At 45.5% G+C, this 144,179-nt stretch overlaps 1 protein-coding gene across 4 annotated transcripts; it reads right to left on the reverse strand.

Moving 5' to 3' along the window:
* Positions 1 to 19,781: 19,781 nt before the first annotated feature.
* LOC140386766 (tubulin monoglutamylase TTLL4-like) lies at positions 19,782 to 117,532 on the reverse strand. Of its 4 annotated transcripts, XM_072469449.1 has the most exons (18): positions 115,999 to 117,532; positions 102,384 to 102,448; positions 98,423 to 98,525; positions 97,381 to 97,508; positions 86,559 to 86,669; positions 83,827 to 83,903; positions 81,056 to 81,250; positions 76,556 to 76,638; positions 65,204 to 65,332; positions 63,705 to 63,827; positions 63,103 to 63,201; positions 59,247 to 59,381; positions 53,726 to 53,842; positions 52,584 to 52,674; positions 46,153 to 46,363; positions 26,892 to 26,962; positions 24,970 to 25,049; positions 19,782 to 23,382 (listed from the first exon to the last, which is right to left on the reverse strand). In XM_072469449.1, exons 1-18 carry the CDS (start codon positions 117,450 to 117,452, stop codon positions 23,292 to 23,294), a joined length of 3,363 nt encoding a protein of 1,120 aa, XP_072325550.1. In that variant the 5' UTR covers positions 117,453 to 117,532; the 3' UTR covers positions 19,782 to 23,291. The 4 variants fall into 4 exon arrangements, with proteins under 4 accessions (XP_072325550.1, XP_072325559.1, XP_072325567.1 ...); XM_072469458.1 differs by lacking the exon at positions 86,559 to 86,669; XM_072469466.1 differs by lacking the exons at positions 19,782 to 23,382; positions 24,970 to 25,049 and adding an exon at positions 26,164 to 26,428.
* Positions 117,533 to 144,179: the final 26,647 nt, after the last annotated feature.

Consider the following 144,179-nt stretch of genomic DNA (forward strand, 5'->3'; position numbering starts at 1 on the left):
GATGTGGGAAAATTAAATGGAGAGATTGCAGAACACTGAATTACAGAGGGATCTGGGTGTCCTGCTGCATGAACCACAATACGTTAGAGTGCACGTACAGCAAGTGGTCAGGAAGGCAATGGAACACTGCTGTTTTTTGCAAGGAGAATGGGAAATTTCCTGCAGCTGCACAGGGCCTTGGACAGAACACATCTTGAGTAGCGTATAGTTATGGGTCTCCTTATTTCAAAAAATATGTAATTGCGTTAGAAGCAGCTCAGCGAAGGCTCACTCAACCCATTTTCAGGATGAAGGATTTATGAAAAAGCAGTGTAAACAGGTTGGGTCCATACCCATTGGGAGTTTAGAAGAAACTGGCTGGGGGACTGGAGGGTGAGGGCGGCGCGGACACGGGACTGGCCTAGAAAAGGAGATGGAAAAGGAGATGGGGGGGGGGGGGGGGGGGGGGGCTCCAATCTGGCTGATAACGTGGAACACGAGGGGCCTGAATGGGCCGGTGAAGAGGGCCCCGAGTGTTTGCGCACTTAAAGGGACTGAAGGCAGACGTGGTCATGCTCCAAGAGACACATCTGAAGGTGGCGGACCAGGTCAGGTTAAGAAAGGGATGGGTAGGACAGGTATTCCATTCAGGGCTGGACGCGAAGAACAGAGGGGTGGCAATATTGGTGGGGAAGCGGGTGTCATTTGAGGCCAAGACCTTCGTAGTGGATAACGGAGGGCGATATGTGATGGTGAGTGGTAGGTTGCAGGGGACGTGGGTGGTGTTGGTAAATGTATACGCCCCGAACTGGGATGATGCTGGATTCATGAAGCGCATGTTGGGGAGCATTCCTGACCTGGAGGTAGTGGGCCAGATAATGGGTGGGGACTTCAATACAGTGTTGGACCCAGCACTGGACCGCTCCAGATCAAGGACTGGAAAGAGGCCGGCGGCGGCCAGGATGCTTAGGGGGTTTATGGATCAGATGGGGGGAGTGGATCCATGGAGGTTTGCTAGGCCGCAAGCCAGGGAATTTTCTTTTTTCTCCCACGTGCACAAAGCCTACTCCCGGATAGATTTCTTTGTTCTGGGCAGGGCGCTCATCCCGAGGGTGGAGGGGACGGAGTATTCGGCTATAGCCGTTTCGGACCATGCTCCGCACTGGGTGGAACTGGAGCTGGGAGAGGAGGGGGACCAACGCCCATTGTGGCGGCTGGATGTGGGACTGCTGGCAGATTAGGTGGTGTGTGGGAAGGTGAGGGGGTGCATCGAAAGGTACTTGGAGGCCAACGACAACGGGGAGGTGCGGGTGGGGGTGGTATGGGAGGCGTTGAAGGCGGTGATCAGGGGAGAGCTAACCTTCATCAGGGCTCATAGGGAGAAGACAGAGGGTATGGAAAGGGAGAGGTTAGTGGGGGAGATTTTAAGAGTGGACAGGAGATACGCAGAGGCCCCGGAGGAGAGATTACTTGGGGAAAGGCGACGTCTCCAGACGGAGTTTGATCTGTTGACCACAGGGAAGGCAGAGGCACAGTGGAGGAAGGCGCATGGGGCGACCTACGAGTACGGGGAAAAGGCGAGTCGGATGCTGGCACACCAGCTCCGTAAGAGGGCGGCAGCGAGGGAAATAGGGGGAGTCAAAGATGGAAGGGGAGCCACGGTGCGGAGTGCGACGAAAATAAACGAGGTCTTCAAGGCCTTCTATGAAGAGCTGTACAGATCCCAGCCCCCAGCGGGGGAAGAGGGGATGAGACGATTCCTAGACCAGCTGAGATTCCCGAGGGTGGAGGAGCAAGAGGTGGCTGGTTTGGGGGCACCAATTGGGTTGGAGGAGCTGAGCAAGAGTTTGGGGAGCATGCAGGCGGGGAAGGCCCCAGGACCGGACGGGTTCCCGGTGGAGTTCTACAGGAAGTACGTAGACCTGTTGGCCTCGCTACTAGTGAGGACCTTTAATGAGGCAAGAGAGGAGGGGACCCTGCCCCCGACAATGTTGGAGGCGACGATTTCTTTGATCCTAAAGCGGGACAAGGACCCACTGCAATGTGGATCGTACAGGCCGATCTCGCTCCTCAATGTGGATGCTAAGTTGCTGGCAAAAGTGCTGGCCACGAGGATCGAGGACTGTGTCCCGGGGGTGATCCACGAGGACCAGACGGGATTTGTAAAGGGCAGGCAACTAAACACCAATGTGCGGCGGCTCTTAAACGTGATAATGATGCCATCGGAGGAGGGAGAGGCGGAGATAGTGGCAGCTATGGACGCGGAGAAGGCCTTTGACCGAGTAGAGTGGGAGTACCTCTGGTAGGTGCTGCGTGGGTTTGGGTTCGGGGGAGGGTTTATCAGTTGGGTTAAACTCCTTTACAGGGCCCTGGTGGCGAGTGTAGTGACGAATCGGCGGAGGTCGGAGTACTTTCGGCTGTACCGAGGGAAGAGGCAGGGGTGCCCCCTGTCCCCCCTGTTGTTTGCATTGGTGATCGAACCCTTGGCCATGTCATTGAGGGAGTCCAGAAAATGGAGGGGGGTGGTCCGAGGGGGAGAATAGCATCGGGTGTCGCTTTATGCGGATGACCTGTTGCTGTATGTGGCGGATCCAATGGAGGGGATGGTGGAGGTCATGCAGACTCTAAGGGAGTTTGGGGAGTTTTCGGGCTATAAGCTCAATGTAGGGAAGAGTGAGCTTTTTGTAGTACAGGTAGGGGACCAAAAAAGGGGGATAGGGGATCTACCGCTGAGGAGGGCGGAGGGGAGCTTTCGGTACCTGGGGATCCAGATAGCCAGGAGTTGGGGGGCCCTACATAAACTGAATCTGACGAGGTTGGTGGAGCAAATGGAGGAGGACTTCAAAAGATGGGAAATGTTACCCCTCTCGCTAGCGGGTAGAGTGCAGTCGTTCAAAATGGTGGTCCTTCCGAGGTTTCATTTGTGTTTCAGTGCCTTCCCATCGTGATCACCAAGGCCTTTTTTAAGAGAGTATATAGGAGTATTATGGGGTTTGTGTGGGCGAATAGGACCCCGAGGGTAAGGAGAGGGTTTCTGGAACGCAGTAGGGACCGAGGAGGGTTGGCGCTGCCAAACCTAGGGAGCTACTACTGGGCAGCAAATGTGGCGATGATCCGCAAGTGGGTGATGGAGGGAGAGGGGGCGGCATGGAAGAGGGTGGAGATGGCGTCCTGTAAAGGAACGAGCCTAGGGGCGTTGGTGATGGCACCGCTGCCGCTTTCGCCGTCAAAGCATACCACAAGCCCGGTGGTGGCGACAACGCTAAGGATCTGGGGCCAGTGGAGACGGCACAGGGGTGCAATGGGAGCCTCGGTGTGGTCCCCGATTAGGGGTAACCACCGGTTTGTCCCGGGGAGGATGGACGAGGGGTTTCAGAGCTGGCATCGGGCGGGGATTAGAAGAATGGGGGACCTGTTCATTGACGGTACTTTTGCGAGCCTAGGGGCACTGGAGGAGAAGTTTGAGATACCCCCGGGAAATGCTTCTAGATATATGCAGGTGAGGGCGTTTGTGAGGCGACAGGTGAGGCAATTCCCGTTGCTCCCGGCACAAGAAATTCAAGACAGGGTGATCTCGGGTGTATGGGTCGGGGACGGCAAGGTGTCAGCAATATACCAGGAGATGAAAGAAGAGGGGGAAGCGCTGGTAGAGGAGCTGAAGGGTAAATGGGAGGAGGAGCTGGGGGAGGAGATTGAGGAGGGGCTATGGGCTGATGCCCTAGGGAGGGTTAATTCCTCCTCCTCGTGTGCCAGGCTCAACCTGATACAATTTAAGGTGGTTCACAGAGCGCACTTGACGGGGGCGAGGTTGAGTAGGTTCTTTGGGGTAGAGGACAGATGTGGAAGGTGCTCAGGGAGCCCGGCGAACCATGTCCATATGTTTTGGTCATGCCCGGCACTGGAGGGGTTCTGGAGAGGAGTGGCTGGAGCAATATCTCAGGTGGTGAAAGTCCGGGTCAAGCCAAGCTGGGGGCTAGCAATATTTGGAGTAGTGGACGAGCCGGGAATGCAGGAGGCGAAAGAGGCCGGCATTCTGGCCTTTGCGTCCCTAGTAGCCCGGCGAAGGATCTTGCTAATGTGGAAGGAGGCGAAGCCCCCTAGCGTGGAGGCCTGGATAAACGACATGGCTGGGTTCATAAAGCTGGAGAGGATTAAGTTTGCCTTGAGAGGGTCTGCGCAGGGGTTCTACAGGCGGTGGCAACCGTTCCTAGACTATCTCGCGGAGCGTTAGATGAAGGTCGGTCAGCAGCAGCAGCAACCTAGGGGGGGGGGGGTGTCCTGTGAGGGGGGGGGGGTGTGGGGGGGAAGGGGGGTGGGGTGGAAATGGGGGCTTGCCTGGGAGGGAGGATGAGCAAGAGAAAACATGAAGGATTTGGGAAACTGGCACGTACGGGAGAGGGCCAGTGTCCAAAGCTCTGTAACATATTGTTTTTACCATGTATACATCTTGCTCTGTGCGATTTCTTGTTATTTTGCTACGAGGGTGGTGGGGGGGGGGGGGGTTATTGTTTGTAAGGGAGAAAAATTGTGTTAAAAAACTTTAATAAATATATTTTTAAAAAAAGAAGAATGAGAGGTGATTTTATTGAAATATGTGAGATATTGAGGGAACTTGAAAGGGTGGACACCCTTAGGATTTTTCCTCTTGTGGGGGCAGACTTGAGTTAGGGGACACATTTTAAGAATAAGAAGTCTCCATTTTGAGATGGAGATGAGGTGATTTCTTTCTCTCTCAGAGGAGCGTTGGTTTGTGGAATTCTGGTCCCCAATAAAGACTGGGTTCAATACGTTTTTGACTATCAAGGGTTATCAGGGCAGACAGGAATAATTGACACCACAACCACAGAGGAGCCGTGAACTTATTGAAAGGTAGAGCAGGCTCGAAGGGCCTAAACCTGCTCCCGACCTGTTCCTGTTATGGCACGATTTGAAGAGGAAGTATCTTAAAGGTTAGGTGGGGTTACGGGGATCGGATGGAGGCATGGGCTGAAGTAGGTTGCTCTTTCCAAGGGCTGGTGCAGACCTGATGGGCTGAATGGCCTCCTTCTGTGCTGTAAGGTTTTCATGAATTGGCCAATATTCTTCTCTCACCCAATAACCCCACAAATCAGGCTAATTAGTTTCATCTCGTTGTTTGAGGGATCTTGCTGTGAGCAAAATGCTGCCTGTTGGGATGTTTGTGGGACATATTATAAAATACTATATAAATGCAAGCCTTTCATAAATGCAGTTTAAAAAAAAACAGGACCTCACTCTAGCGGCTATTGATCAAATTGTTATATCCATCACCACTGAGCTTAGTTTGTGAAACACCCTTTCTTCCTGCTGTGGGGTGGAGGTGCAGGGGCAGTGAAAGGCATCACCAGTTCACAAATTAACACAAGAGATGGTCTGCTCCTTCCATCATTTGGGGAGCTAGAAGAGAAGGCCATTCTCTTAAAACTGGGATTATATTTGGAAGCCAAGTACAAGGAGGAAACCATATCTCTGGCCCCGATGGTAAATCACTATTCCTCGTGACTGAAATAACTTTAGGCGCCTTTGCAACGTCAAACGTTTGCAGAGATAAATTTATCGGAAGAACATCAGGCCTGGAACCGACTGTGAAATTTCTTCTTGATCAGCGAAATTAACGGATTCATGGCCAGGACATCAGCCTAACAGTTTCAGCTCAGGTTATCTGCATTCAACAGATGGCAATATTTCAACAGGACTGGAACCAGATCAGCTGTACATCCAATCCTACGCCAATGTCCACCGCCCATACATCTTGGAAGTTTACTCCATAGATAGCGCCACTGCTAGTGTCACATCCAGACTACTACTTTGCATATTAATTTTCTTCTGCATTTTACAAGTTTCGTCAGATCAGTTTCCCCCTTGGCTCAGTGGGCAGCACTCTGTCTATAGTCACTTCAGATTGAAGAATCAATGCCACACTGTTGGAGATGTTACCCTACTCTAATAAGCTTCCCAGATGGCCATGAAAGATCCTGTGGCACTGGTCTCTAGATGTTCAGGCTAGCATTGCTCCCTCAATCACCATCACACATTACCTGGTCATTTATCTCATCGGTGTCCAATTATTTACACTCTGACCACAATTGGTATACCATGATTCTTTACATTCCAACAGTGACCATACTTCACAGGTATTTCACTGGCTGTGAAGAACTTTGTGATGTCCTAAAAATATAAGTTCATAAGATATAGGAGCAAAATTAGACCATTTGGCCCATCGAGCCTGCTCTGCTATTCTATCATGGCTGATATGTCCCTCATCTGCTACCTACAGACCAAGAGCTGGATTGAGAAATCAGCCAGAACACATGAACTAGGAGGGGGAGTAGGCAAATTAGCCTCCCGAGCCTAACACCCTCAATGTGATCATGGTTGATCCCATCCTGGCCTCAATTCCACCGTCCTGCCCATTCTCCATAACCCTTCAACCCATGACCAATTAAAAATCTGTCTAACTCCTCCTTAAATTTACTCACTGTCCCAGCATCCACCGCACTCTGGGATAGCGAATCCAACAGATTTACAACCCTTTGGGAGAAGTAGTTTTTCCTCAAATCTGTTTTGAATTTGCTACCTCTTATTCTAAGATTATGACCTGTCGTTCTAGAATGCCCCACAAGAGGAAACATCAGCTCCACGTCTACTGTATCCATAGCTTTTAGCATCTTGTATACCTCAATTAGTTCTCCCCTCATTCTTCTAAACTCAAGAAAGTATAGGCCTAAACCATTCAATCTCTCCTCATACGACAAACCCCTCATCTCTGGAATCAATCCAGTGAACCTCCTATGAAGTGCTCTCGGATTGTAAGCTCATTCTCCTTCTTACTAAAAGCAAATCAAGACAAAGTTTATGTTGCATGGAAAGGCCAAATTGGTCCAGTTAGTGCACATAGACTTCTCTTACACTTCCATGAGATTTTTGCTTTAGTATATGCCTTTCTAAAAGCAGCCTGCTTGATTGGCAACTTCAATATTCACTCCCTCCACTACCAATGCACAGTGGCAGCAGCATGTACCATGTACAAGATGCACTGCAGCAACTCACCAAGGCTCCTTCGACAGCACCTTCCAAAATTGAGACGTCTACCACCTAAGAGGGTAGCAGATGCATGGGAATGCAAGTTCCCCACCAAGTCAAAGCAGCTTTGACCCAGTATATTAAGGAGCCCCAGAAAAACTGGAACCAAAGGGAGTCAGGGAAAAGCTCTCCACTGGTTGGAGTTACACTTGGCACAAAGAAAGATGGTTGTGGTGGATGGAGGTCAATCTTCTCAGCTCCAGTTCCTCAGGGTTGTGATCTAGTCTCAACCATCTTCAGATGCTTCATCAATGACCTTCATCCATTATGAGGTCAGAATTAGGCACGTTCACAGACATCTGCACAGTTTCCAGCACTATTCATGACTCCTCAGATACTGAAGCAGTTTATGTTTTCATGTTCCTCATGGTAGGCTCATTCAGAAAGTCAGAGAATTGGCTGGCCGAAAGAAGACAGCAAATGGTAGTGTATGGAAAAGATTCCACCTGGAGGTCGGTGACCAGTGGTGTCCCCCACAGATCTGTTCTGGGACCTTTGCTCTTTGTGGGATTTATAAATGACTTGGATCAGGAAGTGGAAGGGTGGGTTAGTAAGTTTGCCGATGACACGAAGGTTGGTGGAGTTGTAGATAGTGTCGAGGGCTGTTGCAGGGTGCAGAGCTGGGCTGAGAAGTGGCAGATGGAGTTCAACCTAGATAAATGTGAAGTGATTCATTTCGGACGGTCGAATTTGAATGCTGAATACAGGGTTAGAATCATAGAATTTACAGTGCAGAAGGAGGCCATTCGGCCCATCGACTCTGCACAGGCTCTTGGAAAGAGCACCCTACCCAAGCCCACACCCTCACCCTATCCCCATAACCCAGTAACCCCACCCAACACTCAGGGCAATTTTTGGACACTAAGGGCAATTTAGCATGGTCAATCCACCTAACCTGCACATCTTTGGACAGTGGGAGGAAACCGGAGCACCCGGAGGAAACCAACGGTTGCCTCATTTTAGGAAGGATGTAGATGCTTTAAGAGGGTGCAGAGGAGATTTACCAGGACGCTGCCTGGACTGGAGGCATGTCTTATGAAGAAAGGTTGAGGGAGCTAGGGCTTTTCACACTGGAGCGAAAAAGGGAGAGGTGATATGATAGAAGTGTGCAAGGTGATGAGAGGCATGGATAGAGTGGCTAGCTAGAGACCTTGCCCTAGGGTGATTGGAGGAAGGTATAGGGGAAAGATCAGAGGTAGGTTCTTTACACAGAGTGGTGGGTGTGTGGAATGCACTGCCAACGGAGGTGGTGGAGTCAGAGTCATTAGGGACATTTAAGCGACTCTTGGATAGGCACATGGACAGCAGCAAATTGAAGGGGTGTAGGATAGGTTGATCGAGGATAAATGGTCACCACAACACCATGTGCCGAAGGGCCTGTACTGTTCTATGTCCAAATACAGCAAGACCTGGACATTATCCAGGCTTGGGCTGAAGGCAAGAGCCCATGGGATCCAAGGAAAGTTGCCAAATTGGATCCAGAATTGGCCAAGTGGCTGGAAGCAGAGGGTGATGGGTGTTTTTCCGACTGGAAGCCTGTGTTCAGTGGGGCCCCCACAGGGATCAGTGTTGGGGCCCTTGCTGTTTGTGATTTTACATAAATAATATAGATTTGAACGCAGGAGGGTTGATCAGTAAGTTTGCGGATGATACAAAATTGAGGGGGGGGGGGTGGAAAAGAGTGAGGATTGCCTTACATTACAGGACGACACAGGCGGGCTGATCAACGGCAAAAAGAATTCAATCCGATAAGTGTGGTGTGATGCACTTGCGCGGGGCAAACAAGGGAATACTTGGGAAAAACTGAGGATCAGAGGGAACGTGGCGTGCATGTATGTACACCAGTCCCTTAAGGTAGCAGAGCAGGTGGATACAGTGGTTGAGGCATATAGCGCACTTGCCTTTATTAGTCGAAGCATAGAGTTTAAAGAGCAGGGAGGTTGTGCTGAAACTGTATAAAACATTGGCAGGGCCACAGCTACAGTATGGTGTGCAGTTCTGGAACCCACATTGTAGGAGGGATGTAATAGCACTTGAAAGGGTGATGAGGCCCTCATAACATTCAAGAACTAGTTAGATGTGCACTTGCGATGCACAAGGGCGAAATATTGGAAAATGAGATCGGAATAAATGGTTTAGGTGGTTGTTTTTGACCAGAGCAGATGTGATGGGTTAAAGGGCTTTTTCAGTGCTGTAGAGGGAGGTTGAGAGTAGTGAGGTCATGAGGAAGGTTTCAAAGTTGCAGGAGTGTACCGGCAGGCAGGAAGGTGGTTTAAAGTGTGTCATCTTCAATGCCAGGAGCATCCGGAATAAGGTGGGTGAACTTGCGGCATGGGTTGGTACCTGGGACTTCGATGTTGTGGCCATTTCGGAGACATGGATAGAGCAGGGACAGGAATGGTTGTTGCAGGTGCTAGGGTTTAGATATTTCAGTAAGCTCAGGGAAGGTGGTAAAAGAGGGGGAGGGGTGGCATTGTTAGTCAAGGACAGTATTACGGTGGCAGAAAGGACGTTTGATGAGGACTCATCTACTAAGGTAGTATGGGCTGAGGTTAGAAACAGGAAAGGAGAGGTCACCCTGTTAGGGGTTTTCTATAGGCCTCCAAAATGTTCGAGAGATGTAGAGGAAAGGATTGCAAAGATGCTTCTGGATAGGAGCGAAAGCAACAGGGTAGTTGTTATGGGGGACTTTTAACTTTCCTAATATTGACGAGAAACGCTATAGTTCGCGTACTTTAGATGGGTCCGTTTTTGTCCAATGTGTGCAGGAGGGTTTCCTGACAGTATGCAGATAGGCCAACGAGAGGCGAGGCCATTTTGGATTTGGTACTGGGTAATGAGCCAGGACAGGTGTTAGATTTGGAGGTAGGTGAGCACTTTGGTGATAGTGACCACAATTCGATTACGTTTACTTTAGTGATGGAAAGGGATAGGTATATACCGCAGGGCAAGAGTTATATCTGGGGGAAAGGCAATTATGATGCGATGAGGCAAGACTTAGGATGCATCGGATGGAGAGGAAAACTGCAGGGGATGGGCACAATGGAAATGTGGAGCTTGTTCAAGGAACAGCTACTGTGTATCCTTGATAAGTATGTACCTGTCAGGCAGGGAGGAAGTGGTCGAGCAAGGGAAGCAGTCGAAACACTTGTCAAGAGGAAGAAGGAGGCTTATGTAAAGATGAGACATGAAGATTCAGTTAGGGCGCTCGAGAGTTACAAGTTAGTTAGGAAGGACCTAAAGGGACTTCCGGGTGCGGCGATGACCAGCTGAGTCGCACGTTTCGGCAGCTCCCGGTGAAACGGACTTTTGGGCTCTTGATAGGAGCCCCAACGGCAATTTTGACGACTAAAAACACTGTGCGGTAAACCAGAAGGGAATCCCCCCTGGATACGGATGAAAAAAGGAGGAGAAAGTGGCCGGATTGCAGTGGATCCTTTAGAACAGCGGCAAGGAAGGCAAGCAAAAACCAAGATGGTGTCGGAAGGTGGCAGTTTAACCTGGGGCCCTGAACAACAAGAGTTCTTGAAATGCTGTGTGGAAGAGCTCAAAAAGGAAATGAAGAAAGAGCTGTTGGCCCCATACTACAGGCGATCGAAGGGCTAAAGGAGGAACAAAAGACCCAGGAGCGGGAGCTTCGGGTCGTGAAGGCAAAGGCAGCCGAGAATGAGGACGACATACAGGGCCTGGTGGTGAAGACGGAGATGCATGAGGCACATCAGAAACGATGTGTGGAAATGTTGGAGGCACTGGAGAACAACGCAAGGAGGAACAACCTGAGGATTCTTGGTCTTCCTGAAGGTGCGGAGGGAGCGGACGTCGGGGCATATGTGAGCACGATGCTGCACTCGTTAATGGGAGCGGAGGCCCCGGCGGGTCCATTGGAGGTGGAGGGAGCATACCGAGTGATGGCGCGAGGACCGAGAACAGGAGAAATTCCCAGAGCCATAGTGGTGAGATTCCTCCGTTTTAAGGATAGAGAAATGGTCCTTAGATGGGCAAAGAAAACTCGGAGCAGTAAATGGGAGAACGCGGTGATCCGCGTTTATCAAGACTGGAGTGCGGAGGTGGCGAGAAGGAGGGCGAGCTTTAATCGGGCCAAGGCGGTGCTTCATAAAAAGAAGATAAAATTTGGAATGCTGCAACCGGCAAGACTGTGGGTCACATATCGAGGGAGGCACCACTACTTTGAGACGGCGGATGAAGCGTGGACTTTTATTGTGGAAGAAAAACTGGAATGAGCGGGTTATTAAAAAGAACGTTTGAACAAAGTGGTGGGGCGAATGTGGGGGGCGAAGAGGGGGGTTAAAAAGGGGGGAAAGAGTTTTATGTACTAATCCTGCGATGTGGTAACTTTTCTCTCTTCCACAGGTGGTGATGGGGGGAGGAGGGGAGGTGGAGGAGATGGGGCGTTGGCCATTGGGGGCGGGGCCAAGGGAGAAGCGCGGGCTTGGTTCCCGCGCTATGAGAATCATGGCGGGAATAGAGAAGCAGGAAGGAGGGGGCGTCGCACGGTGCGAGCTGAGGTCACGGGGGGAAGCCGAGGTCGGCCAGAGTTTGCTGACTTCTGAGAGCAACATGGGGGGAGTAATTACGCTAGCGGGGGATCGTGGGGGGGGGGGGGGGGGAGGTGGGAGGGGGGAATTACTGGGTTGCTGCTGCTGGGGAGAGGGGGGAGCTGGTATGGGAGGGGATGGGCGGGAGGGGGGGGCACCGCCTGGGGGAGATACAGCTGCGTGGGAACCAGGTGAGGAGCTGGAAAAAGGGGATGGCTAATCGACAAGGGGGGGGGGGGGGGGGGGTAGGAAGCCCCCCAACCCGGCTGATCACGTGGAACGTGAGAGGGCTGAACGGGCCGATAAAGAGGGCACGGGTACTCGCACACCTTAAGAAACTTAAGGCAGATGTGGTTATGTTACAGGAAACGCACCTGAAACTGATAGACCAGGTTAGGCTACGCAAAGGATGGGTGGGGTAGGTGTTCCATTCGGGGCTAGATGCGAAAAACAGGGGGGTGGCTATATTAGTGGGGAAGCGGGTAATGTTCGAGGCAAAGACTATAGTGGCGGATAACGGGGGCAGATACGTGATGGTGAGTGGCAAACTACAGGGGGAGACGGTGGTTTTGGTAAACGTATATGCCCCGAACTGGGATGATGCCAATTTTATGAGGCGGATGCTAGGACGCATTCCTGACCTAGAGATGGGAAAGCTGATAATGGGGGGAGATTTTAATACGGTGTTGGAACCAGGGCTAGATAGGTCGAAGTCCAGGACTGGAAGGAGGCCGGCAGCAGCCAAGGTACTTAAAGATTTTATGGAGCAGGTGGGAGGTGTAGACCCGTGGAGATTTAGCAGACCTAGGAGTAAGGAGTTCTCGTTTTTCTCCTATGTCCATAAAGTCTACTCGCGAATAGACTTTTTTGTGCTGGGAAGGGCGTTGATCCCGAAGGTGAGGGGAACGGAGTATACGGCTATAGCCATTTCGGATCACGCTCCACACTGGGTGGACTTGGAGATAGGGGAGGAAACAGGAGGGCGCCCACCCTGGAGAATGGACATGGGACTAATGGCAGATGAGGGGGTGTGTCTAAGGGTGAGGGGGTGCATTGAAAAGTACTTTGAACTCAATGATAATGGGGAGGTCCAGGTGGGAGTGGTCTGGGAGGCGTTGAAGGCGGTGGTTAGAGGGGAGCTGATATCAATAAGGGCACATAAAGGGAAGCAGGAGAGTAAGGAACGGGAGCGGTTGCTGCAAGAACTTTTGAGGGTGGACAGACAATATGCGGAAGCACCGGAGGAGGGACTGTACAGGGAAAGGCAAAGGCTACATGTAGAATTTGACTTGCTGACTACGGGCACTGCAGAGGCACAATGGAGGAAGGCACAGGGTGTACAGTACACCAATTGAGGAAAAGGGGAGCAGCGAGGGAAATAGGGGGAGTGAGGGATGAGGAAGGAGAGATGGAGCGGGGAGCGGAAAGAGTGAATGGAGTGTTCAAGACATTTTATAAAAAATTATATGAAGCTCAACCCCCGGATGGGAGGGAGAGAATGATGGGCTTTTTGGATCGGCTGGAATTTCCCCAAGGTGGAAGAGCAGGAAAGGGTGGGACTGGGAGCACAGATCGAGGTAGAAGTGGTGAAAGGAATTAGGAGCATGCAGGCGGGAAAGGCCCCGGGACCGGATGGATTCCCAGTCGAATTCTATAGAAAATATGTGGACTTGCTCGCCCCGGTATTGACGAGGACCTTTAATGAGGCAAAGGAAAGGGGACAACTGCCCCCGACTATGTCTGAAGCAACGATATCGCTTCTCTTAAAGAAGGAAAAGGACCCGCTACAATGCGGGTCCTATAGACCTATTTCCCTCCTAAATGTAGATGCCAAGATCCTGGCCAAGGCAATGGCAATGAGAATAGAGGAATGTGTCCCGGGGGTGGTCCACGAGGACCAAACTGGGTTTGTGAAGGGGAGACAGCTGAACACGAATATACGGAGGCTGTTAGGGGTAATGATAATGCCGCCACCAAAGGGGGAAACGGAGATAGTAGTGGCGATGGATGCCGAGAAAGCATTTGATAGAGTGGAGTGTGATTATTTGTGGGAGGTGTTGAGGAGATTTGGTTTTGGAGAGGGGTATGTTAGATGGGTGCAGCTGTTGTATAGGGCGTGGTCACGAATGGACGGGGATCTGCATATTTTCGGCTCCATAAAGGGACAAGGCAGGGATGCCCTCTGTCCCCATTATTGTTTGCACTGGCGATTGAGCCCCTGGCGATAGCGTTGAGGGGTTCCAAGAAGTGGAGGGGAGTACTTAGAGGAGGAGAAGAACACCGGGTATCTTTGTATGCGGACGATTTGTTACTATATGTGGCAGACCCGGCGGAGGGGATGCCAGAAATAATGCGGATACTTGGGGAGTTTGGGGATTTTTCAGGGTATAAATTGAACATGGGGAAAAGTGAGTTGTTTGTGGTGCATCCAGGGGAGCAGAGTAGAGAAATAGAGGACCTACCGTTGAGGAAGGTAACAAGGGACTTTCGTTACCTGGGGATCCAGATAGCCAAGAATTGGGGCACATTGCATAGGTTAAATTTAACGCGGTTGGTGGAACAAATGGAGGAGGATTTCAAGAGCTGGGTTATGGTATCCCTGTCACTGGCAGGGAGGGTGCAGGCGGTTAAGATGGTGGTCCTCCCGAGATTCCTCTTTGTGTTTCAGTGCCTCCCGGTGGTGATCACGAAGGCTTTTTTTTTTTTTAAAGGATTGAAAAGAGCATCATGGGTTTTGTGTGGGCCGGGAAGACTCCGAGAGTGAGGAAGGGATTCTTACAGCGTAGCAGGGATAGGGGGGGGCTGGCACTACCGAGCCTAAGTGAGTATTATTGGGCCGCTAATATTTCAATGGTGAGTAAGTGGATGGGAGAGGAGGAGGGAGCGGCGTGGAAGAGATTAGAGAGGGCGTCCTGTAGGGGGACTAGCCTACAGGCTATGGTGACAGCCCCATTGACGTTCTCACCGAGGAACTACACCACAAGCCCGGTGATGATGGCTACACTGAAGATTTGGGGACAGTGGAGACGGCATAGGGGAAAGACTGGAGCCTTGGGGGGGGTCCCCGATAAGAAACAACCATAGGTTTGCCCCGGGGGGAATGGATGGGGGATATGGAATGTGGCAAAGAGCAGGAATAACGCAACTGAAAGATCTGTTTGTGGATGGGAAGTTCACGAGTCTGGGAGCGCTGACCGAGAAATATGGGTTGCCCCAAGGGAATGCATTCAGGTATATGCAACTGAGGGCTTTTGCGAGGCAACAGGTGAGGGAATTCCCGCAGCTCCCGACACAAGAGATGCAGGACAGAGTGATCTCAAAGACATGGGTGGGGGATGGTAAGGTGTCAGATATATATAGGGAAATGAGGGACGAGGGGGAGACTATGGTAGATGAACTAGAAGGGAAATGGGAAGGGCTGGGGGAGGAGATCGAGGAGGGGCTGTGGGCAGATGCCCTAAGCAGGGTAAACTCGTCGTCCTCGTGTGCCAGGCTAAGCCTGATTCAGTTTAAGGTATTACACAGGGCGCATATGACTGGAGCACGGCTCAGTAAATTTTTTGGGTGGAGGATAAGTGTGCGAGGTGCTCGAGGAGCCCAGCGAATCATACCCATATGTTTTGGTCATGCCCGGCACTATAGGGGGTTTGGATGGGGGTGACAAAGGTGCTTTCAAAAGTAGTGGGGGTCCGGGTCGAACCAAGCTGGGGGTTGGCTATATTTGGGGTTGCACAAGAGCCGGGAGTGCAGGAGGCGAGAGAGGCTGATGTTTTGGCCTTTGTGTCCCTAGTAGCCCGGCGCAGGATATTGCTAATGTGGAAAGAAGCTAGGCCCCCGGGGGTGGAGACCTGGATAAATGACATGGCAGGGTTTATAAAGCTAGAGCGGATTAAGTTCGTTCTAAGGGGGTCGGCTCAAGGGTTCACCAGGCGGTGGCAACCGTTCGTCGAATACCTCGCAGAAAGATAGATGGAATGGAAAAAAGAAGGCAGCAGCAGCAGCCCAGGATCGGGGGGGTGGGGGAGGAACCAGAAGGACTCTCAGGGTTGTTAATATATACTGTATAATATGTATAGGTCGTTGCTACAGATAATTATATATTGGACTGTTAAATTATATTTTTGGAGAGTGTTACTTGTGATAAGGCAGTTGCCAATTAGGGTTAGTTTTCATTTTTGTTATTTATTATTTATTCATTTTCTGTTCATAAAATAGGTCATTGTTATTTGTGTTGTTATAATATTGTGTAAAGGATGCACAATGTACTGTGTTGGTTGACCAAAAATTTTCAATAAAATATTTTTTTTAAAAAGGAAGGACCTAAAGAGAGAGCTAAGAAGAGCCAGGAGGGGATATGAGAAGTCTTTGGCAGGTAGGATCAAGGATAACCCTAAAGCTTTCTAGAGATATGTCAGGAGTAAAAGAATGACTAGGGTAAGAGTAGGGCCAGTCAAAGACAGTAGCGGGAAGTTGTGCGTGGAGTCCGAGGCGATAGGAGAGATGCTAAATGAATATCCTTCGTCAGTATTCACACAGGAAAAAGATAGTGTTGTCGAGGAGAATACTGAGATTCAGGCTATTGGACTAGAAGGGCTTGTGGTTCATCAGGAGGAGGTGTTAGCAATTCTGGAAAGTGTGAAAATAGATAAGTCCACTGGGCCAGATGGGATTTATCCTAGGAATCTCTGGGAAGCTAGGGAGGAGATTGCGGAGCCTTTGGTTTTGATCTCGAAGTCATCTTTGTCTACAGGAATAGTGCCAGAAGACTGGAGGATAGCAAATGTTGTCCCCTTGTTCAAGAAGGGTAGTAGAGACAACCCCGGTAACTATAGACCAGTGAGCTTTACTTCAGTTGTGGGCAAAATCTTGGAAAGGTTTATAAGAGATAGGATGTATAATCATCTGGAAAGGAATAATTTGATTAGAGATAGTCAACACGGTTTTGTGAAGGGTAGGTCGGGCCTCACAAGTCTTATTGAGCTCTTTGAGAAGGTGACCAAACAGGTGGATGAGGGTAAAGCAGTTGATGTGGTGCATATGGATTTCAGTAAAGCGTTTGATAAGGTTCCGCACGGTAGGCTATTGCAGAAAATACGGAGGCATGGGATTCAGGGTGATTTAGCAGTTTGGATCCGAAATTGGCTAGCTGGAAGACGACAAAGGGTGGTGGTTGATGGGAAATGTTCAGACTGAAGTCCAGTAACTAGTGGTGTACCACAAGGATCTGTTTTGGCGCCACTGCTGTTTGTCATTTTTATAAATGACCTGGAGGAGGGCGTAGAAGGATGGGTGAGTAAATTTGTAGATGACACTAAAGTCAGTGGAGTTGTGGACAGTGCGGAAGGATGTTACAAGTTACAGAGGGACATAGATAAGCCGCAGCGCTGGGCTGCGAGGTGTCAAATGGAGTTTAATGCAGAAAAGTGTGAGGTGATTCATTTTGGAAGGAATAACAGGAAGACAGAGTACTGGGCTAATGGTAAGATTCTTGGCAGTGTGGATGAGCAGAGAGATCTCGGTGTCCATGTACATAGATCCCTGAAAGTTGCCACCCAGGTTGAGGGTTGGTTAAGAAGGCGTATGGTGTGTTAGCTTTTATTGGTGGAGGGATTGAGTTTCAGAGCCATGAGGTCATGTTGCAGCTGTACAAAACTCTGGTGCGGCCGCATTTGGAGTATTGCATGCAATTCTGGTCGCCACATGATAGGAAGGACGTGGAAGCATTGGAAAGGGTGCAGAGATTTACCAGAATGTTGCCTGGTATGGAGGGAAGATCTTATGAGGAAAGGCTGAGGGACTTGAGGCTGTTTTCATTAGAGAGGAGGTTAAGAGTTGACTTAATTGAGGCATACAAGATGATCAGAGGATTGGATAGGGTGGACAGCGAGAGCCTTTTTCCTCGGATGGTGATGTCTAGCACGAGGGGACATAGCTTTAAATTGAGGGGCGATAGATATAGGACAGATGTCAGAGGTAGGTTCTTTACTCAGAGTAGTAAGGGCCTGGAATGCCCTGCCTGCAACAGTAGTGGACTCACCAACACTAAGGGCATTCAATTGGTCATTGGATAGACATATGGATGGGAATAGTGTAGATGGGCTTTAGAGTGGTTTCACAGGTCGGCGCAACATCGAGGGCCGAAGGGCCTGTACTGCACTGTAATGTTCTAGACCACTATGACTATTGACCAGTGGCAATTAACAGTCGCACCACACAAGTGCCAGGCAATGACCATCTCCAATGAGAGGATCCAACCATCATTCCTTGCCATTCAATGGTATTACCACTGCTGAAGCCCCCATTATCAACATTGTGGGGGTTACCATTGACCAGATAATGGAATGGACTAACCATACAAATACTGTGGCTCCAAAAGCAAGTCAATATAGGCTAGGAATCCTGCAGTAATTCACCTCCTGACTGTTCCCCCTGCTAAAGCCAGTCCACCATCTAGAAGGCATAAGTCCAGAGTGCAATGGAATACTCTCCACTTGCCTGGATGAGTGCAGCTGGATGAGTGCAGCTCCAACAACTCAAGAAGCTCGACACCATCCAGGACAAAGCAATCCGCTTGATTGCTTCCCCCTTCCACAAACAATCAATTCCTCCACCACCGACAGTGGCAGCCATTTGTACCATCCACAAGATGCACTACAGGAACTCACCAAAGTTCCTTAGGCAGCACCTTCCAAACCCACGATCACTATCATCTAGGACAAAAGCAGCAGATATCTGGAAACATCCCCAGCTGGAGGTTCCCCTCCAAGTCACTCACAATCTTGACTTGGAAATATATCGTCATTCCTTCACTGTTGCTGGGTCAGTTGTCCCATTATTTTAAATGGGGAGAGAAACCACATAACTATTGATCAGTCCAACATCAAGTTGTGGGGTGATACTGGAATCTATCAGCAGGCAAGAGTGACTGGGCACTTAAGGCAATTTTAATTGATCAGAGGTTCAGCATGGATTTGTGAAGGGTAGATTGTGTCTGACTAATCTAGTTGGTTTCTTTGGAGGTCACTAATGTGGCAGACAAAGGTATATAATGTAATTTATATGGGGATTTCCAGAAAGTATCCGACAAAGTTCATTGCAAGAGATTAATCGCAAAATGAGAGATACAAGATTTGATACAACCATTAAAAAAAAAAATTTAAAGTACCCAATTCATATTCTTTTCAATTAAGGGGCAATTTAGCGTGGCCAATCCACCTACCCTGCACATCTTTGGGTTGTGTGAGTGAGACCCACACAGGCACAGGGAGAATGTACAAACCCCACACGGACAGTGACCCGGGGCCAGGATCGAACTCGGGACCTCAGATTTGATGCAACCATGAGACATTGGTTAGAAATTGGCTGGGAGACAGAATAAGGATAAAGGGACATGCATTGGTAAGATATGACAATCGGCAGTTCCAAGGAAATGGTAGCCTAAGCTTTTTAGCATATGTCAAAACAACTAACAGAGGGGATTTTCAGAGTAACTTCATTGCAGTGTTAATGTAAGCCTACTTGTGACACTAAGAAAGATTATTATAGAAGATTGGCCTCTATTGCAAGGAGACTGAAATATAAAGGGAAGAAATTGATGCTTCAGGTGCACAAAGCCTTGGTTCGATACTATTTGAAGTACTGCACTTTGTTATGAACACCATACTAGAGGCAGAATGTATTGACCTTGGAAGCGGTACAGCGTTAATTAAAATGAGGAGTCTGGGGTGCATAAACCTGGCATGAGGATTTTCACAGTAACTTCGTTGCAGTGTACTGTATGCCTACATGTGACACTAATAAAGATTATTGTATTCACTTGAGTTTAGAAGGTATTCACTTGAGTTCAGAAGGTTGAGGGCTGATCTAAGAGATTTTATAACAAGATTGACTACCTCTTGATTCACTTCCTTTTTCCATGTTGTCAATTGATTGGTAATTAATGTGTTTTCCAGTCAGCTTGTGCCACACTTTCTCTATCATTTAATCTCTGAATTTATTCAAGACTTGTGGATTTTGTGCTCCATCCAGATCCAAGCTAACTCTCTTGGCTTATCTCTTACGTGGCTTTTCTGCATTTGCTTCAGGATAGTGGGGTGGGACTGTGAACAGTGAAGAAACAGGCAATAAACAAGACGTTGAACAACATTAATTGCAAGATATCTTTATTAGAATTCTTAAATTATTGCTTAGCTCTGAAATGCAGTCAGACTTTTTCTGCATCATTTATAGAAAATGATCTTGACCAGATCCGCAGAGGCGTTAGGGAAATAGGTAAACTTAGCGACAGTAGACAAGTGCCAGAATACACAACATAGTTCCGTTCGTGATTCTCATTTTTAAAAAAAAATCTGTTCATTACAAAACAGATTTTGAATGATTATAAAATTGCTTCTCAGTAAACATGTATCAGTTTGTGAAAGGCATCTATTCCCTTTGCTTTTCCCAGAACACTCGCCCCCCCCGGGGGCCAGAGCTCTGTCTGTGCTGGAGTCAGTGCAGTAGGGTAGAAACAGAACTCGCGCTGGGAAAACCAAAGACTGAATACTTGCAAGAATTCACGGCCCCTGCCAGTCTTGTAAACAATTCCTTACACAAATGGATTAAATCAGGTGATACACAGCCCCTTGTAGGATTTCTTACATAGTCCTTTTCAGTAGACAGAGGACACTAAACAAGCAGCAAATAGTGAGTAGATAGGCTGCATTCAATTTAAAGAAGCCATATATGTGTCTGCACATATAAGTGGGTGTGAATTCAAAGTTGCATTACTAGGATTGCTAGGTTTGCGCCAATGCAACATTTCACTATTGTTTTAGTAATCCAAGAGTTTATTTAACATGCACACAAGTGATCTTAAAAGCAATTTATTTATTTGAATTATTGCCAGCAATGCAATTTTATCCATTACCTTAAGGGGAAAGAGGGAGATTAGGTGGAGAGCATCACTAATTGTTCTTGCCACAATAGGTTTACCATTATTAAAACTAAGTGTATTGGAAATCCCACAAGGCAGCTAGCATCTTTCAGTTATCATTTCAAGGCGGTCAGAGTTACTTTCATTCCTAATTCACAGCAAACTTGTAAACATGTCAAAATTGGTGAATACACAAGATAATTTAAAAATGATCAAAAGCTTTTTTAACTTCTACCGCACAGCAAAAGATCAGGGTAGAAATTAGCCCAAGAGGCTCATGACTGTGATCTTTCGACAGATTTATTCTTAAAAAAATGAATATGCATTTTCATCAGAGAAATTAAGTAGAGACTGCAGCCATGTGGTAATCACTCCCCTTACTGGAAATGTTCACCAGTTACAGGGTTAGTGGAACAAGAAGCACCGCTGCATAGCTGTGCCAGATCAGCTCGAGCGCTAAGGATGGTCACTCTCCCAATGAGCTGTTAGCAGCATTAGGTGAGCTGGACACAATGTTACCCTTTCTCACTTAAGAATGCAAACGATTCCTGTAGCCAGGAAAGGGTTAAAGATGGATGCAAAACAACCAAAGCTCTCTGAAAGATCTCCCCCAATAAATTTGGAACTCTCAAAAGACCAAAAATACTCCCCTTCTATAACTTCTTTGGATTTTGTTTGAGGGAGTGGGATGACAAGCAGGAGAGGAGAAACTAAAATGGACATGATGCACTCAAGAGGTCATCTACAAAGTCACAAAAATCGGCACCAGAAAGCAACTCCACCTCATAAGGCTCATACTAGTATAATATTCACCCAGTTTGTCCACCAGCCACCTCTTCCACTTTCATTGAAGGCACTTGTATTTGCAGACATTCCAACAGTCCAGAAGTTGAACAACATGTTAAAGCCTCTTCCTTTGATGCCATCTTCTGAACATTTACTTGCACTTGGAAGCAGTGCAAGACTGGTTTATCAGGTGCCAATTTTCTCTGTTCTAATTCAAAACTTAATTCAACACACACGCGCACAGCTAAAATTATTGGAGAAATGGCAAATAAATTTGTGCACTTCTAGGCGGAGTTGTAAAATATCAGGTGGTCAGCTTCAAGCTTACACCTCACTTTGCTGCTTTGAATGGGACGGAAGGAATGGACAACTTTAAATTCAATAAGCCTGGTTGGCACAATCGCAGACAGGCCAGTATAACCTCAATGCTAGTTCCACCCATCTCATCTCCAAACAGAAACAACATGAAGTGGCTTGACAGTGTGGGCACGCCACAGGTTTCTAACAACAAGCAGTATCGTGGTGGCGAGCAGAGCGGAGGCTCTTCCTCCAGAGGCAGGGAGAGAAAGAGGGATTAGTCACTGGACTGCCTGGAACAGGTCTGAAAATCAACTGGGGACGGTGCATAGAAACCTGATGGGGAGCGAGATACATTAAAGTTCAGCATCCGCATCAGAATGGACAAAATCGGAGGAATGCTGCGCCAGCATCACAAATAAGTTTAATGCAGCCTGAAAGTTAATACCAGAGTCCATACAGGAGCTGCACTGTGGATCAGCCTCTCAGTAACAGCAGTACCCATGTCACAACAATGCACAGATCTGGACCAGGACTTCACAGTTAGTACTGACACTCTGGTCTAAAGGTCTGCTTGGCTTGACTTCACCATAGCCTCCAAATGGTCTGGATACTTACCAGCAAGTACCAGACAATTACGTATTAGTTCTCATCCTTGCAAGGGCTTGAATGACCTGTTGCTTTTACCGGTAGGCAGACATTGCAGCATTTTGTAAAACAACTAATTCCAACCAATACATCATGGTGGTCAAGATGAAATATTGCAGAAGTTTACTAAATTGATTACACATTTTCTTTTGAGAACTGAACTCTCGTAACAACATCCTGCAGTAAAATCTTTAACGGTGATTTCAAAGGCAATTTTGAATTATAAGACTCATTTTTGGGGGTCTGAGACTTCATTATAAAAGAATAAATTTTAATCTAACAAGGTACTCACTTGTGTCAGTGGTGAGTGGAGAGCAGTGAGCATTCTCACAGCCCAGAGCAGTAAGGAAGGAATGGAGTAAATAACTTAGTGAAAGAATGCACCAAGTCTCAATAATAAATTAAGTTAATACATCAAAATTAGGGAGTGAATATGCACTTTTCATAAGTTCCTGCAGGTCACTCCAGTTTAAAATATTTCTGTGGGGTACAAACACTTTCTGGGGGATTTTGTTTGGCGGATAAAACATTTCCCAAGTGAACTGCAAAGCCATTCACCATACTGTAAAACCTGTTCGCTGTGCAGATACAGCAATGATGTCCACCAGCATTTTGCAGTCTGAGGACCTTTCAATGAAAATTCTTGAACATCAATCACATGCTGCCAGGCAGAAAGCTGGTAACATTTCTGCATTCTAATTTTGCAGTTCAGTCAGGCTTAGAATCGTTTAGATGCATAATGTACATTTTACAATCTGGCGAGTGGCTGATGTGACGTCAGGAACTTAAATCAAGGAGGTTCTGTGCTTAATAAACACAAAGGCCTGGGTTTGGCAAGTGGTCATTTCCCTGCTCCCTCCCCCCCGATCTCTTCCTCAGCTGAGGTAGGACTTATGAATCTGTGAGATCAAGCTATCGGCAATCAGCTGCAAGCTTCACTTCCAGAAAGTTGGCTGGATGACGAGGAGTACTCCATGGGCCACCTATGGTAGCAGCTGCTCTGTTGGCCATCAGGACGACTGCTGGATTACCGCTGGTTGCAGTGGAGCAAGATTAGGTTCTCGATAAACAGTTATTTTCTTTTTTGGCATCGTTTCCCGACTGCAAATAAAACAAAGCAACGTTTAGTCCCAAGTCACATGAGGTGATATTAGTGCAGATGTCCAAAGATGTGGTTAGATGGATTGGCCATGCTAAATTTTCCTCTCGTTGTCCAAGGATGTGTAGGTTAGGTTGGGTTACAGGAATAGAGTGGGGAGAGGGCCATTCAGAGGGTTGGTGCAGACTCGATGAGCCGAATAGCCTCTTTCTGCGCTATAGGAATTCTATGGTTCTATGCCTTGAACAAAGAGATGCGGTTTAAAGGAGAGAGGTGAGGGGCAGACACATTTTCATAGATTATCATAGATTTACAGTGCAGAAGGAGGCCATTCGGCCCATCGAGTCTGCACCGGCTCTTGGAAACAGCACCCTACCCAAGGTCAACACCTCCCCCCTATCCCCATAACCCAGTAACCCCACCCAACACTAAGGGCAATTTAGCATGGCCAATCCACCTAACCTGCACATCTTTGGACTGTGGAAGGAAACCGGAGCACCCGGAGGAAACCCACGCACACACGGGGAGGAAACCCACACAGACACGGGGAGGATGTGCAGACTCAGCACAGACAGTGACCCAAGCCGGAATCAAACCTGGGACCCTGGAGCTGTGAAGCAATTGTGCTATCCACAATGCTACCGTGCTGCCCTCATTTAGGGAGGGAATTCCAGAGCCTAGTGCCTAAGTAGCCAAAGGCACAGGCGGAAATGGCAAAGCAATTAAAATTGCTCAACCAACATCACCAAAGCAGATGATCATTGCTGCCGATGGAGCTTGCTGTGTAGAAATTGGCTGTGGGGGAGGTGTTGGTGTTGTGGTATTGTCACTGGACTAGTTAAGCAGAGATCCCGGGTAATGCTCTGGGGACCCATTCAAATCCCACCACTGCAGATGGTAAAATCTGAATTCAATAAAAATCTGGAATCAAAAGTCTAACGATGACCATGAAACCATTGTTGATTGTCGGGAAAGCCCATCTGGCTCACTGATGTCCTTTAGGGATGAAATCTGCTGACCTTACCCGGTCTGGCCTACATGTGACTCCAGACCCACAACAATGAGGTTGACTCTTACCTGTCCCTTCAAGGGCAATTAGGGATGGGCAACAAAAGCTGGCACAGCCTTCGAAATGAAATGAAAATCGTTTATTGTCACAAGTAGGCTTCAAATGAAGTTACTGTGAAAAGCACCTAGTCGCCACATTCAGGCGTCTGTTTGGGGAGGCTGGTATGGGAATTGAACTGTGCTGCTGGCCTGCCTTGTCTGCTTTAAAAGCCAGCAATTTAGCCCTGTGCTAAACAAGCCCCTCGATGCCCACATCCCATTAAAGAATAAGGAAAAAAAAAATTCCTGTATTACAACAGTGACTATTCTCAGTTTGTAAAGCAGTTTGGAGATCTTGAACAGTGTTTCACAAATTAAATACCTTTCCTTTGAGAACTGCCCCAAAACAAGTGGATAAAAATATTAGAGGGGGTTAGGTATTAACTGAAGCTTTAAAGTATCTAGTCACAAATCTGCTTTGAATCCAAACAGTGGCAACTGTTGGTTTTCCCTACCACCAATCCACATCGTGATGTTCTTACCTCTGGGAAGGACTAATCACACTTTCTCCATTTATTCTAAGGTCCAAATTTGGAGTGAAATTAAGTCCAGGTGGGTGCCACTGGCAAGAGAAAAAATAACGTTTCACCTTTTATCCAAGATAACTGAAATATAAATCAATAACCAAAATTACAGCAAGGAGGATCAACTGTGGCAAGGGAGGCTTCATTAGGACTGTCCTTACCGCAGAGATTTTTGGTAAACATAAAAGTGCACAGAATTGGAAATAATCTTGTGGCTTGGTGGTATGACGTGAAATACTAAAAGATCCACAACAAGCATCAAGGAGCCACAGTGAAAGTGAACACGGTTGTTGGGTTTATGACCAGGATGGTCAAGTAGAAGCATAATGCATAACCTTTTATAAGACCTTGAATTGGCTGCATCTAGTTTCTGTTTCTTTACCTGTTGGGAGTAATTGAGGCCCTACAGAAGGCCCACGTGAGCTAACGATATCTAGTCTTGGGGCTCTTTGTTAACAAGATAAGCTCAATGAACTGGGGTGGTTTTCACCACAGAAGCTCTGGGATGGTAAAGTTTGAAGCTATAAAGGGCGGGTCTTTTAAATAATGAAAGGATAGATTTGGTCAGGTGGATAGGGTATTTTAAGATAGACAGGGAGGCAAGGACTAGGAAGTGCTAGTACAAATCACAAAGACATACAGGGCGGGTTAGGTGCCAGCAGGTATAATCATTTGCAACTCTCCCAATTACAATTTTAATGCAGCCATTTCTAAACTCTTATTTTTCCTCCTAGACATCCAATTATGAAAACTGTTTAATTGCAATTCCCCATCACATTCAGAAGTGACGTGCAGAATTTTCACTTTAATGAACGGGGCGGCACAGTAGCTAACACTGTTACTTCACAGCGCTAGGGACCTGCATTCGATTCCCGGCTTGGGTCACTGTCTGTGCGGAGTCTACACGTTCTCCCTGTATCTGCAAAAATGTGCAGGTTAGGTGGTAAAATTGCCCTTAGTATACAAAAAGGTTGGTGGGGGTTACTGGGATAGGGTGGAGGTGTGGGCTTAAGTGGGATGCTCTTTCCAAGGGCCGGTGCAGACCCTATGGGTCGAATGGCCTCCTGCTGCACTGTAAATTCTATGATCTATGAGACTTAAACTTCAATCTAATTGGTGATCACATTGCAAATAATTCTTCACTACATAATAGGAACTCAAAGTGGTATTTTTATTTTATTTTTAAAGATGCAATACTGTGGTATCCAGTATAAAATTCGGCAAATAAGAGGCAGCCTTGGTTTGTGTTGACCGTTGTTGCTTCTTGCTTTATAGAAATTCTCACTTTATCGCAATTTACGAAGCTTGGTTCCCCTTGCTTCTTTATGGCAGATTCATCAGCCTCTGGAGCAGAACTCCAGATCATGTGGAGTGTAGATTCACTGCAGCCCTTCAAAAAAATCAGCTAGACAAAGTCCTGACAGTGGAAGATATCTTTAGTTACACAAAATATGTGGAACAAGAACTATGAATAATCACATCTGTTACGGCTACCTCTGGGAACTTGCTCAATTAACTTTGGGGACTGTATAGATCAGAACATATGATTTATAAATCCAATTTTAAGATATGGCTCAAAGTTAGAGAACATAGAAGAGGACTCGGTGACATAGTATACAGATGCACATCTTATAGCTCAGCGAGACTGCGTAAAGAACCTCAACCTTTAAAATATTGTATTTTTTACCAGCTAGTTGAATGGTCGGAGTGTGACTATTTTCTCTTCCCTTTGGAGGGTAATTATTTGTCACTCCTCCTCAGATAATCTGGTGCCAAAATCACTGAACAATTAAATCAACATGTATCATCCAAATAAAAAGATTTATAAAAAAATTTGACAAGACAGAAGACTGGAAAGGGCAGTATTTGTGGTTACTCACAATATGTGCAGGGTGAAGAGATAGTCCCAGGTGAATCCTTCTGTAACTCAATTCTTTCAATATGTTAATTCCTGTAGGAAGATAAATTTAATAGAGAATAAAATATGAAAAATCAAACTTCCTTCTTTTCTCTAGTTGTCCTTCTCCAGTTTTTGATAGGACCCGGTCTCCAGCTCACCAGCCATCCATTGTCATCTCACCCAATTGGCATCTTTCATGTGGACATACAGGCAGAGGATGCTGGAGGAGCCACACCCAATCACTTGCACTTTTCAACATGGATAGTTAGCCAATGTCCAGACGACAGGAAAATGTGGTAACTTCAGTTTTCCTAGACCCGAGCTAACCAAACCCCAGCCGAAAGTGCCAGTACTGCTGCTGTTGTAGTTGTAGTCAGGCAGAAAAATCAAACCCGGGAATCCACTGCTAGGTGCCCAACAGGCATGGCGTTTGTTAGCAGAAATGTTGCAGGAGCTATTTAATTGCCCGCTTGAACAAGTATTAACAGTGCACAGATTACATAATATAAAGGAAATCAGATCGCCACCTCCTGTTCCCCAACACGCAGTACCATTGAGTACCCAGTAAACCTTACATTATTGCCCCCAAGGTGCAATCCTGTCAGATCAGAAATAATGCTTTATTTTAAGGTGAGTGCACACTGACTTGTCAGGTGGCTGGATTTACAGCAGTGTGCACGTCAGGGCATGCACTGCAACAATCTTTAACCAGAATCTGGCAGCATACCATCTACAAAACAAATACATACAAATAAATCAAAACGACTCATATTCGGTCGTTGTCATTTGAATATTTTTGCGAAAATGGGATGACGTTGGGGGAAACGGTTTGGAGAAATTAGTGGAGCAAAATTGGAGGAGTAACGGATTACAACGTCAGATTACAGGATAAATGAGGCACACCTCTTCAGACATTCACAGAGCCTAAGGCTCAGCATCTGTTGCCAGGAAGAGAGATCAAATCTTTACCGGTTTTCTGGGCTCTGATTCTGCAGGCAAAATCCCAGAAATCGCTTAGAGTTAGGTGAATGCTATGGCGGAAGCATTTTAGACTAGTTCAGGTGAATGAGCAGGAATGATTTTCAAGACATCCTCACTGAACACATGCTTTTGGTACAATTTTGCAAATTCCATTGCTGTAGCTTCTCACATTAAATGTTTAAACTAATGTGGCAGGGGGATGGGAACCGATGCAGGAAGTTGGAAGGTAGTAAAACAGGGACAGAAATAAAAGGCAGGAAGGGGGAAAGTGTAAGGCAGAGAAGCCATAGTCAAAAATCAAAAAGAGCAACAGTACAAGGTACAGTGACTGAGGGGAGCTCAGTGAATAGGACCAGGAATACTAAAAGAAATAAAACGGGAAGTGAAAACATTAATGGTAAGCGACGCAGCAGGTTGTTACAGGAAGATATGGGTTCGACGACAAGGAAAATTAGGAGAAAGGTTAAGAGGAAATATAACTTAGGAGAGGTTACTGATCGAGGTGTTAAGATTCAGAACAGAGGTAAAAAAGCCAACATAAGTGTACTTTACCTGAATGCTCGTAGTATTTGGAATAAGGTAAATGAGTTGATGGCGCAAATCATCGTGAATGACTATGATTTAGTGGCCATTACTGAAACACGGTTAAAGGATGGTCATGACTGGGAGTTAAATATCCGAGGGTATCAAACTATTCGGAAGGACAGAGTGGATGGTAAGGGAGGTGGTGTAGCTCTGTTATTTAAGGATGACATCCAGGCAACAGTAAGGGATGACATCGGTGCTATGGAGGATAAGGTTGAATCCATTTGGGTGGAAATCAGGAATAGTAAGGCGAAAAAGTCACTGATAGGAGTAATCTATAGGCCACCAAATAGTAACATTATGGTGGGGCAGGCAATAAACAAAGAAATACAGATGCATGTAGAAATGGTACAGCAGTTATCATGGGGGATTTTAATCTACATGTTGATTGGTTTAACCAGGTCGGTCAAGGCAGCCTTGAGGAGGAGTTTATAGAATGTATCCGCGATAGTTTCCTAGAACAGTATGTAATGGAACCTACGAGGGAACAAGCGGTCCTAGATATGGTCCTGTGTAATGAGACAGGATTGATTCAGGATCTCATAGTTAGGGATCCTCTCGGAAGGAGCGATCACAATATGGTGGAATTTAAAATACAGATGGAGGGTGAGAAGGTAAAATCAAGCACTAGTGTTTTGTGCTTAAACAAAGGAGATTACAATGGGATGAGAGATGAACTAGCTAAGGTAGACTGGGAGCAAAGACTTTATGGTGAAACAGTTGAGGAACAGTGGAGAACCTTCCAAGTGATTTTTCACAGTGCTCAGCAAAGGTTTATACCAACAAAAAGGAAGGACGGTAAAAAGAGGGAAAATCGACCGTGGATATCTAAGGAAATAAGGGAGAGAATCAAATTGAAGGAAAAAACATACAAAGTAGCAAAGATTAGTGGGAGACTTGAGGACTGGGAAATCTATAGGGGGCAACAGAAAGCTACTAAAAAAGCTATAAAGAGTAAAATAGATTATGAGAGTAAACTTGCTCAGAATATAAAAACAGATAGTAAAAGTTTCTACAAATACATAAAACAAAAAAGAGTGGCTAAATTAAATATTGGTCCTTTAGAGGATGAGAAGGGAGATTTAATAATGGGAGATGAGGAAATGGCTGAGGAACTGAACAGGTTTTTTGGGTCGGTCTTCACAGTGGAAGACACAAATAACATGCCAGTGACTGATGGAAATGACGCTATGACAGGTGAGGACCTTGAGAGGATTGTTATCACCAAGGAGGTAGTGATGGGCAAGCTAATGGGGCTAAAGGTAGACAAGTCTCCTGGACCTGATGGAATGCATCCCAGAGTGCTAAAAGAGATGGCTCGGGAAATTGCAAATGCACTAGTGATAATTTACCAAAATTCACTAGACTCTGGGGTGGTACCGGCGGATTGGAAATTTGCAAACGTGACACCACTGTTTAAAAAAGGAGGTAGGCAGAAAGCGGGTAATTATAGGCCAGTGAGCTTAACTTCGGTAGTAGGGAAGATGCTGGAATCTATCATCAAGGAAGAAATAGTGAGGCATCTGGATGGAAATTGTCCCATTGGACAGACGCAGCATGGGTTCATAAAGAGCAGGTCGTGCCTAACTAATCTAGTGGAATTTTTTGAGGACATTAACAGTGCGGTAGATAACGGGGAGCCAATGGATGTGGTATATCTGGATTTCCATAAAGCCTTTGACAAGGTGCCACACAAAAGGTTGTTGCATAAGATAAAGATGCATGGCATTAAGGGGAAAGTAGTAGCATGGATAGCGGATTGGTTAATTAATAGAAAGCAAAGAGTGAGGATTAATGGGTGTTTCTCTGGTTGGCAATCAGTAGCTAGTGGTGTCCCCTCAGGGATCAGTGTTGGGCCCACAATTGTTCACAATTTACATAGATAATTTGGAGTTGGGGACCAAGGGCAATGTGTCCAAGTTTGCAGACGACACTAAGATAAGTGGTAAAGCAAAAAGTGCAGAGGATACTGGAAGTCTGCAGAGGGATTTGGATAGGCTAAGTGAATGGGCTAGGGTCTGGCAGATGGAATACAATGTTGACAAATGTGAGGTTATCCATTTTGGTAGGAATAACAGCAAAAGGGATTATTATTTAAATGATAAAATATTAAAACACACTGCTGTGCAGAGACCTGGGTGTGCTAGTGCATGAGTCACAAAAAGTTGGTTTTCAGGTGCAACAGGTGATTAAGAAGGCAAATGGAATTTTGTCCTTCATTGCTAGAGGGGTGGAGTTTAAGACTAGGGAGGTTCTGCTGCAATTGTATAAGGTGTTAGTGAGGCCACACCTGGGGTATTGTGTTCAGTTTTGGTCTCCTTACTTGAGAAAGGACGCACTGGCACTGGAGGGTGTGCAGAGGAGATTCACTAGGTTAATCCCAGAGCTGAAGGGGTTGGATTACGAGGAGAGGTAGAGTAGACTGGGACTGTGCTCGTTGGAATTTAGAAGGATGATGGGGGATCTTATAGAAACATATAAGATTATGAAGGGAATAGATAGGATAGATGCGGGCAGGTTGTTTCCACTGGCGGGTGAAAGCAGAACTAGGGGGCATAGCCTCAAAATAAGGGGAAGTAGATTTAGGACTGAGTTTAGGAGGAACTTCTTCACCCAAAGGGTTGTGAATCTATGGAATTCCTTGCCCAGTGAAGCAGTAGAGGCTCCTTCATTAAATGTTTTTAAGATAAAGATAGATAGTTTTTTGAAGAGTAAAGGGATTAAGGGTTATGATGTTCGGACCGGAAAGTGGAGCTGAGTCTACAAAGGATCAGCCATGATCTCATTGAATGGTGGAGCAGGCTCGAGGGGCCAGATGGCCTACTCCTGCTCCTAGTTCTTATGTTTGCAGTAAATTTCACTTATTGAAGGATTATCATAGAATTTAGTACAGTAAGAAGTCTTACAACACCAGGTTAAAGTCCAACAGGTTTGTTTCAAACACTAGCTTTCGGAGCACTGCTCAGAAGTTTTTGGGGGTGGAGAATGTCACACGTAGTACTTTTCGGACAGAAACGAAAAGCAGACTGTTAGACTTGGCAAGAACATTGCCGTTAACATTGCCTAACAAAATGCGAAAAGATGAGGTAATTATGGCAGTGGTTAAGCATTTAAAGTTGCCTGAGATAGAGTTTGACTCATTGGAAATGGCAAAAATTCAGTTGCAAATTAAACAAATGGAACATAAGAATTAAAATGGCTTGAATACGAGTGGGAGAGAGGAAAAAGAAAGAGAAAGAGAGAGAGAGGAAAAAGAAAAGGAGAGAAGAAAGGAGAAAAGAAAGAATAGCCCTAGCAGAACAAAAAGAAAAAGAAAGGGAGATACAGATCAGGGAAAAAGATAAAGAGAGGGAGTTTGAACTTCAGTAAATGGCCATGAAACATGACAATCAGTTAAAATTGGCTGACGTAAAGGGAAACGTACAGTTGGATGATAGTGATGAGGATAGTGAGAAAGAGCATCGTAGTCGAAGGCTTGGTGGGAATCTATTTAAATATGTCCAAGCATTGCCAAGGTTTGACGAGAAGGAACTGGAAGCCGTTTTCATTTCATTTGAGAAGGTGGCTAAACAAATGAAATGGCCACAGGACATGTGGGTGTTACTGATTCAAACAAAACTGGTAGGTAGAGCTAGTGAAGTGTTTGCATCACTACCGGAGGAGGTATCTGGAACCTATTAGGAAGTGAAGAAATCCATCTCAAGTGCATTTGAGCTAGTGCCTGAAGCTTACAGACAAAGGTTTAGAAATTTAAGGAAAGAATTTGGCCAAACATACATGGAGTTTGAAAGGCTCAGAAATTTGATAGGTGGATAAGGGCTTTGAAAATAGACCAAACGTATGAAGCTCTCAGAGAAATTATACTTTTGGAGGAGTTTAAAATTCAATTCCTGATGCAGTGAGAACTCATGTGGAAGAACAGAGGGTTAAAACTGCGCGATTAGCAGCGGAAATGGCAGATCATTATGAATTAATTCATAAATCAAAGATTGGTTTCCGACATCAGTTTCAGCCGGTGAGGGATAAAAACTGGGGACATGAGAAATACTCAAGTGGTAAAGGTAAAGGTGATCTGATTGGAGACAATAGAGTGTACCTCAGATTAAAAAAGAAGTCCAGGAGGGTGGAAAAGAAATGAAAAGTTTCAAATGTTGTCACTGTAATAAACTAGGCCATGTAAAGTCACAGTGTTGGTGGTTGAAGAAAAGCACTGGGAAGGCTGATGTGGTAAAACAGGATAAGACAGTGGGGTTTGTTCGAGTGGCAAAGGAATGCCCAAGGGAAGTGAAGGTGGTGCAAACAATTGTACAGCCAGCTCAAGAAGTAATTGTTAAGAAGGTGCCAGATTTCTTTAAAGAATTTACTTGTGTGGGTAAAGTTTACTCATGTGTATCAGGAGGAGCAGGTAAAGAAGTCACAAATTTAAGAGATACAGGGGCTAGTCAATCTTTAATGGTAAGAGATGAGGAATTATGTAGTTTGGGAAGAATGCTGCCAGAAAAGGTGGTGATATGTGGAATTCAGGGTGAGAGGTGTAGTGTTCCATTATATAAGGTAAGGTTGGAAAGTCCAGTGAAGAGTGGTGAAGTGGTAGGAGTAATAGATAAACTATCTTGTCCAGGAATACAGTTTATCTTGGGTAATGGGTCGCAGGTGGGAGTGATGCCTACTGTGGTTGATAAGCCAGTGGAAAATCAGTCAACTGAAGTGTTGAAGGATGAATATTCTGGGATTTTTCCGGATTGTGCAGTAACAAGGTCGCAAAGTCACAGGTTAAGACAAGAGGAGAAATCAAAGAGTGAAGATGAAGTTCAATTATCAGAAACGGTTTTTGATCAGATGGTTGAAAAAGAACAAGAACAGGTGGAGGATGAGGTGGATATTTTTAGTTCAGGAAAAGTGGCAGAGTTACAACAGAAAGATGCAGAAATAAAACAGATATATCAGAAAGCATACACAGAAGAGGAATCTGAGAGTATACCAGAGTGTTATTACCGTAAAAATGATGTCTTGATGAGAAAATGGAGACCTGTACATATGCAGGCAGATGAAAAGTAGGCAGAGGTTCATCAAGTAGTATTGCCGTTAGGGTATAGAAAGGAGGTGTTGCGAGTTGCACATGAGGTCCCAGTGGGAGGTCATTAAGGAATCAAGCTAAAATCCAGAAACATTTTTTATTGGCCTGGACTACATAAAGATGTAGTTAAATTTTGTCAATCATGTCACACATGTCAAGTGATAGGGAAACCTCAAGCAGTGATAAAACCAGCGCCCTTAATACCCATTCCAGCATTTGAAGAACCTTTTACAAGGGTCCTAATCGATTGTGTAGGACAGCTTCCTAAAACAAAAAGTGGGAATCAATATCTTTTGACGATAATGGATGTGTCTACTAGGTTTCCAGAGGCCATTCCAGTACATAATATTACAGCTAAAAGGATTGTGGAGGAGTTACTTAAATTCTTTACTAGATATGGACTACCCACAGAAATTCAATCGGATCAAGGAACAAATTTTACTGCAAAGTTATTCAAAGAATAGGCAGAAAGAAGAAGGGGCAGCACGGTAGCCTTGTGGATAGCACAATTGCTTCACAGCGCCAGGGTCCCAGGTTCGATTCTGGCTTGGGTCACTGTCTGTGCGGAGTCTGCACATCCTCCCCGTGTGTGCGTGGGTTTCCTCCGGGTGCTCCGGTTTCCTCCCACAGTCCAAAGATGTGCAGGTTAGGTGGATTGGCCATGATAAATTGCCCTTAGTGTCCAAAATTGCCCTCAGTGGTGGGTGGGGTTACTGGGTTATGGGGATAGGGTGGCGGTGTTGACCTTGGGTAGGGTGCTCTTTCCAAGAGCCGGTGCAGACCCGATGGGCTGAATGGCCTCCTTCTGCACTGTAAATTCTATGTTCTATGTAAGTCATGGATAGCTTAGGAATAAAACAATTTAAATCAACTGCGTACCATCCAGAATCGCAGGGAGCGTTAGAAAGGTAGCATCAGACATTAAAGACAATGTTGAGGGCGTATTGTCAAGATTATCCAGAGGATTGGGATAAAGGAATTCCATTCGTATTGTTTGCAATTAGGGATGCACCTAATGAGTCTACCAAATTTAGTCCTTTTGAACTAATTTCTGGTCATGAGGTAAGAGGACCACGAAAATTGATTGAGGAAAAATTGGTAGGTGAGAAATCAGAAATTACACTATTGGATTACGTGACAAATTTTAGGGAACGATTAAATAGAGGTGAATTAGCTAGACAACATTTGAAAGTTGCACAAAATGTGATGAAACGGGTAGCGGACAAGAAATCCAAAGTTCGTAGTTTTGCCAGTGGGGATAAAGTTTTAGTGTTGTTACCAGTGGTAGAGGAGCCTTTAAAAGCTAGGTTTTGTGGACCGTATCAGATTGAAAGGAAATTAAGTGAGGTGAATTATGTGGTAAAAACACCAGATAGAAGGAAAACTGACCGAGTGTGTCATGTGAATATGCTTAAAAGGTACTTTGAAAGGGAAGGAGAGAAAAAGGAGGCGGTTTTAATGATTCTAACTCAAAGTGACGAACCAAATCCAGATGACTGTGAATTTGACATAACTCAAATTAAATTGGATGTTCAAAATGAGGATGTTCTTAAAAATTGGGATGAATTGTTAAGTTATCTGCCAGAGGAAAAACAAACTGACCTGAAAGAGTTATTGATATCACATGGGCAAGTTTGTAGAGATTAATTGGGAAGTACTAAAATGGCTATACATGATGTAGATGTGGGAAATGCGGTTCCTATCAAACAACATCCATATGGACTTAGCCCTTTAAAATTGGCACAGGTTAACAGAGAATCTGAGAGTATGCTGAAGAATGGCATAATTGAAGTGGGTTGCAGCCAATGGAGCTCACCCATAGTGATGGTACCTAAACCAGACGGTACCCAACGGTTGTGTGTGGACTATCGAAAGGTGAATGCAGTTCCAAGAACGGACTCTGATCCTATCCCACGTTTGAAGGATTGCATTGAGAAAGTGGGACAATCTGCTTTTATTCCCAACTTCCAGACGTGGAAAGAACATTTAAAACATCGTATGGAGTTCATCGATCGACTTCAGGAGGCGGGTTTGGTGATTAACCTAGCCGAAAGTCAATTTGGAGAAGCCCGAGTCACTTTCCTTGAGGAGTTTCCGATACCCTCAAGGCGAAGGAAAATAATGCAATTTCTTAGCATGAGTGAATTTGATCGAACCTTTGTGCAAAAGATTTGTAGTGTGGTTGCTCCACTGATGGACTTGCTAAAGAAACCTATAAAATGTCAATGGACAGCAGACTTTCAACAGGCAGCTGACTGCCTGAAAGCTGTGAACACAAATGCTCCTGTATTGGAGAATTGCAAGGGGCTCTGTGGTCAGATTGAACTAAAGTATCTGACTCTAAAGAGAAATGCCAAGGCGTAGAGGAATGGATGGATCGTGCAGTGACTTTCTTGTTCAAAGAGACTGTCAATCGAGAAGGATTTCGGTTGGAGGAAGTAGAACAAAGAAAAATGGACTATATTATTATACCCGTTTGCGTATTGCTTTTTTTTTTAAACAAAAAGGTATATTTACTGTGTACATTTCTTAGTGGATGGTGCAAAAGTGAAAAATGAAACCATCTTGAAGTTGATGGTTTATTTTTTTTTTCTTGGGGGAGGTGTCATATGAGAGTACCTTTAAGACATGGATGTTTAAGCAATGTACCTTTAAGAAAACAGTGATGTCAGAGAGTGGGTGGAGCTGAGGTCAGGTCAGCCATTTTGCAGTTTTTAAGTTTCAGTTTTGAAAAGTGCCTAGCTGGTTTTGCTGAGAGCAGCTTCAAAGTGTCTGGCTGTTTTGCTGTGAGCTGATTAAAAGGAGAAAGCCAGTTTGAGACAGCAGCTTGAGAAGTTCTGGTTTGCTGTGAGTTGCTTGAAGGGAGAAAGCCAGTTTGAAAAGAGCTTGGGAGTGTCTGTGTTTTGCAGTGAGCTGGATCTCTGCCATGACCCATCTCTGGATCATTTGGGTGATTTAAACGCATAATTGTAAAGCCTTTAACCTGATGGGATTCTGTTTAAAGGTGTTAAGTCTCTTGGAAGTTTGAAGGAACATTTTAAGGAATTATTTACTGTTGCAATATTTTCTGAGTTATCTTTGAAGTAAGGGGTGTTAAGAGATCCAATGTTTATTTAAGATGTTAGGTTGAGTTCATGGAATAAACAGTGTTTTGTGTTTAAAAGCCCACGTGTCCATAATTGTAATCCCACACCTAGGGAAAAAGCCGTGTGCTCGGAAAAGCAACAAATACATTAAAGGGAGAGGTTGGTTGAACTCCATGATACATTTTGGGGTTCTGAAAACACCTCGCCCATAACACTATGAAGGCCCACATACCATTTGCGTTCTTTACTGCCTGCTGTACCTGCGCGCTTACTTGCAGTGACTGATGCCCGAGGACACCAAGGTCTCAGCGTATTCACCTCTCTCAATTTACACCCAAATAATAATCCACCGTCCTATTTTTACTACCAAAGTGGATAACTTCACATTTATCCACATTATACTGCATCTGCCATGCATATGTCCACTCACTCAGCCTGTCCGAATCCCGCTGAAGCATCTCCCCCTCACAGCTCACCCTCCCACCCATCTTTGTATCATCTGCAAATCTGGAGATAATAAGTTTAGTTCCCTCGTCCAAATCATTAATATATAATGTGAACAGTTGGGGTCCGAGTACAGATCCCTGCGCTACCCCACTAGTCACTACCTGTCAATTGGAAAAAGACCCATTTATTCCAACCTTTTGCTTCCTGTCTGCTAACGCATTCGATCCATCTCAAGACACTATCTGCAATCTCATGCGCTTTAACTTCCAATAGTGGGCGGCACGGTAGCACTGTGGCATCACAGTGCCAGGGTCCTAGGTTCAATTCCCACTTGGGTCATTATCTGTGCAAAGTCTACACATTCTCCCTGTGTCATCGTGGGTTTCCTCTGGGTGTTCAGGTTTCCTCCCACATATCCTGATAGACGTGCTTATGAGGTGAATTGGACATTCTCAATTCTCCCTCAGCGTACCCGAACAGGCGCCGGAGTGTGCTGACTATGGGATTTTCACAGTAACTTCATTGCAGTGTTAATGGAAGCCTACTTGTGACACTAATAAAGATTATTACCTTTATTGAGGTTCAAGACCTTGGTCTCAGAATCACCAACCTCACTAAAGGGGCTGGTTTAGCACAATGGGCTAAACAGCTGGCTTGTAATGAAATTAAAATCGCTTGTCACAAGTAGGCTTCAAATGAAGTTACTGTGAAAAGTCCCTTGTCGCCACATTCCGGCGCCTGTTCGGGAAGGCCAGCAGCGCGGGTTCAATTCCTGCACCGGCCTCCCCGAACAGGCGCCGGAATGTGGCGACTAGGGACTTTTCACAGTAACTTCACTACAGCCTACTTGTGACAATAATCGATTATTATTATTATGGGCAGCACGGTGGCGCAGTGGGTTAGCCCTGCTGCCTGACGGCGCCCAGGTCCCAGGTTCGATCCCGGCTCTGGGTCACTGTCCGTGTGGAGTTTGCCCATTCTCCCTGTGTTTGCGTGGGTTTCGCCCCCACAACCCAAAGATGTGCAAGATAGATGGATTGGCCATGCTAAATTGCCCCTGAATTGGAAAAAAAATTAATTGGGTACTCTAAATTTTTTATTTTTTAAAAAAATTATTATCCACCGTGGTAAAGAATTCTATATTATGGTCACTCATCCCCAAGGGTTCTCTCACAACTAGACTGCCTACTAATCCTTTCTCATTGCACAACACCCAGTCCAAGATGGCCTGTTCCCTTGTTCGTTCCTCAACATATTGGTCCAGAAAACCATCCCATATACACTCCAGAAATTTCTTCTCATTGCACTGTGACTAATTTGGCTCACCCAATCTGTACGCAGATTAAAGTCACTCAATCACAGATGTTCCTTGATCACATGCATCTCTGATTTCCTGTCTAATGCTATTCCCAACATTACCACTGAAGTTAGGTCTGTACCAGCCTTACGAAAAAAATTTGTCCCTTAGACCAATACAGAATTCCACATCTTTCCTCAATATTGTATCACTATCTTCTTTAATCAACAATGCAACTCCACCACCTTTTCCTTTCTGTCTGTCGTTTCTAAAAATGAATAGCCCTCAATGTTTAGTTCCCATCCTTGGTCTACTTGGAATCATGTCTCTGTAATCTGAACTATATCATACCACTTTCCATCTATCTATATTATATGTGCAACTAATTCATCCAGTTTATTTTGAATGCTCCGTGCATTCAGGTACAAAACCTTAAGGCTAATATGTACCATGTCCCATCCCTACTATTTTTTTAATACAGTGTCATTATCCGATACAGGCCCTTGATTTCTCTGCCCATCACTTTTCTTATTCTCCCAAGGATATCAGTCCCGGGTCCTGACCAGGTGTAACCCGTCCAGTTTGTATAGCCTCCCGCAGAACCAGTCCCAATGCCCGAGGAATGTGAAACCTCCCCTCACACCATCTCTTCAGTCACGTATTCAACCGAGATAACCTTTATTTAGACTCTGACTGGAACGTGTCACTGATAGTAATCTTGAGATCACTACCTTTGAGGTGCGACTTCTCAACTTTCTTCCTAACTCCCTACATTCTGCTTTTAGGACCTCATCCCCCCCCCCTTTTTTTAAACACCATGTCGTTGCTACCAATGTGTACCATGACCACTGGCTGTTTTATTTTAAAAAAAAACTCACCCTCACCTTCCAGAATGTCCTGTAACATCTCCGAGACATCCTTGACCCTAGCACCAGGGAAACAACATACCGTCCTGGAGTCTTGTTTGCGGCCACAGAACTATCTATTCCCTGACAACTGAATCCCCTATATACTATTGCACTCCCACACTTTTTACTCCTTCTTCTGCAGCAGAACCAACCGTGGTGCAACAAATTTGGCACTTGCTGCTTTCCCCCCCCCACCCTGAGAGGTCATTCCCCTCAACAGAATAAAAGCAGTATATCTGTTTTGAAGGGTCATTGCCACAGGAGGTTCTTCCACTGCCTGCCGAGCTCTCTTGCTCTGCCTGGTGGTCACCATTCTCTTTCTGCCTGTGGAGTCAGAGTCTGCGGTGTGACCACTTCTCTATAGGTGATATCCACGATATTCTCCGCCTCACAGATGCTTCAGTGTTCAGGTAAATCTGTGACTGAACAGTGGCGACGCATTGAAGAAGGAACTAGAGAGAGTACAGGGCCAATAATAAAAGACTACTATTATTATTATATTTTAATCAAGGAAAAGGATGGGACCAACAAATCCAGTGCACCCTGGATATTGAGGAATACACATTGGATGAGAAGAAAAAGTGAGGCTTATGGCAGATAGAGAGGGCTTAAAACAGCAGAAGCTCTAGAATTACGATCCCAGACCAGACCCCAACAATGGCTAGGATACTGGACAGAAACCCCAATATTTTATTTTAATTTTGTAAGACTGTGAGGGAAAGATACTTCACCCCAGGAGTGATTACGTGAAGAAATAGGAACGTGGGATATTAAAACAAACTCTATTACCAACTGTTTTTCACATCACACTGGAAAATGGCGTACAATTACCCCTTAAACAATACTACTTAATACAATGAATACAATATCCTCAATTGCTATCTTTATTCCCACTTAAACAAACAAATAAATCATCTCAGCTCTCACTCCACCTCAAATACCAATGGCACAGAATAATACTTGCTTTACAGAGCTATTCTTTGAGAAAGAGATCTCTTGACACTGCTTTACAGAAAATATCTAACTCCGGTCAGACCTGTGCAGAAACTCTGGCTGTATGTCTTCAAAAGCTGTTTCAGCTCTCCCTTGTCCTGAGACAAGTCTGCATTGCTTTAAAGACTGTTAATCTCTTTTTAACTAAACTGCAGAAAGCAAAACCTGACTTGATGTTCCAGCTTCATCCAGAACAGAACTCAACTGAACTGAAAACTGCAGCAGTCAAACACACTCTAACCGAGGCTTTTAACCTTCACTTCACCAAATATAATACAACATAGCTGAAATTCCTACATTCAACACACGAGAGTCATATAGAATGCGCAAGAGGGAAATTAGGGGAGCAAAAAGGGGACATGAAAGGATGCTGGCAGGTAAAATCAAGGAAAATCCCAAGTTGTTTAACAAGTACATTAAGGGTAAAAGGATAACTGACTTCTGGTTGTGGCTATGCGGAGCTAAGTCGCACGTTCGGCAGCTCCCGCTAAAAACTGACTTTTGGGCTCTTTTAGGGCCCATAACAGCGCTTGTTTGCCGTTTCCCGGTGTGGGAAGGGGACAGCAACATTCCCCCAATAGTGTATGGATTGGACCAGGAGTGGGGTGATTAAAAAAGTGTCATTGAAGCAAAGAAAGGTGCGCGGGAGGACGACCAAGATGGCGGCGGGCGGAGACCAGGCAGCGTGGAGACAGTGGGCGCAAGAGCAGCAGGAGATTCTCCAGCGCTGTTTTAACGAACTGAAAGCAGAGCTGCTGGAGCCAATGAAGGCTTCAATCGATAAGCTGCTGGAGATCCAGGCGGCCCAAGGGGCGGCGATCCGGGAGGTCCGGCAGAAGGTCTCGGAGAACGAGGACGAGATCCTGGGCCTGGCGGTGAAGGTCGAGGCGCTCCACAAGAAATGGCAGGCGAGGTTCGAGGAGATGGAGAACCGGTCGAGGCGGAAAAACCTGCCGATCCTGGGTCTCCCGGAGGGGCTGCAGGGATCGGACGTGGGGGCCTACGTGGTCACCATGCTGAATTCGCTGATGGGAGCGGGGGCCTTTCAGGGGCCCTTGGAGCTGGAGGGGACCCACCGAGTGCTGGCGAGGAGGCCCATGCCCAGCGAGCCGCCGCGGGCGGTGCTGGTGCAGTTCCACTGGTTTGCTGATCGAGAGTGTGTGTTAAGGTGGGCCAAGAAGGAGCGAAACAGCAGATGGGAGAACGCGGAGGTCCGGATCTACCAGGATTGGAGCGCGGAGGTGGCGAAGAAGAGGGCCGGTTACAACCGGGCGAAGGCAGTGCTGCACAGGAAGGGGGTGAAGTTCGGTATGGCCAAGGGGGAGCTGGAGTTGGTGGAGGCGGTTGGGGCGGGGGTCTGCCGCTGTGGGGAGCGGGCCGTGCGGGGGACATGGGCACATGGCTGGCCTAGGAAGGGCTATGGCTAGTCGGTGGGGGAGAGGGGCGAGTAGCCCCCTGATCCGGCTGATAACCTGGAATGTAAGGGGACTGAATGGGCCGGTCAAGCGGGGCCGGGTGTTCGCGCACCTGAAGGGGCTGAAGGCGGATGTGGGCATGCTTCAGGAGACGCACCCGAGGGTAGCGGATCAGGTAAGGTTGAGAAAGGGGTGGGTAGGGCAGGTGTTTAACTCGGGTTTGGATGCAAAAAATCGGGAGGTGGCGATCTTGGTGGGGAAGAGAGTTTTGTTCGAGGCGTCGAGCATTGTGGCAGTCGCGGTAGGTATGTGATGGTAAGTGGCAAGATGCAGGGGGAGCGGGTGGTGTTGTTCAATGTATATGCCCCGAATTGGGACAATGAGGAGTTCATGCAGCGTATGCTGGGCTGGATTCTGGACCTGGAGACAGGGGGCCTGATAATGGGGGGGGGCATTTCAACAGAGTGCTGGATCTGGCATTGGATCGCTCTAGGTCTAGGACGGGCAGGAGGCCGGCGGCTGAGGGGGTTCATGGACTAGATGGGAGGGGTGAATCCATGTAGGTTTGCGAGGCCGGGGGCCAGGGAATTTTCATTCTTCCCCCATGTCCACAAGGCCTACTCCCGGATTGACTTTTTTGTCATGAGCAGGGCGCTGATTCAGAGGGTGGAGGATATGGAGTACTCGGCGATAGCCATTTCTGATCACGCTTCGCACTGTTGGTAAGGACCTTCAACGAGGCAAAGAAAGGGGAGCTCTGCCCCTGACGGTGTCTAGAGCGCTGATTTACCTGATCCTGAAGCGGTACAAGGATCCCCTCTAGTGTGGGTCATATAGGCCGATCTCACTCCTAAATGTAGATGCAAAGTTGCTGGCAAAAATTTTGGCCATGAGGATAGAGGACTGTGTGCCGCAGGTCATACACGTGGATCAGACGGGGTTCGTGAAAGGGAGGCAGTTGAATACTAATGTATGGAGGCTCTTGAATGTTATAATGATGCCGGCGATGGAAGGGGAGACGGAGATAGTGGCGGCGATTGATGAGGAGAAGGCCTTTGATAGGGTGGAGTGGGGTACCTGTGGGAGGTGTTGAAAAGGTTCGGGTTCGGGGGGGCCTTCGTCAGGTGGGTGAGGCTGCTGTATGAGGTCCCGGTGGCGAGTGTGGCCACGAACAGGAGGTCAGAGTATTTCCGGCTATACCGGGGGACGAGGCAGGGGTGTTCCTTGCCCCCCCCCCTGCTCTTTGCACTGGCGATTGAACCCCAGGCCTTGGCGTTGAGGGAGTTGAGAAACTGGAGGGGGTTGGTGCGGTGTGGGGAGGAGCATTGGGTGTCGCTCTATGCGGATGATTTGCTGCTATATGTGGCGGACACGGTGGGGGGAATGCCGGAGGTGATGAGGATCCTTAGGGAGTTTGGAGATTTCTCCTGGTACAAGTTTAATATGGGGAAGAGCAGTTGTTCGTAGTGCACCCGCGGGACCAGGAGAGGGGGAGAGGGGGATTGGTGAGCTCCCGCTAAAAAGAGCGGAGAGGAGTTTCAGGTACCTGGGGGTCCAGGTGGCTAGGAGCTGGGGGGCCCTACATAAGCTTAACTTCACGAGGCTGGTGGAGCAGATGGAGGAGGAGGAGTTTAAGAGGCGCTGCCTAACCTCGGTGGGTATTATTAGGCTGCCAACGTGGCGATGGTGCGTAAGTGGGTGATGGAGGGGGATGAGGCGGTCTGGAAGAGGCTGGAGATGGCGTCCTGTGTGGGCACGAGCCTAGAGGCACTGGTGACGGCGCCGCTGCCGCTTCCTCCAACAAGGTATACTACGAGCCCGGTGGTGGCGGTTCCCCTCAAAATTTTGGGGCAATGCAGACGTCACAGGGGGGACGTGGGGGCCTCGGTGTGGTCCCCGATTCGGGGGAACCACCGGTTTGTCCCAGGGAGGATGGACGGAGGGTTTCTAAGCTGGCACAGGGTAGGTTTAGAAGGATGGGGGACCTGTTTGTGGACAGGAAGTTCGTGAGCCTGGGTGAGCTGGAGGAGAAATTTGGGCTCCCCCCGGGGAACACCTTCAGATATGTGCAGGTAAGGGCGTTTGTTCGACGGCAGGTGGTGGAGTTCCCACTGTTGCCGCCACGCGGGGTCCAGGACAGGGTGCTGTCGGGGGTGTGGGTTGGAGAGGGAAGGATCTCGGCAACGTATCAGGTGATGCAGGAGGAGGAGGAGGCCTCGGTGGAGCTAAAGGGTAAGTGGGAGGAGGAGTTGGGTGAGGAGATTGGCGAGGGGCGGATGCCCTGGGGAGGGTGAACTCTTCCTCCTCTTGCGTGAGGCTCAGCCTCATCAAATTTAAGGTGCTGCATATGGCTCACATGACCGGGGCACGGATAAGCCGGTTCTTTGGGTGCGAGGACAGGTGTGTTAGGTGCTCAGGGAGCCCAGCAAATCACACCCACATGTTTTGGGCTTGCCCAGCGCTTTAAGAGCACAGAGATAAAATGTTGGTTAGGTCACAGCCAGAGTATTGGGTGCAGTTCTGGAATCTACATTGTAGAAGTGATGTGACAGCACTGGAAAGGGTGCAGAGTAGATTTAACAGGATGTTGCCTGGACAGGAGAGCTTTAGCAACGAAGTGAGATTGGACAGAATGGGCTTCTTTTCCTTGGAGCAGAGGAGACGGAGGTGATTGAGATGTATAAAATTCTGACAGCAGTGATCGAATAGACAGGAAGAAACATTTCCCCTTGGAGGGCCGGTTAAGCTCAGCTTGTGTGGAAGGCAGAACAAGGCCCGCAGCGCGGGTTCAAATCCCATACCGGCTTAGCAGAGCAGGCGCCGGAATGTGCCGACTCGGGGCTTTTCACAGTAACTTCATATTTGTGACAATAAAAGATTATCATTATTAGGATGACCATGGTAAGGTATTTTAGGTAAGGGACAGGAGGTTTAGAGGGGATGGGATATGAGGAAAAACCTTTTCACCGAGAGGGTGGAGAGAGTCTGGAACTCGCTGCCTGAAAGTGTGGCGGAGGCAGATCTCTCAGTATTTAGTTGTGCACCTACGATACCAAGGCATACAAGGTTGTGGGCCAAGTGCTGGAAAATTGGATTGGAAGTTAGGTGGTTGTTTTTGACTGGCACAGACGCAATGGACTGAAGGGCCTTTTCTGTGCTGTAGATCTCTTTGACTCTGCTTCCACATGGGTGGAAGCTAGGTATGGACTGCGATGGATAAAATAATAAAATATTCTGTTAAATGTTATGGCGAGAGGAGTTTTACGTGGAACATAAAAGTATTGACCAGGTGGTGGAGATTTCTGTGCCGTTAACTCTATGCAGTACTAAAGAAATTACAAATCACCGAGGATTTCAAATCCGCACCATGGATTCAGCAGTTGAAACAAATGATATACCACAGCACAGGCTCCCTGAAATACAAACTAAACTCATATTTGGCATATTCTAGCTCATGCACTATACCGATTCCCAAACCCTGGGCTGCAGCCAGTTTCCCAAATAATTCTGTGTACAATGCCCAACTCACTCTACCCACATCCAACACACTTTGAATTAAGAACGTCCTGACACTCCTCTGAAATGTACCTTTCACTTGTATTCCTGTGTCAAGTCACAGTTTATTCTGAAGTCATGTTCCAGCTTCACCTTTTCTGTGCTACTCAGTACCTTGTATCTCCTAGGGCGTCACCTCTTCAAAGCTGAAGAACCCAACATTTCATTAGTCTGTCCTCATTAACTCAATCACCACAAAGGGCCTTTACTGCAGTCTCCAGTGATGAGAATTCAACACCATCCTCACCACCGTACTCGCTACAATCTTAAGCATAGACATTATCCAACTTGCACTATATGATACTGTACATTTCAGGAGTCTATTTCGATTCTCATTCCAGTGATGAACACATAAAACATAGTATACTGATGGGTCTAGTTCTGCCACAGATAACATACGCTCTTCTTTCCATGCAAAATACTCTACATATTTAACGACACTGTATTTCATCTCCCACTTTCTCACCTATCTGTTTATATTATGCTAAACAGGGCTGTTTAGCACAGGGCTAAATCGCTGGCTTTGAAAGCAGACCAAGGCAGGCCAGCAGCACGGTTCAATTCCCGTATCAGCCTCCCCAAACAGGCGCCGGAATGTGGCGACTAGGGGCTTTTCACAGTAACTTCATTTGAGGCCTACTTGTGACAATAAGCGATTTTCATTTCATTTCAACTTACTTTGTAAGTTGCTGGTCTCTACAGATTCCAATGCTATCTAGTTTCCACAACAGAAAAAAGACATCCGCCAATACCCAGCAAGCCTGGTAGTGGAAATCAGCACCTACTTCATTCACAGTGCAATGTAAATTTGGAACAAAGTTTTACCAGAAGGGAGCCTGTCCTTTACTTTCCTCTCAGGCAGCTTAAAGAAGACAAGGTTAAAACATTTCACAGTACCTGACTGTCGGTTCTGGCCATACTTCTGTTCCCACAGGTCAAGCAAGATGTTAAAATAACGGGGTTGCTCAAAGAGCCGGAGATAGCGGGAGGAGTGCCGGCAGGGGAACACCCGTTCAAACTGCCCCCGTCGATTGTACTCATCCTCGGATTCCATTAGCATCCGGATATCGTCAGGGGTAAGAATGTCCAGCAGAGAGGAATAGAAATTCTGAAAGATGATACATGTTAAAAATCAAATCATCATTCTTCTGATTTTAAATATAAAAGTTCAAAAATTCATCAGTATTGTTAAGTGAAGGAGTTAATATCTAGACTGTGGACCTTCAGTCAGTCTGATTTCCAGAATCAGATTCTTAATAATTGCACATTAGGTGAGGTGTTTTAGCTTCTTTACAGCAGTTACACAAACAAGTAGCACAGTGCAACATCACACTGTATGCTCTGTGTCATGTTCAAATAAAGACTCACTGCATTGTTTGAAATTGCAACCGGAGCCAAAGAACCATGCAGTTCCTCAGTACTCTCCTGCAATCTTCAAAAATCGCAGACTTGTGTCACCTGAACTTTACTTCCTAATTTAACAAAACAACTTTTCTGCTTCCCCACCCCATCCTTATCGAAAACTGCTTTAACCTATCACCTAGACCTGCAATTCTCAACTAATAGTAGTGCTGGAATGTTTTACACAAAAGCTTGGAGAAATCATAGGATCCCTACAGTGCAGAAGGAGGCCATTCAGCCCACCGAGTCCGCACCAACCCACTGAAAGAGCGCACTACCTAGGCCCACATCTCCGCCCTATCCCTGTAATCCCACCTAACCTTTGGACAATAAGGGGCAATTTAGCATGGCCAATCAACCTAAACTGCACCTTTGGATTGTGGGAGGAAACTGGAGCACCCGGAGGAAACCCACGCAGACACGGGAGAACGTACAAACTCCACACAGACAGTTGCCCAAGGCCAGATCGAACCCAGGTCCCCGATGCTGTGAAGTAGCAGTGCTAACCACTGTGCCACCCTGCCGCCCCTATGCATTTCAGAAGAAGCTAACTGAATTTGGCCAAGTTTGAATGAGCAACAGCTGTTTTTGTTAGTACAACCCCATCTGATTATCAAGAACCATGAAGATAGACCTATTGACAACAGAGAAATCAAACATCCCTCCCTTAAATTGGTTCATAGTCTAAACACCAACAAATCCTACAAGAATTACATCAAACATTATATTCTCCAGGATGCGCAGGAAAGGAACAGAGCGATTGAACTAATGTACCAGGGAAGTGTCTGCAGCAGGTCTACAGGGCATCCAGAGCACCTAACATGCCAAGAACTAGACGAGATGGAGCCAGTGACAAACAGCGCATTCCTTCTACCCGACATTGGCTTGGACAAAGTTAGAATATAATGGTGAGCAATGTTCTACTGAAATAACTTATGCAAAACCCAAGTCTTAAAGCTTTCGCCTTGGGTGAAAGAAAAAAATGCATCCAGTATTTGTTAACAGTGCACCCCACTGAGTATGGCTAAGGAGCAAGCTGCTGCATCTGCTCATTTAGAGTCATGGTCATAGACGTCTACAGACTTTGGCCCATCGCATCTGTGCAGTCAAAAGCAGCCACCTAACTTTTCTATTCCCATTTTCCAGCACTTGGCCCATTGCCTTGTATGCCTTGCAAGTGCACACCTAAATACTTCTTAAATGTTGAGGGTCTCTGCCTCCATCACCCTTTCAGGCAGCAAGTTCCAGACTCCCACCACCCTCTGGGTGAAAAGGCTTGACCTACCATCCCTTCTAAACCGCCTGTCCCTTGTATTAAATCTATGGCCTCTAGTCATCAATCCTTCCACCAAACAGAAAATTTTCTCCGTCATTATCTATGCCTCTCATAATTTTATACATTTCAATCATATCCCCCCTCAGTCTCCTGGATTGGATTTGTTTATTGTGACATGTACCGAGGTATAGTGAAAAGTATTGTTCTGCATACAATCCAGACAGATCATTCCATACATGAAAAGAAAAATACATAGAGCAAACATAAAATACACAGTGTAAATACATAGACTCGCGCATCGGGTGAAGCATACAGGAGTGTATTACTACAGTGGAGAAGGTCTGCACAGATCAAATCAGTCCCATAAGAGGGTCATTCAGGAGTCTGGTAACAGAGGGGAAGCTGTTTTTGATTCCGTTTCTGCGTGTTCTCAGATTTTTGTATCGCCTGCCCAATGGAAGAGTGAGTAAGCTGGGTGGGAGGGGTCTTTGATTATGTTGCCCGCTTTCCCAAGGCAGCGGGAAGTGTAGACAGAGTCAATGGATGGGAGGTAGGTTTGTGTGATGGACTGGGCTGTGTTCACGACTCTCTACTTTCTTACAGTCTTGGGTCGAGCAGTTGCCATACCAGGCTATGATGCAACCACATTGGATGCTTTCTATGGTGCATCTGTAAAAATTGGGAAGAGTCAATGTGGACATGCCCAATTTCCTTCGTTTCCTGAGGAAGTTTAGGCGCTGTTGTGCTTTCTTGGTCATAGCCGACGTGGGTGGATTGTTGGTGATGTGCACACCTAGGAATTTGAAGCTGTCAACCATCTCCACCTCAGCCCCGTTGAGGCAGACAGGGGTGTGTAGGATACTTTGATCCTGAAGTCAATGACCAATTCTTTAGTTTTGCTGATATTGAGGGAGAGATTGTTGTCGTTACGCCACTGCACTAGGTTCTCTATCTCCCTCCTGTATTCTAACTCATCGTTGTTCGAGATCCGACCCACTGCGGTCGTGTCGTCAGCAAGCTTGTAGATGGACTTGGAGCCAAATTGTGCCACGCAGTCAGGTGTGTATAGGGAGTATTGTAGGGGGCTAAGTACGCAGCCTTGCGGAGCCCGGGCATTGAGGACTATCATGGAGGTGTTGTTTATCCTTACTGACTGTGGTCTGTGGGTCAGAAAGTCAAGGATCCAATTGCAGAGGGAAGAGCCAAGTCCTAGGTTTTGGAGCTTTGATATGAGCTTGGCTGGGATTATGGTGTTGAAGGCAGAGCGGGAGTCAATAAATAAGAATCTGATGTAGGAATCTTGCTGTCGAGATATTCCAGGGATGAGTGTAGGGCCAGGGAGATGGCGTCTGCTGTGGACCGGTTGTGGCGGTATGCGAATTGCAGTGGCTCTAGGTATTCTGGGAGTATGGCGTTGATGTGCCTCATGACCAACCTCTCAAAGCACTTAATTACGACCAATGTCAAGACCACTGGATGATAGGCTTTTTTCTTTGGCATCGGTATGATGGTGGTCTTCTTGAAGCAGGTGGGGACATCGGAATGGAGTAGGGAGAAGTTTAAGATGTCCGTGAACACATCTGCCAGCTGGTCCGTGCAGGATCTGAGTGCACGACCAGAGACCCCGTGCGGACCCTTCGCTCTCTGAGTGTTCACGTTTAAGAAGGTTGGTCTGACTTCAGAAGCTGTGATTTTGCTCTAAGGAAAACCCCAGTCTATCCAATCTTTCTCCATCACCAAAACTCTCCAGCCCAGGCAACATCCTGGTAAACCTCCTCTGCACCCTTTCTAGTGCTATCACATCCCTCCGGTAATGCGGATTCCAGAACTACACACAATACTCTAAATGTGGCCCCAACAACGTTTCATACAGTTCCAGCATAACCTCCTTGCTCTTAAACTCTATACCTCAGCCAATAAAGGCAAGTATACCATATGCCCTCTTAACCACTTCACCCATTAACCTTGCTACCTTAAGGCCCTGTGTACATGCGCACCAAGGGTCCCAGGGTCCTGGCGTTGATCATGTATTCCCTTGCCTTGTTGGTCCTGCCCAAGTGAACCACCTCACACTTATCCGGATTGAATTCCAATTGCCACTGATCAGCCCATCTATATCCTCCTGTAATCTAAGTTTATTCTCCTCACAATTTTTGCATCATCCACAAACTTACCAATCAACCCTCCTACATTCCAGTCTAAATCATTTATATAAACCATAAATAGCAAGGGCCCCAACACTGATCCCCACAGGATCCCACTAGTCACAGGCTCCCAAATGGGACCTTATCAACTGCCTCGCTGAAGTCCAAGTGCATTTCCCTCATCTACACACCTGGTCTCCTCTTCGAAAAATACAATCAAGTTGATCAAACATGACCTCCCCTTAACAAAACCATGCTGACTGTTCTGGATTAATCCCGGCCTCTCTAAATGCAGATTGATTCTGTCTATCAGAATTGATTCCAATAGATTCTCCACCACTGAGGTTAGACTGACTGGCCTGTAGTTTCCTGGTTTATCCCTTCTTCAATAAAGGTACCACATTGGTTATCCTCCAGTACATCTCCTGTGGCCAGAGAGGAATTGAAAATTATTGCCAGCGCCTCTATTTCCTCCCTTGCCTCACTCGCAGCCTGGGATATATTTCATCTGGCCCTGGAAATTTGTCCACTTTTAAGCCGGACAGTCCTTCTCCCCGATTTCTATCCCCACACCAGCCCCTTCACTAGTGAATATCAACACAAAGTATTAATTTAGAACTCTACCCACATCATCTGGCTCCACACACAAAGTACCATAAAATCCCTACAGTGCGGAAGGAGGACATTTGGGTCATTGAGTCTGCACCGACACCGAAAGAGCACCCCACCTAGACCCACTCTCCCGCCTTATCATACCCCCATGTATTAATTTGTGCCTCAACTCATCTGCCTTGTTCGTTAGACTCCTTGTATTAAAATAAATACCATCCAATAATAATGATCGCTTATTGTCACAAGTAGGCTTCAATGAAGTTAGTGAAAAGCCCCTAGTCGCCACATTCCGGCACATGTTCGGGTAGGCTGGTACGGGAATTGAACCCGTGCTGCTGTCCTTGTTCTGCAATGCAAGCCAGCCGTTTAGCCCACTGTGCTATACCAGCCCCATCCTGCCATCTCCCTTGTAACTTAACTGGCCTATAACGTCGATGCCTCCCTGACTCACTTGCTGTCTCTTTTAATTTTTGCTGCGCATCTCCCCTTGCTGATCCTTCTCTCACTATCCCTCTCCCCTGCCAAGTTAGTTAAAACCCTCCCCAATAGCACAAGCAAAGTTCAGGTGCAACCCGTCTAACTTGTACAGGTCTCACCGTCCCCAAAACAGTCCCAATGATCCAGAAATCTAAAACCCTCGCGTTTCACCATCCCCCCAGTCATACTTCCATCTGGACTAACCTCCTATTTTTATACTCATTAGCACATGACCCTGGAAGTTATCGTGTAATTACTACCTTATGGATCTTGTTCTTTAATCTACTTCCGAGTTCCCTAAATTCTGTTTGCAGAGCTTCATCCCTTTTCCTACATATATTGTTGGTACAAAGGTGTATCATGATATCTGTCTGTTTGCCATCTCCCTTCCGAATGCCCTGCAGCCGTTCAGTGTCATTCCCTGATCCCTGGCACCAGGGAAGGAACATACCATCCTGGAGTCTCTTTTGCGGCTGCAAAAATGCCTGTCTGTTCCCCTGACAACTGAATTCCCTCCCATCATAGCCCTGCCGTTCTTCCTCCTCCCCTCTAATGCAGACTCCCCCACGGTGCATGATGTTTCCTGCCACTGCTTTCCCCTGCACAGTCACCTCTCCCAAAAGTATCCCAAACGGTACATCTGCTGAAAAGGGAGATGGCCACAAGGGATGCACGCACTACCTAGCTTTCTCTATTCTGCCTGGTGGTCACCCATGCCCTTTCCGCCTGTTCAATCTTCACCTGCGATGTGGCCATCTCACTGAACGTGCTATCCATGACATGCTCAGCATCACAGATGCTCCACAGTAAATTCACCTTCAGTTCCGGAATGCAGTTAGCCAATAGCAATAGTTGGACACACTTCCTGCACTTGTGGTCACCAGAGACAACTGATGCTTCCATGATTTACCAAAAAGCACAGGTGGAACATATCACGGCTGCAAACCCTCTTGCCTTGACCACCTGAAGACCCTTATTTACTCTCCTTTTTAACAAAAACATTATGCTCATATAAGAATATTAACTTACCTCCCTTAAGCTAAGTTTATTTCCCTTACCCTACTTTGCTTACTTTTATTAATTTATTATAATGACCCTGACTTTCACTTGTTTGTGTTGTTTCTCAGTTAATCCCTTTGTCCAAAAAAACTTAAAATCATGACTGCTTCTTTGCAATGCAGAGAAAAGCATCACTGCGATGCTGACTGCAAGGACACCGTTCCCAGATCGCTTCACTACGATGTTGACTGCAAGGACACTGTTCTCACGCAGTGAGGCTGCAAAATGACAAAAGGACCAAACTCTAACTAGCAGAATTCAGACAGTTCAAAATAAATGAACTCTTTGTCATATAATTAATGATCAGTAGTTATGCATATCTTGTCTCTTTACACTTCTGAAATGAAAAGACTAATTACCGCAGGTGGCGATTTCTGGCTCAGGTAGTAAACCCGCTTCAGTTTCTCGTCGGGGGAAAGCTCATTGCTTTTTGGCCTGGAAGTTGAAGAACTACAGAACAAAAAAAAAAAAGCTTTAATTCACTGTGCTCAAGGGAAGGACATTAATGCTGAGGAATTGAACCCTTGCCATTTGTTACTATCATGCACTCTCCGCTCGGGTACAGTATAACTAGATTCTGGATAAATCTCGGTCTTGTTCGAACAACAATAGCTATCCCTAACATCTACTGCAGCAGCTCCCTCTGCCCTCCCGCTATTTCCATACTGTGGCCTATTGTGAGAACATCAGTCAGCGTTGTGTAGGTTCATGACCACTAACAGCAGACTGCCACACCACCTATCTGCAATGGACTTGAACCCAGTCCTAAGTGCTAAAAAGCCAGTTCCTAACTGTGTCCACGACTTTATTAATATCTTTGGTTAAAAATGAAGTACTGGAGACACTCAAGTTGGGGAATTACGAGACTCCTAATTCCAAGATTACAGCCGTATCAACCCCACCAGCTAATAAAACATAATATCCAGCCATGATTTCAATTTCGCTGTTTACCGATAGTCCGATCACACTTTGCATTGAAACTCTCATTTTACGCTGAATTATGTATTTTGTGGAAACTTTGCAAGCTGTTGGAAACCATGGGAGGTTGAACTTCCCTTCCCACTCGTTGGGGTCACTTTGAAAATTCTCCCCAAAGATCTAATGGAAACAACGGGGAAGAGGTTTTCTGACTGACGCACGACTCACTCTGCTGCAGCATAACTAATATCCACTGGACTCTCCCAGCGTTGTCTGGTGTATTTGAGAAATCCAATCCCAATTGTCTGCTAACCCGTCATATCCTTTCGCACTTTACCCTGGTTTAAGTAATTTCTCTGCTTGAATTAAGAAAATTGAATAAAACAGCATTGGTACTTATAAAAAAAAATCTAATTTAGATTCACTTAGTTCATGATCTATAAGATGAGCAAACTGTACTTCCCTCTGAATCGCTGTGATTTACTGAGGAAAGTCACACACACACCTGAGCTGGAACCACTGAGCCACCCACTCAGGAAGCACTATGAAGCATAATTTGACATGATGATAAACATAGGCTTACCTTTTTAGGATTGGGGTTACATCATCCTTCTGAGGAATAATGAATCCAGCCAGATTAAGGAGATCGCTAATCATCTGCCCTTTAATGGTAACATCCAGTATGGAATTTGAATGCAAGCTAAGAGGAAGAGGTTAAGGGGATTAAAGGTTACATCAACTCAGCAAGAAAATTAATTCTATTTAAAATAGCAATATGTTTTCTTACTTAAGTCACTGTGCAATGAGCTGAATTAATTGTGGATAGCATTTCAAGACTGTGGAAAACACTATAAAGCTTGATAAAAATGACAATTGTTTAAAACCATTATGCTCCATGGGTTGTATTTTCCATAAACATTTTTTGAAACAATTCAGCAAGCTCAAGGTCACTGATCTCAGGTGTTTGTGCTGTCGGCCACAGCAATCTTCATCTGGGAAACTTGATCAGCTGCAGGTGGGAAGCAGAATCACATAGCACAGGGCCTGGGCAGGGCTCTTTCCAATGTTCGATCCGATTAGCCCCATACTCGTAGGATCCAAGCCTGGGCAGCACAGTAGCACAGTGGTTAGCACAATTGCTTCACAGCTTCAGGGTCCCAGGTTCGATTCCCGGCTTGGTTCACTGTCTGTGCGGAGTCTGCACGTTCTCCCCGTGTGCGTGGGTTTCCTCCGGGCGCTCCGGTTTCCTCCCACAGTCCAAAGATGTGCAGGTTAGGTGGATTGGTCATGTGGCCTTAGTGTCCAAAATTGCCCTGTGTTGGGTCGGGTTGCTGGGTTATGGGGATAGGGTGGAGGTGTCGGATTGGGTAAGGTGCTCTTTCAAAGAGCCGGTGCCGACTCGATGGGCCGAATGGCTGCCTTTTGCACTGCAAATTCTATGATTCTGAAACGAAAACAGAAAATACTGACAGCATATGTGGAGAGAGAAGGGAGCTAACGTTGAGTCTGGAAGACTCTTTGTTGATAAGGAGTCATCCAGACTCGAAACGTTAGTTCCCTTCGCATGTCAGACCTGCTGAGATTGTCCAATAATTTCTGTTTTTGTTCCTTTTTGAACATCATCACAGAACATGCTCCCTCCACATTTACAGGCATGGACATTCCATATCACATCGACAATGAGCACATGGAAGACAATGGCACTATCAAGGTGACAGAAAAAAGGATTTTAAAAAATATTTGTTCATGGGACCTGGACGTCGCAGGCTGTGCCAGCATTTATTGCCCATCCCTAATGCCTTGAGGGGGCAGTTAAGAATCATCCACATTGCTGTGGATCTGGAGTCGGGGCAGCATGGTAGCACAGTGGTTAGCACTGTGGCTTCACAGCACCAGAGTCCCAGGTTTTATTCCCTGCTGGGTCACTAACTGTGCGGAGTCTGCACGTTCTCCCCGTGCCTGCGTGGGTTTCCTCCGGGTGCTCCGGTTTCCTCCAAAGACGTGCAGGTTAAACAAAGAACAAAGAAATGTACAGCACAGGAACAGGCCCTTCGGCCCTCCAAGCCAATGCCGACCGTGCTGCCCGACTAAACTACAATCTTCTACACTTCCTGCGTCCGTAACCTTCTATTCCCATCCTATTCATGTATTTGTCAAGATGCCCCTTAAATGTCCCTATCGTCCCTGCTTCCACCACCTCCTCCGGTAGCGAGTTCCAGGCACCCACAACCCTCTGCGTAAAAAACTTGCCTCGTACATCTACCCTAAACCTTGCCCCTCTCACCTTAAACCTATGCCCCCTAGTAATTGACCCCTCTACCCTGGAGAAAAGCCTCTGACTATCCACTCTGTCTATGCCCCTCATAATTTTGTAGACCTCTATCAGGTCTCCCCTCAACCTCCTTCGTTCCAGTGAGAACAAACCGAGTTTATTCAACCGCTCCTCATAGCTAATGCCCTCCATACCAGGCAACATTCTGGTAAATCTCTTCTGCACCCTCTCGAAAGCCTCCACATCCTTCTGGTAGTGTGGCAACCAGAATTGAACACTATACTCCAAGTGTGGCCTAACTAAGGTTCTATACAGCTGCAACATGACTTGCCAATTCTTATACTCAATGCCCCGGCCAATGAAGGCAAGCATGCCGTATGCCTTCTTGACTACCTTCTCCACCTGTGTTGCCCCTTTCAATGACCTGTGGACCTGTACTCCTAGATCTCTTTGACTTTCAATACTCTTGAGGGTTCTACCATTCACTGTATATTCCCTACCTGCATTAGACCTTCCAAAATGCATTACCTCACATTTGTCCGGATTAAACTCCATCTGCCATCTCTCCGCCCAAGTCTCCAGACAATCTAAATCCTGCTGTATCCTCCGACAGTCCTCATCTCTATCCGCAATTCCACCAACCTTTGTGTCGTCTGCAAACTTACTAATCAGACCAGTTACATTTTCCTCCAAATCATTTATATATACTACAAAGAGCAAAGGTCCCAGCACTGATCCCTGCGGAACACCACTGGTCACAGCCCTCCAATGAGAATAGCATCCCTCCATTGCTACTCTCTGCCTTCTATGGCCGAGCCAGTTCTTTGTCCACCTTGCCAGCTCACCCCTGATCCCGTGTGGCTTCACCTTTTGTACTAGTCTACCATGAGGGACCTTGTCAAAGGCCTTACTGAAGTCCATATAGACAACATCCACTGCCCTACCTGCATCAATCATCTTAGTGACCTCCTCGAAAAACTCTATCAAGTTAGTGAGACACGACCTCCCCTTCACAAAACCGTGCTGCCTCTCACTAATACGTCCATTTGCTTCCAAATGGGAGCAGATCCTGTCTCGAAGAATTCTCTCCAGTAATTTCCCTACCACTGAAGTAAGGCTCACCGGCCTGTAGTTCCCGGGATTATCCTTGCTACCCTTCTTAAACAGAGGAACAACATTGGCTATTCTCCAGTCCTCCGGGACATCCCCTGAAGACAGCGAGGATCCAAAGATTTCTGTCAAGGCCTCAGCAATTTCCTCTCCAGCCTCCTTCAGTATTCTGGGGTAGATCCCATCAGGCCCTGGGGACTTATCTACCTTAATATTTTTTAAGACACCCAACACCTCGTCTTTTTGGATCACAATGTGACCCAGGCTATCTACACCCCCTTCTCCAGACTCAACATCTGCCAATTCCTTCTCTTTGGTGAATACTGATGCAAAGTATTCATTTAGTACCTCACCCATTTCCTCTGGCTCCACACATAGATTCCCTTGCCTATCCTTCAGTGGGCCAACCCTTTCCCTGGCTACCCTCTTGCTTTTTATGTACGTGTAAAAAGCCTTGGGATTTTCCTTAACCCTATTTGCCAATGACTTTTCGTGACCCCTTCTAGCCCTCCTGACTCCTTGCTTAAGTTCCTTCCTACTTTCCTTATATTCCACGCAGGCTTCGTCTGTTCCCAGCCTTTTAGCCCTGACAAATGCCTCCTTTTTCTTTTTGACGAGGCCTACAATATCACTCGTCATCCAAGGTTCCCGAAAATTGACGTATTTATCCTTCTTCCTCACAGGAACATGCCGGTCCTGTATTCCTTTCAACTGCCACTTGAAAGCCTCCCACATGTCAGATGTTGATTTGCCCTCAAACATCCGCCCCCAATCTATGTTCTTCAGTTCCCGCCTAATATTGTTATAATTAGCCTCCCCCCAATTTAGCACATTCATCCTCGGACCACTCTTATCCTTGTCCACCAGTACTTTAAAACTTACTGAATTGTGGTCACTGTTACCGAAATGCTCCCCTACTGAAACATCTACCACCTGGCCGGGCTCATTCCCCAATACCAGGTCCAGTACCGCCCCTTCCCTAGTTGGACTGTCTACATATTGTTTTAAGAAGCCCTCCTGGATGCTCCTTACAAACTCCGCCCCGTCTAAGCCCCTGGCACTAAGTGAGTCGCAGTCAATATTGGGGAAGTTGAAGTCTCCCATCACCACAACCCTGTTGTTTTTACTCTTTTCCAAAATCTGTCTACCTATCTGCTCCTCTATCTCCCGCTGGCTGTTGGGAGGCCTGTAGTATACCCCCAACATTGTGACTGCACCCTTCTTATTCCTAATCTTTACCCATATAGCCTCACTGCCTTCTGAGGTGTCCTCTCTCAATACAGCTGTGATATTCTCCCGAACAAGTAGCGCAACTCCGCCTCCCCTTTTACATCCCCCTCTATCCCGCCTGAAACATCTAAATCCTGGAACGTTTAGCTGCCAATCCTGCCCTTCCCTCAACCAGGTCTCTGTAATGGCAACAACATCATAGTTCCAAGTACTAATCCAAGCTCTAAGTTCATCTGCCTTACCCGTAATACTCCTTGCATTAAAACATATGCACTTCAGGCCACCAGACCCGCTGTGTTCAGCAACTTCTCCCTGTCTGCTCTGCCTCAGAGCCACACTGTCCCTATTCCCTAGTTCTCCCTCAATGCTCTCACCTTCGGACCTATTGCTCCCGTGCCCACCCCCCTGCCATATTAGTTTAAACCCTCCCGTGTGACACTAGCAAACCTCGCGGCCAGGATATTTATGCCTCTCCAGTTTAGATGCAACCCGTCCTTCTTAGACAGGTCACACCTGCCCCGGAAGAGCTCCCAGTGGTCCAGATAATGGAAACCCTCCCTCCTACACCAGCTGTTTAGCCACGTGTTTAGCTGCTCGATCTTCCTATTTCTAGCCTCACTGGCACGTGGCACAGGGAGTAATCCCGAGATTACAACCCTCGAGGTCCTGTCTTTTAACTTTCTGCCTAGCTCCCTGAACTCCTGCTGCAGGACCTCATGCCCCTTCCTGCCTATGTCGTTAGGTTAGGTGGATTGGCCATGCTAAATTGCCCTTAGTGACCAAAAAGGTTAGATGTGGTGATTGGGTTACGGGGATAGGGTGGAAGTGAGGGCTTACGTGGGTTGGTGCAGACTCAATTGGCCGAATAGCCTCCTTCTGCACTGTATGTTCTATGGAGTCACATGTAGGCCAGACCAAGTAAGGACAACAGATTTTCTTCCTTAAAGGACATTAGTGAGCCAGATGGGTTTTTACGACAATCAACAATGGTTTCATGGTCATTAGACTTTTAATTCCAGATTTTTATTGAATTCAAATTTCACCATCTACAGTGGCGGGATGTGAACCCGGGTCCCCAGAGCATTACTCTGGGTCTCTGGTTAACTAGTCCAGTGATATGACTACTATGCCACCGCCTCCCCACTCTATATTTCATTTACAACAAACATTTTCCTGAGGTGTCAAATTTTTCTGTCCTGGGAAATGGTTTTCAGCTCACACCACATGTTCTCTCACAATCAACCACGAGCCTTAATCTCAGCTACAGAAGAGTGCAATTTACAGCATCATAGTATGATACAGTAATCCGACCCTTCAAACCCATGTAGGTTTGCTCAAAGATATCCAAATCAGTCCCACCCTACCACGTAATCCGGGACCTCAGCGCCGTGAGGCATCAGTGCTAACCACCGCGCCGCCCCTGCTTGCTTCTATTGATGACGTTTTTATGAAATGTCCAGGTGGTTAGTTACTGCAATGGTTATACGGGTACCTTGGGGAAATGTTGACTTCCAGAACCCATGGTTTCAGGTTCTCGTCGAGCATTATGTCAAATCCGAAGAGTTCGTGGCAGGTGTAACGATTCCGAACGTATAAATGTATTTGACTGTTCACGTAAGACTCAGAGCTGCAGAGAAAGATAGCGAGCATCAATAAAAACTGAAACCAACTATAACCAGTTTAAAAAATAACCTTCCTTTCTTTTTTCAAAACAAAAAGCTATTCGGAACTTTTCAACAATGTTTATGAAATTCCTATGTTGGATGCTTTATGTTGCAGTCAGTCACAATGCCTTTCTCACCCCTACAGACAGAGACAATAATTTCCTGGCCAGTTTGTGGAACATTTCAAATGCTCCTGGCTGTGGTTGACACATTTTTAGTAATAAAGTCTTTTTGCCTTGCTGAAGCAATAGGAAAGTCGCCGTCAGCCTTATTGTATTGAGCTAAATAGGAGAGGAAAGGACAAAGCTTGTATTTACGTTGCATCTTTCAGAAACTCGGTGTCCAAAGTGCTTCACGCAACTCCAGAACAAAATGAGATATATATTTTTTGAAAGATAGCCATGAACGGATCAAATGAAGAATTTAGGAGGGACGTTTTACACTGTGTTCAGAATGTAGAAGAGGCTGCCACATGGAGTAGTTGAAACAGATAGCATTGAAACATTAAAGGATGTGTGATGCATACATGAGGGAGAAGGGAAAGGTGGGTATGGGGAGTAGGGTGGGAAGAGGCAATTTAAGACGGAAGAAGGAATTCTCAACATTTGCATAAGCAAGCTGGGCAGAATGGCTTGTTTCTCAAAAGTTTCAACGACAACTTGTATTTAAGGAGCACCTTTCACCAATACCAAATTCAGATGGAAAAGCTCAATCCTTTACGACTTAGTTGCGACAAACTGGAGTTCTCACAAATTGTGGTAATTAATGCCGTTGCCATTCACAATACAGTTTTAATGTTCCTTTAAGAGTGCGCTACAGCATTAAACATCTCCTGCTTTTGCTTGCCAATTGGTATTCAGTAGTCCATCCAAACACCACCTCTCTCGAATTCTGCAGACACTAATGCAAATTTGTCAAATAAAGGAATCTATCTTTTCATTGTAATAGACTTGCACAATTGCCAATGAAAACAAAATGGAAATTCTAACTCCAAAACGGGATTATCCATTTGTAACGAGTCTGACAGAACTGTCAGATTCTAGCATGCCAGAAAACTCGTCAGCCTTGCCCTTCCCCCCACCCCATCTCCCATGTGCATTAAATATACAAGATAACAGGTTAAAAGAAATCCATATATAGCCCTGAACTCTGAAATTAATTTGCTAAACTCTTGCAGCTTGTTATTCCTCTCTCCTCTAAAATCATTCTTCATTAAAATTTTACCTTTTTAACCTTGCTTAACTGCTCTCTACTGCCTGTTTAGTATCTGCTGCTCCTCGTGACATATTGTTACATCTGCCTATGCAGTCTTACCACTGGAAGGGGGGGGGGGGGGGGGGGGGGGGGGTGAGAGAGTAATTGCAGCATGACCAATTAACAGAGGAAGTTTCCATTATACATGTAGACATGTGACGATGGCAATAATAAGGACGGAATACAAAACTATAAAATGGAGGGCTAATGTGCCCTGATGCACAGTGGTTAGCACTGTTGCCTCAGCTCCAGGGACCTTGGTTCAATTCCGGCCTACGGTGACGGTCTGTGTGAAGTTTTCACCTTCTCCCCAGTGTCTGCATGGGTTCCCTCCCAGAGTCCAAAGATGTGCAGGTTAGGTGGATTGGCCAGGCTAAATTGTCCTTAGTGTCCAAAAAGGTTAGGTGGTGTTACAGGGTTAGGTTGGAGGTGTGGGATTAAAAGGGTGCTCTTTCCAGGGGCTGGTACAGACTCGATGGGCCAAATGGCCTCCTTCTGCACTGTAAATTCTATGATTCTGTGACTCAAATATTCACCTGAAAACAACATTTGATAGAAACTCTCCAGTACAAAACCAGAGGATCAACTAGTACAAAGAATTATTCTCAAGTATAGTGACTGTTACAAAAGCAGTTGCGGCACTCAAATGAGGTGTACGATTGTTTTTATTTGGAGATGTAGACTAAGAAAGGATTTTCCCCCAGGACTCAATTATTGCCTGCTCCTCTCTGACCAGTGCGTTGGGATCACATACCATTTACATCAGCCAAAAGGAGAGATTCTGTTTCCAGTCTCATCTAGCACTTCAGACGACAGTGCATTCCTTCAACACTACACCGGAGAGTTAGCCTTTATATGCTCAAGTCTGACAGAAGGTTTGAAACTGCAACCGTCCAACTCTAAAGCATCTGAGCCAAGCCAACAGGACACAAGACAGAAAATGTTGGACAAAGGCAACAACTTGTTTCTTTAATACAGAAAAGTAGCCTAAGACACTTAATTGAGACATAATTGTAAACTGAGACCAAGAAACATTAGGAATGAACCAACATTTTTTAAAGGGGAAGAACAAAGGAGTACAGTGAGGTGATGAGGCAGTGAGATTTAAGGGGACAGGTTTGAAAGCATGGCTTCAAATGCTGGAGTGAAAAAGGAAAGGGGGAGTGAACAAGAGGTCAGACTCAGAGGTAGACTTTGGGTGGGTTTGTAAGGCTGGAGGAGGTTCCAGAAGAAGGGAGCAGCACGGCCATGAAAGCAATTAAATAGGAATGTGAAAATGTTTAATATGGAACATAGAGATGCCATGATTTAATTCAGGCGAGGCTGTAGGAAAGACTTTGAATGAGATGAAGTGACCCAAATGTGAGGGTTGAGTGGTCACCCTGCTGAGCACAGGAATAGGTGAGTCTAGAGATCACAGGCCAGATTCTCCAATTCTGAGGCTAAGTGTGAAGGATCTGTGGTGTTTTAAGTGGAAAAAAAAATCGGGGCGCCCCGTCACCGATGCTGCGACCGGTGAGAGGCTAGCAGCCGCGCCACTGAAACCCAGGCCACCACAAAACAAACGTCCAGAGAATGGCCGGGTCTGTGGCTGCGCATGCGCACGGCGATGGGCTGCAGCGGATGTGCCGTACAACATGCCACGGGCCGAACGCGGACCCGACCTGCCAGACAGTGCCCTTCTGGCCACCCCCCACTAGTGCCCCCAGCACTCGCGGAAGCACCCCCGGCCAGCAGCACTGCTCCCGTCCAGCTGTGGCGGCGCTGGACACAGTCCGCAGCCGCCACGCCGGGTTCCCGCACGGCTGGGATCAGAAGTGAACCCGACGTCTTGAACTCGGCCTATCGGAGACGGAGCATCGGGGCCTTCAGGTGAAGTGCTGAGGCCTTCCCAACGGCGCACCACGATGACGCCATTTTAGAGCGGGTGGAGCATGCAAAACCTGCGACAAACGGGCGCTGCCCCCGATTTCGTCAAAATTGCCGCCGGGGAACGGAGAATCCCACCCATTAAATGCATTAATGAGGGTATTGGCAGCAGAAAAACTAAGCTTGGAGCACCAATGGGATATTCTGGCCTCCTTTGTTTCCAAGCCAAGCTGTTAATCACATCCTTTCTCCAGCACAAGTAACATGCCGAGGATACAAACTATCTGGTTTAGCTTCAGATGGTGGTTGGGGAAGAAACCTGGCTGCAGTCAGGGGAGAAGTAGTGGATTCCGTCATCTGAATGTTTAACTTGAGGAAAGTGCAGCTGCCAAAAACGAAAAACACGCCTAAAATAGATGCCATCCTCCTCACTGCACAAACAATAGGGTAAAAGGTTGACTTTGCTTCAAGGGGACACAATGGAGAAACTTGCCGCTACATTCTCTAATTCCTGCAGTTTTTGGCTGTTACCCATTAACATCCATCCCCCTTGTTACTCACGCTATGATGGTTTTGATAATCACATCCTTCATTTGCTCCCACAGCAGTTCGGTCCTCACTCCCTTTTGATTCAGGTACGCCCATAATGCCTTAAGACTCCTAGTGGGAAGCACAGAGAAACATCAACACAGACCGAGATTTGAACCGGATTATTCTGATCCATATAACCCAGAACTGACACTCAGTGTAGATTCTAAAGGTCTGTTGATTGCAGACAGGGAGACGAGAAGTTGAGGGCAGTCCCAATGTCAGCGGAGTGAAGGTAAATGAAAAAGGGAGATTGCGTAGAGCAGTGGAAGAGCAGGAAGAGAAAATTTAGAGAAGTGCAATCTTAGTACTGATAAAATAGATGTGAAGGGAGAGAAAGCAGAGTGAGCAAGCAGAACAAATTTTGAAATTAGAGGCTGGGGCTGAGAAATACCCGTCAAGCACTGCTCATCAAGTGGACTGCTTTGCCCTGGATGGTGTCAAGCTTTGAGTGTTGCCTAGATCCCGGTCTAGCTCCGACAAGTGCATTCCATCACACTCCGACTGCACTCATTTTCCGTACGAGCCAAAAAGTTCAGTCTTTAAGCAAAGAACCCCAAGATTCCTATACTTACCATTTGTGACCTTGACAGAGCTTTCCATCACTGTTGTGCTTGTACTCTGCATTCAGTTTATTCACACTGTAATTTGTAAGGTGCATAAACTTGTTACCAAGGCTCTTCACGGAAGACGAATACCTGAGCAACACAACAGAAAATAATACTGCTCATAAGCAATGGAAGTAGAGAGGGAATAGCTGTGAAAACATCAGAGCCGAATATCAAATAAAGTTAAACCAATTAACACTGCACTAATATTATATCAGATGGTGCAGTGTTCGCGAAGCTAGCCCCATCCAGGCAGATGGGGAGCATTGCAACACAATTCTAATGTACCATTTTCCCGAGAACAAAACCACAAGTTCTACTGGTCAGCAGAAATAGTGTCAGTAATTTTAAGCAGAGCCAATAGATTCCTGCCAAGCGGCTTTGATTAAAACCAGGAGCAAGAAAAAGAAAAGTGCTGGAGATATTCTTCAGATCTGGCAGCATCTGTGGAGAGAGAAACCGGATTAATGTTTTGAGTCGAATATGGTTCTTTTCCAGAACTGGGTAGATAGAAACGTGATGGGTTTATGCCGTTGCGAGGTGGAGAAGGGGAAAGAAACAGAAGGAAAAGTCTGGGATAGGGTAGCAGGTAGGAGACAAACATGTAATGGAAGAAAAGGCTAGGAGAGTGGCAACGGTTGCAGTAAAGAAACAAAACACTGGTCCAGAATGGCTGTGAATGGCAAATAATGACCAGCTCTATCTGAAAGCAAAAACATGAAAAACAAGATTCAAACCGGCACAAGCCAAAAGAAATATCAGAATGGGCTCTGAGTTTATGGTACAAAATTGTTGAAATCAATGGTGAGTGCGGAAGGCTGTAAAGTGCCAAATCAGAAGATGAGGTGCTGTTCCTCAAGTTTACATTGAACTTCACTGGAACACCATCACAACAGGCAGAGGGCTGAAATGTGAGCACAAGAGCAAGGTGGTGAATTAAAACGACAGGCAACCAGAAAGTGGGAGTCATGCTTGCAGACTGAGCAAAGGTAACCCGCAAAGCAGTCACCCAATCTACAATCCATCAGTCACTGCAATGTAGAGAGCACCACATTGAGAGCAGTGAAAACAGTATACCAACTTGAAAGTTGCAGAGAAAAATCATTTTCTTCACTTGGAAGTGGTTATCTGCTAAAGCTGTTTGATGCAACTGGGCTGAAGGTTACAGCACCATTCCTGGAGCAACTATAAATAAAAGGTATTACCCTACTGATTTGCAGTAGATGGGAGGTGTGATGGTAGTAGGAAATATAGCATTCCAAACTCTAAACTGAATTAAATTCATGTAAAATATTTAAGATGACAATACTCCTGTGAAACACAGATTAGTATTTCAGGTGGGACCAGTCAGGACATGCAATAGTAAAGCCATTACATCTTAAAATACATGCCCCACCAGACCTAAATCAAATGTCAGCAAGCAGTGATCCATCTCCTCCCTCTGACCTCCCTCTTTTTATACTTACTTGCAACTTGCGAAACGGACCAAGCCGTCTGTAAACACATAGATCCGAAGTGGATCGTAAGAAGTCACGTAGACGTAAATTCTCAAATCAAACTTGCTCTCGCCAATGAGGTAGGGTTTGTGCAAGTATCTAGAGTAAAGAAAATCAATTTTCACAATAACGTTTGAAATTGTTGAAGTGTGGGACTCACCATGCTTCCCCACACACGTTGCAAACAGGTCTAACAGCTTATACTGACTGAATAGGTCAAATTTACCTTTTATTTCAAGATTCTGTTTTTGCATTTGGAAATTTGCTCCACTTCATTGATCTTAGTCATGCATATATCAATTAATGTCTTTTGGGAGATGCAAGATTTGGGGGAAGAGAGCTTTTCAGATATCTGCTTACCCTTCGCATGAAAACATTTTTCCTGATTTCACTCCTAAATTACCATACATCTATTTTCACTTAAGGACCCTTTTTCTTGTCAATTAAACCACCTGAAGGAATACCCTTCATCATTTTAAAGAGTTCAGCTCGGTCACCCCTCAACCTGTCAAACTCAGGAAATATAGACCAGGCTCATTGCTGAAAAGTCCAAACATTTATTTGTCAAAGATTTTTGTCTTGAATCAGGACATTTCACAAGGATACAAATCCAAGGGAGACAACAAATTTATACTGTATGAGAGTGCTGATTGGTTGACAAGCGGACTCTGATTGATAGATGTGTTGCCATGGGAAATGGGGCAATTGATGGTGATGGGCAGTTAACTGCCAAGCATTGTCTGAAACTTAAACCAGGCAGCTTGACTCAAATTGGCCGAAGCAGTGCTGAGGAATGAACCAGCAAATGGCTGCCATTTTGTTTGTTAGGTTGATCTTTCAGTCTGCAAAGAACAGGGCCTCGTGCATTAATACCTGTAGCTTCCAGTACACACAATTTTCATTTCATTTCAATGCTCAACACTGCGCCTGACTGACAATCTTAAATTGGTTGTCAGTGTAATTCTTAGCACGCGGAGGATTATTGAGCAAATGCTGTCCAATCATGAAACCACATCTAAAGTTGGACAGTGTTTTGAGTTTTGCTGGTTGGTTGGGTACAGGGCCTCACCTTGCCAGTTGTGAACAGTGGAAGGGACATGCTGTTTGATACAACTCACCAGTCTTTGGGGCAAACAGCCTATAAACCTAGCATCACACTGGCACTGAAATACATAGCATGTGATAGGCAGACCGCTTTTTCACGGTAGCATGCAGTTAATGGCAAATGTCAATAGTATTGCTGCTGCACAGCTACCTTCACCTCAAATACAATAATAATAATCTTTATTATTGTCACAAGGAGGCTTACATTAACCCTAATTAAGTTCCTGTGAAAAGACCCGAGTCGCGATACTTCTGCGCCTGTTCGGTACACTGAGGGATAATTCAGAATGTCCAATTCACCCAACAGCACGTCTTTTGGGACTTGTGGGAGGAAACCGGAACACCCGAAGGAAACCCACGCAGACATGGGAGAACATGCAGACTCTGCACAGACAGTGTCCCAAGCGGGAATCGACCCGGGTCCTAGCGCTGTGAAGCAACAGTGCTACCATGCCGCTCCCATATAGTATTATTGATGAATTGGAAGAAACAATTCTATTAGCGAATTGGAAATGAGGGAAGGAAACACATGAGATTTCTTGCCTTTCCAGGACTATATGAGGTAGAGTGGATACTCTTGACGCAAGTATATAAAGTATGAAATGATTTGATCATGGTAGCCATTGTCCAACAGGATGTCTTTATGCGCCCTATTTCATCATCAAGCTAGCATGGTGAGCGAATAGCTCAGGCCCTCTTTACTAGGTTGCCAATAAGGCCAATCTTATACCGTGTAGAACTGTAAGAATCCCAACATGTATACTGACCAGTGAAGATAGTTTTGCTGAAGACCATAGTAGAGAACCTCTAGCAGATTTCTCAACTAGTTTTTTTTTTTTTTTTTTATTTCTCAACTAGTTCATCAGTTCATCAAGTGTTTTCTTGACTGCTCCATTTAAAAAGCGAATTTAAGCGCAGAATGGAGCTCATTAAGACAAGCAAGAAAATGATTACAGGCAGCTGCAAACTTAAATAGAGCAAACCTATCATCCGCAAATTGGAAATATGCAAGAAGTGGTTGTGTGTCATTCCATCACGGGCTTTTATGGACTCCGCAAATATGAAGGGATCCTACACTGTGGTAAATTTTCTCAAAACTGGTCGTCAAAGTCACCCAACTAATTGGCCAATGCGTGCTGTGTAGAATCAGTCGTAGTTGAGATATGGTGTAAAGGGACATCGCTTTTGTGTCTTATGTAGCCCATAAATACGCAGATGCAGCAAGCCGTGAGGTCGATCCCAGTCATATATATCACACAGCAGCTCTTACACATGTCCAGCAAACATTTTATTAGTTTACTTCAGGGCAAGGTTGTCTGGTCATGTCGAGCACCAGATCAAATGGATATAAGTTTGGACCCGTCACTAAGAATGGCTTGCTATCACACTGTTGAGGATGACTATTCCCATCCCTTTGACAGGTTTACTGATGTGTATGTCTGGCTTGGTCTTAAGGCCTTACAGCTCTTCAAGGCATGTGTGTTGCATGTGGAAATCAGACAGGTTGTATGGAATGCCACGATATGTGACGCTAGATCAGCTAAGCGTACTTCCAAGGACTCAACATCTTCAGTGGACGTTGGTTTATGGCAGGATAGTTGGGAGTAGAGTTTGAAATCAGCACATACCTCTTCCTCATTGATTTGGGATGAAGGCTTACCAAAATTGAAACTACACTCAAGGACAAACTCCTCGCTTGCTGAGAGTACATTGAGAGATCTGTTGCGTGTTTTGTGCCGTTGCTAATTGGGCTGCCCACGGTGCATGGTTAACAGTGCAGATGTGTTTCAAATGGTTTATGGTGCAGTCATCCACTGAAACAGTGTAGCAGCATAGCCAGATCAAACCGAAAAATTAAGGAAAGTTGCACATCTCAGACCAAATGCAATGTCGGGAGCATGGTGCTAACGAGTAATCCATGTTTATGCAAACTGTCATTTTGATTTAGTCCTTTAGACCCTGGTTTAATATTTACAAATCTGCACATTGTGCCCTCTGAGGCTTATACATCCTTCCTGAGCATCGGTGGCCTGACCAAACTGGAATGCAGTACTCCACATGGGGCCTAAGATTTGTACAACTGAAGCATCGCTTCCTCCCTTGTACTCCTACCTGCTTGATACAAAACCCAACAGTAAATTAACCACTTTGTACTTGTGCCCGAGCTTGTAGCAATCCAGGCACGTGGGTAGCAAACGATCCTATAGCCTCTAACCATTATTCACAGTTCAATTCACTTTTCAGACACGAAGAAAATGCTGGAATTCACTTTTCCGCAAAATGCATTCCAACTGCCGTAGTTTTTCCTACTCAGTCGGTTCTTACTCCCATCTAGGCAACTAGATGTGCATCCTTTTTAAAAAAAAAATCATTTACGGGATGCTGGTTAGGCCAGCATTTATTGCCCATCCCTAGTTGCTCCTCAAAAGGTGGTGGTGAGTTGCCTTCTTGAACCTCTGCAGTCCCTGAGGAATAGGTAAACCCACAGTGCGATTAGGGAGTTCAAGGATTTTGACCCAGCGACGGTGAAGGCAAGGGCAATATATGTCAAAGTAGGCACGATGAGTGACTTGGAACAGGAAACTCCAGGTGGAGGAGTTCCCAGGTATCTGCTGCTCTTCTAGACGGTAGTGAGTGGTCGTGGGTTTGGAAGGTGCGGAAAAGTGACTTCCATCATTCTTTTCATTGTTGCGAATGCTTCAGCCTTGTCTTTTATAATAATCTTTATTATTGTCACAAGTAGGCTTACATTAACACTGCAATGAAGTGACTGTGAAAATCCCCTAGTCGCCACACCATAGCGCTTGTTCGGGTACACCGAGGGAGAATTCGGAATGTCCAATTTACCTCAAAAGCATATCTCTCGGGACTAGTGGGAGGAAACCGGAGCAGTCGGAGGAAACCCACGCAGACAAGGGAAGAACGTGCAGACTCCGCACAGACAGTGACCCAAGCCGGGAATCGAACCCGGGTCCCTGGCGCTGTGAAGCAACAGTGCTAACCACTGTGCTACCGTGCCACCCATGAAAAACTCCGTAAGCCTAACGTGATTGCACAGGTGTGCTGGGCTCTTCCATCATGGAGAATGGGGATATTTGTGGAGCCGCCTCCTCCAAGGACTTGTTTAATTGTCCACCGCCATTCACGGATGGAGTGGAAGGACTGCAGAGATTAGATCAGTGCCAGGGACCCCGGTTGGATTTCCGGCTTGGGTCACTGTCTGTGCGGTCTGCACGATCTCCCTGTGGTTGTGTGGGTTTCCTCCGGGTGCTCCGGTTTCCTCCCACAAGTCCCGAAGGATGTGCTTGTTAGGTGAATTGAAACAGCTTCTGTATGGAATGATCTGTCTGAACTGTATGCAGAACAATACTTTTCACTATACCTTGTGACAATAAACAAATCCAATTCAATCCATTCTGAATCCTCCCTCACTGTACATGAGCAGGCGCCGGATGTGGCGACCAGGGGATTTTCACAGTAACTTCATTGCAGTGTTACTGTAAGCCTATTGGCGACACTAATTATGATGAGTTCGTTGTGGAATCGCCTAGCTGTCTATTACTTGAGCTTGTGCTCTTTAGCACACAAGTAGTCCTATGTTGTAGCTTCACCAGGTTGACACCTCATTTTTAGTGATGCCCCTCGCATGCTCTTCTTCTGCACTCTTCATTGAACCAGGGTATGTCCCCTGGCTTGGTGGTAATGATAGAGTGGGGTATATGTCGGGCCTTGAGGTTGCAGATTGTGGTTGAGTACAATTCTGCTTCTGCCCCACAACTCCTCATGGATGCCCAGTCTTGAGTTGCTAGATCTGTTCGAAGTCTATCCCATTTAGCACGGTGATAGTGCCACACAACACAATGGAGGATATCCTCAATGTGAAGACGGGATTTTGTCACCACACCGACAGTACTTGGTAATCAGCACGAGGTTTCCTTGCCCATGTTTAACCTGAAGCCACAAGACTTCATGGCCTCCAGAGTTGATGTTGAGGACTCCTGGGGCAACTCCCTCCCGACTGTATACCACTATGCCAGGTCTGCCCTGCCGGTGATGTGGTGAATGGAATATTGTCTGTAAGGTATGATTCGGAGAGGTTTTTTTAAAATTCGTTCATGGGACCTTGGAGTCACAGGCTGTGCCAGCATTTATTGTCCACTCATAATTGCCCTTGAGGGGCAGTTAAGAGTCAACCACATTGTTGTGGGTCTGGAGTCACATGTAGGTCAGACCGGGCAAGGATGGCAGATTTCCTTCCCAAAAGAACATTAGTGAACCAGATGTTTTTTTTACGACAATCAACAGTGGTTTCATGGTCATCATTAGACTTTTAATTCCAGATTTTTATTGAATTTAAATTTCACCATCTGCAGTGGTGGGATTTGACCCTGGGACCCCAGAGTACTCAAGTCTCTGGTTTACTAGTCCAGTGACAAGACCATTATGCCACCACCTCTCCACAACTAAAGTTAAACGGACAGCCCTACAGTCACCTATCTCTGTCCTTAAATAATTTGCAGTTTTCCCGTGCAGAGGCAATATCAGAATCAAGAGAGCTGTGAGTTCTCCCAGTGAGCCAGAGAAGACACAGCCAGAGAGTGACAGAACCAAGAGTGAGTTTGGGAATTTGAATCTAGGTGGGAATTGAATCAAATCAGTAAGGCAGCTCCTTTTAAATTTCAGGAGTTTAAATTAATTTAAATTAAGCTAGAATTGTGCAGTGTAGGTTAACAAGGGCTGCCCCACCAACTCACATAACTGGTTGGCAGTTAAGTGTCAGTCATTTAAATCTATCTTGATCTAAAAGCAGGTAGGGGAGGGGAGTCAATTCAGGACAATTTAAAAAGAGCAACTTGGAACTCACTCCCAGTGAGTTCTCCCAGTGAGCCAGAGAAGACACAGCCAGAATGAGACAGAACCAAGAGTGTGTTTGGGAATTTGAATCTAGGTGGGAATTCAAAGCTGGGTGGGGAGGAAGTGCTTTTTATCCCTGGTAAATGACTGGCAAGCAGTGTTTCTGGTTTTTTTCCATTGGTATATTTATTTATTTTTTTCTTCGTTGTTTATTTATTTATTTAATTTTGGGGAGGAAATTGTAATTGTTGAAGTTAACCGACGATTTAAGACATGGCAGGAGATCTCAGACCCGTGTCATGCTCCTCGTGTGCGATGTGGGAGCTCAGGGACACGTCCACTGTCCCTGGCTCCTTCACGTGCAAGAGGTGTGTCCAGTTGCAGCTCCTGTTAGACCGCTTGACGGCTCAGGAGCTGCGGATGGACTCACTTTGGAGCATCCGCGATGCTGAGGAAGTCGTGGATAGCACGTTTAGCGAGTTGGTCACACCGCAGGTGAAGGTACTGAGGGAGATAGAAAATGGGTGACCAAAAGACAGAGCAAGAGTATGAAGACAGTGCAGGTGTCCGCTGCGGTCATCTCCCTGCAAAACAGATATACCGCTTTGGATACTGTTGTGGGAGATGGCTCACCAGGGGAAGGCAGCAGCAGCCAGGTTCATGGCACCGTGGCTGGCTCTGCTACGCAGCTGGGCAGGAAGAAGAATGGCAGGGCTATAGTGATAGGGGACTCAATTGTAAGGGGAATAGGCAGGCGGTTCTGCGGACGCAATCGAGACTCCAGGATGGTATGTTGCCTCCCTGGTGCAAGGGTCAAGGATGTCTCGGAGCGGCTGCAGGGCATTCTGGAGGGGGAGGGTGAACAGCCAGCTGTCGTGGTGCACATAGGCACCAACAATTTAGGTAAAAAACGGGACGAGGTCCTACAAGCTGAGTTTAGGGAGTTAGGAGTTAAACTAAAAAGTAGGACCTCAAAGGTAGTAATCTCAGGATTGCTACCAGTGCCACGAGCTAGTCAGAGTAGGAATGTCAGGATAGAGTGGATGAATGCGTGGCTCAAGAGATGGTGCAAGAGGGAGGGATTCAAATTCCTGGGACATTGGAACCGATTCTGGGGGAGGTGGGACCAGTACAAACCGGACTGTCTGCACCTGGGCAGGACTGGAACCGATGTCCTGGGGGGGGGGGGGGGGGGGGGGGTTGCTTGAGCTGTTGGGGAGAGTTTAAACTAATGTGGCAGGGGGATGGGAACCGATGCAGGAAGTTGGAAGGTAGTAAAACAGGGACAGAAACAAAAGGCAGGAAGGGGGAAAGTGTAAGGCAGAGAAGCCATAGTCAAAAATCAAAAAGAGCGACAGTACAAGGTACAGTGACTGAGGGGAGCTCAGTGAATAGGACCAGGAATACTAAAAGGAATAAAACGGGAAGTGAAAACATTAATGGTAAGCGACGCGGCAGGTTGTTACATGAAGATATGGGTACAACGACAAGGAAAATTAGGAGAAAGGTTAAGAGGAAATATAACTGAGGAGAGGTTACTAATCGAGATGTTAAGATTCAAAACAGAGGTAAAAAAGCCAACATAAGTGTACTTTACCTGAATGCTCGTAGTATTCGGAATAAGGTAAATGAGTTGATGGCGCAAATCGTGAATGACTATGATTTAGTGGCCATTACTGAAACATGGTTAAAGGATGGTCACGACTGGGAGTTAAATATCCGAGGGTATCAAACTATTCGGAAGGACAGAGTGGATGGTAAGGGAGGTGGTGTAGCTCTGTTATTTAAGGATGACATCCGGGCAACAGTAAGGGATGACATCGGTGCTATGGAGGATAAGGTTGAATCCATTTGGGTGGAAATCAGGAATAGTAAGGTGAAAAAGTCACTGATAGGGGTAGTCTATAGGCCACCAAATAGTAATATTATGGTGGGGCAGGCAATAAACAAAGAAATAACTGATGCATGTAGAAATGGTACAGCAGTTATCATGGGGGATTTTAATCTACATGTCGATTGGTTTAACCAGGTCAGTCAAGGCAGCCTTGAGGAGGAGTTTATAGAATGTATCCGCGATAGTTTCCTAGAACAGTATGTAATGGAACCTACGAGGGAACAAGCGGTCCTAGATATGGTTCTGTGTAATGAGACAGGATTGATTCAGGATCTCATAGTTAGGGATCCTCTCGGAAGGAGCGATCACAATATGGTGGAATTTAAAATACAGATGGAGGGTGAGAAGGTAAAATCAAGCACTAGTGTTTTGTGCTTAAACAAAGGAGATTACAATGGCATGAGAGGAGAACTAGCTAAGGTAGACTGGGAGCAAAGACTTTATGGTGAAACAGTTGAGGAACAGTGGAGAATCTTCCAAGCGATTTTTCAGTGCTCAGCAAAGGTTTATACCAACAAAAAGGAAGGACGGTAAAAAGAAGGAAAATCGACCGTGGATATCTAAGGAAATAAGAGAGAGTATCAAATTGAAGGAAAAAACATACAAAGTAGCAAAGATCAGTGGGAGACTTGAGGACTGGGAAATCCTTAGGGGGCAACAGAAAGCTACTAAAAAAGCTATAAAGAGTAAGATAGATTATGAGAGTAAACTTGCTCAGAATATAAAAACAGATAGTAAAAGTTTCTACAAATATATAAAACAAAAAAAGAGTGGCTAAGGTAAATATTGGTCCTTTCGAGGATGAGAAGGGAGATTTAATAATGGGAGATGAGGAAATGGCTGAGGAACTGAATAGGTTTTTTGGGTCGGTCTTCACAGTGGAAGACACAAATAACATGCCAGTGACTGTTGGAAATGAGGCTATGACAGGTGAGGACCTTGAGGATTGTTATCACCAAGGAGGTAGTGATGGGCAAGCTAATGGGGCTAAAGGTAGACAAGTCTCCTGGCCCTGATGGAATGCATCCCAGACTGCTAAAAGAGATGGCTAGGGAAATTGCAAATGCACTAGTGATAATTTACCAAAATTCACTAGACTCTGGGGTAGTCCCAGAGGATTGGAAATTAGCAAATGTGACACCACTGTTTAAAAAAGGAGGTAGGCAAAAAGCGGGTAATTATAGGCCAGTGAGCTTAACTTCGGTAGTAGGGAAGATGCTGGAATCTATCATCAAAGAAGAAATAGCGAGGCATCTGGATGGAAATTGTTCTATTGGGCAGACGCAGCATGGGTTCATAAAGGGCAGGTCGTGCCTAACTAATTTAGTGGAATTTTTTGAGGACATTAACAGTGCGGTAGATAACGGGGAGCCAATGGATGTGGTATATCTGGATTTCCAGAAAGCCTTTGACAAGGTGCCACACAAAAGGTTGCTGCATAAGATAAAGATGCATGGCATTAAGGGGAAAGTAGTAGCATGGATAGAGGATTGGTTACTTAATAGAAAGCAAAGAGTGGGGATTAATGGGTGTTTCTCTGGTTGGCAATCAGTAGCTAGTGGTGTCCCTCAGGGATCAGTGTTGGGCCCACAACTGTTCACAATTTACATAGATGATATGGAGTTGGGGACCAAGGGCAATGTGTCCAAGTTTGCAGACAACACTAAGATAAGTGGTAAAGCAAAAAGTGCAGAGGATACTGGAAGTCTGCAGAGGGATTTGGATAGGCAAAGTGAATGGGCTAGGGTCTGGCAGATGGAATGCAATGTTGACAAATGGGAGGTTATCCATTTTGGTAGGAACAACAGCAAAAGGGATTATTATTTAAATGATAAAATATTAAAACATGCTGCTGTGCAGAGAGACCTGGGTGTGCTAGTGCATGAGTCGCAAAAAGTTGGTTTACAGGTGATTAAGAAGGCAAATGGAATTTTGTCCTTCACTGCAAGAGGGATGGAGTTTAAGACTAGGGAGGTTATGCTGCAATTGTATAAGGTGTTAGTGAGGCCACACCTGGAGTAGTGTGTTCAGTTTTGCTCTCCTTACTTGAGAAAGGACGTACTGGCACTGGAGGGTGTGCAGAGGAGATTCACTAGGTTAATCCCAGAGCTGAAGGGGTTGGATTAAGAGGAGAGGTTGAGTAGACTGGGACTGAACTCGGTGGAATTTAGAAGGATATGGGGGGATCTTATGGAAACATATACGGTTATGAAGGGAATAGATAGTATAGATGCGGGCAGGTTGTTTCCACTGGCGGGTGAAAGCAGAACTAGGGGGCATAGCCTCAAAATAAGGGGAAGTAGATTTAGGACTGAGTTTAGGAGGAACTTCTTCACCCAAAGGGTTGTGAATCTATGGAATTCTTTGCCCAGTGAAGCAGTAGAGGCTCCTTCATTAAATGTTTTTAAGATAAAGATAGATAGTTTTTTGAAGAATAAAGGGATTAAGGGTTATGGTGTTCGGGCGGGAAAGTGGAGCGGAGTGCACAAAAGATCAGCCATGATCTCATTGAATGGTGGAGCAGGCTCGAGGGGCCAGATGGCCTACTCCTGCTCCTAGTTCTTATGTTCTTATGTAGCTTTAGTGCTCTGCTGTTATTTCCATCCAGCCTACATTAACTTTCCTTCTCCCTGAATCATCTACTTTAACATATGCTTTCCTTGGTCAACATGACAGCATAATTCTTCACCTCCCTCAATTGTCCTTGCTCTCAAAACTACTTAAAACCAGAGTGTGGTGTCCATAATCTGGTCCAAGACCATGTATAGAATATAAGCTGAGAGGACAGGTGTATTAACACCAGTGCCCTTGAAGGACATAAAAACACCAGTATCGAGGGCATGATCATCCAAAACCAACTCCACTGGGACCACCATGTGCTCAGCATGTCAAGAGTTCAGGCTTCCAAAGCAAATCTTCTTTGCTCAGCTGAAGGAAGGCTTCCGAAAAAGAGGATGACAAAGGAAGCGCTTCAATGACACCCTGAAGGCTCACCTCAAGAAATGCAACAGTGACGTTAATGCCTGGGAGACTGTTGCTCAGAAGAGAGAGACCTACTTGGAGTAACCTCCTGATTGAAGGGACACAATTCTTCAAGGACACCGACAGCCCGGAAAAGGAGCCAGAGAAAGGAATACCAGCAACCTCGAGTCCAAAGACCAATCTCACCTCCCTGAAACACCTGCCAAGGGTGCTGGCGAAGCTGTGACTCTCGGATCCGGCTCATCAGCCCTGCAATAACCCACAGAATGCATGACCAGTACCAGGGAGTTTCTTAGGTGCACAATCATACTGGTTAGTGAATGATCACCGAACACACACATTTATATAATCAGTTTGTAAATGAATTGCATATAAATATAAACCATCATGTATACACACCTACGTTTGGTAAATTTATCTTCTTGAACATTCAAAACCCGCACACTTTACACTAAATGCGCACACTTTAAACAGAAATAAATTCATACTTCTGAACCAGCAGAGGTCGCTTCTTGGGGATTTGATTCCATCTGTGAATGACTTGAATGCCAATTCCTCTGGCAGATGCAGGCTATATTAAAAAGACACCAGAAGAGGTGAGAAAATCAGTATGCCAATAGATAGTGTTCTACATATTTTTCGAGTAACAGAAGTGTGAATGCTATATTCCAAAACAGCAATGATTTTATTTCTCCAATATGATTACTTGAGCCACTGTATAAATGGTTGGATTAAAACACTGGCCTTGTTGTAACTTTGCAAGCTCCCTTGGTCACATAATGCAGAAATGTTGCACAGCAAAATTGAACATCCATAAGGGCATTTCCAAACCTGAAGCTACCCTATTGACTGGGGTATCCACAAGCTGTACCCGATCAGGCGGCAGAGTGTGATGACTAGGGGATTTTACAGTATCATTGCATTGTTAATGTAAGCCTACGTGTGACACTAAAAAAAAAATGATTATAAAACTTCAGTTCACCGAATCATATACTTTACAGTGCAGAAGGAGGCCAATCTGCCCATCGAGTTTGCACCGGCCCTTGGAAAGAGCACCACATATTTTTAATTTTTAAAAATAAATTTAGTGTACCCAATTAATTTTTTCCAATTAAGGGGCAATTTAGTGTGGCCAATCCACCTAGCCTGCACATCTTTGGGTTGTGGGGGCGAAACCCACGCACCCCCGGGGAGAACGTGCAAACTCCACACGGACAGTGACCCAGAGCCGGGATCGAACCTGGGACCTCGGCGCCGTGAGGCTGCAGGGCTAACCCGAAAGAGCACCACATTTAAGCCCACATCTCCAATCTATCCCCGTAACCCCGCCCAATCTTTTTGGACACCAAGGGCAATTTAGCGTGGCCAATCCACTTAACCTGCACATCTTTGGACTGTGGGAGGAAACTAGAGCACCTGGAGGAATCCCACGCAGACATGGGGAAAATGTGCAGACTCCACACAGACAGTGACCCAAGCTTGGAATCGAACCTGGGACCCTGGAGCTGTGAAGCAACTGTGCTAACCACTGTGCTGCCCACCAACTGTGTTACCGTGCTGCCCACGATTCAATTTTCCTCCAAATATATAAATATATATATGTAGTTGAAAAACGCAAGGTGATAAATACCTAGAAGAGGGTGACAGAAAATTGAAGTTCTTTATAGGAGATGGGGTAGGACTCACTTCATCCCAATTTATCTAGTGTATCGTGGTTGTAATACACTGTACTAATTTTATCTTTTCCTGATCCCTTCATTTAATGCAGTTTCCAAAAACGTTTCTTTGAAACAGGTAACCAAGTTGAACTGGCGATAGACTGCACTGTGCTATGCTGTAGGGGCAAGGGATCAGCAATACAGCTAGATTCTGAATGTGTCCAAGCTTTCAGTGCTTGGTGCTCTGGCATGAGGATGGAGCTGCGCTCTCCATTGCCTCACACTAGTACAGCTGCAGCCTGGGAGTGAATGCCTACAACTCTTCGTCACCGCAAACCAAAAAATTACTTCTGAAAAAAATATTTCATGGAACGCCAACGCCATTGGTAAGGCCAGCATTTGTTATCAATCCCTAATTGCCCTTGAGAATTGACCTTTATTCTGGCAGAGGTAGATCTAAAGAGAGGGTGAAGGGAAGCAGTTAAGGAACAATTTTTAACAACTTCGAACTGGTGACAAACTATAATAATGATAATGCTCAGTTGTCTACTCACACTGCTGTCAGTCAGTGGATTGTTTTGATGGGCAGTGCCTTGAACACTGAAGTCTGGAGTACTCGACGCATGTGCAGCTGATGTGGCGCTGACTCAATGCAATGATGAAGCGTGAATGTATGAAGCAGTGTGGATTCTCCCTGACAATTATCAAAATGAATTTTTTTTTTTTTTTTTTTTTAAAAAGCTGGAGCGGTCATCAGCCAAGATTCATCCTTCCCTCTCACCCTTTGCCGGCTGTATGTGCGTGTGCGCGTGTGCTTGCGCGTGTGTGTGTGTAGAAAACCTAGAAACACCTCAGCAAAGCACCCAGACTGGTCAGCAGTCAGGACTCCAGCAGTACTGACCAAGGAAGGTAACCCTTACGCACTGCTGCATTTAGGAGTGAAGCTGATCTGCCAATCAGCGTTGCCGAGTTCAACTCCGATCCTATTGAATTTTAATTCTATAATTGTTTAAAACGCCAGCCAGGGACCTGTTGGTTTATGGTGGCGGGGAGCAGAACGTCAAGGTCAATATGCGATTGTGGTGGAGTGGTAATGGCATCGGAGGAAGGGGATGGCACAGTCAGGGATGGTAGTGGAAGAGGGTCATGGGATGAGTGGGAGACAATGGTTGGTATCCGAAGGATAGAATGGCTTGGAATGGTTTTATGCAGCTTTTACCAGAGTGAAGTTTTGATTCAGTCTTTAGTGAAAGAATATACAACAGTGACAGCATTAACATAGCCCGTTTGATTGGCACCCCATCATCTCATTCAACATTCATTACCTCTATCCCCGGTGTATAGTGGCAGCAGTGTACACTAGATACACTGTAGTAATTCACCAAGGTTCATTCAACAGCACATTCCAAACCTGCAAGCTTTACAACCGAGGAGGATGAGAATAATAGATGCATGGGGAACACCACCACCAAGTTCTCCCCCCTAGTGACACAGTCCTTTTTTTAAAAAATTCATTTACGGGATGTGGGCGTCGCTGGTTAGGTCAGCATTTATTTCCTATCCCTAGTTGCCCTTCAATAGGTGTCTTCTTGAACCGCTGCAGTCCTTCAGATGTAGGTACACCCACTGTGCTGTTAGGGAGGGAGTTCCAGAATGTTGCTCCAGCGACAGCGAAGGAACAGCGATATATTTCCAAGTCAGGGTGGAGAGAGACTTGGAGGGGAAACTCTGAGTGGTGAGAATCCCAGGTATTTGCAGCTCTTGTCCTTCTAGATGGTAGTGGTCGTGGGTTTGGAAGGTGCTGTCAAAGGAACCTTGGTGAGTTACTGCAGTGCATCTTGCAGATGGTACACACGGCTGCCACTGTGCATCGGTGGTGGAGGGTTTGAATGTTTGTGGATAGGGGAGCAATCAAGTGGGCTGCTTTGTCCTGGATGGTGTCGAGCGTCTTGAGTGTTGTTGGAGCTGCACTCATGCAGGCAAGTGGTGAATATTGCATCGCACTCCTGACTTGTGCCTTGTAGATGGTGGACAGGCTTTGGGAGGGGGAGGGTCAAGGAGGAGAGTTACTCACCGTAGGATTCCTAGCTTTTGACCTGCCCTGATAGCCACAGTATTAATATGGCTAGCCCAGTTCAGTTTCTGATCAATGGTAACCCCCAGGATGTTGATTGTGGGGGATTCAGTGATGGTAATACCATTAAACGTCAAGGGGCGGTGTTTAGATTATAGAATTTACAGTGCCGAAGGAGGCCATTCAGCTCATCAAGTCTGCACCGGCCCTTACAAGAGCACCTTACTGAAGCCCACGTATCTACCCTATCCCCGTAACCTGCACTTAACATTTTTGGACACTAAGGGCAATTTAGCATGGCCAATCCACCTAACCTGCACATCTTTGGACAGTGGGAGGAAACCGGAGCACCCGGAGGAAACCCACGCAGACACGAGGAGAACGTGCAGACTCCGCACAGACAGTGACCCGGCCGGGAATCGAACCTGGGACCCTGGAGCTGTGAAGCAACTGTGCTAACCACTATGCTGCCGTGCTGCCTCTCTTGTAGGAGATGGTCATTGCCTGGCACTTGTGTGGTGTGAATATAACTTCCCACTTGTCAGCCCAAGCCTGGATATTGTCCAGGTCTTGCTGCATTTGAACATGGACTGCTTCATTATCTGAGGATTCGCAAATGGTGCTGAACATTGTGCAGTCATTCGCAAACACCCCCACTTCTGACCTTAAGATGGAAGGAAGGTCTTTGATTTGGAACTACATATTTTGGACAAAAAAACCAGCAACTTCCTTCCTAACAACTCTGGGTATATTTGCACCAGATGGACCACAGTTATTCAAAGGAGCACCACCTTCTCAAGAGCAATTAAGGATGGGCAACAAATGTTGGCTACCAGCTCATATACTGTGGAAGAATAAATAATATTCGAGAAGTACATATTTCACCATCCTGAGGTCATGCAAAGCACAGTGCAAGCGCAAGGCTGTATTTTTCCCATTACACTAAAGCTAAATTCTACCAATTAAACTATCCCTCAGAACCGCACTGTAAAGTTCGTCAGACCATCATATCTCTGCTGAATCTTTGTAATAGCTATCCAATTAGTCTTACCGTCCCACCGTTTCCCTATAGCCATAAACGTTTTCCCCGTTACAAAGTATATACCCAATTCTTTTTTAAAAGTTAATGAATTTGCTTTCACCAAGCTTTACGCCAGTGCATTTCAGATCATGATAACTTGCTGCATAAGAAAATAATTTCTGTCTTTCCGGTCCCTTTTCCAATTATCTCAATTAAGCTTTCTGACTTAACTTACCGGTTTGATGATCCATTTCTGCCTGCTGGAGCTATCTCCCCAGGCATTCTTCAACAGTTTGATGTCATGAGGGAGAATGTAGGACTGCGGGAAAAAGTTGAACTCCCTTTTCCCAAATCGCAGCTGCATCCTTAACAAGTTACGCCACAAACGGTCCTTGCGCCCAATTTGAAACGATCCCGGAAAATGATTCAGCTAGGAAGGAAAAAAAATAGAACGTTTGTTTTCATCCTCCAAGTGTACCACCTTTACGCGATTTCAATGGAGCAATACTGAATGCGAACAGATTCCACAATGCAACACGTGAAAGATTAAATTACAAAGAAAGTGAGATTTTTTTCAGTTGCAAAATGAACAATTCGCACTTGCATAGCGCCTAGAATGCACATAATTGTCCGGAAGCACTTCAAAGGCATAATGAATTTAAAAAACTGAGTCAAGGTCCAAGAGGCGGATTTTAAAGGAGGGTTGTAAGGGGACAGAGAGGTGAAGAGCTATAGGAATGTAGGAAGATAATTACAGAACTTCAGGCCTACACAACTGAAAACGTAATCGTCAAGACTGGGTTCAAAGAAAGTAGTGGATGCTCAAGAGGCCACAAGATCTTAAGAATTAAGATTAGGCCATTGGGCCTCTCAAAGCCTGCTCATGCTGTTCAATATGATCATGGGCGATCTGATCATGGCATAAACTCCACTTTCTTTGACTCCCTTGTAGCTCAAAGATCTGTCTAACCCGGTATTGAACATATTCAATATCCCAGCCTCTGATTGTTTCTGGGGAAGAGAATTCCAAAGACACAAAATCCACAGGGAAAAATATCCTCATCTGTTTTAAATTATGTCGAAACTGTAATGCTCAGTTCTAGATTTGCCCCACAAGGGGACACAGCCTCTCAGTATCCACCCTGTCAAGTCCCTCAGAATCTCTGTTGAACATCACATCTCATTCTTCTAAATTCCAATGAGTATGGGCCCAACCTACGCACCCTTTCCTCATAAGACAAACCACTTCAGCCCGGTAATCAGCCTAATGAACCTTCTTTGAAACTCTTCCAATGCAAGCATATCCCCCCCTACATAAGATAAGGAGACCAGAACACTACACAGCACTCTCGGTGTGGCCTCAACAACACCCTGTAAGTTGTACCAAGATTTCCCGAGTTCTATACTCCATCACCGTTGCAATAAAGACAGACATTCCATTGCCCATTCTAATTACTTGCTTTACCTGCATTCTTTTAAAAAAAACATATTTTTAAATATATTTTACTTTTATATTTTTCCTACCAAAGTGGCTAACCTCACAGTTTCCCATATTATACTCTAACAACCACTCACTTAACCAATCTATATCCACTTGCAAACTCAAATACTTTCCCACGGCACGGTGGTTTGCACTGCTGCCTCACAGCGCTAGGGTCCCAGATTCAATTCCGGCCTCGGGTGACTCTGTGCGGAGTCTGCACGTTCTCCCTGTGTCTGCTTGGGTTTCCTCCGGGTGCTCCGGTTTCCTCCCACAGTCCAAAGATGTGCAGGATAGGTAGATTGGCTATGCTAAATTGCCCCTTAGTGTCCAACGGTTAGGTTGGGTTACGGGGATGGGGTGGAGGCTTCGGCTTAAGTAGGATGCGCTTCCCAAGGGCAGGTGCAGACTCGATCGGCCGAATGGCCTCCTTCTGCACTGTACATTCTATGATTCTATCTTTGTATTGCCAGCAAATCATTAATATAGACTACAAATAGTTCAGGTCCCAGCCCCGATCCCGATGGCACCCACTAGCTACAGTTTGCCAACTTGAACATGACCCATTTAGCCCGACTCAGAGGATGAACTGTAGATGTGGGGGGAGGGGAAGCGGGAAGCAAAGAAGAGAAAGGTGAAGGAAAGGTGGATAAGATTGGGAGGGGGGGGAATTAAATATGTATTAATAAAGAAATGGTAAAAGGCAGTTAAAATGAAATGGAATGAAAACAAATGGGTCGAGGTGGGGTAGAGCTGATTATCTGAAGTTGTTTAATTTGATGTTCAGGCCGGAAGGCTGCAGCGTGCCTAACCGGAAGATGAGATGTTGTTCCTCCAGTTTGCGTTGAGCTTCACTGGAACACGGCAGCAGGCCAAGAACAGACATGTGGGCATGGGAGCAGGGTCTTTGGTTAAAATGGCAAGCAACGGGAAGGTCAAGGTCCTGAATGCGCACAGACCGAAGATATTCAGCAAAGCGAGCTTCCCCCTTCCCCTCCCTCCATATCTACAGTTCATCCTCTGATGTTAGTTTCCCTGCTGTTTGACCTTTCACATCTTTTGTTCTCTCTGGGGACTGCCATTAGCACTCTTTCCCTTTGGTTTGTGTGGCCATTAGCACCCGGTTTCCCTGGGTTTCTGTGGCTATGATTCATCTTTCATTCTCACTCCACAGTATAAATATTTCCCACTTTCTCTGTCTGTTAGCTTTGACAAAGAGTCATCGGACTCGAAACGTTAGCTCTTTTCTCTTCTTACAGATGCTGCCAGACCTGCTGAGATTTTCCAGCATTTTCTCTTTCGTTGGACGTTCTGAATTCTCCCTCCCGAACAAGCGCTATAGTGTGGCGATAGAGGATTTTCACAGTAACTTCATTGCAGTGTTAATGTGAGCCTATTCGTGACGCTAATAAAGATTATTATTAAATAGATCATGGCATGTTTGTATTAAATATTTAAACAAATATGGAAAAAATATTGGCACAGAAGGAGGGTACTGTAAAGCTTTTGAAATTCTAACCGCTTACCTTCTGATATTCCCGGAGGGTCTTGAATAGCGGTGATTTCATGTGATGTCCCCAGCAGCCCAGCCAATCATAACATCCTGAAATGTATAACACATTAATTTTCCACTTGAAGACAATTTCTCTCTCCTCTACCTATTTCTCACACAAGGACAGACCACTATTTAGTATCTCATACCAGTGACCATTTGTCATATTCAACCTACAGGCCAGTAAGCTTAACATTTGTCTTACAGAACATACTAGAAGCTGTTATTAAGTGGGTTATGGCAGTGCACTTCGAAAATCTCATTGCAATCAGGCAGTCAATATGGTTGGGTGAAAGGGAAATGAAGTTGACTAATTTATTAAAGTTATCGAGGAAATAGCAAGCAACATGGATAAAGGGGAACTTGTGGATGTACTGCACTTAGATTTGCAGAAGGCATTTGACAAGGTGCTCCAGGAAAGCTTACTCTGCAAAATAAGAGGTCATATGCAGGAAGTACCATTACCGTGGATAGAAGATTGGTTAGCTGACAGGAACTAGGGCAGTTATAAAAGGATCTGCGGTACAAATCGGTGCAGGGACTCAACTACTTACAATTTATATCAATAATTTGAATGAAGGGACTGAATATATGCTTGCTAAATTTGCTGATGATGCACAGACATGGAGGAAAGAAAGTTCTAAAGGGGACATAAGGAGTTTGGATATAAAGAGGTTAGGTCAGTTGACAAAACTTTGGCAGGTGGAGTATAAAGTAGAAAAATGTGAACTTGTTTTTGGCAGGAAGAATAGAAAAGCAGCACATTATTTAAATGGAGAGATTGCAGAGTCACAATGGTTGTATGCAGGTATGCAAGCGTTTAGAAAGCAAATGGAATTGTTACATTTATTTTGAGGGGAATGAAATATTAAAGCAGGGATGATGTCTTGCTACATTTGCCACATTGGTGAGGCCACATCTAGAGTACCATGTACAATATCGGTCTCCTTATTTAATAATAATAATAATAATAATCGCTTATTGTCACAAGTAGGCTTCAATGAAGTTACTGTGAAAAGCCCCTAATCGCCACATTCCGCCGTCTGTTCGGGGCGGCCGGTACAGGAATTGAACCCGCGCTGCTGGCTTTGTTCTGCATTGCAAGCCAGCTGTTTAGCCCACTGTGCTAAACCAGCCTCTCTACTTAAGAAAATAGTTCAGAGAAGGTTCATTCTCCTAATACCGGAGATTGGGGCAGCAGGTTAAATTGCAAGGAAAGTTTGGACACACTGGGCCTGTACCAATTGGAGGCAATTTTATTGACACATATACGATCCTGAGGGGACTCGACAGGGTGGATGCTGAAACGCCATTTCCACTTGTGGACGAGACTATAAATAAGGGACACAGTTTAAAAATGAGAGGTCTCCCATTTAATACTGAAATTAGATATTTTTCCTCGCAGAGGGTAGAGAGCCTTTGAAACTCCCTTCCCCAGAGAGTAGCAGAGGCATTGAATATTTTTAAGGCAGAGGTAGACAGATTCTTGACCAACAAGGGAATCAAAGGTTTTGCGGGGAAGTTGGAGAATGGAGTTAAGGCCACAATCGGGTCAGCTATGATCTTATTGAATGGTGAAGCAAGCTCAAAGGGCCTGCTCCTAACGTGTATATTTGTAAGTACACAGTGAGTGCTCGTTACCTATCTCACAGGCAAGCCCAATACAATTTGCACTCAACATCCACACTTTGGAGGGCATTAGCTATGAGAGGCTAGATAAACACGTTCTGTTCTCACTGGAATGACGGAGGTTGAGAGGCAACCTAATAGAGGTCTATAAGATTATGAGTGGCATGGACAGAGTGGATAGTCAAATGCTCTTTCCTAGGGTAGGAGAGTTAAGTACTAGGGGACACAGTTTTAAAGTGTATGGGGAAAAGTTTAAAACAGATGTGCGAGGCAAGTTTTTTTTTTTTTATACACAGAGGGTGGTAAATATATGGGACGTGCTGCCTGGGGAGGTGGTGGGAGCAGGTACGATAGCGGCATTTGAGGGACATCTAGACAAATATACAGATAAGGTGGGAACAGAAGGATACGGACTCCGTTAAGTGCAGACGGTTTTGGTTTAGGCAGGTACCGTGGTGGGTGCAAGCTTGGAGGGCCGAGAGACCTGTTCCTGTGCTGCATTGTTCTTTGTTCTTTTGCTGCTTGGTCGGAGACACTGCACACCGCGTTATCTCCTTTCTAGTTCAGAGTGGCGAGTGCTGTTATCTCAATTACGATCAGCTAACTGGGACACTCCTAGGTCTGTGTCGTGCACTGACATTGACGGCCATTGAGCACTAAGCCTTCAAAGGTTCTAGATCAGTTAATGCTTAATTGTATATTCAGGTTCTTGAATTAAGTTTCGAATTGCTGGGGTCACTTGTTGTCATATGGAATAGAGGTGTTTTCTGATTTACATCCCATTATCTGAGGCGTTTCTCAGCATGAAACTGAAAACTCTGCTTTTGCCTAAAATGGCCACTGGCTAAATTATTGATGAAACCAAATTCCACGTTTATTAGATTTGGTACTATTAAGCTGCTGTTTTGAGATTTTAACTGGTACCTTGAGATATCACAGTCCAAGATTCTTCCAAGTTTTTCCCATGATATCCTCAAACCAGGAGATTGATCATATGCGCTTACCAAAATTTAGCAGTGCATTCAATGGGTTTAGATTCACTTGTCAGTGCCAGCACATGCAGGATTAATTACTTACTTTTAGTGATTTTGAAATGGGATCTGGCAATGGTATTTTTCACAACTATTGGTGTCACAGTAGACATTTTCCATTTCATCTGCTTTCGTTGGTCCCATGGTAACAGTTCAACTGTGGGGGGGGGCATCAAAATCAGTCATTCAGTAAAACAGAGTTTACACTATGATTCTGTTCGAAAGTGTGTCCCGTTAAAACAGTGGAATACTTTAAAGGCACAAGACTACCAGTGTTGAGGAAAGCCTGGCTTCAAGACAATGAGCCACAAAGGTTAAAGATTGGCAGCCGGATTCCCCGTTCCTGGGTAAGTGTTGACCCCGGGGCAGGATTAGTGGAGCTCTGCGACAGCAAATCTGGACCAATTCACCGACTGTTGAGGGGACTACCACCGGCACCACGTGGAACACAGTCGATTCCAATGACACACACACACACTCATCCCAGCCAACAAGATGGCACTAGTTGCGCTGGAACACGCTCATCTCAGTGATGGGTCGGCTGGGGCCAGAGGTAGCTAGGAAGGGTGGCCTGGTGGGGGGTGGGAGGGGGCACCCATAGGACCCATGGCACTAAGTTCACAGTGGGCTGCTTGGCAGGCGTGGCAATGGTGTTCAGTGTTCGTCCACCCTGATCCCACAGCCCACCTCCTGGTTGCCCCCGCTACTCTCCTGGCCAGCGGCACAACCGTCGGCTATTGCGACGTGGGACACTTTCCGTATCCCCCCTCTCCCCCTCAGCATCCACAGCACCTGTTTCCCGATTTTTGAAAGCACAAGTGAACCCCGCCATCAGGAGTTGCCCCCGGTGGAGGCAGAGGTTCGCGGAAGCCCCGGAGAATGCCGGGCCAGGCACGCTATTGATATGCCAATGATGTTTACCATATGTGCAGAGTGGAACACATTGGCACTGCTGTCGAGGCAATGGAGAATTGCGATTTGGCATGCTTTCGGCACGATTTTGGTATCAAAACCGATTCTCCGCCCAATTGCCTTTCCCGATTCCTGCGTTGGCCGCGCAGAATCCCGTCCCTAAAGTTTAATCCCATTTTACACCGAGTTAGTGTTACATACACATGGTCTCATGTTAACTAGCTACGGAACATTCTACTCCTGATTGCTGTCCAGCAATCGTTGTTGGAAGTACAGGCATTATATCTAAGAGTGGGAGCCCATTTGGCTTCTTGAGCCTGTCCAACCATTCAGTTAAATTATGGTTGATATGTTCCTCAATCCCCATTTACTGACTTTGATCTATTTCCCTAAAATCCTTCAACTTAGTTATAATCTGTCCAAGGACAGCTCCTTGGTTCAGTTACTTGTAGGAACGTCGTCCAACATCATTTTCTCTCTCTCTTTTGGTTCTACCTTCAATCACACCCCCCCCCCCCCCCCCCCCCCCCCCCGGTTATCTCTCCAACTGGCCTGCTCCATCCTTCCCCAGAAACACATTTCACAACTTTTTAATCTTTGAATGCTCACTTTGTTAACTCTTTTCTTATTTAAGTATCTATAGAAACTTATTGTCTGTCTATCTGGCTAGCTTTCTCTTGTACTCTAGTTTTCCCTCCTTTTCAATCTTTGTGGTGTATTTGCATTTTCAGAAGTCTTTTGATAAAGTTTCACACAAGAGGCCAGTAAACATAATTTGAGCAGATGGGACTCGGGGTAATTTACAGGAATGGTATGAAAATTGGTTAACAAACAGAAAAAGGAATAGAGAAAAACGGATCATTCTCAAGTTGGCAGGCTTTGACGAGTGGGGTCACAAGGATCAGTTTGGGCCCTAGCGATTCACAATCTATAATCGATGATTTGGATATGGGAACCAAATGTAATATTTCCAAATTGCTAATGGCACAAAAGTGAGCTGTGAGGAGGCTGCAAAGTGCCATCCAGACAGGCTAAGCAAGTGGCCAAGGAGACCAGCTGAGACACAGGATAAAGAGCGCAAGGAGAGCGACTGAGACTTGGGATAAAGAGCGCAAGGACAGCAGCAGAGACAGGGTAAAAAAGCGTGAGGAGAGCAGCAGAGGCACAGGATAAAAGAGTGTGAGGAGAGCAGCGGAGACACAGGGCAAGTCTTCAGGGATCGGACTGATTGGCTGGTAGGGAAGCTGCATTAAACTTGAAAACAAAACATTAAAAAACTAATTAATTAACTCAGTAGGGATGGCTGGGAAGGCGATGTGCTGTAGCTGCATGATGTGAAAGTTGGCAGATCCCATTGCGAGCTGCAGTAACCACATCTGCAGCAAGTGTTTGTTGCTCGAGGAAATCCGGCTCAGAATTGATAAGCTGGAGACTGAGCTTCAGACATTGCAGCACATCCGGGGTGGGAAGAGTTAGCTGGACGCTTTGTTTCAGGAGGCAGTCATACCCTGCATATTAAGTACCCCAAATTTGGCCAGTGGTCAGGGACAGCAGGGTGTGGTAAAAGGATACTAAATTCAGAAATGGAGGAGCCTCAGCTCTTGACCTTATCTAACAGGTACGAGGTACATTCCCCTGTGTGGATGAGGAAAAGGACTGTTGGGAGAGGGGGGGGGGGGGGGGGGGGGGGGGGGGATGAGCTAGCTGACCACTTTACAGTGGTACAGGAGGCCATTCAAGAGAGGGGAACAAAAAGAGACAAGTGGTAGTTGTAGGGAATTCTATAATTAGGAGAACTGAAAGCATCCTTTGTAAGCAGGATCGAGTATCCCGCATTGTATGTTGCCTACCTGATGCCAGGGTGAGGTACATCTCTAACTAGCTTGAAAGTTCAACATAGGCACTTGGGAGGAAAATGTAGCCGGTCTGATTAGTAAGTTCACAGATGACACCAAGGTTGGTGGAGTGGCAGATAGTGTTGAGGATTGTCAGGGGATACAGCAAGACATGGATAGGTTGGAGACTTGGGCAGAGAAATGGCAAATGGAGTTTAATCCAGACAAATGTGGGGAAATGCATTTTCGTAGGTCTAGTACAGAGGAGAAATATACCGTAAATGGCAAAACTCTTAGGAATATAGAAAGTCAGAGAGATCTGGGCGTGCAGGTCCACTGATCTTTGAAAGTGGCTACACAAGTGGACAAGGTAGTCAAGAAAGCATACGATTGCTTGCCTTCATTGGACAAATATAAAAACTGGCAAGTCATGCTGCAGTTGTATAGAACCTTGGTAATGCCGCACTTGGAATATTGTACACAATTCTGGTCGCCACACAACCAGAAGGATGTGGAGGCTTTGCAGAGGGTGCAGAGGAGGTTTACCAGGATGTTACCTGGTCTGGATCATTTAGTACATGAAAAGAAAAGAAAATACATAAAAGGGCAACACAAGGTCCACAATGTAAATACATAGACACAGGCATTGGGTGAAGCATACAGGAGTGTAGTATTAATCAGGTCAGCTCATAAGAGGGTCGTTTAGGAGTCTGGTAACAGCAGGGAAGAAGCTGTTTTTGAATATGTTTGTGCCTGTTCTCAGACTTTTGTATCTCCTGCCCGAAGGAAGAAGTTGGAAGTGTGAGTAAGCCGGGTGGGAGGGGTCTTTGATTATGCTGCCTGCTTTCTCCAGGCAGTGGAAGGTGTAGATGGAGTCAATGGATGGGATTGTTTTTAGAGCAATACGTTATGGTGCCAACTAGGGAGCAATATTCCAAGTGCGGCATTACCACGGTTCTATACAATTGCAGCATGACTTGCCAGTTTTTATACTTGTCCAATGACGGCAATTTGGTGATCACAGCTTTCAGGCAGTCAAATGCCTGTTGAAAGTCCGCTGTCCATTGAATTTTTTAACATTTCTTCAGCAATTCCATCAATGGAGTAATCACGCCACAAAACTCTTGCACAGCTGTTCGATAAAATCCACTCATGCTAAGAAATCGCATTATTTCCCTTCGTCTTGAGGGTATCGGAAACTCCTCAAGGAAAGTGATTCGGGCTTCTCCAAATTCACTTTTACCTAGGTTCATCACCAAACCCGCCTCCTGAAGTCGACCGAAGAACTCCATATGTTGTTTTAAATGTTCTTTCCATGTCTGGAAGTTGGAAATAAAAGCAGATTGTCCCACTTTCTCAATGCAATCCTTCAAACGTGGGATAGGATAAGAGTCCGTTCTTGTAACTGCATTCACCTTTCTGTTGTCCACACACAACTATTGAGTACCCATCTGGTCTAGGTACCATCATTATGGGTGAGCTCCACTGGCTGCAACCCACTTCAATTATGCCATTCTTCAGCATACTCTCAATCTCTCTGTTAACCTGTGCCAATTTTAAAGGATTAAGTCTATATGGATGTTGTTTAATAGGAACAGCATTTCCTACATCTACATCACGTATAGCCATTTTAGTACTTCCCAATTTATCTCTACAAACTTGCCCATGTAATATCATGTCAGTTTGTTTTTCCTCTGGAAGGTAACTTAACAATTCGTCCCAATTTTTAGGAACATCCTCATTTTCCAATTTAATTGGAGGTATGTCAAATTCACAGTCATCTGGATTTGGTTCATCACTTTGAGTTAGAATCAGTAAAACCACCTTTTTCTCTCCTTCCCTTTCAAAGTACCTTTTAAGCATATTCACATGACACACTGTGAGTCTTCCTTCTATCTGGTGTTTTTACCACATAATTCACCTCACTTAATTTCCTTTCAATCTGATACGGTCCACAAAACCTAGCTTTTAAAGGCTCCCCTACCACTGGTAACAACACTAAAACTTTATCCCCATTGGCAAAACTACGAACTTTGGATTTCTTGTCCGCTACCCGTTTCATCACATTTTGTGCAACTTTCAAATGTTGTCTAGCCAATTCACCTGCTCTATTTAATCGTTCCCTAAACTTTGACACGTAATCCAATAGTGTAATTTCCAATTTCTCACCCACCAATTTTTCCTTAATCAATTTAAGTGGTCCTCTTACCTCATGACCAAAAATTAGTTCAAAAGGACTAAATTTGGTAGACTCATTAGGTGCATCCCTAATTGCAAACAATACGAATGGGATTCCTTTATCCCAATCCTCTGGATAATCTTGACAATACGCCCTCAACATTGTCTTTAATGTCTGATGCTACCTTTCTAACGCTCCCTGCGATTCTGGATGGTATGCAGTTGATTTAAATTGCTTTATTCCTAAGCTATCCATAACGTCTTTGAATAACTTTCTGTGAGTAGTCCATATCTAGTAAAGAATTTAAGTAACTCCTCCACAATCCTTTTAGCTGTAATATTACGTATTGGAATGGCCCCTGGAAACCTAGTAGACACATCCATTACAGTCAAAAGATATTGATTCCCACTTTTTGTTTTAGGAAGCGGTCCTACACAATCGATTAGGACCCTTGCAAAAGGTTCCTCAAATGCTGGAATGGGTATTAAGGGCGCTGGTTTTATCACTGCTTGAGGTTTCCCTATCACTTGGCATGTGTGACATGATTGACAAAATTTAACTACATCTTCATGTAGCCCAGGCCAATAAAAATGTTTCTGGATTTTAGCTTGAGTTTTCCTTATTCCCAAATGACCTCCCACTGGTACATCATGTGCAACTCGCAACATCTCCTTTCTATAACCTACCGGCAATACTACTTGATGAACTTCTGCCCACTTTTCATCCGCCTGCATATGTACATGTCTCCATTTTCTCATCAAGACATTACTTTTACAGTAATAACACTCTGGTGTTAACTCAGACTCCTCTTCTGTGTATGCCTTCTGATACATCCGTTTTATCTCTATATCTTTTTTTTATAACTCCGCCAATTTTCCTGAACTAAAAATATCCGCCTCATCCTCCACCTGTTCTTGTTCTTTTTCAACCATCTGATCAAAAATCGTTTCTGATAATTGCACTTCAACTTCATCTTCACCCTTTGATTTCTCCTCGTCTTAACCTGTGACTTTGCGACCTTTATACTACACAATCCGGAAAAATCCCAGGATATTCGTCCTTCAACAGTTCAGTTGACTGATTTTCCACTGGCTTATCAACCACAGTAAGCATCACTCCCACCTGCTATCCAGCTATATCATTATCCAAGTTAAACTTGTTTATCTATTACTCCTACTACCACTTCACCACTCTTCACTGGACTTTCCAACCTTACCTTATATAATGGAACGCTACTCCTTTCACCCTGAATTCCACATATCACCACCTTTTCTGGCAACATTCTTCCCAAACTACATAATTCCTCATCTCTTACCATTAAAGATTGACTAGCCCCTGTATCACTTAGAATTGTGACTTCTTTACCTGCTCCTCCTGATAGCCATGAGTAAACTTTACCCACACAAGTAAATTCTTTAAAGACATCTGGCACCTTCTTAACAATTACTTCTTGAACAGGCTGTACAATCGTTTGCACCTCCTTCACTTCTCTTGGGCTTTCCTTTACCACTCTAACAAACCCTACTCTCTTATCCTGTTTTACCACATCAGCCTTCCCAGTGCTTTTCTTCAACCACCAACACTGTGACTTTACATGGCCTAGTTTATTACAGTGAAAACATTTGAAACTTTTCATTTCTTTTCCACCCTCCTGGATTTCTTTTTTAATCTGAGGTACACTCTATTGTCTCCAATCAGATCACCTTTACCTTTACTACTTGAGTATTTCTCATGTCCCCAGTTTTTATCCCTCACCGGCTGAAACTCATGTCAGAAACCAATCTTTGATTTATGAACTAATTCATAATCATCTGCCACTTTGGCTGCTAATCTCGCAGTTTTAACCCTCTGTTCTTCCACATGAGTTCTCACTACATCAGGAATTGAATTTTTAAACTCCTCCAAAAGTATAATTTCTCTGAGAGCTTCATACGTTTGGTCTATTTTCAAAGCCCTTTTCCATCTTTCAAAATTACTCTGTTTGAGCCTTTCAAACTTTATGTATGTTTGACCAAATTCTTTCCTTAAATTTCTAAACCTTTGTCTGTAAGCTTCAGGCACTAGCTCATATGCACTTAAGATGGATTTCTTCACCTCTTCATACGTTCCAGATACCTCGTCCGGTAGTGATGCAAACTTTTCACGAGCTCTACCTACCAGTTTTGTTTGAATCAGTAACACCCACATGTCCTGTGGCCATTTCATTTGTTTAGCTACCTTCTCAAATGAAATGAAAAAGGCTTCCACTTCCTTCTCGTCAAACCTTGACAATGCTTGGACATATTTAAATAGATCCTCACCACCTCTTCGACTATGACGCTCTGTCTCATTATCCTCATCTATCTGTATGTTTCCCTTTACGTCTGCCAATTTTAACTGATTGTCATGTTTCATGGCCATTTTCTGAAGTTCAAACTCCCTCTCTTTATCTTTTTCCCTGATCTGTATCTCCTTCTTTTTGTTCTGCTAGGGCTATTCTTTCTTTTCTCTCCTTTTCTCTTTCCACTCTCTCTCTTTCTTTTTCCTCTCTCTCACTCTCGTATGCAAGCCGCTTTAATTCTTTCTCATGTTCCATTTGTTTAATTTGCAACTGGATTTTTGCCATTTCCAATGAGTCAAACTCCATCTCAGGCAACTTTAAATGCTTAACCACTGCCATAATTACCTCATCTTTTCACATTTTGTCAGGTAATGTTAACTGCAATGTTCTTGCCAAATCTAACAGTCTGCTTTTCGTTTCTGTCCGTAAAGTACTATGTGTGACATTCTCCACCCCAAAAACTACTGAGCCTCTGAAAGAGCCATTGTTCACAATACTCTCCCCACTTAAACTAAAATACCACACCGTAAAAGCAACAATCCTTTACTGTCTTTAAGTTCACAAAAGCCATCCAATAGATAGCCTTTTATCCCCCTCGAGCCCCCAATTGTTATAGGCGAAGGGTGTTCAGAACCCCAAAATGTATCATGGAGTTCAACCAACCTCTCCCTTTAATGGATTTGTTGCTTTTCTGAGCACGCGGCTTTTTCCCTAGGTGTGGGATTACAATTATGGACACGTGGGCTTTTAAACACAAAACACTGTTTATTCCATGAACTCAACCTAACATCTTAAATAAACATTGGATCTCTTAACACCCCTTACTTCAAAGATAACTCAGAAAATATTGCAACAGTAAATAATTCCTTAAAATGTTCCTTTAAACTTCCAAGAGACTTAACGCCTTCAAACAAAATCACATCAGGTTAAAGGCTTCACTATTATAAGTTTAAATCACCCAAATGATCCAGAGATAGTCTTTCATGGCAGAGATCCAGCTCACTGCAAATACAGACACTCCCCAAGCTCTTTTCAAAACCAGAACTTCTCAAGCTGCTGTCTCAAACTGGCTTTCTCCTTTTAATCAGCTCACAGCAAAACAGCCAGACACTTTTAAGCTGCTCTCAGCAAAACCAGCTAGGCACTTTTCAAAACTGAAACTTAAAAACTGCAAAATGGCTGACCTGACCAGCTCCACCCACTCTCTGACATCACAGTTTTCTTAAAGGTACATTGCTTACACATCCATTTCTTAAAGGCACTCTTGCATGACACCAAGTAAAAAGTTATTGTTTACAGCGCGCACAAGAAAACCCAGGCAGTTGTGTGATGACATAATTGGTACATATCCTGCTTGCATTTGTATTGAATCAAAGGTACTAATCAAAAAAAGAACAAAAAGGAATAGCTCAAATAGTTTATTCATACTTGCTACCTAAGATCACAGAAACAAACACTTTGATAAGATGCAGGAGGGGATTGTTAGCAGTGGTAGAATCAAATCCCAGGAACAGCTGGTATTTTCAATAAGAGGAGAAAGCATTGAGAAAAGGTAGCAAAATTTCCTCCACTGTTGCTTTAGAGTGACAGTGGCAGTTAGATGAAGAATTCTTGAATGCCAATGGACATCTATCATTTGCTTAAAAATCAGCTGTCAGTATTCATTAGAAGGGCAATACTTTTTCAGGCCAATTATTTGAAGTCTACATTTCAAACACACTTAATCGTGTGCACACCTGACTGCAGATCAATGTGATTTTTTAAAAAAAAAATTTTAGTCAGCAAATTTCATTCTGGAAAACAAAATATTTTGCAAAACAACAGAACAAAACCAAGCAAATTCCATCCCTTCCTGCAAACCTGTTCCTGCCTGTGCGTCTTGACACCTCTTTTCTCTCCTCACTTGGCCACCATCCAAGGGCCTCCAATTCACTCCCTCGGGGTTCACCATCCCTCAAACCAGGAATCTGCCCTTCTCTCCTCTTATTTTCTTTCCTTCTCTCAAGTGTCTACTTATTTTACACTTTAATATAATTGCTTGAATCAGTGTGTGCCTGTTTTTTTTTTTTAAATGGAAAGGTTGAAAGTCATTTAATAATAATAATAATAATGAGTACCGATGCAGACTCGATGGGCCCAAGGACCTCTTCTGTGCTGTATTGTTCTGTGATTTTGTGACCAGCCTTTAAATTTACCTCTCCTTCCGAGCTCATGAATGTTTGTGACAGTTGTGCAGTGGTTATGTTCCAGATCAGAAATTTGGAAGAAGTGAATTTTAAAGTAATACAGAAAATGTTAAAATGTGCATCAAAAGGTCACCATAAATTGCGATGAAGGCCCTGTTACAAATACAGTTTTACTGAGGTCCTTACCTGGTCTAACCCAAGTGCCATGGGCAGACTTCTCCCCCCCCCACACCAAGTGGGAGAATCGCCGGGGCGCCGCGCATGTCCCGCCACGCCACCCCGCCACCCGCACGCGATTCTCCCACCCCCCCCCAAAGCGGTGCGGCGGGAATCACGGCTGGCTGCTCGGAGAATCGTTGCTCGCCGTTTGCAACGGACGAGCGGCGATTCTCCAGCCCGGATGGGCCGAGCGGCCTGCCCAACACGACAGGTTCCCGCCGGCGCCGGCCACACCTGGTCGCTGCCGGCAGGAACAGCGCAGGAACGCTGGGCGGGCGGTCTGTAGGGGGTGGGGGTCCTCAAATGGGGTCTGGCCCACGATCGGTGCCCACCAATCGGCGGGCCGGCCTCTCTGAAGGAGTACCTCCTTTCCTCCGCTGCCCCGCAAGATCCATCCAACATCTTCTTGCGGGGCGGCCTCGGGGAGGACGTCATTTACGCGGCGCCAAGGCCCGACGCACATAAATGACGCAAGGCCACTCTTAGCCCCCCAGGGGCCGGAGAATAGGGGGCTGGGAGCGGGCTCAGACGCCGGAGTGAAACACTCCGGTTTTCATTCCGGCGTCGGCACTTAGACTCCCGATGGGAGAATTGCGCCCCATACCTCCTTCTGGCCCCCACCAAAAAATAGCACTGTGGGAACAGATCTTGCACTGGGGCTGTAGTTCAAATTGGCAGACCACCACAATCTAGAACAACTTGGGTTGGTGGCAAGAAATGCCATGAACCATTTTTTAAAAAAAATCTTCCAATCAGCTTCAGGGTGGATTCACACCAAGGCAGAGATTATTTCTGTGTCCCAAAGTACGGTACCAGGCTTCAGTGACAAATTTAAAAGAGGAAGGAAACATGAGACAGAAAGAAGACAGAAGGAAGGAGAGACTTACTGGGAAAACAAAATATAAAGTAATAATAATAATAACTTATTGTCACAAGTAGGCTTCAATGAAGTTACTGTGAAAGACCCCTAGTCACCACATTCCGGTGCCTGTTCGGCGAGGCTGGTACGGGAATTGAATCCGCGCTGCTGGCCTTGTTCTTCATTACAAGCAGGCTGCTTAGCCCACTGTGCTAAACCAGCCCCTATACGAGGCCCAGATGGGAAAAATTTGGTAAATTTTATGTTTACCTTGCAACAAAAGCTGCAGCATCAATTTATGTACTCTCTTTACAAAAACAATTAACAATGCATAGTAAATTTAGACTTTCTTTCTTACTTTTCTCATTCAAAGTCCCGAAGTAAATCGTCAGAGGCATGTCGTGAAACAGACTTTTAATCAATGCTGGCTTAACAACTTGGATTTTACATTCAGGTCCTTGTGGGTAGGATGAAGTAAAAACATTCCTCAGGAACAAAGGGAGGACAGAGAATAATTAGGTGTACATCAGGGTACCATGATAAACTTGCTGTACTCGAAATACTATCATAAGAAATCATGCTGACTCAGGGAATATAAAAGAGCACATAGATTTTTCAAAGCATCACTTGGAAAATGCAGAGCTTCAAATACTTATTTGAGAGGGGGAGTAAGCTGGAAGCTAGCTCACACAACCAATACGGCAGGATGAGAAAGGTCACAATTTTCCTCTTTTACTTTACCATACTTAGCCAGGCAAGGACGAACTTTAAAAATGTCTTTAAAAATGAAAATGCTAACTCTTCCTCGCAGTTAAGTGGAGATTTACACTTTCAGTAACTTTTGGACTATGGAATGGGGGGGGGGGGGGGGGGGGGAGAACATTCGCTCCTAAAAAATTGAAGGTGGACAGGACTGTTTGCACAAAATGTCGTGTGGTGATTCATTAGGGAATCATAATTTGAAAGGACACGGAAAGCGAAAAAGGTGTAGTTACGGCTGTGCAATGAGTGCGGGCTGTGCTACACGTACTTCAGTTAAAAATATAATACGTCCTTATAATCAGCAGGGTTTTAATCCCAAAATGAATTCATCTAATCAACTGTGCAAAGCCCCCAACTGTAATTTAAGAAATGTTTTTGGCCCTGGTAGAAAATCATATCAACTCTGTCTCATGCTTATTCCTACATCTTTTAATAATATATCTATAACCCATCTTGATTATAGATAAGCTGTTCCACTCAGATATTAGTACAATTAAAAACCATAACTCTTAAAGTACGGGATGTGGGAAGGGGAGGACAGAATAAATTGAATTCCTGAGAGATGACCAGGAAAATAAGAGCAAAGTATCTCAGTAAGGTCTTCAGTCAAATCGGATAACAGGCTTTAGCAAACTTACTTGGCATCAGCACATTCAGGTAGTTCATTAAAGGTCACCTTAGATAAACCATTTGTTGATTCAGTGGAAAAAGAATCTGAGACGGTGGAACACTCTGATTCTTCTGAAAATAACCAATAATTAGCATTTATATAGCTTCTTAAATGTAGTAAAAGCAACATTAACAGTTCCGAGCATACACCTCAGTTGCAACTGAGAGGGTACGTTTCTTAAAAGGGGAAACAATATTAAACTGAATCACATATTTTGGCAAATAGAGCAAAAGGGAGATCTCAGTAAGGAACAGTGCACTTTTAGAAGGACGCTTCCCTGCCCGAGATTAGAACTGGGAATCAGCCATTAAGGACTAAAATGAGGAGAAATATCTTCATAAAAGAAGGTTGTGAACCTTTGAAATTCTCTGCCCCAGACAGTTTTGGATTCTTGGTCATGGAGTTTATTCAAGACAGAAGTTGATAGAAATTTTGGGAATTAAGGACTATAGACATAGTGTGGGAAGGCAGAGTTGAGAAAAAAAGACCAACCATATCTTACCGAATGGCAAAACAGACTTGAAGGGCCAAATGGCCTGCCCCGCTCCTATTTCTAATGTTTTAGTATTCAGACCATTAAAGCGCCATTGACATGTATGACAGCGTATGTCAACTTACCAAAATCTTGCTTTTAAGCTCGATAAGTTTTTAAGTTTTAAAGTTTTGAGGTAAAGTTTAGATATTTCAGTAAGCGCAGGGAAGGTGGTAAAAGAGGGGGAGGGTGGCATTGTTAGTCAAGGACAGTATTACGGGGGCAGAAAGGACATTTGATGAGGACTCTACTGAGGTAGTATGGGCTGAGGTTAGAAACAAGAAAGGAGAGGTCACCCTGTTAGGGGTTTTCTATAGGCCTCCGAAAAGTTCCAGAGATGTAGAGGAAAGGATTGCATAGATGATTCTGGATAGGAGCGAAAGCAACAGGGTAGTTTTTAGGGGGGACTTTAACTTTCCAAATATTGACAGGAAACGCTATAGTTCGAGTACTTTAGATGGGTCCGTTTTTGTCCAATGTATGCAGGAGGGTTTCCTGACACAGTATGTAGATAGGCCAACGAGGCGAGGCCATATTGGATTTGGTACTGGGTAATGAACCAGGACAGGTGTTAGATTTGGAGGTAGATGAGCACTTTGGTGATAGTGACCACAATTCGATTACATTTACTTTAGTGATGGAAAGGGATAGTTATATACCGCAGGGCAAGAGTTATATCTGGGGGAAAGGCAATTATGATGCGATGAGGCAAGACTTAGGATGCATCGGATGGAGAGGAAAACTGCAGGGGATGGGCACAATGGAAATGTGGAGCTTGTTCAAGGAACAGCTACTGTGTGTCCTTGATAAGTATGTACCTGTCAGGCAGGGAGGAAGTGGTCGAGCAAGGGAACCGTGTTTTACTAAGGCAGTCAAAACACTTGTCAAGAGGAAGGAGGCTGCTTATGTAAAGATGAGACATGAAGGTTCAGTTAGGGCGCTCGAGAGCTACAAGTTAGCTAGGAAGGACCTAAAGAGAGAGCTAAGAAGAGCCAGGAGGGGACATGAGAAGTCTTTGGCAGGTAGGATCAAGCATAACCCTAAAGCTTTCTATAGATATGTCACGAATAAAAGAATGACTAGGGTAAGAGTAGGGCCAGTCAAAGACAGTAGCGGGAAGTTGTGCGTGGAGTCTGAGGAGATAGGAGAAGTGCTAAATGAATATTTTTCGTCAGTATTCACACGGGAAAAAGACAATGTTGTCGAGGAGAATATGGAGATTCAGGCTACTAGACTAGAAGGGCTTGAGGTTCATAAGGAGGAGGTGTTAGCAATTCTGGAAAGTGTGAAAATAGACAAGTCCTCTGGGCCAGATGGGATTTATCCTAGGATTCTCTGGGAAGCTAGGGAGGAGATTTCTGAGCCTTTGGCTTTGATCTTTAAGTCATCTTTGTCCACAGGAATAGTGCCAGAAGACTGGAGGATAGCAAATGTTGTCCCCTTGTTCAAGAAGGGGAGTAGAGACAACCCCGGTAACTATAGACCAGTGAGCCTTACTTCTGTTGTGGGTAAAATCTTGGAAAGGTTTATCAGGGATAGGATGTATAATCATCTGGAAATGAATAATTTGATTAGAGATAGTCAACACGGTTTTGTGAAGGGTAGGTAGTGCCTCACAAACCATATTGAGTTCTTTGAGAAGGTGACCAAACAGGTGGACGAGGGTAAAGCAGTTGATGTGGTGTATATGGATTTCAGTAAAGCGTTTGATAAGTTTCCCCACGGTAGGCTACTGCAGAAAATACGGAGGCATGGGATTCAGGGTGATTTAGCAGTTTGGATCAGAAATTGGCTAGCTGGAAGAAGACAAAGGGTGGTGGTTGATGGGAAATGTTCAGACTGGAGTCCAGTTACTAGTGGTGTACCAGAAGGATCTGTTTTGGGGCCACTGCTGTTTGTCGGCCACTGCTGTTTGTCATTTTTATTAATGACCTGGAGGATGGGGTAGAAGGATGGGTGAGTAAATTTTCAGATGACACTAAAGTCGGTGGAGTTGTGGACAGTGCGGACGGATGTTACAAGTTACAGAGGGACATAGATAAGCTGCAGCGCTGGGCTGAGAGGTGGCAAATGGAGTTTAATGCAGAAAAGTGTGAGGTGATTCATTTTGGAAGGAATAACAGGAAGACAGAGTACTGGGCTAATGGTAAGATTCTTGGCAGTGTGGATGAGCAGAGAGATCTAGGTATCCATGTACATAGATCCCTGAAAGTTGCCACCCAGGTTGAGAGGGTTGTTAAGAAGGCGACGGTATGTTAGCTTTTATTGGTAGAGGGATTGAGTTTCGGAGCCATGAGGTCATGTTGCATCTGTACAAAACTTTGGTGCAGCCGCATTTGGAGTATTGCGTGCAATTCTGGTCGTCGCATTATAGGAAGGATGTGGAAGCATTGGAAAGGGTGCAGAGGAGATTTACCAGAATGTTGCCTGGTATGGAGGGAAGATCTTATGAGGAAAGGCTGAGGGACTTGAGGCTGTCTTCGTTAGAGAGAAGGTTAAGAGGTGACTTAATTGAGGCATACAAGATGATCAGAGGATTGGATAGGGTGGACAGTGAGAGCCTTTTTCCTCGGATGGTGATGTCTAGCACGAGGGGACATAGCTTTAAATTGAGGGGAGATAAGTATAGGACAGATGTCAGAGGTAGGTTCTTTACTCAGAGAGTAGTAAGGGCGTGGAATGCCCTGCCTGGAACAGTAGTGGGCTCGCCAACACTAAGGGCATTCAAATGGTCATTGGATAGACATATGGACAATAATGGAATAGTGTGGATGGGCTTTAGAGTGGTTTCACAGGTCGGCGCAACATCGAGGGCCGAAGGGCCTGTACTGCGCTGTAATGTTCTATGTTCCAAGTACAAAAAAAACATTTCCAGGAATAACATGTTTGTCAGTAGTGTAAATGTTTTGAGACCATGAGAAAATGGAACACACGAATATCTTAATTGTCATTCGAGCCGCAGTTTATTATTTCGCACCCGATCAGATGGCCTATGGACTATGCAAAATGAAATACAGTAACTTCATTTTTTTGGAGAAAGAAAATCATTAGAAGCCCAGAATGAAATTGTGGAAAACAATAAACAAATTTTGACTTAGTTTTCCCATGACGGAGATCAAAATCTGGGAACAAAAATTTAGACTGAAAGTGGGGACAATCATTTATTTTCATTAAAGAGACTCAAGCTGAAACAAGAAACAAGATTCAAAACAAAATCACAAAAACAGTGCATAAGCTTGCACCCAGCTTTTCCATTATTAGTACTTTTCATAATATAAAAGTGTTCAAACATGTGTCAATGGCTAAGTTTCATGCAATACTGTGGCTTTCGGGAACGGAGGAGGAACTCAAAGATAAGAAAACATTCATGACTGAAGACATGGGACACTGAATTTACCATCACACTCCTGGCTGCTGATTTCCTCCAGTCCATCATCAAACTCTTCCTCATCAGTGTCTGGCCTGTTAAGGAACAGAGCATGGCTTAGATGAACTACAATGCTCTAAAGTAGACTATGTTAAATATCAACCACCATTTATTTTAAAACCTACCTCTCCTCCACCTAGTTCCCAAAATAAACAGCAGAGAATCTAAACCAGGAGCAATGGCACAAATAGCACCCTTGTTTCGGTTTGAGTTTTTAAAAAATGCAGCAGTGGTAATAAAGGAGAATCTCTTAATGGCATTTGTTTCTCATCTGAGTTACATAGCTGAGATAAGGAGCTTGTGTAGGAAAATGCAGGATAAATGTGCATACTCACACTTTGATAAGAGCAGACATTTTGTCTCAAGAGTTTTGTTTGACAACACAAACAAAATGCTTCATGGACCTGTGTACACTGCTTTTAGTGTGCGCCCTCTACACATTGGGTCCTCGGTTTCAATTCAGACCACATTAACAGGAGAAAGGTTGCTGTGGAAAATAGATCTGCCATCTAGGACAATATGGCATTCTCCTGCAGATTTTCAGGTATATTTTTAGTGCATTTCTAAGCACTTGACTTGGTATCCAAGGAGGGAAGGCTTCAGATATGTAGAACATTGGGATACCTTCTGGGGAAGGTGGGACCTGTACATGAAGGACGGATTGCACCTAAACTGGAGGGGCACCAATATCCTGGGTGGGAGGTTTGCTGGAGCCCTTCGGAAGGGTTTAAACTAGTTTGGCAGGGGGATGGGAACCAGAGCTATGGATCAGAGGATAGGATAGCTGTTGATCAGGCAGAAATACTATGCAGCAAGTCTGTGAGTAAGGATAGACAGTTGATGGGGCAAAGTTGCACTCAGTGGAATGGGTTAAAGTGTGTCTGTTTCAATGCCAAGAGTGTCAGGAATAAGGGAGATGAACTTAGAACATGGATCAGTACTTGGAACTATGATATTGCGGGCATTATGGAGAATGGATTTCACAGGGGCAGGAATGTTTGTTAGATGTTCCAGGGTTTAGATGTTTTCAGAAGAATAGGGAGGGAGGTAAAAGAGGAGGGGGAAGTGGCACTGTTGATTAGGGAGTGCATCACAGCTGCGGAAAAGGAGGTAGTTGAGGAGGGTGCGTCTACTGAGTCAGTATGGGTGGATGCCAGAAACAAGAAAGGAGCAGTCACTTTATTGGGAGTTTTCTAGTCCCCCAATAGCAATAGAGAGATGGGAGGAACAGATTGGGTGGCAGATTTTGGAAAAGTGCAAAAGTAAGAGAGTTGTTGTCATGGGCGACTTTAACTTCCCCAATATTGACTGGGACCTCCTTAGTTCAAATAGTTTGGATGGAGCAGATTTTGTTAGGTGTACACAGGAAGGATTCCTGACTCAATATGTAGATAGGCATATGGCTAGGGGGGAGGCCATATTGGATTTGGTGCTTGGCAACGAACCAAGTGTCAGATGTCTCGGTGGGAGAGCATTTTGGTGACAGTGACCACAACTCCTTGACCTTTACCATAATCATGGAGAGGGAGTATGGGACGGTATTTAATTGGGGGAGGGGAAATTATACTGCTATTAGACAGGAGCTGAGGAGCATAAAGTGGGAACACAGTTGTTCTCAGGGACATGCACAACAGTAATGTGGGGGTCGTTTAAGGAGCACTTGCTGCGAGTGCTAGATAGTTTTGTCTCACTGAGAAGAGGAAGGAATGGGTGAGGTGAAGGAGCCTTGGATGACAAAGGATGTGGGGCTTCTAGTTAAGAGGAAGAAGGAAGCTTACGCAAGGTTGAGGAAGGATCTGGCACGGCTCTAGAGGGTTATAAGGTAGCCAGGAAGGGACTAAAAATTGGACTTAGGAGAGCTAGAAGGGGGCATGAAAAAGGCCTGGCGGGAAGGATTAGGGAAAACCCCCAAGGTGTTCTACACGTGTGAGAAATAAGAGGATGATCAGAGTGAGAGTAGGACCGATCAGGGATAGTGGATGGAACGTGTCTGGAGTCTGAAGAGAGAGGGGAGGTCCTAAATGATATTTTGGTTCCGTATTCACTAGAGAGAGGGACCTTGTTGCTCATGTGAACAGCGTGAACCAGGTTACTAGACTCTAACAAGTTGATATTAAGAAGGGGGATGTGCTGGAAATTTTGAAAAGCATCAGGATACATACGTCCCCTGTGCCTGACAGGATATACCCAAGGTTACTACGTGAAGTGAGGGAGGAGATTGCTGTGCCGTTGGCAATGACCTTTGCGTCCTTACTCTCCACTGAAGTAGTACCGGATGATTGGACGGAGGTGAATGTTGTTCCCCTGTTCAAGAAAGGGAATAGGGAAATCCCTGGGAATTACAGACCAGTCAGTCTTATGTCTGTGGTGAGCAAAACATTGGAAAGGATTCTGAGATAGATTTTTTTTTTTTTTTTAAATGAACATTTTATTGCGATATTTCTTTGGCATTGTAACAGCAACAAGATACAATGTACATTAAAAAAAAACTATAAGCATAGTGCAAATACCACCTCCCTCTCCCACAGGTCCCACCATTGCTTTACTCCCAAATCTACGCTAGCCTAACCCCCCTCTTCCCCCCCCCCCCCCCCTTCTGCTGATGATTAATTATCTGCGAATAAGTCGACGAATGGTTGCCACCTCCGGGCAAACCCTAACAGTGACCCTCTCATGGCGAACTTAATTTTCTCCAGGCAGAGGAAGCCAGCCATGTCCGATAACCAGGTCTCCGATTTTGGGGGCTTCGAATCCCTCCATGCTAGTAATATCCGCCTCCGGGCTACCAGTGAAGCAAAGGCCAGAACATCTGCCTCTTTCTCCTCCTGGATTCCTGGATCCTGCGACACCCCGGAAATCGCCACCTCTGGACTCAATGCCACCCTTGTATTTAATACTTTAGACATGACATCGGCTAACCCCTGCCAAAATCCCCTCCGCTTTGGACATGCCCAGAACATGTGGACATGGTTCGCTGGCCCCCCCGCACATTTCGCACACCTGTCCTCCACCCCAAATAATCTGCTCATCCAGGCCACTGTCATGTGAGCCCAATGAACGACCTTAAATTGGATCAGGCTCAGCCTGGCACATGTTGCGGTCGCGTTGACCCTACTCAACGCGTCCACCCAAAGGCCCTCCTCTATCTCTCCCCGCAGCTCATCCTCACACTTTTGCTTCAGCTCCTGGGTCTGCGTCTCCACCGATCCCATTTAGGGCAGCACGGTAGCATAGCGGTTAGCGCAATTGCTTCACAGCTCCAGGGTCCCAGGTTCGATTCCCGGCTGGGTCACTGTCTGTGCGGAGTCTGTACGTTCTCCCCGTGTGTGCGTGGGTTTCCTCCGGGTGCTCCGGTTTCCTCCCACAGTCCAAAGATGTGCAGGTTAGGTGGATTGGCCATGCTAAATTGCCCTTAGTGTCCAAAATTGCCCTTAGTGTTGGTTGAATGGGGTTACTGGGTTATGGGGATAGGGTTATGGGGATAGGGTGGTGTGGGCTTGGGTAGGGTGCTCTTTCCAAGAGCCGGTGCAGACTCGATGGGCCGAATGGCCTCCTTCTGCACTGTAAATTCTATGAAAGCTCTTTATATATGTCCAAAACGCTTCCCCTCTCCTATCCATCCTCTAGAAATTACCCTATCCTGAATCCTCCTTAGCGGTAGGGGTGGGAAGGTTGGTACCTGCCTCCGCAGAAAGTCCGGCACCTGCAATATCGAAATTCATTTCCCCCTGCCAGTGTAAACGTCTCCTCCAGCGCCCTCATACACGGGAAGCTCCCTTCTATTAAACAAGTCCCCCATCCTCTCGATCCACACTCTCTGCCAAATTCGGAACCCGCCGTCCATCCTCCCCGGGGCAAATCGGTGATTATCGAAGATTGGGGACCAGACCGATGCACCCTCTGCTCCCACGTGTCTCCTCCACTGCCCCCAAACTCTCAGGGCCGCCACCACCACTGGACTGGTGGAGTACCACGCCGGCGGGAATGGCAGAGGCGCCGTCACCAACGCCCCCAGACTTGTGCCCTTACAAGCCGCCGCCTCCAAACGCCTTACAAGCCGCCGTCCCCTCTTCACTCGCGGGGACTTGCCCTCCCACACAAAGCCTGCAAAAACTTTATTGACCCGCTTAAAAAAGGACCGCGGGATGAAGATGGGGAGACATTGGAAAACGAATAGGAATCTCGGGAGGACCGTCATTTTTACCGTTTGAACTCTGCCCGCCAGAGCACATCCCATCTCCGGAAATCCTCCTTCATCTGATCCACCAACCGGGCCAAGTTCAATTTGTGTAGCCTGTCCCAATCCCTCGCCACTTGGATACCTAGGTAACTGAAACTGTCCCCTACCACTCTGAACAGCAGTTCCCCCAGTCGCCTCTCCTGACCCCTAGCCTGGACCACAAACATCTCGCTCTTCCCCATATTAAGCTCATACCCCGAAAACCAGCTAAATTCCCCAAAAATTCCCATAATTACTTCCACCCCCTCCATTGGATCTGAAACGTACAAAAGCAGGTTGTCCGCATACAGCGAGACTCTGTGCTCCATCCCCCCCTGGACCAGCCCCTTGAGGCCCTCAAGAGCAATTACCAGCGGCTCTATTGCCAGCGCAAACAGCAGTGGGGAGAGGGTGCAACCCCGTCTCGCGCCCTGGTGCAGTCTAAAATAGTCCGAAGTCATCCTGTTCGTCCGAACACTTGCCACAAGAGCCTGGTACAGCAACCTAACCCAGTCAATAAAGCCCCTCCCAAATCCAAACCGCTCCAGCATCTCCCGTAAATAGTCCCACTCAACCCGGTCAAAAGCTTTCTCCACATCCATCGTGACCACTACCTCCACCTCCCTGCTCTCCGGGGGCATCATGATCACGTTTAACAGCCTTCTTACACTGGCCACCAGCTGCCTGCACTTAACAAACCCAGTCTGATCCTCCACAATGACGTCCGGTACAGTCCTCAATCCTGGACGACAAAATTATGGCCAGCAGTTTGGCGTCTACGTTCAACAGGGAAATCAGTCTGTATGACCCACATAGCTCCGGGTCCTTGTCCCATATCAGGATAAGCGAAATCGTGGCCTGTGACATCGTCTGGGGCAGAACCCTCTTTCTCTTGCCTCGTTAAACACCTTCAACAGCACTGGCCCCAATATTCCGGAGAACTTTTTAAAGAACTCAACTGGGTACCCATCCGGTTACAGGGCCTTACCCGACCTCATGGCCTTCAAACCCTCCACTGTCTCTTCCAACCCGATTGGGGCCCCCAGCCCTTCTACCAGCTCCTCGTCCGCCTTCGGGAACGTCAGCCCCTCCAGGAAGTGCCTCGTCCCCTCCGACCTATGCAACCTGCTGTAAAAGTCCCGGAAGGCCTTACTCACCCCTACCGAGTCCCCCACTAAGTTCCCATCCCCGTCAATAACATTGCCTATTTCTCTAGCTGCCTCCCTCTTTCGGAGCTGCTGTGCAAGCATCCTGCTGGCCTTCTCACCATGCTCGTATATCGCCCCCCTCGCCTTTCTGGGCTGTTCCACTGCCCTCCCTGTGGTTAACTAGCCAAATTCCGCCTGTAGCCTCCGGCGTTCCCTTAAATGCCCTGCCTCTGGAGCCTCCCGCATACCTCCTGTCGACTTGTAGAATCTCTTTTACCAGTCGGTCCGTCTCTGCCCTATCCGTCCTGTCCCTGTGAGCCCGGATCGAAATCAGCTCTCCTCTCACCACTGCCTTCAGCGCTTCCCAGACCACCGCTGCGGAGACCTCCCCCGTATCATTCACCTGCAGGTAGTTCAACATACAATTCCTCAGCTTCTCGCACACCGCTTCGTCCGCCAATAGCTCTACATCAAATCTCTATTTCGGGCGCTGCTTGCTATCCATATTAACCTGCAGGTCAACGCAGTGCGGGGCATGGTCCGAGATCGTAATCGCCCAGTACCCAGTGTCCACCACCCCTGCCAATAGGGCCCTCCTCAAGACAAAGAAGTCGATCCGAGAGTACATCTTATGTACATGGGAGTAAAAAGAAAACTCCTTCATCCTCAGCTGCCTAAATCTCCATGGATCCACCCCCCGCCCCCCATCTGCTCCATAAACCCTTTTAGTTCCTTTGCCATTGCTGGCACCCTGCCCGTTCTCGAGCATGACCGATGGATTAAAGTGCCCTCCCATGATCAGCTTGAAGAGAGTCCAGGTCCAGAATCTTCCCGAGCACCCTCTTTATAAATTCCCCGTCATCCCAATTTGGCGCATATACATTAACCAGCACTACCTTCATCCCCTGCAACTTACCACTGAGCATGATATATCGACCTCCCATTCCTAAGACTATTCTACCCACCTCAAATGTCACGCGCTTATTAATCAAGATCACAACCCCGCTAGTCTTTGTATCCAGCCCAGAGTGGAAAACCTGACTAATCCAGCCTTTCCTCAGTCTGACCTGGTCCACTACTCTAAGGTGCGTCTCCTGCAGCATTACCACATCCGTGTTCAGTCCCCTCTGGTGCGCAAACACACGTGCCCTCTTTACCGGCCTATTTAGCCCACGAACATTCCAGGTGATCAGCCTAGTTGGGGGGCAAAGTGCCCCCACACCCCCCTCTGCCGATCAGCCATCCCCTTTCTTGGGTCCGCCTCCAGCTCCTGCGCCGCACCTCCTCCGGCCCGCCCCACGGCGGCTCCCACTCCCGACCTCCTCACTGTCCCTCCACCGAAGTCCCTCCCTCGTCAGCAGAACTGATTCTCCCCCCCCCCCTCCCCCAGCAACACTATAAGCTATAAGATCTAACCCATCTAGTAAACTGAACATACGCGCACCCCCCCCCACTGTGCTTTGAGAGATAGAATTTATGACTATCTAGAAAAACAGTTTAAATAAAGATAGTCAGCATGGCTTTGAGAGGGGCAGGTCATGCCTCACAAGCCTCTCTGAATTCTTTGAGGATGTGATGAGACACATTGATGAAAGTCGGGCAGTGGATGTGGTGTATATGGATTTCAGTAAGGCATTTGATAAGGTTGCCCATGGTAGGCTCATTCAGAAGGTTTGGGGGCATGGGATACAGGGAAATTTGGCTGTCTGGATACAGAATTGGCTGGCCGAAAGAAGACAGTGAGTGGTAGTGGATGGAAAGTATTCCGCCTGGAGGCCAGTGACCAGCGGTGTCCCGCAGAGATCTGTTTTGGGACCTCTGCTCTTAGTGGTATTTCTATGTGACTTGGATGAGGAAGTGGGAGGGTAGGTTAGTAAGTTTGTCGATGACACGAAGATTGGTGGAATTGTAGATAGTGTCGAGGGCTGTTGCAGGTTACAATAGGACATTGACAGAATGCAGAGCTGGGCTGAGAAGTGGCAGATGGAGTTCAACCTCGATAAATGTGAAGTGAATCATTTTGGAAGGTCGAATTTGAATGCTGAATACAGGGTTAAAGGCAGGATTCTTGGAAGTGTGGAGGAACAGAGAGATTTTGTGGTCCACGTATATCGATTCCTCAAAGTTACCATCCAGGTTGATAGGGTTGTTAAGGTGTATGGTGTGTAGGCTTTCATTAACAGGGGGATTGAGTTTAAGAGCCGCGAGGTTTTGCTGCAACTTTATAAAACCCTGGTTAGACCACACTTTGAATATTGTGTCCAGTTCTGGTCGCCTCATTATAGGAAGGATGTGGATGCTTTGGAGAGGGTGCAGAGGAGATGTTGCCTGGACTGGAGGGGGGGGGGGGGGGGGGGGCGTACTGGACCTGGTATTGGGGAATGAGTCCGGCCAGGTGGTAGATGTTTCAGTAGGGGAGCATTTCGGTAACAGTGACCACAATTCAGTAAGTTTTAAAGTACTGGTGGACAAGGATAAGAGTGGTCCGAGGATGAATGTGCTAAATTGGGGGAAGGCTAATTATAACAATATTAGGCGGGAACTGAAGAACATAGATTGGGGGCGGATGTTTGAGGGCAAATCAACATCTGACATGTGGGAGGCTTTCAAGTGGCAGTTGAAAGGAATACAGGACCGGCATGTTCCTGTGAGGAAGAAGGATAAATACGGCAATTTTCGGGAACCTTGGATGACGAGTGATATTGGAGGCCTCGTCAAAAAGAAAAAGGAGGCATTTGTCAGGGCTAAAAGGTTGGGAACAGACGAAGCCTGCGTGGAATATAAGGAAAGAAGGAAGGAACTTAAGCAAGGAGTCAGGAGGGCTAGAAGGGGTCACGAAAAGTCATTGGCAATTAGGGTTAAGGAAAATCCCAAGGCTTTTTACACGTACATAAAAAGCAAGAGGGTAGCCAGGGAAAGGGTTGGCCCACTGAAGGATAGGCAAGGGAATCTATGTGTGGAGCCAGAGGAAATGGGCGAGGTACTAAATGAATACTTTGCATCAGTATTCACCAAAGAGAAGAAATTGGTAGATGTTGAGTCTGGAGAAGGGTGTGTAGATAGCCTGGGTCACATTGAGATCCAAAAAGACGAGGTGTTGGGTGTCTTAAAAAATATTAAGGTAGATAAGTCCCCAGGGCCTGATGGGATCTACCCCAGAATACTGAAGGAGGCTGGAGAGGAAATTACTGAGGCCTTGACAGAAATCTTTGAATCCTCACTGTCTTCAGGGGATGTCCCGGAGGACTGGAGAATAGCGAATGCTGTTCCTCTGTTTAAGAACGGTAGCAAGGATAATCCCGGGAACTACAGGCCAGTGAGCCTTACTTCAGTGGTAGGGAAATTACTGGAGAGAATTCTTCGAGACAGGATCTACTCCCATTTGGAAGCAAATGGACGTATTAGTGAGAGGCAGCACGGTTTTGTGAAGGGAAGGTCGTGTCTCACTAACTTGATAGGGTTTTTCGAGGAGGTCACTAAGATGATTGATGCAGGTAGGGCAGTGGATGTTGTCTATATGGACTTCAGTAAGGCCTTTGACAAGGTCCCTCATGGTAGACTAGTACAAAAGGTGAAGTCACACGGGATCAGGGGTGAGCTGGCAAGTTGGATACAGAACTGGCTAGGTCATAGAAGGCAGAGAGTAGCAATGGAAGGTTGTTTTTCTAATTGGAGGGCTGTGACCAGTGGTGTTCCACAGGGATCAGTGCTGGGACCTTTGCTCTTTGTAGTATATATAAATGATTTGGAAGAAAATGTAACTGGTCTGATTAGTAAGTTTGCAGACGACACAAAGGTTGGTGGAATTGCGGATAGCGATGAGGACTGTCAGGGGATACAGCAGGATTTAGATTGTTTGGAGACTTGAGCGGAGAGATGGCAGATGGAGTTTAATCCGGACAAATGTGAGGTAATGCATTTTGGAAGGTCTAATGCAGGTAGGGAATATACAGTGAATGGTAGAACCCTCAAGAGTATTGAAAGTCAAAGAGATCTAGGAGTACAGGTCCACAGGTCATTGAAAGGGGCAACACAGGTGGAGAAGGTAGTCAAGAAGGCATACGGCATGCTTGCCTTCATTGGCCGGGGCATTGAGTATAAGAATTGGCAAGTCATGTTGCAACTGTATAGAACCTTAGTTAGGTCACACTTGGAGTATAGTGTTCAATTCTGGTCGCCACACTACCAGAAGGATGTGGAGGCTTTAGAGAGGGTGCAGAAGAGATTTACCAGAATGTTGCCTGGTATGGAGGGCATTAGCTATGAGGAGCGGTTGAATAAACTCGGTTTGTTCTCACTGGAACGAAGGAGGTTGAGGGGAGACCTGATAGAGGTCTACAAAATTATGAGGGGCATAGACAGAGTGGATAGTCAGAGGCTTTTCCCCAGGGTAGAGGGGTCAATTACTAGGGGACATAGGTTTAAGGTGAGAGGGGCAAGGTTTAGAGTAGATGTACGAGGCAAGTTTTTTTACGCAGAGGGTAGTGGGTGCCTGGAACTCGCTACCGGAGGTGGTGGTGGAAGCAGGGACGATAGTGACATTTAAGGGGCATCTTGACAAATACATGAATAGGATGGGAATAGAGGGATACGGACCCAGGAAGTGTAGAAGATTGTAGTTTAGTCGGGCAGCATGGTCGGCACAGGCTAGGAGGGCCGAAGGGCCTGTTCCTGTGCTGTACATTTCTTTGTTCTTTGTTGTTCTAACTCATGGGTAACTGTAGCACTGAACTACCACCTGCACCAATTGCCACCCTGAAGCCCCACGGAAGCCCCTCATGGAGTGCCGGTAAAAAGGGTGTGTGGCTTCTGACTCTGCTGCCTTGATACAAGGCCTTGGGGGTGCTCTGCACTTGTGTTTTCAACTGGTACACAACGCATGGAGATCAGCTTGATGCAGTGTGACTGGAAGTGGCAATCTTGGATGATTTGCTCCACTTTCTAAGCTTGAGGTACTGAGCTCACCACAGCACCCAGCTGTGATCAGCACAGATGGAGGACTGAATTGCAAGCACCAGCCTGTACTACTCTGCTATTCATAAACATGCTGAGTGAGTGGCCTCGGGAGCTTCACGAATGCTAGTGTGAACTTTAAACTGGAAAAACAAATGGTTATTGCCAGATCACCCGTGCATTTTCTTTTTTACTTCAGATTTTCAACATCCGCAAGAACAAAGGACAATGCAGCACAGGAACAAGCCCTTCCGCCCTCCAAGCCTGCGCCGATCACGTGTCCTATCTAGACCAACTGCCTGTATTCTTCCATACCTCGTCTGTTCATGTGTCTATCTAGATAAGTCTTAAAAGGTCGCTAACGTATCTGCCTCAACCACCTCACTTGGCAGTGCATTCCAAGTCACCACCACCGTGTAAAAAACATCCCCTGCACATCTCCACTGAATCTATCCCCCCCCCTCACCTTGAACTTGTGCCCCCTGGTAATTTTCAATTCCGCCCTGGGAAAAAGTCTCCAACTGTTCACCCTATCTATACCCCTTATAAGCTTCTATCAGGTTGCCCCTCAGCCTCTGTCTTTCTGGGGAAAACAATCCCAGTTTATTCAATCTCTCCTCATAGCTAAGACCCTCCATACCAGGCAACATCCTGGTAAACCTTTTCTGTACTTTCTCCAAAACCTCCACGTCCTTCTGGTAGGGTGGTGACCAGAATTGGACACAGTTTTCCAAATGTGGCCTAACCAACGTTCTATATTACTGTCGCATAATTTTCACGCTTTTATACACAACACCTCGTCCTATGAAGGCAAGCATGTCATGTGCCTTCTTTCCCACCATTTCCACCTGTGCTGACACTTTTAAGGATCTGTGGACCTGTACGCCTAGATCTCTCTGTCTCTATGTTCCTGATGGTTCTGCCATTTATTTTATAGCTCCCACCTGAATTGGATCTACCAAAATGTGTTACCTTGCATATGTTCAGGTTAAATTCCAAAGCTTTTGCTTTGGTTTGTCGAGAAACAAAAACTTAATGGGAAGAAATAACAAGCTTCATTTCAAAAGGTTTTTCACTCCAGAGGTCTAATTAGTTTCAATGGCCACAGCAAAAAACAGACAGTTTCAGTGCAGCGGGGGAGGCAGTGGAGGAGTGGTATTATTGCCGGACTAGGAATCACGAGACCTAGAGTCATGCTCTGGGGTCCGGGGTTCGAATCCCGCCATGACAGATGGTGAAATTTAAATTCAATAAAAATCTGGAATTAAAAGTCTAAAAGGTGACCATGTAACCATTGTTGATAGTCGTAAAAACCCATCTGATTCATTAATGTCCTTTAGGGAAGGAAATCCGTTGTCCTTACCTGGTCTGGCCTACATTTGACTCGAGATCCACAGCAATGTAGTTGGCTCCCAAGTACCCTCAGAGATGGACAATAACTGCTGGGCCCAGCAGCCGAGCCAGTGACGTCCATACCCCATGAACAAATAAAAAAAACCTTCCCTGTATGTACAAATACAGGGAGGTTTGGAAGAAGGCTGTTGCATCACAGCTAGGCTCAATCTTGCTTTCACATAGCAGACGCACACTCAGCAGGAACTTGATGTGCCGAGTTTACAGATCTCAGCAGCAGGAGGGCTAATAATGGATACGTTACCACTGATTCAGTCCCTCCAAGCTGGAGTGGGGTAGACTTCCTGTTCTGTATCACTACATGAAACACATTTGTGGATATTAAGTGAGGAAAGGATCAAGCTCATTCTGTGATGTCCACTGTACGGAACAAACCAGCTAACCTGCTTTGTCTGTCTAAGCTTGTACTTAAAAAGCTTGGGTGTGGTGCACTTTCCAAGGGCCGGTGCAGACTCGGATGGGCCGAATGGCCTCCTTCTGCACTGCAAATTCAATGAAAAAGATAGCTCTCAAAGGGTGGGGAACCAGAGGGCAGCCAGCTTCTGTGGAACCATAGTGCAAGCAACAGCAGCCAACATTTTCTAACATTGTGGTTAATGTTGGACATCCCCCCCACCACACACCATGGAAAGAAGAAAGTAGAAATTTCTATCACTATTGTATCTTCAAGCAGACCAGTTATTTATAATAAATGTGTTACAGTAGAGAACTGAAGACTGGTGCTGATCATAAGTAATGTCAATCAGAAGCTACATTTTTGCTCTTGCAGTTTCCTCCCACAGTCCAAAGATGTGCAGGTTAAGTGGATTGGCCATGATAAATTGCCCTTAGGGTTGGGTGGGGTTACTGGGTTATGGGGATAGGGTGGAAGTTGGACCTTGTGTAGGGTGCTCTTTCCAAGAGCCGGTGCAGACTCGATGGGTCAAATGGCCTCCTTCTGCACTGTAAATTCTATGAAATCAGGAATTCTGCCAGGTCTCACCCACATCCCCGCTTCTGGCGGCTCAGAGCCCCTCCACCCGAGCAAAATCGGTCTCCGGGCTATCAGGAGGCAAAGGCCAAAACATCGATCCCAGCAGATTCCTTTTGACTGTTTTCTCTTGCAAGTGGACACATGCTTAAAAACTCTCCACACATTATCGATCACAGTGTATCTATTAAAAAACTGATGTAATGTAACTGAACAAGTTCATCCAGTTAACATTGCATCTTGATCACTTTCCCTTCCCCTTATGCTCCCCTGCCCACCCGATTTTTCAACTTTGCTAGTGTATTGCATTCCAGACTTTGGCCCTTCACCTAGGTTTCCTTCCAAAGAAAGAAAAAAACGAGTTCTGCAGGAGAAAATAAGCCAGTCAGTACATGTTCTACTCAATATGCAAGAAGCACGAGGCTGCTATTACAGACAGGTGGACACAAAATACACAAGCATTTTGAAAACTTGTGCAACATAAGTAGCTGGATATAACTAATATATAAATGTCATCATTTTTTTTTAATGACTTGAATTTCACACAATGTATGGGAAGTTGAAAATGTGCTGACATGTCTACAAATTTGAGATGCAAGAAACATATGCTAACGCCTACTCATGTTAGAAAGTTATTGTTAAAGGAGAAGGGTATAATAATTAAAGCCAGCAGAAATACAGTCGGTCATTCCAAAGCACACCAGCATCTCTAGTGGCGTCAGAACGAAGCAAAAAAATATTAGACTCACCAACTCATTCCAGCCAAGTTTGTTCACCAACCACCCCTTCCCCAACCACATTTTACTATCAGTTCTTTGCAACAGCTTGACTTCACGTTTGATGGGACAATGACTGGATGGGAAACGCCACAAGTATACTTACTCCGAGTCTTGAGAACCCGCCTCATTCTTGGGCTTTTCCAGTGTTTTTTCAATCTTATTTGCACACTTGAGTTGCATGGCAGCGATCTGTAGCGTGACTGAGCCAACGGTGGTTTTAGGGGCAGAAACAGAGATCAGCTTCTTGATCTGGTCAGACTCATGGTGCAAGCCAGAGGATCCTGTAAAACTGAACGGGCTATTATTCTGGATGTGTACATTGGTGGATAAAATGCCAACAGGAGTTTTGTTCATACGAGCATTGATATTTTCTTTACTTGCACTGTTCTCTTTAGTTGTCGGCTCCAAGTTAGCATTGGTATAAATTCGCTCAGCTTTTAAGACGGTCTGGAAATTATTCCTCTCTGGGGTGAGATTTGGCACAGTTCTTTTCAGCAACCCTGCAGCACTGCTAAAGGGGCCATTCTGAAAATGGAAGCCTTGGGAACATAAACTTTCTGTTTCTTTTGAAAATGTCACACATCGCTCAAACACATGATTCTTCAGAACGCGGTCTTCCGATAATCTTTTTGTTGCTTCTGTAAACTTTAGTTCTGGATCCCCAGCATTGTTCTTAGTTAGTTTGATAGCACTCTTCAAGTTACCATGGAAATGTTCATTCTGATTAAAAGGTCGCTCGATTTTAAGGTCTGTGCTAACATGAACAGCACTTCCAGAGATAGCCCGAGCACTGCTTCCATTGTGTTTAGCTGCATTTTCTGAGTCTCCAAACTCATTGTTTCCATTTAAAGCTGAAGGCTTGACATTCTTGCCCCATTTCTGCTGCGAAGGCACTTTGGCACTTGTGGGTCTCATGAACGCATTTGTGTTCAGCAAAGGTTTGCGATATAGTGAGGTAGGTTTACCTGCATGACTGGGACTATGCCTGCCCAAGAGCAGAGGATCATAACCTGCACTACGAGAACCACAGTGCTGTGAAACCGGGGTAATGGCACCGTTGGGTTTCATTAAATTTTCGCAAGAGATTGCTCTAGAAGGGAGTGAGGGGATTAAGTCATTAATGTATGAATTTGTTGCAATTCTACTTCCTAGTCCACTAAACCGTGAACCCAGGGATTCAAGCCTCTGGTAAGATCTATAGCCATGGCCAGTTCGGTCACGAGTGGATGTGTTTTCAAAAGGACTGATCAAAATGTTTGAACGAAAACCAGTATGGGAATTCAAAGTTATTGATTTGCCATTACCTCCAGGGAAAGAAGGATAAGGGTGACAACCAACATGCTGAGACGTTCCTGAGCAAGTATTTTGTTTCCTTACAGGTACAATCACATTATAGCCGTCCCATTCCCATAGTGGATGCTGGGAAACAGAATAAGCTGGCCTACCCTCCTGTGGTTGAACAAAATAGTAGGATTTTGAACTAGAGTTCAGTGGAGTCTTGTGGTTGTTTTTGCAACTAGGGTCTGTAGAATACTCCTCAGTCTTGGGTGCAGCCATGAACTGCCATTTTATTCACAACACAGGCAAACTCAACAGCGCAATAGAAGGAAGAATAGGAAAAAAAACATCTTCACTGAACCTGGAAAAAATAAAAATAAGCATTTGTAAGGAAAAATGAATAGCATACTTAAACATACAAGCAATCTCCACATGAAGACAACAGGATACACAAAGCACCCTTAGTCGAGTATGACGTTTAATGAGGGAAACCAATTAAGTAATAAGTGCTACAGATTGAAGAGAATCAAAAATATGCCAAGTTGTCATTTCACAAGTGATCAGCAAGGACTTCCACTTTGAATGCACCTACCTCTCACCCACAGGCAATGAGGTAAGAGGCATTGCACAAATATTTTGTCTGCATTTATGGTAAAAGACACTAGTGATATACCACAAATCAAGGGTAACCTAAAGAATGAGGTGACCAAGGTAATATTATTCATGAAGGCTCTACCTTCTCAACCTTGCCCCTCACCTCAGTTGTGGTAATCCTCATATTAAATCACCACCAGTCAGCTCTTCCCCTCATAGGGGAAAGCGGCCTCTTGTTACCCGGGACTATGGCAACTTTACCGTCACCCAAGGTTAGCACAGAGAGTGTACAGGAGAGGCTCAAGGGACTAAAATCTAACTGCTTACATCCTCGAGTTCTAAACTGTAGAGATTGTGGATGAACTGGCTAAGATTTTCCAAAATTCCCTAGATTATAGAAGGGACCCAGATCAGAAATTAGCAAATGTAACACTGCCATTCAAGCAAGGAGGGAGAGAGAAAACAGAGACCTACAGGCCTATTTGCCTGACAACAACCATCGGGAAAGTATCTATTATTATGGAAGTCTTAACAATGCACTTAAAGCATAGCATGACGGCAACAAGTCAGCAAGGTTTGACAAATGAAAAATCCCAATTGACAAATGTAAGCATTTTTTGAGGATGTAAGCAGTAGGACAATCCAAACAAAGTGTTGGTTAGGTAGATGGGCCATGCTAAATTGCCCCTTCGTGTCCAAAGATGTGGTTAGGTGGGGTTACGGGAATAGGGTGGGGGTGGGGGCCAAGGTTGGGTACTCTTCTGGAAAGTCAGTGCAGACTCAATTGGCTGAATGTCCTTCTACTGCGCTCTAGGGATTCTATGGGTAAGGGGAACCAATACATGCAGAATGCTTGGATTTCCAAAAGGAATTCAATAAGTCTCACACAAAATGCTAATACCCATGATAAGGGTGGATGTAGTTGGAGGTAATACATTAACATGGATCGAGAACTGGCTAATGGACAGAAAGCAGCCCATAGGAAGGCCATGTGTGCCTACTGGAGTGCTGCAACAATCCGGACTGGGGATCAGCTATTTAGAATCTATATTATAGAGTCAGGCAGAGAGTAATGTATCCAAGTTTGCTACTTGCAAAATCAGGCGGGAATGCATGTTGTGAGGAGGACACAACAAGGCTGCAAAGAGTTAGAGAAAGGTTAAGTGAGTGGGCAACAAGATGGCAGATGGAGTGTAATGAGCTGAATTTGTGAGGGCATTCACTTCGGTAGTAAGAATAGATAATAAGAATATATTTTAAAAGGTGCGAAAACTGTAAAGGTTGATATTGAGAGAGACTTGTGTATATGCATACAAGGAGCACATGCTTGGGCAGCAAGCAATCAGGAAGGCAAATCTTGTTACAGTTGTACAGGGCTTTGTGAGGCCACACCTGTAATACAATGCGATATGTTGGTCTTCACATTAAAAAGGAAGCATATGTCGACATTGGAGGCAGTACAGCAAAGGTTCACTATATTAGATCCCAGAGATGAGGCAGTGGTCCTATGAAGAGAAACTGCATTGGGCAACTTTTCTCTGTAGTTTAGAAGAACAAGAGGTGAACCTCATTGAAACATTCAAGATCCTGAAGGGTACATACCAAGTGGCTGTTTCCCCTGGCTGGAGAATTTAGAACAAGGGGGCACAGTCTCAGGATACGGGGATGATTGTTTGGGCAGCACGGTATCACAGTGGTTAGCACTGTTGCTTCACAGCGCCAGGGACCCCCTTTCGATCCCCGGCTTGGGTGACTGTCTGTGCGTAGGCTGCACGTTCTCCCAGTGTCTGCGTGGGTTTCCTCCGGGTGCTCCGGTTTCCTCCCACAGGTCGCGAAAGACAGGCTCGTTAAATGAATTTGACATTCTGATTTCACCCTTTGTTTACCCGAACAGGCGTCTGAGTGTGGCAACTAGGGGATTTTCACAGTGACTTCATTGCAGTGTTAATGTAAGCCTACTTGTGACACGAATAAAGATGATTATTTAGGACCGAGATAAGTAGAAATTCCTTTAAAGGGTTGTGAATATTGGGAATTCTCTATCCCACACGACTGTGGATGTTCCACCGTTGAATATATTCAAGGCTGGACTATGGTCTCTCATGGAATTAAGGGATAGGGAGAGCAGGTGGGAAAGTGTTGTTGAAGCTCAAGATCAACCATGATCATAATTAACAGCAAAACATGTCTAACATGTTCTTCTCCTGCTCCTATTTATGTTCTTATATAGTGAAATTACTTAAACCACATTAGACAATCTAGAGACATTTCTAGTGGGAGTAGTTCCATACATTCCTATGAGTTTTAAGATTGTCCATTGAAATAGTTATCCACTGTTTTGACCCATGGGAGAAATGGTGACTGATAAAAATCATTATCTAGGATGGACCCAAGGGATTATTTCTAATTGCTAGATCATGAAGGGATTCTAAATGTTAGATCATTATGGAAAAAGTGCATAACTCAGTTGGTAGCAAGCTCAGATCAGAGTCAGAAGGTGGTAGATTCAAGTCCCACTCAAAAGACTTCAGCACATAATCTAAAGTTGACAACCCCAGTACAGCAATAAGGAAGTGCTTCTTGCAGGCCATGCTCTCTTTCAAGTGAGATGATAAAGTAAGGCCCTGTCTGCCCATGTAGGTATGTGCAAAAAAAATCCATGGCACTATTTCCAAGGATAAGGGACTATTCCGGTGTCCTTAGCAATATGTATCCATCAACAAACATCAATATGCAAACAGGGGATCTGGCCGTTTTGTTTGTGGGAGCTTGCTGTGTGCAAATTGGCAACTATATTTCCTACATTACAATAGTGACGTACTTTATTGGCTGTGAATTGCTTTGGAATGCCAATGACTGAAAGATGTTACATAATTGCTTTATCCTTACAGAGCTCAAATTGGTTGCCGTGCTTCACTGATGCTTTGGGAGTTTAGGTGAAAACGGCACATGAATCAAAATATCAACTGCAGTACATCAAGTAAATTGTTAGCAGGGTTAAGGATATTAATGCTCATCAACATTTCAAAATGCATGGCCTGTATTTTCATGGATAATGGTAGACCACCAACACTCAAGTGTTATGGAGTAAATGGGACAGCCACCCACCAGCATCCACACATGCAGCTAAACAGCATCGGGAGGCTGCTCACCAATTTGCTCTGCTCCATCTCAAACTTTGCTACAAAGGTACCTTACTCAGAGACCCAACATTCAAACTCACAGAGAGAGTGAAACTATGGCACTTAACACCCACTTTCTAATGCGTTTAATACATTTCAAAAGTTAGGACTTATCCATTAAACCGCAAGTGAATTTTTAATGGTGTGCTAAATCTTAATGACTGCCAAACAACCTCTCCAGTACTGAAACCGTACTTAGACAAATCTGGCATCCAATTCTTTCAGATGTTAATTACTATTGGAGCTATCTCCTCAAGATGGCGGCGGAGCATGGTGACTTTTTGCAAGCTCTCTCACACAGATCCTCTTCTTACATCTCCAATAACCATACTAATCTCTTAAAACTTAAACTAACATTGTGTATCTTGTGTTGCCCTATTTCCTACTTTCTTTTCATGGACTAAATGATCTGTTTGAGCTGCACGCAGAAAAATACTTTTACCTCAGTACACGTGACAATAAACAAATTAAATTAAAAAATCATTTTTACTTTGTTTTGGACTCTTTATCCCTCTCTCTCAATCCCATCTTCATTTTCCTATTTTGCTTTAATATTTTAAACTTACCCCACCTGATTTAGATTATGCATAACAAGGATTCTTCCAATTGCCGCTTGCCCTGTTCGCATAGATCCCATATCTCTACACAGGCCGTTGCATCGAAATGGTTTAATCAGAATTTGCTGCAGAAAAGCCCACTAAAAATATATAGTTTGTAAGCGCTCTTAATTTGCCACTACTTGCAAAATTCAGGCCATAGTTTCACATATCTTTTTCACAGCTGCTGAATCTCAATAAAAGCCTTGATATATCATATCAATTTCACATATACTTTTGCTAATTTCAGGTTTGTGCTGTGCATGTATCAAAATGTAGCTCAGAGCCTCCTCAGATCTTCCCATTGTGGGAAATTCAATAATTATTTATTTTTTCATTAGTGCGAGAACTTTTATTGTTGGCAAAACACTTTTATAAAATGGCTAGCATTTCCAAAAGTTTTCCGAAGTACGTGACCATCATTGGAACCAAACTGATATTTGACACAAATTATTCCTTCAGAAATAAACCCTTTGACAATCACATTCACCCTTATGTGCCCTGCTCAAAACCTTGTTTGGAGGGTTAAACAAGACATTGAAAACTATTTTTCTTTTAAAAGTTACATTAATCAAAATAGATAGCAATCAGAATGCAGCTTATTTAGGCTTAATCATGGAGATGTGCGAAAAAAGATAATGGTATCAATAGTTAAACCGAATACCAGGAAATCGAAACTAACCGTATTGCCACGATGACTGCTAAAGCCAATTAAACTGAAAGGATGTATAGAAGCCCAAGGTACATCTACGACAGAAAACAAGGGGGTAAGAGTTAGAGTAAAACTTAAGCGTTTCACTTAACTATGCAAGTTATCGGAGATCAGGCAGATGAAATTAGGTCAACTAGGCAAGATACAGTTACTGGTGCATAAGGCGAATTCAGTGAGAGCTGAGAGATAACATAGAACATACAGTGCAGGAGGCCGCCATTCGGCCCATCGAATCTGCACCAACCGACTTAAGCCCTCACTTCCACCCTATCTCCGCAACCCAATAACCACACCTAACCTTTTTGTGGACACTTAAGGGCAATTTAGCATGGCCAATCCACCTAACCTGCACGTCTTTGGACTGTGGGAGGAAACCAGAGGAAACCCACGCAGACATGGGGAGAACGTGCAGACTCCGCGCAGACAGTGACCCAGCAGGGATTCGAACCTGGGACCCTGGCGCTGTGAAGCCACAGTGCTAGCCACTTGTGCTACCGTGCTGCCCCAAAGTGTAACAGATTAGGGTTACATTAAGTGTAATAGAAACCCCCACCGTCAAAGTCAGCTCATCCACATTACATTGGAGAACAATGCCACCATAGGGAATAAACGGATCAATTCAACCACACCATTTATAAAGACAAGGTTGTATAAACTCTGGAAACATGACCACCAAATAGACTCAAATCTATCCAATAAACCACTATCCAGTGCTGTTAAAAGTCAGTTGTTCAAGAAACATAATCCTGGATTAATCTCACACACTGATTTCAAGTATAATCTAACAGTAATTTAGTTTGTGCTGCATTACGCTTTGTAGCCACTGTCCCCTTGTTAAGTAACTCAATTATTTGTTGCAAGAGGCAATTCACTCCTTAGTGTTACCATTGCCAAGAAACTGATCTGGACCAGCCATATAAATAGTGTGGCTATTAAAAACAAACTAGGGACTAGGAATTCTGCAAGGAGTAGCTCACCTAACTCTTGACCACCATCTACATGGCAGAAGCGTGATGGAGGGGTGGCACAGTGGGTAGCACTGCTGCCTCACAGCGCTGAGGACCTGGGTTCGATCCCGGCCCTGGATCACTGTCCATGTGGAGATTGCACATTCTGCCCGTGTCTGGGTGGGTCTCACCCCCACAACCCAAAGATGTGTAGGCTAGGTGGATTGGCCACGCTACGCCCCTTAAAAAAAAATTAAAGAAGCATGATGGAACATTCTCCACTTGCCTGGATGAGTTCCAACAAGACAAGAAACTCAACACCATCCAGGACAAAGCAGCCCCATTGATTGGCACCCCATAGACCACATACTGGATACTGCAACAGCTATGGGCCCTGACAATATCCCGGCAATAGTATTGAAGACTTGTGCTTCAGAATTTGCTGCACCCCTGGTCAAGCTGTTCCAGTACAGCTACAACACTGGCATCTACCCAGCAATGTGGAAAATTGCCCAGGTGTGTCCTGTACACAAGGAACAGGACAAATTCAACAGCCAATTACCGCCCTATCAGTCTACTCATCATCAGCAGCAAAGTGATGGAAGGAGTCATCAACAATGCTATCAAGTGGCACTTACTCAGCAACAACCTGCTCACGGACGCTCAGTTTGAGTTCTGCCAGGGTCACTCAGCTCCTGACCTCATTACAACCTTGGTTCAAACATGGACAAAAGAGTTGAATGCCATAGGTGAGGCGAGAGTGACTGTCCTTGACATCAAGGCAGCATTTGATAGAGTATGGCATCAAGGAGCCCTCGCTAAACTGAAGTCAATGGGTATCAGGAGGAAAACTCTCAGCTGGTTGGAGTCATACCAGGCACAAAGGAAGATGGTTGTGGTGGTGGGAGGTTGGGGCTGGTTTAGCACACTGGGCTAAATCGCTGGCTTTTAAAGCAGATCAAGGCAGGCCAGCAGCATGGTTCAATTACTGTATCAGCCTCCCCGAACAGGCGGCGGAACGTGGCGACTAGGGGCTTTTCACAGTAACTTCATTGAAGCCTACTCGTGACAATAAGCGATTTTCTTTTTTTTCATCTCAGCTCCAGGACATCACTGCAGCAGTTCCTCAGGATTGTGTCCTAGGCCCAACCATCTTCAGCTGCTTCATCAATGACCTGCCTTCCATCATAAGGTCAGAAGAGCATATCCCCAGGCAGCATGGTGGCGCAGTGGGTTAGCCCTGCAGCCTCATGGCGCCGAGGTCCCAGGTTCGATCCCGGCTCTGGGTCACTGTCCGAGTGGAGTTTGCACATTCTCCCCGTGCTTGCGTGGGTTTTGCCCCCACAGCCCAAAGATGTGCAGGCTAGGTGGATTGGCCACGCTAAATCACCCCTTAATTGGAAAAAATGAATTGGGTACTCTGAATTTTTTTTTTGTTTAAAGTGCGTAATCTGTTTGTGGATGACTGCACAATGCTCAGCACGATTCGAGACTCCTCAGGTAATGAAGCTGTCCATGTCCAAATGCAGCAAGACCTGGACAATATCCAGGCTTGGGCTGACAAGTGGCAAGTTACAAACGTGCCAGGCAATGACCATCTTCTACAAGAAAGGATCTAACCATCGCCTCTTGACATTCGATGGATTACCTTCGCTGAATCCCCCACAATCAATATCCTGGGGGTTACCATTGATGAGAAAGTGAACTGGACTTGTTGCATTAATACTGTGGCTACAGGGCAGGTCAAAGACTAGGAATCCTATGGCAAGCAACTCACCTCCTGACCCCCCCCTCCAAAAACCTATCCACCACCTACAAGGCGCAAGTTAGAAGTGTAATGGAATACTGCCCACTTGCTTGGATGAGTGCAGCTCCAACAACACTTAAGAAGCTCAACACCATCCAGGACAAAGCAGCCAGCTTGATTGCTCCCCTTTCCACAAATATTCAAACCCTCCACCACCAGAGAACAATGGCAGCCATGCGTATCATCTGCAAGATGCACTGCAGTAACTCGCCAAGGTTCCTTAGGCAGCACCTTCCAAACCCATGACTACTATGACTAGGTTCTCCTCCAAGTCACTGGCCATCCTGACTTGGAAATACATCGCCGTTCCTTCACTGTCGCTGGGACAAAATCCTGGAACTCCCTAACAGCACAGGGACCGGAGGTGTACCTACACCTCAAGGACTGCAGTGATTCAAGATGGTAACTCACCACCACCTTCTGAAGAGCAACTAGGGATGGGCAATAAATTCTGGCCTAACCAGTGGCGCCCAGGCCCTGTAAATGAATTAAAACATTAAGCATTCACTCCCTCCACCACCAACGCATGGTGGCAGAAATGCGTCGCATCTACAAGGTGCCAGGCATTAATTCACCAAAGCTCCTTCGACATGTCCCCAGCAGGTTCCACCCACAACCTGTACCACCTAGGAGGACAAATGCTGCAGATGCTTGGGACACCACCACAAGACATTCACCATCCTGAGGTGGGACTCTACCTCTGTTCCTTTACAGTTGCTTGGTCAAAAGCCTGGAGCTCCCTCCCTAACGATAACTACACCACATTGACTGCAACAGTTCAAGAAGATGGCTTACCACCACCTTCGAGGACATTGAAGGATGGACAATAAGCACTGACCTTGAGGGAGACATTCACATCGGAAGAAATGTGAAAGGGTATCCTAATTGACTGCAAACTCAATCAACCCAAATTGGGTGATTGTTACAAGTCAGTCCAGTAAGCCAAATTGGGGATGGGCAACAAAATGCTGGCCTCGCAAGTGACACCCACATCCCAGGAAAACATTTAGAAAAAGTGAAGCGTCAGAATGTGATTGAAGCTGTCTATTCTTGTTGTGTGATTTTTAAATCAGTGCTTGAGTGTATAATTCTGCAATCCCATCGATTTTTCAGGAGTTTCAACTAACAATGTCTAAAACAAGAAACAACAGTTCAACTCCAAAACACTGCTACCTAGGATTGGAAAATATGAGACCAGGAATTCTGTGTTTTTTTCTTTTAAAAGCCTTGTAAATGCTGAACAAGCAGAAACTAAACTGATGACAAAAACGGAGTAGCTGCTGAAATCAGTGTTTTTGTAGGAATTGGCTGCATAAAAGGGACCAATAATTATTACTTACTTCAGCTAAAATCTCACAAGAGCTTTGTGTTAATAATACAACTGTTCAGGTCATTAAGCCAGTAGGACAATTCCAGAGACATGATTTTCCCACTTATGCCATCAACAGCCATTATTCACTCACTCACAAAGGCACTGTAAATCCTTCTGCTGTGTAATTAAACATACAATGCTTTCAGTCCTGTGTGCCTGACAGAACAGGTCAAGTAGTGCTGACAAAACACTTGTACCTTTAAGCTCTGCAATCATGTAATAGACTCCAACACAAGAGTCATTTTAGCACTTGCATCAGCTGGAATTTGTTGACAGGGCATCAGCAGCAAGCTGATAAGTCACTATTTTGTAAAGGTACACCTAATTGAATGACATGATGGTTTAAGTAATTATGACTTAAGGTACAATAATAGAATTATGGGCAATGGGTTGGGCGGAAGGCAGCTCAAAAGTTTAATGTTCCAGCTGTCCAAAGGAAAACTCAGAACCCAACAAGATACCAGGTCAGCATTCTTTTATTGTTTCAATAGAGAAGCACGTCTGAATTGTAGCATTAGGTATTTATGATTTCTGTAGAAAAATTTTAATATTCAGTTAGTAGCTAGAAGAATAACATCAGGATTTCCAGTTTTATGACTTTTCCAGTATAAATAACTAAAAGCCATTATTGTCTAAACCGTATTCCTGTCTGATTACACTTCAGAAATAAACAGTTCTTTGTTACTTGTCTCGATGGAATTACAGTCCTTATCGCAAACTCTCGACAGGTTTTCCTAACTTTCAACTGATTTGTTTCCTTTTCACTTTGCCATCCTGGTATTCTCTAGCCAGAACTATCTCTCCACATTAGGATTACACTATAAATATCTTCCTCCAACCTCAAACTAGGTAAATCTGTCATCCTCCTGCAACCTCTCACAAACTTGGTCTCGGTGCATGAGCTCCTACCCTCTTTCTGTGTATTGAATGAGGAGTTAGTATTTTCTCGACTAGAGGTGCAGGCCTGGCCTCTTCTATCTTTTGCTGCATCTCTCAGACTGCTGTAGCAAACAGAAGGCAAAATTGTACGCCGGCAGTAGGGAAATTGCTGAGTCCATTATCAAGGATTTCATAACACAGCATTTGGAAAGCAGTGGTGTAATCAGACAAAGTCAGAATGGATTTACAAAGTAAAATCACGTTTGACAAATCTACCAGAATTCTTTGAAGATGTAACTAGTAGAGTTGACCAGGGAGAACCGATGCATGTGGCTTATTTAAACTTTCAGAAGGCTTTCGACGCGATTTCACATAGCAGATTAATATGTAAATGCATGGGATTACGGGTAGGGTCCTGAGATAGAAAGCTGGTTAGCAGACAGGAAGCCAAAAGTTGGAATATATGGCTATTTTTCTGATTGGCAGACAGTGATTAGTGGGGTACCGCAGGGATCTGTTCTAGGACCCTAACTGTTCACATTGTATATTATCTCCAAATATGCAGATGATACAAAGTTGGGTGAACTGTGAGGAGGATGTAGAGATGCTGGAGCGGAATTTGGACAGGCTGAGTGAGTGATAATGGCAGATGCAGTATAATGTGGATAAATGTGAGGTTATCCACTTCAGTAGCAAAAATAGGACGGCAATTATTATTTGAATGGGTGTAAATTGAGAGGTGGATACTCAGCGAGACCTTGGTATCCTTGTGCATCAGTCGCTGAACGCAAGCGGGCAGGTACAGCAGGCAATAAAGGCAAATGGTATAGAACATAGAATGAGCAGCACGGTAGCACAGTGGTTAGCATTGAAGTTTCACAGCACCAGGGTCCCAGGTTCGATTTCCGGTTTGGGTCACAGTGTGCGGAGTCTGCATGTTCTCCCAGTGTCCTCCCACTAGTTCCGAAAGATGTGCTGTTAGGTAATTTGGACTTTCTAAATTCTCCCTGCGTGTACCCGAACAGGTGCCGGAATGCGGCGACTAGGGGCTTTTCACAGTAACTTCATTGCAATGTAAGCCTACTTGTGACAATAAAGATTATTATGTACAGTGCAGAAGGAGGCCATTTGGCCCATCGAGTCTGCACCAACCCTTGAAAAGACCACTTAAGCCCACACTTCCACCCTATCCCCATAACCTCTCCTAATCTTTTTAGACACTAAAGACAATTTAGCATGGCCAATCAACCTAACCTGCACATCTTTGGACTGTGGGAGGAAGCAGGAGCGCCCAGAGGAAACTCACGCAGACACGGGGGAACGTGCAGGCTCCGCACAGGCTGTGACCCAAGCTGGGAATCGCACCTGGGACCCTGGAGCTGTGGAGCCACAGTGCTAACCACTGTGCTACCGTGCCGCCCCTATATTGGCCTTCGTAGCGAGAGGATGTGAGAATAAGATTAGGGATGTTTTATTGCAATTGTATAGGGCATTGATAAGGCCACACCTGGAGTAGTGTGCGCAGTTTTGGTGTCTTTATCTGAGGAAGGATGTTCTTGCTATGGAGGAAGTGCAGCAAGGTTTACTCGGCTGATTCATGGGATGGTGGGACTGTCACATGAGAAGAGACTAAATCAGTTAGGATTATATTCATAGGGCAGCACGGTGGCACAGTGGGTTAGCCTTGCTGCCTCATGGCGCCGAGGTCCCAGGTTCGATCCTGGCTCTGGGTCGCTGTCCGTGTGGAGTTTGCACATTCTCCCCGTGTTTGCGTGGGTTTCACCCCCACAACCCAAAGATGTGCAGGCTAGGTGGATTGGCCACGCTAAACTGCCCCTCAATTGGAAAAAAATTAATTGGGTACTCTAAATTTATTTTTAAAAAAGGATTATATTCATTGGAGTTTAGAAGAGTGAGAGGGGATCTCATAGAAATTTACAAAATTCTAACAGAATCAGACTGGGTAGATTCAGAAAGAATGTTCCTGATGGTGGTGGTGGGGGGGGGGGGGGGGGGGGGGGGAGTCCAGAACGAAGGGTCATAGTTTGAGGATAAGGGGAAAACTTTTTAGGACTGAGATGAGGAGAAATTTCTTCATCCAGAGTGTGGTGAATATGTGGAATTCGCAACTACAGAAAGTAGTTGAGGCCAAAACGTTGTGTAATTTCAAGGAGGAATCAGATATAGCTCTTGGGGCTAAAGGGATCAAGAGATATGGTGGGGGTGGGGGAGGAGCGATCAGGATATTGAATTTGATGATCAGCCATGATCATAATGAATAGCAGAGCAAGCCCGATGTTCCAAATGGCTTCTTCCTGCTTCCTTTTCTATGTTACCACAAAACTTTTATCTGTTGATGTTACCCCTGGAATTATAGGGAAGCCTGCAATCTGATCTCAAAATGACTTCCTCTACCCTCGCCTCCATGGCAAAACATTAGTTTTGTAGAAATATTAGTTATCTTAGTCTTCAACCTCTTAATCTTAAACGTAAATGGAGAGTTTACACACAATTATTTACAACTCAATAATAGCACTTTTCTGGGACTTTGACAGACTCGGGTCTACCCATCGGAAATTAAGAAACTGCTATCATTGCCTTCAAATGTAAATACCATGCATCTCCCTCTCAACAAAACAATCTTAAGTCACTTTGATCCCTAACAACTAAACCATCCAGACCCTTTTCATCTACTTTACATTAAAGGTACGGATCCAAAATATATCGCTCCTTGCTATCGATTTAACTTCATTCCTTACTAATAATGCAACCCTACCCCCTTTGCCCATCTGCCTGTCCTTTCGAATGGTCACATATCCTTGGATATTTAGATCCCAGCCCTGATCTCCCTGCAGTCACGTCTCTAATGCCCACAACATCGTACCGGCCAATTGCAATGTGCGCAACAAACTCATTTACCTTGTTCTGTATACTGCGCGCTTTTAGGTACAACACCCTCAGTGCTGCATTGACCACCTCCCTTCTCACACTCGTTACCTTTTTAACTCTGCCCGAGGGTGATGTTGTTCTTTTATTTTTGTCTTTATTTCCCCTTCAGTTATTACACCTTCTAAGCTAACGCTCTGGTTCCCAACCCCCTGCCATATTAGTTTAAATCCTCCCGAGTGACTCTAGCAAACTTCCCAGCCAGGATATCAGTGCCCCTCCTGTTTAAATGCAACTATCCTTCTTGTACAGGTCCCACCTGCCTCGGAAGAGATCCCAATGGTCCAGAAATCTGAAACCCTCAATCCTACACCACCGGTTTAGCTGCACTATCCTCCTATTTCTAGCCTCACTGGCACGTGGCACAGGGAGTAATCCCGAGATTACAACCCTAGAGGTCCTGCTTTTTAGCTTACTGCCTAACTCCCTGAACTCCTTCTGCAGGACCTCATCACTCTTCCTGCCGGTGTCGTTAGTACCCATGTGTGCTACAACCTCTGGTTGTTCACCCTCCCCTTTCAGGATGTCCTGTGTTCATTCAGACCTTGATCCTGGCACCAGGGAGGCAACACACCATCCTAGAGTCTCTTTCACGTCCACAGAAGCACCTATCTGTGCCTCTTACTATAAAGTCCCCTATAACTATTGCTCTCCTGCACTTTGCCCACTCCTGCTAAGCAACAGAGCCAGTAATGGTGCCACTGTTCTGGCTGTTGTTGTTTTCCCCTGATACTATTGTTGTTTACCCTTGATAGGCTATCCTCCCCCCTGCCCCCAAACAGTATCCAAAACGTTATACCTCTGAGAGAGGACAGCCACAGGGGATTCCTGCACTGACTGCCTGCCCTTTCTCGCGGTCACCCATCTGTCTGCCTGCACCTTGGGTGTGATCACGTCTCTATAACTCCTATCTATGTCACTATCCGCCACCTGCATGCTCCTAAGTGCATCCAACTGTTGCTCCAACCGAACCAAGCAGTCTGTGAGGAGCTGCCATTGGTTACACTTGCTGCAGACGTAGTCAACCGGAACTCTGGAAGCATCTCAGATCTCACTGCACCCCGCCGAGTGACATTTATGCACTAGTTAATTAATTCAAAATACATTTTTAAATTGTTATTAGATTGGGTAATGCTCTGGGAACCTGCGCTTAAATCCCACCATGGCAGATGGTGAAATTTGAATTCCATAAAATTCTGGAATTAAAAATCTAATGATGACCATGAAACCATTGTCGATTGTTGTCAAAACCCCAATAATCTTTATTATCACAAGTAGGCTTACATTAACACTGCAATGAAGTTACTGTGAAAAGCCTCTAGTCGCCACATTCCGGCACCTGTTCGGGTACACAGAGGGAGAATTCAGAATGTCCAAATTACCCAACAGCACGTCTTTCGGGACTTGTGGGAGGAAACCGGAGCACCCAACGAAACCCACGCAGAAACGGGAAGAACGTGCAGACTTCACACAGACAGTGACCCAAGCCGGGAATTGAACGTGGAACCTTGGAGCTGTGAAGCAACAGTGCTACCCACTGTGCTACCGTCCTTTCATTAATGTTCACTATTGTCCTTTAGGGAAGGAAATCAGCCGTCCTTACCCCCTTACCCGGTCTGGCCCACAGCAATGTGGTTGACTCTTAAATGCCCTCTGAAATGGCCGAGCAAGCCACTCAATTTGCAAAATGCAACAAATGCTGGCACATGAATTTTTAAAAATGTGACAGGAGCATGAAATGAGAATTTCAGCAGAAGGGTAAGAGTTACAACCGTGATAGGAGGAGTGTGTATATTACCTAGCCCCACCACTCTGCAGGCCATACCATTAATTTTGTCACCAAATGGTCAATCATTTACCTTCACTATTGGTACACAGAATAAGTGACTTTACGCAACTTCTGTTAATAAATAACATATTTGTTTAATATTAAACAAAGTTTAAAAGTTGCAAGTACTTGTTAATACACAATTATAAACTGTAAGTCTAACTATCTATCTCTCTCTTCCTAAAAATTCCCCCAGTGCGTGCACAGACAAACGAAGGACGAACAAATAATTCTCTCTCCAGGAATGGATTTTAGCGGATCAGTGTTATAAAATAAAAGTTCACGGAGTTCCGATGCTGTTGATCGGGAATTGCCTCGACCGGTGGATGTCTTTAAGTTCTCAAAAATTGGGCTTTGCTGTGAAGGAGAACATGGCTGGATCAATTCTTCTAGTCTCAGCTTTGGAGGTCCAAATACAGACAAGTTACACAGATGAGGATTTTCTGGCTACAGGTTGATATCCACACACAATTTCAGGCAAGACAGAGAAAGATCCAGTTAGGGTAGCCTTCCTTTTTCAGCTTATCCCCCAACAAGACTGACATCAAAACCAGCATGTTCAAAACTCAAATGCACATCTCTGCCATGTTATTTCCAGTATGTCACTACCCTTTCTCAGTTTTTTAAAAACCCCAATTAATGTAACTGCTGTTCAAACCAAGCAGACCTTCCACAAGTACCAAGCAGGTCAGGTAGAAGCCAGGCTTGCCCCCAGTCCAAGGCGAACATAACTTTTTTTTTAAACTGCAGGTAAGCATCCATACTTAAACAATATAGTTTTGAAAGACATGGGCCGGGATTCTCTAATCCCGCGGCCAAGTTCTGTCGCCGGCGTGAAGAGTGGCGCGAGCCACTTTGACGTCAACGGGCCTCAAGTGGCAGGTATCCATCCGCGGGGTCGGAGAACCTCGGCCATGATTTTCCCAACAGTATGGACAAAGTTGGGTAGTGGTACATAGCTGAAAACACTTGGTTGAAGACTCAAATTAAAAAAGGGAAGAGCATGAGGTATAGTTATTCTAGTGGGAGTCAAACATAGCTTTCTAGTGCGTTGCACATGCTACGGATTATGAGTTGGAAACCTGACTTTGCCCCTCACTACTGCCAGACCAAAATAAATTGAAAGGAAACACCTTGCTCTTGTAGTAGATTCTTGCATCAAAACGTTTCATTGAAATTTTGTTGAATAGCACATTTGTTCATTCACATGAAGAGTTAAAGATTAAGGGCAGTTACAAAAACAATTGCCCAAACCAAACTATTTTCCTCGCATATAATTCTAGTCAATCAATATAGGTGCTCTTTATAATCAGCTTCAAAGCAAACTATTTGTGAAAATCCAGCATATAAAATCCTGAATCTAGAAATCATTTAAATTTACAGACCAACAGCTAATGCAGAACGGATCCCACATATACAGGAACCACGTCAGCATTTGCTTTAGATACACATCAGGACTCATCATAAAAGGAACTCCATTCCTTAAAAAGCACATTTGTTAGTCTATCCAGGTGGCATACCATACTTGCTCACATCCTAGATAGGGTGAAAACAAGATGAATATTCTTCCTGCCCCCTATACCCATTTCAGATGCTGCGGGTGGCCAAGTTGCAGCTGACTGTGAGCTGGTCTTTCTCCCTTCCCAAAGTCCCTTGAACCAGGAACAAACCTGGCAATGTGCTTCAGGAGCTTTCAATGGCTAAAAATTAAAACAGGTTCACACATTTGAGTTCATACCCAAATCCAAGTCTTAGGGCATAATCTCGCTCTACCTCGTCACTCTAACCTTCCCAGAGTGGCAAGAGGTGTGGAGTCAATTCCTAAACATCACCAACTGCCTGCATAAAAATGAAGAACAGATCACATAGACCGTGCTGAGACAAGAACCACAAATTGCATTTCTCCACACCACTCAAAGGTCTGGGGGCAGCACCCACGACACATTTTGGTCATGGTCCTGAATTCAGCTATTCTACATAGCATTCTATTAGAACACTAAGGCCATGACTGGTCTTTTAGTAACAATGGATCAAACTCAGAGCTGGCTGGGTCAACTGGGAATGAAGCCCCCTCGTCAGCTCATCCCTCTGTTATAATATGATTAACAAAAAACCTCTTGCCGGTTGTGAGGTGATCCCTTTTCTCTTTAGCACATATAGCCCTACCGCTCCATGTTCTGCACCGCATGTAGGGCATTTACAATTTTGTGATTCTACCCAGAAATGGGGAAATTCCAAGAAGTCTGGAGCCTATCTCTTGACTCACTCAACAGACACTGTTCTCTCATTAAAGCAACCCATCCTCTGACAATGAGGGGCAGCATGACCACTGGTGTTGGTCTGAAGAGTCATCATATTGGACTAGAAATGTCATCTGTGTTTGTCTCTGCACGGCTGCTGCCAGACCCGCTGAGCATTTCCATCACTTGATATGTATTTCAGATTTCCAGTATTCACAAAATTCTGCTTTGAAATCTTGTACACCTCTCCCATCCTAATTAACCTGCTCAGTTAATGTCTGTTCCAGCTCCTTTCTACAGCAAACAACATCTCTACAGCACCATCTTACTCACCTGCTTTACCCAAGTATCCACTATTATCCATGCTACTGGCCTTTATGACTTTATCTGCATGCACTCATCATTGGAGAGAGTAATGCATTTGAGCTCCCATTTCTCTGTCCACACCCTGTACATTGTTCCCAGTGCAAGCAGTCATGCCAAGAGACCTGGACTTTGCAATGCACTGCTCCTGTAAATATATTATATATATCTCACAAAGTTATTGTTCACCTGCACATTCACACACATTATGAAGCCATTGTACAATTAATGGCATTAATATGTAATGCATTAATATGAATTTTGAGGCAAGCAACTTGAATACATCTTTTTTAAAGCTGTTACACAAATGTACACAAGAATACAAGAGATGGGATCAGGAGCTAACAGAACCAAGTCAACTGATAGCAGCAAAGTTAGAAGACTGCAGGTTCAAGCCTCACTCCAGGATTTATTTTTTATGGAATTTGGGCGCTGCTGGTTAAGCCAACAGTTATTGCCCTTCAGAAGGTGGTGGAGAGTTGTTTTCTTGAACCACTGCAGTCCTTGAGGTGTTAAGGTACATCCAATGTGCTATTAGGGAGGGAGTTCCAGGATGTTGCCCCAGTGAAGGAACGGTGATATATTTCCAAGTCAGGGTGGTGAGTGACTTGGAGGGGAACCTCCAGGTGGTGGGGTTCCCAGGTATCTGCTGCTCTTGGCCTTCTAGGTGGTAGTGGTCACGGGTTTGGAAGGTGCTGTCTAAGGAACCTTGGTGAGTTACTGCAGTGCATCTTGTAGACAGTGCACATGGCTGCCACTGTTCGTCGGTGGTGGAGGGATTGAATGTTTGTGCTAGGGGGGAGCACATAATCTATTCTGCAGTTAAGAGGAGTGTGACATTGTGCAAGCTATCATTTTCAGGTGAGGTTAGGGAACTGGAGCTGGATGAACTTCGGATCATTCGGGAGGCAGAGTTGGTCATAGATAGAAGCTTCAGGGATGTAGTTACTCTGAAGAATAAAGATAGATGGGTGACGGTGAGAGGGGCTGGGAGGAAGCAGTCAGTACAGGGATCCCCTGTGGCCGTTCCCCTTAGTGACAAGTATACCGCTTTGGATACTGTTGGGGGAGGGGGACTTACCAGGGTTAAGCCATGGGGTACAGGTCTCTGGCACAGAGTCTGTCCCTGTTGCTCAGAAGGGAAGGGGGGGGGGGGGGAGTAGAGCATTAGTCATTGGAGACTCCATAGTTAAGGGGATAGATAGGAGATTCTGTGGGAACGAGAGAGACTCACGGTTGGTGTGTTGCCTCCCAGGTGCCAGGGTGCGTGATGTCTCGGATCGTGTTTACGGGATCCTTAAGGGGGAGGGGGAGCTAGGTCCACATAGGTACCAACGACATAGGTAGGAAAAAGGTTGGGGATGTAAGGCAGGAATTCAGGGAGCTAGGGTGGAAACTTAGATCTAGGACAAACAGAGTTATTATCTCTGGGTTGTTACCCGTGCCACGTGATAGCGAGACGAGGAATAGGGCGAGAGAGGAGTTGAACACGTGGCTACAGGGATGGTGCAGGAGGGAGGGTTTCAGATTTCTGGATAATTGGGGCTCATTCTGGGGTCGGTGGGACCTCTACAAACGGGATGGTCTGCACCTGGACCAGAGGGGTACCAATATTCTGGGGGGAAATTTGCTAATGCTCTTCGGGAGGGTTTAAACTAGTTCAGCAGGGGCTTGGGAACCTGAATTGTAGCTCCAGTATACAGGAGGTTGAGAGTAGTGAGGTCATGAGTAGGGTTTCAAAGTTGCAGGAGTGTACCGGCAGGCAGGAAGGTGGTTTAAAGTGTGTCTTCTTCAATGCCAGAAGCATCCGGAATAAGGTGGGTGAACTTGCGGCATGGGTTGGAACCTGGGACTTCGATGTTGTGGCCATTTCGGAGACATGGATAGAGCAGGGACAGGAATGGTTGTTGCAGGTGCCGGGATTTAGATATTTCAGTAAGCTCAGGGAAGGTGGTAAAAGAGGGGGAGGGGTGGCATTGTTAGTCAAGGACAGTATTACGGTGGCAGAAAGGACGTTTGATGAGGTACTCTACTGAGGTAGTATGGGCTGAGGTTAGAAACAGGAAAGGAGAGGTCACCCTGTTAGGGGTTTTCTATAGACCTCCGAAAAGTTCCAGTGATGTAGAGGAGAGGATTGCAAAGATGATTCTGGATAGGAGCGAAAGCAACAGGGTAGTTTTTATGGGAGACTTTAACTTTCCAAATATTGACTGGAAACGCTATAGTTCGAGGACATTAGATGGGTCCGTTTTTGTCCAATGTGTGCAGGAGGGTTTCCTGACACAGTATGTAGATAGGCCAATGAGGAGAGGCCACATTGGATTTGGTACTTGGTAATGAACCAGGACAGGTGTTAGATTTGGAGGTAGGTGAGCACTTTGGTGATAGTGACAACTATTCGATTACGTTTACTTTAGTGATGGAAAGGGATAGGTATATACCGCAGGGAAAGAGTTATATCTGGGGGAAAGGCAAATTATGATGCGATGAGGCAAGACTTAGGATGCATCGGATGGAGAGGAAAACTGCAGGGGTTGGGCACAATGGAAATGTGGAGCTTGTTCAAGGAACAGCTACTGCGTGTCCTTGATAAGTATGTATCTGTCAGGCAGGGAGGAAGTGGTCGAGTGAGGGAACCGTGGTTTACTAAAGCAGTCGAAACACTTGTCAAGAGGAAGAAGGAGACTTATGTAAAGATGAGACATGAAGGTTCAGTTAGGGCGCTCGAGAGTTACAAGTTAGCTAGGAAGGACCTAAAGAGAGAGCTAAGAAGAGCCAGGAGGGGACATGAGAAGTCTTTGGCAGGTAGGATCACAGATAACCCTAACGCTTTCTATCGATATGTCAGGAATAAACGAATGACTAGGGTAAGAGTAGGGCCAGTCAAGGACAGGAGTGGGAAGTTGTGCTTGGAGTCCGAGGAAATAGGAGAGGTGCTAAATGAATATTCTTCGGCAGTATTCACACAGCAAAAAGACAATGTTGTCGAGGTTCATAAGGAGGAGGTGTTAGCAATTCTGGAAAGTGTGAAAATAGATAAGTCACCTGGGCCAGATGGGATTTATCCTAGGATTCTCTGGGAAGCTAGGGAGGAGATTGCTGAGCCTTTGGCCTTGATCTTTAAGTCATCTTTGTCTACAGGAATAGTGCCAGAAGACTGGAGGATAGCAAATGTTGTCCCCTTGTTCAAAAAGGGGAGTAGAGATAACCCCGGTAACTATAGACCAGTGAGCCTTACTTCTGTTGTGGGTAAAATCTTGGAAAGGTTTATCAGAGATAGGATGTATAATCATCTGGAAAGGAATAATTTGATTAGAGATAGTCAACACGGTTTTGTGAAGGGTAGGTCGTGCCTCACAAACCTTACAGAGTTCTTTGAGAAGGTGACCAAACAGGTGGATGAGGGTAAAGCAGTTGATGTGGTGTATATGGATTTCAGTAAAGCGTTTGATAAGGTTCCCCATGGTAGGCTACTGCAGAAACTACGGAGGCATGGGATTCAGCGTGATTTAGCAGTTTGGATCAGAAATTGGCTAGCTGGAAGAAGACAAAGGGTGGTGGTTGATGGGAAATGTTCAGACTGGAGTCCAGTTACTAGTGGTGTACCAGAAGGATCTGTTTTGGGGCCACTGCTGTTTGTCATTTTTATAAATGACCTGGAGGAGGGCGTAGAAGGATGGGTGAGTAAATTTGCAGATGACACGTAAGTTGGTGGAGTTGTGGACAGTGCGGAAGGATGTTACAAGTTACAGAGGGACATAGATAAGCTGCAGCGCTGGGCTGAGAGGTGGCAAATGGAGTTTAATGCAGAAAAGTGTGAGGTGATTCATTTTGGAAGGAATAACAGGAAGACTGAGTACTGGGCTAATGGTAAGATTCTTGGCAGTGTGGATGAGCACAGAGATCTCGATGTCCATGTACCTAGATCCCTGAAAGTTGCCACCCAGGTTGAGAGGGTTGTTAAGAAAGCGTACGGTGTGTTAGCTTTTATTGGTAGAGGGATTGAGTTTAGGAGCCATGAGGTCATGTTGCAGCTACACAACACTCTGGTGCGGCCGCATTTGGTGGAGTATTACGTGCAATTCTGGTCGCCACATTATAGGAAGGATGTGGAAGCATTGGAAAGGGTGCAGAGGAGATTTACCAGAATGTTGCCTGTTATGGAGGGAAGATCTTATGAGGGACTTGAGGCTGTTTTCATTAGAGAGAAGAAGGTTAAGAGGTGACTTAATTGAGGCATACAAGATGATCAGAGGATTGGATAGGGTGGACAGTGAGAGCCTTTTTCCTCGGATGGTGATGTCTAGCACGAGGGGACATAGCTTTAAATTGAGGGGAGATAGATATAAGACAGATGTCAGAGGTAGGTTCTTTACTCAGCTAGTAAGGGTGTGGCATGCCCTGCCTGCAACAGTAGTGGACTCGCCAACACGAAGGACATTCAAATGGTCATTGGATAGACATATGGACAATAAGGGAATCGTGTAGATGAGCTTTAGAGTGGTTTCACAGGTCGGCGCAACATCGAGGGCCGAAGGGCCTGTACTGCGCTGTAATGTTCCATGTTCTATGTTTTAAATTGAGGACAGGGCTCAAGTGTGAGAAGACCTCATGGCACAATTTGAACAGGTTTTTTCTGCATCCACTAAATGTAGATGAACTTCCAGCCCTTTCATTTTTTGACTTTTAGGACCTTGCTGTATACAAATTAGCTGCTGTGTTCATATACATCGTAAAAGCTACATCTTGAGCATAATTCATTGGATGAGGTGCTTTGGGATCATGCTTATATGCCACTGTATTAACACGTTTGTTTTTCTCTAGTTACAATTTAAAATAAAACTTCCATTTACTCCACCTCCCCAGAGTTTATAAACAGGAGTGAGACCTTTGGCCAGAAATGCCTCAGAACAGTTATTACAAGTTGCAATTTATTCAGCCACCCTTTTTTTGTGGAGACCGTGGTTATGAATGGAACCGACTGCGCAGCTCACAAATGTGGTCAGCGCAAATGACAGCTTCCTACTCTATCTAATCTACAAAGACAGTACCTTCCTGAATCCTATGCACAATGCTGAACTCTAAGGTAGCCAGTGAGATCCCACACACAATTACTGTGTATGACTGTTGGGAGTAACTCATTTTGCCACATCTTCCAGAGAAATTGGCATCGAACATTTTGCACGGCTGTGAATATCTTGCATTATATTTAAAAGCATTTTGTTGACTAAGATCATGTAAAATGCCAGCGTACGTATTTAATGCTCTCCCTAGTGAACGCCTGCCACCCAAGGACCAGCTTCCTGGAGCTATCGGTAATTTGAGAAGTTTAAACTGATAAAATTAACTGTTCCATTAACATGATCCCCCGATACAAGAATATTCTTAAGCGACATGGCACATTACATGTAACGTTTCCAGTGAGATATAATTTGTGCTGGCAGTTTTCTGAACTGAAATACATAAATTATAGATCACAAGTGTATCAAAGATACAAAAACAATTACGCTCGCATGAATGCAGAATATTTTGATACATCTGCACAAAGTTTTATGCCGAATCCCTTTGGAAGTCCATCTAAAAGCTTAACTATAGAGGCCAGCATCCTCAGGGTTGAATCCACGTCTATCTTTTCGAATTCATTTACAGGATGTGGGCATCGCTGGTTAGGCCAGCATTTATTGCCTATCCGTGGTTGCCCTTCAGAAGGTGGAGCTGAATTGCCTACTTGAACCGCTGTAGTCCTTGAGGTGTACCCACAGTGCTGTTAGGGGGAGTTCCAGGATGTTGCCCCAGCGACAATGAAGGAAGGCGTGGTGAGTGACTCAAGGGGAACCTCCAGGTGGTGGGGTTCCCAGGTATCTGTTGCTCTTGTCCTTCTAGGTGGTAGTGGGTTTGGAAGGTGCTGTCTAAGGAACCTTGGTGAGGTTTATGCAAGGGTTATGCAGGTCAATGCAAGAGTTATTCAATCTAGAACATGGGTATTGCATATGGCCCCTAGCACCTCAAGATGATATTTCATTAATGAATCTAGAAGGGTTTGTGTAGACTTGTTAAGCTACATAAACAGGGCCACTTCTGTCTAAAACGCCTGCCTCTTTCAAGTAGTTTGACACTGCTCACACACAAACAAAATGATACTTGGCCAAGAGACCAGAGAGCACACCACAGTGGGGAGTCAATACTTTCAACACCAAAAGTGTGAACACTGCAGCATTGACAGGATTATTTTAAAAAGATTGAATTTCTGAATTCTAAGGAGCTTTTTCCAAACCCAATTTGAGGTTAAATAAGTTTGACAACCGCAGAGACAAACACAAGTTTCACAGTACCAAAAAGATCATGAATAAATAGTCTGTAGTATTTTATTTATTTTAATGAATAAATAATTGGTTGGTATGATTTATCTGCAATTCCTGGGCTGCCTTTATTAGCTCACAAACAAATATGGTAAATGTATATTTTCCTAAACTCAACAATGGCTCCTGATAACTGCAAATGAAGTGGTAAGAGATGAGTGAATTCAGGTGTTACACTACATGGTTCCAATTTGCAGACAATATGAGAATGGAATTGGGAAACAAGCACGTCACAAGAGGTAGCCAGGGACCTATAAAATAAGTTTTAGTATTACGTGCAAAGAAGGGGCACAAAGAATCTATACAAGTAGAGCATAGAACATTACAGCGCAGTACAGGCCCTTCGGCCCTCAGTGTTGCGCCGACTTGTGAAACCACTCTAAAGCCCATCTACACTATTCCCTTATCGTCCATATGTCTATCCAATGACCATTTGAATGCCCTTAGTGGTGGCGAGTCCACTACTGTTGCAGGCAGGGCATTTCACGCCCTTACTACTCTCTGAGTAAAGAACCTACCTCTGACATCTGTCCTATATCTATCTCCCCTCAATTTAAAGCTATGTCCCCTCGTGCTAGACATCACCATCCGAGGAAAAAGGCTCTCACTGTTCACCCTATCCAATCCTCTGATCATCTTGTATGCCTCAATTAAGTCACCTCTTAACTTTCTTCTCTCTAACGAAAACAGCCTCAAGTCCCTCAGCCTTTCCTCATAAGATCTTCCCTCCATACCAGGCAACATTCTGGTAAATCTCCGCTGCACCCTTTCCAATGCTTCCACATCCTTCCTATAATGTGGCAACCAGAATTGCACGCAATACTCCAAATGTGGCCGCACCAGAGTTTTGTACAGCTGCAACATGACCTCGTGGCTCCGAAACTCAATCCCTCTACCAAGTACAAACATATCACAATGGGAAATGCCAGCAGAGATGCCAAACTATCTAGAGTTGAAACAAACCTCGGATTCTCACACGATACCACCACTATTTATCAAGCAGAAATTCAATACAACCAGAGAACTTAAGATACCAAGTGGAGCAATCCATACATAACCTATCGTCTATATCGGTCAGACCACACCTCAGGTACTTTGTCCAATTCTGGCTTGACATTAGGGAGACATGCAAACCTTGGAGGCCTTGTTAAAAAAGATCACAGGACTGACAGCCAGCAACAAAGGCCATGTAAAGAGTGGAGAAATCACAACCTTTCGACCTTGAATTTAGACAACAGAGCTGGCACCCTGAAAGTAAACTACAAACAGAAAACTACTGAAAATTAAACTGAAAGAAGAAAGGTTCAAACTAGTCTCACTTCAGTGGTAGGGAAACCATCGGAGGTTTGATCAGGGATAGTCAGCATGGCTTTGTCAGAGAGAGGTTATGCCTAATAAATTTTATTGAATTTTTGAGGATGTGACCAGGTGTGCAGATGAGGGTAGTGCAGTTGATGTAGTTTATATGAATTTCAACAAAGCCTTCGACAAGGTCCCACATGGGAGACTTATAATGAAGGCAAAACAATGCACATGGGATACAGGGTAATTTGATAAGGTGGATTCAAAATCGGCTTTGAGGTAGGAGATAGAGGATGATGACAGACGGCTGCTTTAGTGACTGGAAGCCAGTGGCGCACCACAGGGACCAGTGCTGTGGCCCCTTTTATTCATCATTTAGATAAACGACATAGATGACTCTATGTGGGGGGGGGCTAGGATCAGTAAGTTTGCGGATGACACAAAGATTGGCCGGGTGGTTAATAGTGAGGCTGAGTGTCTTGGGTTACAGGAAGATATAGACTGGATGGTCAAATGGCGAGATAAGTGGCAGATTGAATGTAACCTGAAAAGTGTGAGGTGATACACTTTGGAAAGAGCAATGTGTCAAGGAATTATTCAATGAATACTTAAATTATGAATCATGAAGAGAAGTTGGGATAGGCTTGGGTTGTTTTCAATGGGGGAGAGAAGATTGAGGGGGCGACCTGATTGAGGTGTACAAGATTATATGGGGCATGGACAGGGTGGATAGGGAACAGCTGTTCCCCTTAGATGAAGGCTCAGTTACGAGGGGCCAAAGTTCAAAGTGAGGGGCAGGAGGTTTAGGGGGATTTGAGGAAAAATGTTTATACCAAGGGCGGTGATGGTCTGTTATGCATTGTCTGGGAGGGTGGTGGCAAGTTGGATGAGCACATTGTACATCATAACGTTCAAGGCTACAGGCCAAGTGCTGGCAAATGGGATTAGGTGGGCAGTCAGGTGTTTTTCACATGTTGGTATAGACCCGATGGACCGAACATCCTCTCCCTTCCCCCATCACGTCACCTCCCCGCCCCACCTCCACTTGCCAACCCATGCTCGGCGCACCCACCACCTCCCCGCCCCACATCCCCCCTCTCTATCTTCCCCCCACACATCCCTCCTCTCCCTCCCCACATCCCTCCTCTCCCTCTCCCCCCTCACATCCCTCCTCTCCCTCTCCCCCCTCCCATCCCCCCTCTCTCTTCCCCCCACCTCTCTTCCACCCACATCCCCCTCTCTTTACCCCCCACATCCCCCTCGCTCTCTTTCCCCACCACATCCTCTCCTCTCTCTTTCCCCCTCTCTCTCTTCTGCCCCCCCATCCCCCCTCACATACCCCCTCTCTCTTCCCCCCACATCCCCCCTCTCTTCCCCCCCCGCATTCCCCCTCTCTTCCCCACCCCACATTACACCTCTCTTCCCCCCCCCACATTCCCCCTCTCTCTTCCCACCCCACATTCCCCCCTCTCTTCCCCCACATCCCCCTCTCTCTACCCCCCACATCCCCCTCTCTCTACCCCCCACATCCCCCTCTCTCTCTTCCCCCTCCCACATCAACCCCCCTCATCCCCCCTCTCTCTCTTTCCCCCCCACATCCCCCCTCGCTTTCCCTCCCACACACCCCTCTTCCCCCCACACCCTCCTCTGCCACCCCACATTCCCCCCTCTCCCCCCCCCACATTCACCCCCTCCCCCCCACGTCCCCACATTCCCCCCCTCGCCCACATCCCCTCTTTCCCCCCCTTCTCCCCCCACATCCCCTCTCTCTCTTCCCCCCCCCACATCCCCCCCTCTCTCCTCCCCCCTCACATCCCCCCTTCTTTCACCACCCCACATCCCCCTCTCTCTCTTTCTCCCCCCCCCCCCACATCCCCCT

Source organism: Scyliorhinus torazame, chromosome 2, assembly GCF_047496885.1.
Source record: "Scyliorhinus torazame isolate Kashiwa2021f chromosome 2, sScyTor2.1, whole genome shotgun sequence".
In the NCBI taxonomy this organism is placed as follows: domain Eukaryota; kingdom Metazoa; phylum Chordata; class Chondrichthyes; order Carcharhiniformes; family Scyliorhinidae; genus Scyliorhinus; species Scyliorhinus torazame.

Bases quoted from the DNA above. Each gene is read 5' to 3' on its own strand.
- LOC140386766 (XM_072469449.1), bottom strand. From the start codon at position 117,452: ATGGCTGCACCCAAGACTGAGGAGTATTCTACAGACCCTAGTTGCAAA. The intron at 102,449-115,998 runs GTAAGTATACTT...GTTCCTTAACAG, and splicing joins GCGGGTTCTCAAGACTCGGA to GCCAGACACTGATGAGGAAG. The intron at 65,333-76,555 runs GTATGAATTTAT...TCTTTACTCTAG, and splicing joins CGACCTCTGCTGGTTCAGAA to ATACTTGCACAAACCCTACC.